Source organism: Mustela nivalis, assembly GCF_964662115.1.
Source record: "Mustela nivalis genome assembly, chromosome: 6".
Taxonomy (NCBI): domain Eukaryota; kingdom Metazoa; phylum Chordata; class Mammalia; order Carnivora; family Mustelidae; genus Mustela; species Mustela nivalis.
Window position 1 is genome coordinate 72313430 of NC_139025.1, and position 116236 is coordinate 72429665.

The 116236-nt window shown below is 52.4% G+C and overlaps 6 protein-coding genes across 11 annotated transcripts; 3 read left to right on the forward strand and 3 right to left on the reverse strand.

Moving 5' to 3' along the window:
- Positions 1-107: 107 nt before the first annotated feature.
- NGDN (neuroguidin) lies at positions 108-8062 on the reverse strand. 2 transcript variants are annotated; one of them, XM_082734927.1, is made up of 11 exons: positions 8011-8062; positions 7623-7682; positions 6936-7007; positions 3176-3313; positions 2838-2922; positions 2702-2754; positions 2336-2459; positions 2072-2240; positions 938-1094; positions 736-793; positions 108-286 (listed from the first exon to the last, which is right to left on the reverse strand). In XM_082734927.1, the coding sequence occupies exons 1-11, from the start codon at positions 8029-8031 to the stop codon at positions 267-269; spliced, it is 957 nt and encodes a 318-aa protein (XP_082591053.1). In that variant the 5' UTR covers positions 8032-8062; the 3' UTR covers positions 108-266. The 2 variants fall into 2 exon arrangements, with proteins under 2 accessions (XP_082591053.1, XP_082591054.1); XM_082734928.1 differs by having other exon boundaries at positions 6936-7031; positions 8011-8037.
- Positions 8063-25720: 17658 nt separating this feature from the next.
- On the forward strand, positions 25721-76923 carry LOC309867496 (myosin-7). 3 transcript variants are annotated; one of them, XM_082736409.1, is made up of 40 exons: positions 25723-25794; positions 27408-27462; positions 27931-28139; positions 28432-28575; positions 28864-29020; positions 29207-29234; positions 29829-29937; positions 30021-30113; positions 30217-30280; positions 30634-30732; positions 30967-31070; positions 31694-31832; positions 31920-32038; positions 32150-32299; positions 32582-32752; positions 33353-33662; positions 33940-34007; positions 34341-34428; positions 34999-35116; positions 35263-35386; positions 35649-35785; positions 36027-36282; positions 36875-37117; positions 37264-37440; positions 38195-38340; positions 39491-39581; positions 40313-40702; positions 40920-41046; positions 41255-41373; positions 42119-42315; positions 42885-43068; positions 43265-43430; positions 43569-43693; positions 44264-44572; positions 44818-45021; positions 45144-45269; positions 45476-45751; positions 46629-46724; positions 46860-46994; positions 47579-47711. In XM_082736409.1, the coding sequence occupies exons 3-40, from the start codon at positions 27939-27941 to the stop codon at positions 47594-47596; spliced, it is 5808 nt and encodes a 1935-aa protein (XP_082592535.1). In that variant the 5' UTR covers positions 25723-25794; positions 27408-27462; positions 27931-27938; the 3' UTR covers positions 47597-47711. The 3 variants fall into 3 exon arrangements, with proteins under 3 accessions (XP_082592533.1, XP_082592535.1, XP_082592534.1); XM_082736407.1 differs by having other exon boundaries at positions 25721-25794; positions 31920-32299; XM_082736408.1 differs by lacking the exons at positions 25723-25794; positions 27408-27462; positions 27931-28139; ... (35 more) ...; positions 46860-46994; positions 47579-47711 and adding exons at positions 52435-52540; positions 52862-53079; positions 54306-54449; ... (33 more) ...; positions 76354-76488; positions 76847-76923.
- Positions 76924-79053: 2130 nt separating this feature from the next.
- CMTM5 (CKLF like MARVEL transmembrane domain containing 5) lies at positions 79054-81725 on the reverse strand. Its single transcript, XM_082734249.1, has 5 exons — positions 81164-81725; positions 80268-80420; positions 79719-79811; positions 79436-79520; positions 79054-79336 (listed from the first exon to the last, which is right to left on the reverse strand). The coding sequence occupies exons 1-5, from the start codon at positions 81539-81541 to the stop codon at positions 79323-79325; spliced, it is 723 nt and encodes a 240-aa protein (XP_082590375.1). The 5' UTR covers positions 81542-81725; the 3' UTR covers positions 79054-79322.
- Positions 81726-82144: 419 nt separating this feature from the next.
- IL25 (interleukin 25) lies at positions 82145-85463 on the reverse strand. The gene is made up of 3 exons (XM_082734465.1): positions 85323-85463; positions 84909-85153; positions 82145-82922 (listed from the first exon to the last, which is right to left on the reverse strand). Exons 1-3 carry the CDS (start codon positions 85329-85331, stop codon positions 82667-82669), a joined length of 510 nt encoding a protein of 169 aa, XP_082590591.1. The 5' UTR covers positions 85332-85463; the 3' UTR covers positions 82145-82666.
- A 6499-nt stretch (positions 85464-91962) lies between these two features.
- EFS (embryonal Fyn-associated substrate) lies at positions 91963-101328 on the forward strand. The gene is given in 9 exon segments (XM_082734620.1): positions 91963-93414; positions 93416-93500; positions 93503-93550; positions 93553-93614; positions 97107-97385; positions 97655-97795; positions 97901-98623; positions 98926-99015; positions 100143-101328. Coding segments are annotated over 9 exon segments (1908 nt in total). The 5' UTR covers positions 91963-93369; the 3' UTR covers positions 100578-101328.
- Positions 101329-103466: 2138 nt separating this feature from the next.
- On the forward strand, positions 103467-110589 carry SLC22A17 (solute carrier family 22 member 17). 3 transcript variants are annotated; one of them, XM_082734638.1, is made up of 10 exons: positions 103467-104551; positions 104720-105229; positions 105323-105426; positions 107551-107705; positions 108304-108469; positions 108665-108810; positions 108975-109080; positions 109227-109444; positions 109726-109837; positions 109955-110589. In XM_082734638.1, the coding sequence occupies exons 2-10, from the start codon at positions 104822-104824 to the stop codon at positions 110241-110243; spliced, it is 1704 nt and encodes a 567-aa protein (XP_082590764.1). In that variant the 5' UTR covers positions 103467-104551; positions 104720-104821; the 3' UTR covers positions 110244-110589. The 3 variants fall into 3 exon arrangements, with proteins under 3 accessions (XP_082590764.1, XP_082590766.1, XP_082590765.1); XM_082734639.1 differs by having other exon boundaries at positions 104312-104551; positions 104723-105229; XM_082734640.1 differs by lacking the exons at positions 108975-109080; positions 109227-109444 and having other exon boundaries at positions 104295-104551.
- The last annotated feature ends 5647 nt before the right edge of the window (positions 110590-116236 follow it).

The following is a 116236-nucleotide window of genomic DNA, read 5'->3' on the forward strand; positions in this document are numbered from 1 at the left end:
CCCCCCCCCACAAAATTTCATCTTTCCTCTTTCCCTTTTACCACCCTCTCACCAAAAATACTCCATACCCAGTGAGTCCAGACATACAATACATGTGCAAAAGGGGCTTCAATTCATAAGTAAAATCAATTTTATTAATAAAGATCTTTCCATATGTCCAGAGCAAACAATGAATTTCAAGGAAAAAAAAAAAAAAACCTACATACAGTGAAATTAGAAGTATTCCAGGAAGACAACAAATACAAGATAAACATGTACACCCACAATCACCGCCGCCTCCGAAAACCTGAAAGGAAGGGAAACCAAGAATGAGGCAAAGGACAGTTGGAAAAGCCGAGGGGACAAGAAAAAAAGAACACTTAGAGAGAAGGGCTCAGGAAGGGCGGGTCCCCTGGGCAGTACTCTCTGCATCTTCCCAGGACAAAAGACTAGAAGTAGGAATGAAACTGAACCATGATAACGGTTCCTTCAAGTGGTACTACCACAGTTCTACTGAAGGAAGCCTGCATACAAACTGTGGGATCTTAGAGACAGAATCCAGAAATCTTGTTTGTGAATGATGCTGATTTTCAGCTTGACAAAGAATTAATGAAGCCCACCTCTGAAGAGTTGAATGCCCAGTCAGGAAGAGATACTAGGGGGATTGGTGAGACCTAGGAGGGCAAATCCGGAGAGCTGACATCCCAATCTGTACTGCCCACCCTGCGCTTCACCAAGTCCTAGCCATTAACTGACCTTTTTTCTTCCGACCTTTCTTTGGTATCTTCTTCCGCTTCTTAACAGGATTCTGATCCTGGAGACAGATGGAGAAGTGAAGGAATGGTGGTGTACGTTCAAGGGTTAGCATCCCTTCCTGCATTCCGCATGGTAATGAGCCCCACATCCACCTGGCTGAAATCCAGAAGGCTATCTCCCACCACTGTACCCACAACCTCACCTCATCAAGATGAGGGGCTCCTCCTGTCAAAGCACTGATGTCACTGAAGTGTGTGAGGGAATGGAGTTGTGAGCTCATGACATTTGCCCGTTTCCGCCGTCCTTTCTCACGTTTACTGACACTTAAACGCACCATCATGCTCTCCTCATAGTTAATCCTGCCGCAGAAACAGTTTACAACATGTTTAGTCCATACACACAGAAAGCTGCAGCCAAAAACCCGGGCCCAGGTATTTACTCACCCCCTGCTCATACAGTTCTCAAGAAATTTCACAGCAAGTCAATGGAGTATTTAAGAGCAAACCAGATGTCTAGTATCGTGCTTCTTCAATGAAATGTTCTTTATGCTAGAACTTCCCTCTTCCCTAGAAATGAACTCACAGTCCATCCACAAGAATACTTAAGCTATTATACTAGAAACCTCTTCTACTTGACCTTCACAAATAGGATTCCCTACATGGGCCCCTTCACTCAAATCTATCAACAGAGATTGCTGCCAAGGCAAAATTGGTGAGTCTGTATTCGTTATACAATTCCTTTTTTGCTTTTCTTCCCTGAACTTATCACTCCCAATGCCATTTTAGAAATCTGACTTCATTGCCTTCTGAACAAAAATGAGAACTGTGATAGCAAAATACAGAATTTCTAAGCCCCATAGAGTGGACAGAACTGCACATATTCCTCTTCCTATAGCATCTGTTCAGCCTAAACAGTTGGGAAAAAAAAACCATTCTTTCTCTATTCTGTACTTAACCCCCCTCATTCTTAGAAACCATCAGCCTGGGGTGTGCCTGTGTGGCTCAGTTGTTAAGCATCTGCCTTTGGCTCAGGTCATGATCCTGGGAACCTGGGATCAAGCCCCGCATCGGGCTCCCTGCTCAGCAGGAATCCTGCTTCTCCCTCTCCCACTGCCCCTGTTTGTGTTCCCTCTCTCACAGTCTCTCTGTGAAATAAATAAATAAAATCTTTTAAAAAGGAAAAGAAAAGAAATGAAACGAAACAAAACCATCAGTCTTTCACTCCACTTTCTCTACAATGTGAGTTCCCTTGGTACCAGACTTAATCGCATTCATCCAAAACATAAGGACAGCTTTCTATGATGTAGAAAACAATTTCCAACTGCAAGGACTCAGACCTGTGTTGATCCTCTTGACTTTGGCGAGTAACATGAGGATGCCGAGCATCACGGATTTCCTCTGGAGCATCTGAGTACTGCTCCTTCAGTTCACGAATGACAGAGCTGCTCAATGCCCGTTTTTTGGCCCGTTCTAGACGTTTCTTCTCCCTCTCAGCTTCTGTTTCATCTATGAAATAAAAATCAGCAAGGGTTATCCCAGAACAGAGAAAAGGGAAAGAGAAACGCAATTTATGCTGAGGAGGCAGCAGTCACAGTTAATACCATAATGTACTGGAACCAAGCGTGGTGGAACATATTTCTTAACCGTTCCTTTTGCAGATTTCTTCCCTGAAGCTGCAGATTGGCCTTCTTGGGCTTCATCTTCTTCCTCATCCTCAGAGCTCAACTACAAAAGAACAAAATGCCCATAAACTTAGGAAACGTTAGACAATAAGAAAAACCAAAGCTAGAGTAGCCTGGGGAGGTGGGAATATAAACAAAAGTAAGAAAGGAAAACATCATACTCTAAATTCTAAGGCACAAGATGGAAGTCAACAGTAGTAAGAGAATCCCAGGAGATCTGGGATCACCACGAGGCTCATTCAGGCTTAGAGTCCTCAGAAAAACTGGGATAATGCAACTCCCTACCTTGCTCATCATATTGCTGGGATGAGGCTTAAAACGGAGTGGGTCATTCTCACCTGAAATAAAAAACCCAAAATATTTTCTAAGATTTAGAAATTTATGACAGTCCCCACATAACCTCATAGCTTCTACCACTTACTGAGGCTGCCCGTCACCGCAGTCTTGACTAGTTTGTCAATCTGATACTTCAGTTTTTGGTCCAAGGGACGAAGCTTTTCCAAAACCTATAATGTGATTAAGTAGGATTACATTCCCTTCCCAAAATTAAACATACATCAGAGTCTCTCTATATATTAAGTTGCCAGATAAGGAACCAGAAATATTGACAAACTAGAACAAATGAATGAGAAAACAAGTTTTTTCATTTGGTTCCTCACTTAATCATGGAAACACCCACTTAAATGAGAGCTATTGTGTGACAGTCCTAGAGTTCAGGCTGTGGAAACCTAGAACACTAAGATGCCAAGTGCTTCATACCGTGCGAATCTCCACCAGTCTCAAAACTGCAGGATGTCCCTGAAGAGACCCTCCTGAGGCTTTGTTCAGGATGAGATGGGTCAAATCCATAAGGTACATGAGCAGTAGCTGGTCTTTTACTTCCAAGAGGCTGAGACCCTGAGGTGAAAAACAGAGTAAGAGATGCAAATTCATTTTTAGCTAGAAAATCAGAAGGAAGGCATAGGTTAAACAGAATAATTTTTTCCAAGTTCATGTTTTTCCCAATCAGTTCCTGTAAGGTATCTGGAGTAGTCTTAAGGAGGTGACTCTACCTTAAATGGCCCCAGCAACAACTATGCTAACATGACAGAGACAAACTTGAAAGAATTACTGGAAGACAGTAAGAACAGAAAAATCAATAAAGCAGCCCCCAAAATAACAATGACATGGTTTCTCAACCTCAGAGCCAGTGACATTTGGGAAGAGGCAATTTTTTGTTTGGGAAGGCTGTCTGGGCCCTGCAGGATGTTGAGTAGCATCCTTGGCCTCTACCCTTCAAGAGCCCTGTGAATTTTGATAATCAAACTGTCTCCATACAGTGCTGAATCTTAAGTTAATTTAATGAAAAGAATTATTCATTTTAACCCCATACAATGGAATTATGCAATACAGTTAAAAACAATAATCTACATATATAGACTTAACTGGACTTAATTCCATGTCAGCACACTTTCTGCACTATAATATGCTTCCAATTAAGGCAGGTTAAGTATGAGGCACACATTTTATTTTACCTTTTTTTTTTTTTAACTTTACTCATTTATTAGAGAGAGAAAGACACACACACAAAGAGAAAATACGTGCACAGGAGGAAGGGGAGAGGGAGACTGGAGTCAGATACAGGGCTCGATTCCAGGACCCTGGGATCATGACCTGAGCTGAAGTCAGATACTGAACTGACTGAGCCACCCAGGTGCCTCCACACATTTTATATAGAGAGAAATCTGTGGAAGATAACATGCTATTAACAACGGCTACCCCTGGGGATGGAGATGAGGAAAAGGAAGAAATGGAGTGTGCACACTGTGAAAGCATTTTCCCATCAAGCATTTACCACTTTTACAATAAAAGAAATTCCCAAACATATACCCCAGAAGTTATCTCAGATTATGATTACACTATCTGAAAATTTTCCTTTTGTGGTTTTATGCATCTTCTAAACTTTCTAAAATTAAAACACGTTATATTTACAGTCATAAAATCAAGCAAACATTATAGGTGTTTTTCTTTTACACATGAGAAAGTAACACATGAGCAGACTTAAGTTAAAAATAAAAAAAAATCTGTGATGACATAAAATGGAACTGTAAAAGTCCACAGCCCTGGGAAGACTATTTCAGAGAGACTACATATTCTACCTATGACTACAAAGTATTAGGAGTAGAGCTGGGATTCAAACTCAGCCTAACACCTAAGCTCTAGGTATCTTTAAACCAACATGCAAAGCTCTTGAGATCAGTACTAGTGTGATAACAGAAGGAGGAGCAAAGATTTTAAAGACAAACAAAATGAGTTTAAGTTCTGAATCAGGCATTTGGTAGTCAAATAGGTATGTCACTTAACCCTATGACCCCAGTCTCCTCATTTATAACACATACAGTATTTCCTTCCCCAAAAAATAATTATGAGGCTTAAATATAATAAAAAAGAGGAAAGCACTCTGTAACCTGTAAAGCGCCTCGTAAGGTTTTGGTCCTGAGAGATAAGTTACTAAGTATCTGTTCAATGAGTAAATATATAGTGATTTAATATAAGTTTTTTTTTTTTTTCTGGGTTTTTTTTTGTAATGTGTCATGTGATCTTCTGACTGAGCCAGCCAGGTGCCGCTCTAGTGAGTGATCTAATAAATACGCTGGCAGTGCAGAACTAGCCAAGAATTTGAGAAGCAGGTTCTTCTGATGAGCTTGGACATTCTAAAGTTCAAACTGAGTGACAAGCATATAGAAAAAACAACAAAAAGAAAACACAAAGATGAAAAAATAAAAATAGCTAAAAACAAAACTGCATGATGAGAAAGAAAAGGCAAAAACGAAATATATTAAAAATTCCATTAGCTGTAGGGGTGCATGGCTGGCTCAATCAATGGAGCATGCAACTCTTGGTCTCAGAGTTGTGAGTTCAAGCCCCATGTTGGGTGCAGAGATTACTTAAGAATAAAATCTTTAGGGGCACCTGGGTGGCTCAGTTGGTTAAGCGTCTGCCTTTGGCTCAGGTCATGATCCCAGAGTCCTGAGATCCAGGCCGAATGAAGCTCCCCACTTAGTGGGGAGTCTGCTTCTCCCTCTCCCCTCCACTTGTGTACTCGCTCTCAAATAAATAATCTTGGGGGGAAAAAAAAATAAAATCTTTAATTGATCTCAGCTCAGGTCTTGATCTCAGGGTCACGAGTCCAAGCCCCACTTTGGGTTCCAACTCCACTGGGTGTGGCACCTACTTAAGGGAAAAATAAATCCTTCAATGTCTCTTACTAATAAGCTACCATAAAGATTCCATACTTTTGTTTACCTATGGAATTTTTTGCTCAAATAATACCTTAGAACAAAAACTCAATATATAAAACAGGTAATACCACAGTTTTCCAGTTCAAGCAGGTATGAATGACCCAGAGCCCTCCTTCTATACTACTTCACATCCAATGATCCTTAAAAAGGTTCTACAAGACCTTAATTTGAAAACTACCATATTTCAATTTTTTAAAAAAGATTTTATTTATTTGAGAGAGAGTGCGCAGAAGGGGGAGAAGCAGACTCCCTGCTGAGCAGGGAGCCCAAAGCAATGCAGGACTTGATCCCAGATCCCCAGAATCATGACCTGAGCCAAAGGCAGACACTTAACCAACTGAGCCACATAAGCGCCCTACCCATATTTCAATTTGAATATACACACCATTTCTGTATTTTAACATCTCTGAAGTCAGGATGTATCTTTTAATCAATGATATCTTAAATTATAGATTAACAGACCGCATTTTAAGTATACAAAATAAGTGGTATGTTCCCAGTGAATGGCATCTTAGATTAGAGGAAATAACAGTAGTAAATCCTCAGATGGCCTACAAAGTTCTTCACAGAGCGACTACTTTTCTTTTCTTTTTTTATTATTTTTATTTACATAGAATGTATTATTTGCCCCAGAGAGTGACTACTTTTCTAGTGTTATTTCCTACTCCCCGTCCCATCCCCCAACACACTGTATAGCCAACCACATTAAAGGACCTCCTTCCCCAGGATATCACCATGCTTTCAGGTCTCTGTGCCTTTGTACATGCTGTTTCTTTCTGTTCCCTGGACTCTTATTTATTCTTCATAATCCATCTTTTCTGAGAAGCCTTCCCTCACTTCCTCTGCTCTCTGGCACTGTGAAGTGACTGCTCTTGCTCAAACCTATTGCTCTTATCTGTTTTCTCCACTAGACTTCAGCACGGAAACTGGATCTTACTCATCTTCGAAGCTCTAACACTTAGGACACATAAGACACTCAATAAACCTATGATAAAAGAACTGTGGAAAACAAGACAGAGGATATTAGGTCTTCAAATATGTCTTTTTTTTTTTTTTAAGATTTTATTTATTTAGAGAGACAGAGAGAGGGAATACAAGCAGGGGGAGTGGGAAGGGAGAAGCAGGCTTCCCTCTAAGCAGAGAGCCTGATGTGGGGCTCGATCCCAGGATGCTGGGATTATGACCTGAGTCGCTTAGCGACTGAGCCACCCAGTTTCCCCTCTTCAAATATGTCTTACCTTCTCTGTAGGATAGGCTCTAGCTTGAACTTTTTTTGTCAGAGCTTGTATTTGTGCAGTTACAGCCATCGCCTGAAATCAGTTCAAATAAAACAGCTGAGGAGAATACACCTAAGTCATCTCTGTGACCTATGAAGGGCATAAACTAAACCATGACGCCTAAAAATCATCAGCAACATTACCTGAAATGTAGCACTACCTTCTTTTCAGTTCTGGGAAAGTATAGCAGAGATGGTTTTTGATACTTCATCAAAAAGTGCAAAAAACTTTCCACCTTTTCTTAAAGCTACAGAAACCATCATACCAAACCATGGGGGAAGGGATGGGAACTGGGCCAGTGGTGGGGGGAAGGGTGCTGTACCTTTATCGGTACTGGATGAACTTTCAACCAGTACACCTAGGTACCCTAAGGGCAAATCATACCACTTTTCCCAGCACTAGTTTCCTTAGCTATATAATAGAAAAGGAAATCATTCAGACGACTTCTTTTTGGAGTTTTCTGTATTGCTTTGGATGCAGAAATTACTTTAAATTCTAGTCTGAAAAGGTTTTCATTAAGTCACTTGGCTCTCAAAGTATTTGCTATCATTCAATACATGCCTTCAAACGACCACAGTTTGGAGGTGAAGCACACAAAACCAAAGCCAATTCTTCACTAACCCGTCCCAAAGGGGTGGTATGACTCACCTGCTCCTGAAGGTTCTTCAAAAGTGTGACAGCACCTGGCAGGTCTGACTCCAGCACCTCCTGTGAGAGGGAGAGATAAAATAAAAGCCCTTCTTTCCTCAGGATTATGAGAAGATTTGGGGGGGTGGAAAACACTCTCCTTCAGACACCCCATTCTTCCGACTTTCCCACTCCAGTACACATGCAGCCTTGCTTCAAAGCCGGCCAATCCTCCACATTTCTAAGAGAAGCGGTAGCTTCACCTCCGTCACCCTACTCCTCCTCTCGCCCCGCTGTGCCAAGCAAGCTGCTTCCTTTCATCACTCCCTTCCTTCGCGCCAATAACTTGCCCAGGGCAGCTGAGGGTATAGGAAAATCCCACAATAGCAACGCGAGGAAGCAAACTCACTGGACTACCCGGCGCCGCCATCTTCACAAAGCCTGCCTCTTCCGGGGCGGTACCTTCTGAGCTAACATTGGGCGATAGACTTGATAGACAACAGCCGCTTGGCAATCGAAGCCAATAGGAATAGTGATATCTCACTTCCGCCCCGAACAGGATGTGCGGGATTGGAGCCACATCCAGCCAATAGAATGGAAGAACTGACTATCTTCGTCAGATTTAGGGAGCGATCTAATGACGTAAAAATGCTCGTGGAAATGGACGCGTGATTAGTCGATTGTATAGAATGTTTGGAGCTAAACCAATATAAAACTAGCCAAGTGACTGATAGACAATTAGAAAGGCCCAATGGCAAAAAGACGTTTGCAGAGCCGACTGAGAACGTATTGGCTTCCCGGATGCCGCCGTACCCAGTCTTTCATTACTCTGCTTGCGTGGCCACAACTGACCGCTAGGTGGCAGTCCTCGGCTTCTCTCTGAGGTGGCTGGGTTACGGGTCCGCGGTAGCGCGCCGCTGCTCCAATGCAGGTCGCGCGAGATTCCTCACAGACCGCACGATATCCTTCACAGACCGCAAGGGCCCTGGATCGACCTTGTGTCAGTGGAGTTGTGTGACCCTGGAGAGGTCACTCGGTCTCTGAGCCTTGGCCAGAGAAGCCCCGAGGTAGATTACAAACGGACGCCCAGGACATCCACTCTCACCTCTTCGTGGTGTGCGGAGGAGACCCTGTGCCTCTCCCATGTGCCACTCCCAACACTCCTCACCCCTACCCGTTTGGGGACGTGAAAGTGCGTTTTACAAAGGAGGAAGCCAGTTAAGATTTATGTGACATGCCCCTATCACACAGGTCCACAGCAGAACTTGGTCCAAATCCAGCTTGTTTCATTCTCTTCTCCATATTTCAAAATACGTCAATTCACTCCTGCTTCTCACAGGCTGTTAAAGTGAATTGAGTCTGGATTAATTTCTTCTATCCCCTGCCTTAGGATGTAAACCCTGCAGAGGCTGATAATGGTCTTGAATTTGTCCTGCCAAGGGCGAGCTGATCTCTGACTAGAAATGAGATCTCCTGACTTGGAACTGTCTTCTGGAATTAAGGAAGGAATAACCCCCATATCTCAGCCAGGGTGGGAAGATACTGGTTTCTAAATTTTTTGTGGGACTCGGGAAGAATAGCTATGGGTTGTATCCAGTCCCTATGCCTCTTAACATTGGTTTGCTGCTTCAGGCCCATGTGGAAGCGGAAAGGATGTGAGCCTTGATCCCAGAACATTGGGATCATGGCCTGACCTGAAGGCAGACACTTAACCATCTGAGCCACCCAGGCATCCTGAAAAGTTGCCATTTCAACATAAATCTTCATACTTGTCTTGTTAGGTCACAAATAAGATTTTCTTTTCCTTGAGATTTGAAATTAATCTGTTCATATGCATTATGATGTCAGTGAGGAAACAAATTATGCTGCTTTGTTTTGGTTTTGATAATTAAGTACTTGCCAGTCATTCTTTTTGTTATAAGAAAATCTTGGAGTTAACAGTACAGTAAATCTTTGTAAAACCCTTCCAGGATTCAACCAACAAATATTGGCCAGAACACGAGATCATTAAATTTATTGTTTTCTATTTCTTTCAGCAAGATCATACACTGTCAGTCATTAATAACATTTGATGCACTGTAATTCCTATCCATTCTCCATTCCTACAGATAAAAGACTTTTTTCTCTTTCTCTTTTTTTTTCCCCCTCTGACTTCTTTCAGGATTTTTCTGTCTTAGGTTTTTGCAGTTTGAATATGATATGCCTCAGTATAGAGTTTGTTTGTTTGTTTGTTTGTTGGTTTTGGGTTGTGTGTGTGTGAAAGTGAGAGATATTTATTATGCTAAGTGTTTTTCTGATCTTTCTAGGTTTCACGTTTGGTTTGGTTTGGTTTCTGTCATTAATATTGGGAAATGCTCAGCCATTATTATGTCAAGTATTTATTCTCCTTTATCTCTCTGTTCTACTTCTGACATTCCCATTATGCATGTGTTACAACTTCTGAAATTGTCCCATAGTTCTTGGATATTCTGTTCCATTTCAGCAGCTCTGGGGACAGAGAGATGAAAATCAGCCTCTGACCCCAAAAACCTTGCAATCTGTTGACACAAACTCAAGAACACTGGAACAGTATAAGAAATGAGCAACATGCTAAAAATAAAAAGCAATAGAGGGGAAGAAAGAGACTATTTATGAACTAATGTGTTCAAAGAATAGCTCTATGTATTAGTCGGGGATCTTCAGAAACTAAACCAATTGGAGATATTAGAAGGCATTGGCTCACACAGTTATGGAGGCTCAGAAGTCCTGCAGTTGGCTATTTGTAAGCTGGAAACTCAGGAATGCTTGTGGTACAGCAGCAGCCCTAGCACAAAGACCTGAAAACCAAGGAGCACCAATGGTGGAAGTTCTTGTCTGAGGACAGAAGACCACAATCCCTTCCTCCACTTTTTTGCCCTGTTCTGGGACTCAACAGATTGGATGAGGCCCGTCCATCCACACTGGGGAGGGCAACCTTCTTTACTCAGTCTACTGATTCGAATGTTGATCTTACCTGGAAACACCCACACAGACATACCCAGAAATAATATTTAACCAAATATCTGTGTACCTAGTGACTCAGGTTTACATGTAAAATTATCCGTCACACCATACATAAAAATATTCATAATTATTGACTCAGGAATCTATCTCTTGGCATCTGTTCTGACAAAATCATTAAAAAAGAGAAAGGTATAAATATTTATATATGTATATATGTTTACATGTGTGTATGTATACATATATATTTGTTTACAGATATTCTAAGTTTGAAAACCTACAGAGGGGGTTGGAGAGTGACTGTCAATAGGTATGAGGTTTCTTTTTGGGGTGATGAAATGTTCTGAACTTAAAGGTCATGGTTATACAACTTCAAAAACACTAAAAACTACTGAACTGTACACTGTAAAAGGGTGAATTTTGTAATATATGAATTATATCTCAATAAAGAGGTTATAAGAAATTTAAACAAAACATCCAACAAGTAAATTTCCATATTCTAACTCAAAATAGCAAAAACTAGCCCCATAGCTTCATGTATTGATATAGCTTCCTCTATATGTCAAGCACAATTCTGAACATTTACATGTGTTAATTCAGTGGCTTTCAAAGTGTTATCCTCAAACCAGTAACATTAGGTTTGCAAATTTGGGCACCGTAACTAATCTATGGAATTGGAATTTTTTTAAAGATTATTTATTTATTTATTTGACAGACAGATCACAAGTAGGCAGAGAGGCAGGTAGAGAGAGAGGGGGAAGCAGGCTCCCTGCTGAGCAGAGAGCCCCACTCGGGGCTCGATCCCAGGAGTCTGGGATCATGACCGGAGCCAAAGGCAGAGGCTTTAGCCCACTGAGCCACCCAGGTGCCCCAGAATTGGAATTTCTGAAGCCACCCCCTAAGAAACTGTGTTTAAATAAGCCTTCCACGTGATTCTGCAGCATAGCCATGTTTGAATTATCACTGAATATATTTAATCCTCAAAGCAAACCTGTAAGATTGGCGATAATATTATTGTCTCCATTTTACAGATATAGTGGAATATCTGTAGTCATAAAAATGATAAAATCTAAGATTGTAGAAATATGGAATGCTCACTGATAGAACATAAGTTTGTGTACATATTGTATGTACACATAGCAGCCATAAAGAGGACTCTCTCTCTCTCTCTCTCTCACACACACACACACACACACACACACACACATTCTCTACTTGGAAAGAAGTAGGGATATAAGAATAGTTGATGTGGGTGCCTGGTTGGCTAAGTGGGTGAAGCCTCTGCCTTCGGCTCAGGTCATGATCCCAGGGTTCTGGGATGGAGCCCTGCATTGGGCTCTCTGCTCAGCAGGGAGCCTGCTTCCCCCTCTCTCTGCCTGCCTCTCTGCCTACTTGTGATTTCTCTCTCTGTGTCAAATAAATAAAATCGAAAAAATCTAAAAAAAAAAAAAGAATAGTTGATGTGATTGGGTAGGACACTTTGGGTGTCATTGTTGTACTTGTAGAGTTTCAACAAAGTTTTGCTTGTTTTCATGTTTCAGAAACAGCCCCTGTTCAATTGGAAGGTATTTTACAGAAAAGACTTTTTTTTGTAAATGCAGAAGGCTCATTTAATTTGCTTCACAAAAGCATAACAGATGTTGTATCTCTTCTGCAACTATGTAGAGACAAACTGGGAAATAGAAGAACACTTAACTGCAAGAGCTGAAAAACAAAACAAAACAAAACCCTCTACTCAACAAAGTTGTAATGGCAACCAACAAACCATTAAAGACATAGAGTCGCAAACATGGCTAAGTATGGGCACAGAATGGGTCATGGGGGTGAGCAGCTGCATCTCACTGCACAGCATCATGGACAGGGTGGAATGGGGGGAGGGGGCCTGGAGGGACCGGCTGACATGTTAACTGTGATGCACAGAACTGAATCTTGCAGCAGGATAGAAGATACAAGTCTTCACCCCTCACGGGTCTTTCTCTGTCCTGGTAGTTCATGCTGCGGTCTGCACCATGTGATGACTGGTAGGAGTGGGCAGGACCTGAGCTGTGCCTGGAAGGGAAGACAGGAAGAGTCCCCACCTCCTGCCTTTCCAAGTAAGGAAGCCCAGCCTGGGGTGAGGTAGGTCGGTCCGACCTGGAGGTGGAAGGCTGTGAAGGGATGAGATGGCACAATCTGTGACCAGTTTATAAACTGTCTTTGTAAGAGGAGCCTAGGCTTTGTCTCAGAGACAACATGGACCCTGGAAGTTTCTACAAATGACAAATATGTAAGAAGTGCACACTTCTTTAGAAAACCAAGTCTGCCAGCCAGCCACTTGGTGAAATGAGCAGCTAGAAGACTGGTCAAGGTGCTGTTGCAATTATGCAGGGATGAAAAGCGGCCCAGCCAAACAGAGAGACTGCAAGGAGCTGAGAATTACTAGATGGGGCCCAGTGAGATACGGTAGATCCTGGAGGATGTTGTTATTGTGGATGCTGGGAGGAAGTCCAGACTGGCCCAGAAGCCTATAAAAGGAGTTCATCCTTGAAACAGAGTCAGGAAGATGTTCAAACAAGAGGGTAGTAGAAGAGGTTTGGAAAGCCACACAGCCTAGTGGAAAGAAAGATACCACTCATCAAGCGTTTGCTGTTTGTTGGAAGTTGTGCCTATAACTTTTTTTTTTTTTTTTAGATTTTATTTATTTGACAGAGAGAGACACAGCAAGAGAGGGAACACAAGCAAGGGGACTGGGAGAGGGAGAAGCAGGCTGCCAGCTGAGCAGGAGCCTGATACGGGGCTAAATCCCAGGACCCTGGGATCATGACCTGAGCGGAAGGCAGATGCTTAACCACTGAGCCACCCAGGCGCCCCATAACTTCTTTTTTCCCCCTAGCTTTCTGAGGTGTAGTTGATGAACAATAATTGTATGTATTAAAGATGTATTAAGATATATTATGTGTAATATTAAGGAAAAGAATGTGAGGTGAAAAGTGTAGTCAAAAGCACTCCCAACACACTTTCCCAAAGTGAAACTCAAAGTTTAACCATCAGAAATGAGATAGGTTTGTTAAGAATGGACAATGTAGCCATAGTTAGCTACGGATTCTTTTTTGGGTTGCTTTGAATAAATGTAAATGATGTCAAAACAAAACAAAAAAAGGTGTACTATGTCATATATTGATAGATATATACTTTGTGAAATGATTACCACAGTCAAGCTAATTAACAGATCTACCACCTCATATAGTTACCTTTTTCTTCTTGGTGGGGGGGGTGTTGGTAATGAGAACAATGACTATGTACTCTCTTAACAAATTTCAAGTACATGATACAGTATTGTTCTCTATAAGCATCTGATACCTATCAGATCACCAGAACTTTTACACCATGTATATCTGAAATTTTGTATCCTTTGAACAACATTTCCCCCACCCTACCCCCAGCTGTTGGTAACCATTATACTCTGTTTCTAAGAGTTCAACCTTTTAGATTCCACATACAAATGAAATCATGCAGTATTTGTCTTTTTGTGACTTAATTCTCTTATCATAATGTCCTCCAGTTCCACCCATGTTGTCACAATAACAAGATATCCTTCTTTATAAAGACCGAATAATATTCCTTGTGTGTGGAATCAGATTTTCTTTACCCATTCATCTGTTGACAGACACTTAGGTTGTTTCCATGGATTGACACTTGGAAATAATGCATGGGGGGTACAAATATCTCTTTGAGATGCTGATTTCCTCTTCTCTGGGTATATACTCAAAAGTGGGATTGCTGGGTCATGTGATAGTTTTAGTTTTAAATTTTAATTTTGGGGGGAAACTGTGCTCTTTTCCATAATGGCTGTAACCAATTTTTAAAATAACTCCATATACAGGATCCTTAAGCCAAACATATGGGGTAGATATTACCAGCCACATTTTACACTAAAGCTGAGGTTTAATGCTGAGGTTCAAAGCAAGATCTCCCTGGTTCCAAAGTCTGTGCTCCCTCCTCTAAAATAGGGCTTGTCAAACAATAATATGCATTAAATCATGGAGTGGGGAGGGGTGTCTTGTTAAAATGCAGGTTATGTTTCAATAGGCCTGGGCTGGGCCCAAGATTCTACAGTTCCAACAAGCTCCCATGTCCCTGGATCACACTTTGAGTCATAAGACTTTGCATGATACTTTTTTTTTTTCCCTCAGAGCAGTTAAGTAACTCACCCAAGTCACACAGCTGGTCTATAGGAGAGCCAGGGTCTTTGAACATAAGTCTATTTGATTACAAAACTATTCTCTCAGTTATTAAGATAGGTTGTCTCTCTTTATTAGCAGGAAAAAAGGCCCCCAGCTGAAGGTTAAGGGAAAAATCTAATCCCTGAGTAGATAGGAGCCAGAAAAACTAAGAGAGTTACCAAAACAGGATGTCTGGCAAAGGGAGCATGACCAGGGCTCAGTTACCAGACTGTGGCACAGGGTGGGGCCCAAGTCTTAGGAACAAAATAGAAGCTAAGTTTCTGGAACTACTGCACAGGGACAAGGATAACTGGATGCTGAGTCCAGCCAGAGCTCATTCAATGCCTCTTATGTGGAGGCTGATCAGGGATAGGACTGCCCCTGCTAGTGTGACAAGGAGTAGTAGAGGAGAAAATGGACCCAGAACTGAGAACCAAGTCACCCTCATACCTTCCTCCCCAGGATCCTTTGCACTCCCCAGGGAGGCTAGGACTTTTTAAGGCTCACCCATATCCTGAGGGGCTGCAGACCCCATTCCCTGAACTTTCATTTCCCACCCTCCATTCTCTCGATTTCAAGCCTTCCTCCCACCTCAGTTGTCCATGTGCACATTCCCTGTTTGCACAACAGGATGGTTCCATGTTTCAGGCCCTTCTCCTGTTGACCTTGTTCTGTTAGGGCCCATAAAAACTGTCTTTGCTTTCTCTTTCTTTTCTTTAGATGCTTCTAGGCTTATGCTTTTACACCAGGAAAGCAGCCATCTATGCTACCCCAGCGGTCGTCCCCAGGCCTGCATCAGAATTATCAACTATAGTGGGCTCTTGTTTTCTTGTTTTAAAAGATTTTATTCATTTATTTGTCAGAGAGAGAACACAAGCAGGGGGAGCGGCAGGCAGAGCAGGCAGAGGGAGAAGCAGGCTCCCCGCTGAGCAGGGAGCCCCATATGGGACTACATTCCAAGACCCTGGGATCATGACCTGAGCCAAAGGCAGCGGCATAACCGACTGAGCCACCCAGGCGTCCCTACACTGGGCTCTTGGACAAAACTTTTGATTGGCTTTTGGCTAAAGACCACCTCAGAACTTCCACAACAAAGGACAGGTACAAATGTGAGTTACAGAGCCCGAAACAGAAAAATGACCAGATAAAATTTTGAGCGTGAAAAATAAGACATTTCAGAATTGGCTTTGCCAGTGAAATGGTGAGACATTATCATGTCAATGTCATTGTGTGAAAATAAAGTCTTGTACACAGATACAGATAACAGCTTTTGCTATGTACTAGGATAATTTCCCATTACCTGAGAAGCCACCATGTTTCTACTATCCCTTTTGCCCCCAAGTACAGTCTTTCTGTCCAAGTGCTCCCCTCTCCTAAGAGGAGCATGTTCAAGGGGCAAAGAAGAGCTGGGACAGAAACCAGATGTTCGTCAGCATCCTCTTAAATATCATTTACCAGCCTCCTTGAGTTCTTTTAAAATTCACTTTGGTTCATTTTTGAGAGCTGATTACCGGTTAGCCTCTGGAGACTCTGGTAATCATGCAAATACAAATTACTTGAGGAGAAACCCCTGGAATCATTCATGGCTTGAGATGCTTCCAGAAACTACAACCATTTAATTTTTGTATATCCTAGTTAAAAAAATCTCAATGTATATTTTATCCATACACATAGAAGGGTCTGGATGGATACCCTCTAAACTACTAACCATAGTCACATTTGTGAAATGGTACTGTGAATGGTGAAGGGGGATTTGCTTCTTTTGCCATATAGAAGATTCGTTGTTTGAATGTTCGAAGTCATGAGCATGACTTTTATTTATTTATTTATTTTTATTTTAAAGATTTTATTTATTTATTTGACAGACAGAGATCACAAGTAGGCAGAGAGAGAGGAAGGGAAGCAGGCTCCTGGCTGAGCAGAGAGCCCGATCCCAGGACCCCAGGATCATGACCGGAGCTGAAGGTGGAGGCTTTAACCCGCTGAGCCACCCAGGCGCCCTATGAGTGTTACCTTTATCACTGGGAACAAAGGAGAGAAGGAGAAAGGAAGGGAGGAAAGAAGAAAGAGATTTGAAAGAGAGAAAACTATACAAAGAGAGGGAGAGAGAGAGAAAGAAAGAAAGGAAAGAGAGAAGGAGGGAAAAAGAGAAGGAAGGAAGAGGAGCTCCCTCCACCCTCGCCCTGAATCAGATCCAGGGAATCTCATCTATGTTCCTTACCCAGCAGGAGCAATCGGAGCCCTCAGAGGAACAGAGAACAGCAGCTGTCCACCTTCTTCGGTGTATTATTCATCATGCATTATTTTATTTCAATTTGTCAGAGTTTAAAGGGCTCAGGATAAAAATATACATAATAAATATGTATAAAAATATACATTTAAAATATGAAACAACGAACAACTTTAGGGAGACTAGGGGCAAGAGGCAGGGAAAGGGGAGGGAGAGAGAGACAGGTAAAATAAGCTCATTGAGCAAGAAAGAAACAGCAGGTTCAAGGAAATAGCAACACACACCAGTTTGCTTAAAAACCGAGGAGGTCACTACTCCTTGTTTAAGCTCTGAAACCTTGTTCCCTAGAGGCTGGGCCAGAAAGGTAAATGAAGGAGAAGACTCAGGCTCCCTGTTTCCTTCAGAATGCCTGCAGCACTGGCCAGGGACTGTGAATGTGGTTGCTCAAGTCCCAGCCCTTTGTTCAGGATCTACATGGAGCTTACCGTCCACAGGAGCCTCCCTGCCCTCTGCCCCACTGCTCTGCCTTCAGTGACAACACTTCTGCATTCCTCCTGCCTTTCTGTCCTCAATTTTATTTTGCATACGTTAACTATTGTCACTCTGGACCTGTGAGCATGTTGGCCACGTGCACTTATCAATCTGAAAGCTCTTTGAGGACAAAGAGGCCTCTGTCCTGGTTCTCTACCCCTTTCAGTTTGTAGGTACTGCCTGGTCCACAGAGTGTGCAGTGACCTTCCCGTGCCCTTGCTCTTCCACAGTGACATTACCAGAAGCCAGAAGGACCACGGTTAGCAGACTGACCACACAGGCACGGCTGTCTAATTCTAGCCAAGGGCATGGGGGAACGGACAGAGCCCAGCAACCTGGGGCCTCTTCTCTGAGAGGCACAGGGCTAATAATAGGAGGAGAGATTAGGGAGGGATTTGAACTGCATTGTTATCTCATAGGAATGGCCTCTGAGGGCTTTTTTTCCAGGCTCTTCCAGGAGTGTGACACCCCCTCCTCTGCCCTCTGTCTCTGAAGGAGTGCTTATTGTCAGCGCTTTTCTCTCTCCTCTTTCCATCTGCTCTTCTCTGTTAACCTCCACCCATTCCTTCCCCATCCTGTCTGTCCGGCCCTGGTCCTCTCCAGCCCATTCTCAGTCCTCATGCCTTTTCTGTCTCCTGCATCTACATTCCCTACTTCTCTGCCTTGATCTGCTTCCTGCCATCACTCCCACAAGTCCTTCACGTGTACCCTGCTTGCCCACTTCCGTGTCCCTCCTGGGCTCCCCGCTCCACCCTCTCTCCTTCTCCCAGGTTCCCCACAGTCTTCAGCTTCAGGCACCAGACTTGTTTTCTAAGCTGGTGGCCTCTGTCCCCCTTTCCTAACGCATGCTGAACCAGGTTCTCCTTCTGCCTCTGTCCCCTTGCTATGCCCTCCCTCAGAGCTAAGCTGGACAGGCAGAGGTGACAGAGATTGGGGTGGGCTGACAGCTTCCACTCCCCTAACAAGTAGAAATCACCACCACCAGGCACCAGGCATTGGGACACCTCTGAGAACAAGACTCAGGCCGTGCAGGCCACAGGAGACACCTCCTCGAGCCCAGCCACAGCTATTCTTAGGAACCCAGTACCACACAAGGGCTTTTTGCTTTGTTTCACACAGCCCCCGCGGAGCTGCTCTTGGCAGCCAAACTGTAATCTCAGAGACAAGGGGCCCAGGCACGGGGAGGCCAGGCTGGAAACTATGCCCCCTGCTCTGATTTCTCCGAGCCCTGAGACTCTGCCCTTGGGGCAAGGTCGCCTCCCCCCAGGACACACAGCCACACAGCTCTGCCTCTCTCTCTGCATTCTTGGCCTATTCACTCCCCAGCTGAACCTCAGCTCTGCCAGCCCCTTCCCCTCCCCCTCTGGGGTACCTCCTCGCCTGCCCCTCTCACTCAGGCTCCTAAAGGACCCTTCTCTGGGTTTTCCCCTCTCCCAACAAACCAACTACCTCACCATCTTGCTCCCCCTACCCCACTCTTCCTGCGCAGAATGGCTCAGGCTGTTTTGATCTAGTAAATCCAAAGCCCTTTGATGAAGGCCCTTCATTCCTTCCTGCCAGTGGGGCAGCTAAGACCCCAGCTCAGTTGCTTCCAGGGTAGAAGACCCTGACCAGCTCTCAGCCGCCAGTCTGGTCCCTGGTTCCGAGGTGACCTGACAATCAGGCTGCCTGCTGCCCCTGAAAAACTCTCTTGGGAGAAAACAACAGCCAGTTCCCCAGGCTCCTCCCGGGGAAGGGGAAGTCGCTTACCACTTGCCCTCAGGGCTGGAAGGTTACAAGTAATGTGTGCATCCCTTTGCTCACTTGCCCCAAGTGATGCCCCCAAGCTCTGCTCTGAGCTCCTGTGAAATGTGTCTGGAGATGATGAGGAGTCGGCTGAGCCTTTCCCTTGCCAGCCCGTCTTACAGCAGTGGGTACCCCAACTCTCCTGGTGTTCCCAAACCACCACTCGGGCTTCCAGAGAGAGAGGCAGGAATAGAAAAACAGAACCAGAAAATGCAGAAGGGAATGCAGGACAAAATAAGGGCACCTCTTATCACCCCCTCTTCATGAGGTCAGGATTGCCTGATCTTAAAAACACAGCAGACCATGTCACTTGACCCTCTTCCTCCCTAGCTGCTGCCTAATCTCTTTTACTTCACTGCCAAGCTCCTCAAATACATGGTGGCCACCCACTGCCTCCACTGCCTGGCCACTCACCTTGTCCTAACACCTCCCTGCAGCCTGGCTCTGCCCTGTGACTCTACAGAAGGTCCTCGCTCCAACGTCACCCAAGTTCCTCCTCTCTGTCTCCCTGCCACTCAGCCTTTCTTTGGCATCTGACGCTGTGGTCACCTGCTCCTCTTGAAACACTTCTTCTGATTTCTAGGAAACTGCCCTTTCCCCATGCTCCTTGACTCTCAGAGCACCTTCTCCCTTCTCTGTGAGCCTCTCTTCCTTCTCCCATCTTTGCACCATGAGTATCTCCTGGGCTTTTTCCTCTTGTCTCCAACCTCCAACCCCCCCAACCCCAGGCAGTAGGTCTCAGGCACCAGCCCCAACCCCCCAGTCCCACCATTCCAACTTCCTCCAGGGATGCAAACTGTCTTCCTCACTTGTACTTCCATGCCCCACACCAAACACTTTGTCCTTCCTCCTGCCTGCAGAAGAGCTTGTCCCCATTGCTTCTACTCCCATCCTTGCCAACATGGTGCGGTCATGAGTCTTCCTTCCTCGTGTTCTGTGTCCAGTCTCTCAGTGAGGCATTTCTTTTTTCCTTAGAAACCCTTCCAGCCTTGCCCCTTCCACTTCACATCGGCTGGCCCTGCCCTCCTCCCGACCTGGATTGCTACTCTGCCTTCTCTGAGTCTCCCTGTCTCTAGCCTCTCTTCTCCCTCGAAGCACCCAATAATCCCCCCGTTTGGCCCCTTCAATTCTACCATCATGATGACAAAGTGACTGTCCGAGGTTTAGAGCTTTAGTCATTTTCATTGCCTCCAGGATATTGTCCATTTTGCTGGTCTGGGAAACATAGCAGCATGGGTAGAAAGTACCCTGGAGCCAGACAGACCTGGGTTTGAATCCTAGTGCCACACTTGCTGCTTGAGTTTCAGCAAACATCTTGACCTCTCTGAACCCTGTTGTTCAACCATAAAATGCAATTTAATTGGCAAGTGAGTGTAAGACTTTGTAAGGGCTGGCACAGGGAGGCCTTCCACACACAAACAGCCATCTCCCCTCTTCTACAGTGTGGGCCCACCTAAAGCTCCAGAGTCCCCAGAGTCTGACCAGGCCTATGTCATCTGAGTCTTCACAACTTTGCCACGCCATTTGCCTGCCATGCTTTTGATCATGCTCTGATTCTTTTTTTTTTTTTTTAAGATTTTATTTATTTATTTGACAGAGGGAGATCACAAGTAGGCAGAGAAGCAGGCAGAGAAAGAGAGGAGGAAGAAGGCTCCCTGCTGAGCAGAGAGCCCCATGTGGGGCTCGATCCCAGGACTCTGGGATCATGACCTGAGCCAAGGCAGAGGCTTTAACCCACTGAGCACCCAGGCACCCCTCATGCTCTGATTCTTAACCACATCCCCATTCCCAGGGCTTCTCAAAGCCCTACCCTCCCTTCAAGCCACTGTTTCAGGTCCCCACTCAGAAAGCTTTGAGGGTTCCAGCTCATGCTGAATAAAAGCTTCTTTGCCCTTAGGTTGTTCTGTATCTGGGCTACACCGTGTAGCCCTGGACCATTCTCCCTGGTTTCCAGTATGTTACCTGTGGCTTCCCGAGCTGATGGCAATGCCTGTGATTCAGACACCACATATCCTTCTGGAGTCTCCACCGAACTGGGCCTGCAGCAAAGCATCTGATTAATGGGATTAATACCGAATGGGACCCAGCTAGGGGGAAGCAAGGGTGAGATAGGCTGAAGTTGGGAAGGAGGCAGTCCTGGCAAGTTCACAAGCACCAGGGCTCTGTCTTCAGACTGGCTCTAGGAGATAGCTCAGGCTTTGCGTCATAGGCGTGTGCAGAGACGTATATATACACACATATATGTGTATACATGCATAGGTGTGTGTGCACTCATGTGCATTTATAGTTGGAGGTAGTGGTGGAGAGATAGGTGATGTGCCAGGGAGGCCTGTTCAAGGAAGTGGGGCTTCTGAGAGAAAGAATGAAGCAGAGAATCCCTTCTCCCCGTGGGAAGGCGGGCAGGTGATTACTCAGCCTGTGGGCTCCTCATTGATCAGTTACCATCTGCTCCTTGTAAACCACATATCTTGGGCTGTCCATATCTTGGGCTGATACAGGCCTGTCCATATCTTGGGCTGATACAGGCCTGGTGGCTACAGGATACTGCCCCGGGGAAGCCTGCAGCCAGAGCAGAGGTCCTAAGTGCTTGTTCTGGGTCCCCAGCTGGGGCCCCGCAGAGAGAGGGCAGTGCAAGACTCCAGCTCTAGACACCAAAGTGTCCAGCAGGCTACTCCAGGATGTTGCTTCTCAGTTTGTCCAGATATGTCACATCACAATACCTGGCCATTCTCCTTCCAGAAGTTTCTAGCCCCTTGGTACCCTAAGTCCGGCTCCAGCTCAATGGTGATTAGGACTACTGAAGGAACCCAGGTCAGCTCCATCTCTGGGGAGGGTCTCCATTTAATCCACCTCCCCTCCACAGTCCAGCTCCCGGATCCTAGAGCCAGCCCAGCTCCACTCGGTAGTTCCTCCCAGAATCCTTAACACCCTTAGCCAGGACACACACAAAACAATCTAGCTGACAGTTGGCTCGAATAACCAATCAGCCTCCACCTGGGGACCTCTGCTCCCATCAGGTATCCTTGACAGATACCACTGTTGAACCTGAGTGACTCCTGGTGGGCCTCGAGTACGGCGGCCTGCCGTGAGGACAAGTCCATGGGCAACAGTCGGGCATGGCTGTGTCTCCTGGCTTTAAGGCTAGACTGGAGGCCTGAATTGAGCCTAGGACAGCCTGAACACTTGGCCTGCCTTTTGGTGAGAGGTACCCCTGCAAACACTCCGTGGAGGCCAGACCCACCTTCCTGAAGACCCTAACCTAAACTGGGCCAGACCCAGCCACAGCCCCAACCCTCCCCCCTCTTTCCTTCCCAGCTGCTCACTGTCTATCAGAAAACAGAGACTCTGAAGTGGAGAGTGGGGGCAGGGTGCAGAGGGGTACAGAAGATTTTGGAGCTAGCAGGAAAACAAAAGAATGACAAGAAGCAACAGCTGTCTGTAAAGGGAAACCTGAGACAGGCACAAAGCCCAGGTCCTAATCCCAGGCTCGTGTGGAGCCAGGGTAGGGGTCCCCCCAAGGTCAAGGATTCCAGGGGTGGGCAGAGAGGAGTGTTCAGCCCAGCGGACTTCTCCCATGTGCTTAGAAAAGCTGATGCTTCATTCCTCTCCCGGGGCCAAGCCCCCTGCCTCTTCCTACCCCACATTTGCTCCCGTTTCTGGGTTTTGGGGCCCCTTTCTGAGTTCCCTCTTTCCATACAGAGGTCCACTCTAACTTGACCTAGCACACCCCCTCCTTCCCCATTCCTGGTAGTAATTTTAGCAACTTTTTCTCTGAACTCCTGATGGCATGTCACGGCAAATGGCCCCTGTTTGGGCCTGACACTTGATCAGGGTGGTGACAGAGCCCAGACAAAGCAGGCACCATGCCGGGGAGGGGAGGGCAGAGCAGGGGAGAGAGATCACCTTCCTTTCTCTCCAGGCCTTATTTGGTCTACCTTGGTGAAGTTGCCCTCCCCCCAGCCCCTCTTTATTTATAGCATTTTGCTCTGCTCTCCTTTGTCTTGTCCGCTCTCACTCTGCAGTACACACCTCAGGATCCCCACCCACCCCTACATGGTGGGGCCCTGGCCCCTCAGTCTCGCCTGCCAGGAATGTGCCTGTAAGCAAAGACCCAGAGTGGAGGCCCCGATTCCACTTCTACAAGCAGTTGAATAGAGCTGTCGGGAGGAAGGGTCTTTATTTTGGTCCATCTTCGATCCTTATTGACTAGAACAATCCCACATTAGTAGGTGCTCAATAAATACTTGGGGAACGAAGGGATCAGCGAAGCTGCTTGGTCTTCAGACAGTCTCTAGTGGAAGGAAGAGATTCCTGAAAGAGCCAAGGGCCAGTGCCAGAGAGCTGGGGAGTGAGTGAGGGTCTTTAAGGCTGTCAGACCTTCCAGTCTGTTTCCAGATCCTGGGGCTATGAGACAAAGAGCTTAGCAGCAGGGTGGTAAGATCCAGCCTGCTGTGGAGCCATGGGCCACGGTAAGGCTGTAACTCCAATAGGTCAGGGCCCCCCAAATCCAGAGGAAGGAAACACAGTTCAGTGGATCTCCTAAATGTAAGAAAGGCTTTCCAACTCCATGGCCAAGGAGACTGGCCCTGGGTGAAGACGCAGACTAGGAAAGGGCTTGGCATCCTTTGTGCCTATTAGTCACTGGCATCTGCACCTGAGCCCTGGGAAACCAGGCAGGGGTGGCTGCTTTGGGCTCAGGAAGCTGCAAGGGGAGGATAAAAAGAGGGTTTTACCCTTTGTCACCAAACCCTGAAGTCTCTACTAGTGGGCTTAGTTCCTCAGTCCCTGGGAGGGTCTGCTCCGGGCCCACAGAGCTTGTCCTGCTGCCCCTGTGGCTGGGGATCAACCCTCCACTTGCCTGCACCCTTCCCCCCAACCCACAGCTGCTCAAGGCCTTCATACTGTGCCTGGGTTACCAAGCAGCATCCCATCTCGCCTGGGGCCCCCACTGGATTCATCCTTCCCTGCTGTGCCTACCCTCCTCTTCAAAATGTACCTGTTCTGCCTGCCCCAACCCCCAGGCCTGCGCTCTCACTCTCATTCCAAGCTGACAGCTAATCAGATGGATTAATCCGCATGCGCTGCAGAGCTGCTGGGAAGGAGGGGATTTCAAAGCAAAGCACTCTGTGGTTGCTTAGACACGGAGCCAGTGAAGCTTGCACACGCAGTAGCTAGAAGAGGGTGGCGTTAAGTTACATTCTGTGCTCATGGGCTGAGCTTTAGCCACCTTTCCTCACCTCCTTGGTGGCTGTTTCTAAGGCCAGCAGGAAAGGGGGACATTTTTCCATTTCTCCTGCCCCAGTTGCCAGGACTCCAGTTTCCCCCCGCTGGGGAGAGACTGTTCCACAGAACACGAGAGGACAGGTGGGCCAGGCAGCAGCTATCTTCTTCGGGGGTCTCCTAGCTCAAAGCAGCTCTATTATCTAGGTATCCAGGTCTCCAAGAAGGTAGTGTCTGGCTCTGGACCAGAGCATTCAGTACCTGAAGGCTGAGCTAGGAAAATGAGTCCTGCAGGGGTCTCCTCTAGGACCATCAGGCAGCACCTGGGTCGGCCTTCTGAGCACAGCGGGTCCTTGCCTCCTTGGACTTCCAGCCCTCCGTCTGCACGCTGGCCTCCATGCCTCATCTGCTCAGCTCCCCCAACTGCCTTAAACCTTGCCGCCCTGCCTAGCTGCATGACCTCAGAAAAGATACTTCCCGTCTTCATAAAATGAAGGACTAACGAATGGCCTGCCTGGCTCTGAGGTTCGGTGACCTCAACACACCGCCCAGCTGGTCCAAGGAAATCAATGCCCAAGCCAGAGTCCCCATCTCTAAGCTCCCCGGTCATTCTTGCCACTTGGCTGGGAAACCTCCTTCCAGCTGCCCCAGTCTAACGCCCTCCCCCGGGGACCATGCCCCCAACTCTGCCCCACCCCTGTGCTGCTGCTGACCCTCACCACCTCCCATCCCACTGTTGGATGTAGGACCCAGGCCAGGAAGCACAGGGGACACTGCACGTGGGGCTGGGCCAGCTCAGGGGGCAGGGGTCAGAGGGGCAGCTGTGTCAGAGACCAGGAGAGTCCTGGGGGCAGGGCCAGGACCCTGCCTGCCTGAGGTCATGGTGGTCTGAGCAGTCCCCTTTACTGCCAGCTATGGAATGTGAAGCCTGGCCTGGGAGATATTTTGGCTACACTTTGAGCCATCCCCGCCCCCTGGAACTCAGACCCTGCACACTCCATGCCATAACAATGACGACCACTTCCAATTGTTTCCTAGCTGGGGGGGTGGGGTGGGGTGGGGAGCACTTTGGGGAAAGGAGGGGGAGCCTGGGGGAAATGCTTCTAGTGACAACAGCCCTTTCTAAATCCGGCTAGGGACTGGGTACAGGTGGGGGTGGGGGGCCTGCTGCCGGATATATATGGCTCCTGACCAGGTCAAGCTCCACAGCTCTCCCCTGTGCTCTGTCTTTCCTTGCTGCTCTCAGGTAGGAGTGCCGAGCAAGAGGTCTTCCTCTGGGATAAGAGGGCCCCAGCTTTAGGAAGGGGCTCCTCTAGGAACAGCAAGTGCATGCAGGGCTTCCTGCAGAGTACCAGGTCTGATCATTGAGCACACAAGTGCAGGTCTAAACATGAGTGTGGGTGCCCTGGGAGTGCGGGAGGGGGGTGTTGTGTGTGAAAGTCTATATCTGAGCATATGGGACCAGAATGTGTTATGCATCAGAGGTGTGTATGTGTGTATGTGTGTGTGTGTGTATGTGTGTGTGTGTGTTGTGTACAAGCATGCATAGTCTCAATGCAGGGTGAGGGAAGGTGTGTACTACGCTGCCTAATTAAGATACAGTAGTACGTAGGGGGAGACGTATTTATGATCATGCCTGAGGATAACTGGTCCATTTGAGGGGAGGGAGAAGAGGATGGTGAAGAACGATGACTTAGCAAGTATATATGCTTAGAAGCTAGTTGTGTGGGGGGGTCTGTCGTGGGTAACTACCCGCATCTATGCACATGGAGATGTTTGTGCGCGCATCCAAGAGTGGAGGTTCCTGCAGCCTGTGTACACCCTGCAAAAGGGGCTCACAGGCACATGGTGGGGCCGTTCCCGGTGTTTTGTGTGTCTTTTTTTTTTTTTTAAAGATTTATTTATTTAGTTGAGAGAGAGAGAGTAAGTATGAATGGCCGGGAGGGGCAGAGAGAGAGGGAGAGGGAATCTCCAGCAGACTCGGCAGCAAGCATGGAGCCCGATGCAGGGCTGGATCTCATGACCCTGAGATCATGACGTGAGCCGAAACAAGGGTGGGACACTTAACCCACTGCAGCACCCAGGCGGCCCTGCTTCAGGTCTTTGTGTAATTGGGACTATACAGCGATCTGTGCTGATTTATACCGTACACATACTTGATGTGTGTGTCTGTTGCCAAGGCATAACGACATACAGGGAGGTATGGGAAGGAAGCGTGTCCATGTGAGGCATGTTCTCTACCCCAGAACAGCGCACACGCGTGTTCATCAGAGGGCATGTGGAGGGCATTTGGCATTTGGTGGGTGTGTCAATGAGAGGACGCCCACAAGGGTCTCCTCTCTGAGAGTGTCCACCAAGACTGTCTGACAAACAAGGGCAGGATGGAAGAGAACTGGCTTTGGAGAGACATGAGACGTGGGTTCAACGCCTGGCTCTGCCACTTCTCATTATGTGTTTTCGGACAAGCGAGCCCCTTAACCCTGATTTCCTCATCCGTAGGATGGGGCAAAGGTTGAGTGAGAGATGCATAAATGTGCTTTGCAGACTGTAAGGCGCTGAACAAATGTGACCAGTAGCTGTTTCTCTTGTGGCTCCAAGTAGGCAAGTTTCACTAGTTGAGTGTAGGCAAGGATGGGACTGTCTCCCAGGTGGGAGAAGGAGGAATAGACATCAGGAAACTGTTAAAATTATTGCTCAGGAGAAAGGGCCACAGTGTTTGGAAAGCCAGACAGTGGACAGGACCAGAGAAGCTGGCACCACTTCCCATTTGTTTTCAGGCCTGGGGGCGTGGTGGGTGCCAAAGGGCAGAGCCAGGGAGCAGCGGGGAGGTGGCCCTGACACAGCCTTCCGTCTTTCCAGGTCCCCTGCAGGCTTGAGCCCCTTTCATTTAGTATACACCTTTGAGAAGCCAAAGGTAAGGAAAGCTGAAGATGGAGTGTGGGGGAATCTGGGGAGATTGGCCATGACAGCCTCAAAGCCAGGTTATGGGACTCTAGTTTCTGTCTTGCCTTGGGAAGTGTATCTTGGCAACAAAGAGCCCTTTGCCTGTGACCAGGGAAGAGTCAGGGAGGGACAAGGATTAGAGATGGACGTAGTTAGCTTTCTGCTCCCAGAGAAGCCCAGAATGCTCCTTTCTCCTCTAGGAGAGCCCCAGGCTGAACAAACATTAGCCTCCCCTTCTGCCCTGACAGGTTTGCTAGGCTATTCTCAGGTTGGTGGATCGGCTCAAAGAATAAGGGATGCAAGGTGACCTGCTCCTGACTCACAAGGAGAGTGCTAGGCTCTGGGGCTCCCACTGAAGGAGAGAGAGCCTGGGGAAGGGAGTGGAGGCTGGGTGGAAGGGAGGGCATCTGGCATCTTCTCTGACTCCCACCCCCTGCAGGCGCAGCAATGGTGGACGCGGAGATGGCCGCGTTTGGGGCCGCTGCCCCCTTCCTGCGCAAGTCAGAGAAGGAGCGGCTGGAAGCCCAGACCCGACCTTTTGACCTCAAGAAAGATGTCTTTGTGCCCGATGACAAAGAGGAGTTCGTCAAAGCCAAAATTGTGTCTCGAGAGGGTGGCAAAGTCACCGCTGAGACCGAAAATGGCAAGGTAGGTAGCAGGGCTGGCATGAGAGGCCCTCCTGGGACCCCCTCCCGCAGCTGGGGTACACAGAGAAGTTCCCACCAGGACCCATCCCACACAGACCTGAGGACAGCCTGCTTTCCCCCTCTTGGGGCAGGGATCCACGGCTTCCAAACAGCCCTTCTCATTCCCAATATCCTGTCTATCTTCTCTGTGATGCCCATCCTTCTCTCTTGAACACGGCTGTCCTAGAACTCGCCCTACTCCTTTCCGGGCAGAGGGAGGGCTGACCGTGGGTCCTGCATGGGGGCTGTTGCAGACGGTGACCGTGAAGGAGGACCAGGTGATGCAGCAGAACCCTCCCAAGTTCGACAAGATCGAGGACATGGCCATGCTGACCTTCCTGCATGAGCCCGCTGTGCTCTACAACCTCAAGGAGCGCTACGCCTCTTGGATGATCTACGTGAGTGCGCCATCCAGGACGCCCTTTGAGTCGAGTAGCTTCCCAGTCCCCAGAGGCCCACCTGCTGGAGCCACAGGTTTCCGTTCCTTGTGTCCAGGCATTACTGCACGCTGTCCGTGGCCCTGCATCCCTGGTTCAGTTCTAACACCCCCAAGGCCGGGAGTCCTCAGATTGAGTGCTTTTGTAGATCTTCCCTTTTCTTCCCCTCCTGGCACTGTTCTCTAACTCGAGAACCCACTGTTCCTCCCTCTTTATCATGAGCAACTCAACCCTCCTTCTCTACCCCAGACCTACTCGGGCCTCTTCTGCGTCACCGTCAATCCCTACAAGTGGCTGCCGGTGTACAACGCCGAGGTGGTGGCCGCCTACCGGGGCAAGAAGAGGAGCGAGGCGCCGCCCCACATCTTCTCCATCTCTGACAACGCCTATCAGTACATGCTGACAGGTGACAGGACTTGGTGGCAGGGTTTTCTTGGGATCTGTGTGGGGGTGGAGGGACTCACAGTAGGTCTGGGCAACTGGTAGGTGCCTGGAGGGAGGCCGGGATGTGGGGCGGGAGAAGCGTGGGTGGATGCCAGGCAGGAGCATCCTGTGTGTTTCCTGATTTTTCCTTCCTACTTGTTCCCAACAGACAGAGAAAACCAGTCCATCCTGATCACGTGAGTGTAGCTCCTAACCCGTTCTCTTTCAGAACCCTCTTGACCCCAGCCCCTATCAAGGACCCCAGCCCCCATGCATGGACCCACAATTCTCATTTCCCTCCACCTTTGTGCCAGCTTCTCTTTCTTCTGTGGCCTTTACCCTTGCCTTGCCTTCCCCACTTCTTTCTGCTTCCCACCCCTCTTGGAGTTTCCCTCTCCCGTTCCCTTTGCTCACTCTCCTCCAGCTCATCACTCACTTATCCATAAGCCCAGTATCACTGTGTCTTCATCCCCTCCCCGTTTTCTTTCATCTTTCCCTTCAGTAACGTTCCCCATTCTGCCAGCCTCACCTTTTCTTTGCCGAAAGGGCCAAGGCCCATCTCTTCACATTGACCTTGCCTAGCTAAGACCAAGATTCTTCTGCCCAAACCCGGCAACTTCTTGTGGCACCCTTCCTGGTGCTCCCCCTGATCCCACGTGTGGTCAGGGTGCTTCTTGCTTTGGGGCTCCCACTGTCAAGTAGGACCAGACCCTCTCTCCTGACTTGAGGTTTCTTTGTCTCAATGAACTGCATCTGTTCACTGCCTAATGAGGCTCTGACTATCCCAATAGCGGGGAATCCGGGGCCGGGAAGACAGTCAACACCAAGAGGGTCATCCAATACTTCGCTGTTATTGCTGCCATTGGGGATCGGAGCAAGAAGGATCAGACACCAGGCAAGGTAGGCCTGTTGTCCTCCATGGGCCTGCACTGCAAAAGGGGAGGGGGAGGCCTCTCACCCACCATCCTTCCTGATCTTTGCAGGGCACCCTGGAGGACCAGATCATCCAGGCCAACCCCGCCCTGGAGGCCTTTGGCAATGCCAAGACCGTCCGGAATGACAACTCCTCCCGCTTCGTGAGTGATCCCTGACCTTGAATTTGGGATTTGGGTTGGTGGAGGGTTGGTGTCACATACGAGCCTTGCCTCAACTCATCATCGGTCTCCTCAATCTCCCCAGGGGAAATTCATTCGAATCCATTTTGGGGCAACTGGAAAGTTGGCATCTGCAGACATAGAGACCTGTGAGTGCCATGAATCTGCTAGGATTCGGCTTGAGCTCACCCTTGTTCTATGTGATCACAATCCCACCCTATCCCTCTCTTCTCTCTGTCTCTCTATCTATGTCTCTCTTTAGGCCTCTGCCTTTTAGTCTCTCTCCCTCTCTTTCTGTCTCTGGGTCTGTATACTTATCTCCCTCTTAGACTTCCTCTATTCTTTCTCCACCTCTGTCTCTTCATGCGTACACGAGAGTCTCTCTCTTTGTCTTTCTCTTTTCCTCTGCCTTTTACTTGCTACATTTATCATTCATTTTCCTCTATTTCCTTGTACCTAAATCCCCAAATTTCTTTCCCTCTTCTCCCCCTACTGTTCACAGACCTTCTGGAAAAATCCAGAGTTATTTTCCAGCTGAAAGCAGAGAGAGATTATCACATTTTCTACCAAATCCTGTCTAACAAAAAACCTGAGCTGCTGGGTGAGTCAGAGCTACCAACCGAGACCAACTATCTCCATGGTAACCTGGTCCCCTCTGCTTGCGGCTGCTTGCAGACATGCCCTGGGTTTATGGCACTGCTGGATTCAGTTCTGTGGGATGTGAGACCACAGTCAGCCTTGTCATATGCTTTCCTGCAAGCCCTGTACTGTGGTAGGCAACCCCAGTGAGAGCCAGGCTTTTATGCCCCTTCCTCAACCCATCTTCTCCTCCCAGACATGCTGCTGATCACCAACAACCCCTACGATTATGCATTCATCTCCCAAGGAGAGACCACGGTGGCCTCCATCGATGACTCTGAGGAGCTCATGGCCACTGATGTAAGTGGGTAAGAACCTGGTAGAGAAGTGAGGGCACTGGCAGAGGGGTAAATGAGGCCAGTTCCCTGGCTAAGGAGGAGAGCTGAGATGCTATCTGTTATTCAACGTGGTATGACCCTCCCCAAGGGCCAGAACATGCCTTATGACCAGGATGTGTTGGGGAATGGGTATGTTGAGATGGGGTGACCAGTATTTGGCGTTTGAGCAAACAGAAAGGGCTGAAACAGAGAAGCAGACAAGCCAAGAAGCAAAGCATCACCAAGGGAAGGGGGGTGGTTCATGCAGTTGCCATGGGATGGGGGCAGCCTATTAGGTGAAGACTAGATATAGACAGGTAGAGAAGGTTTAAGCAGGGAATCAAGTGTAGGGTCGAGAAGAGAGACAAAAGTAAAAAACATGAGTGGGTGGCCAGAGCACCTCCAAAGGACAGATGTGGCCACTGATGCCAGATCTGGGGCAGTGTGCAACTTTCCTGCACTTGGTTTTGGAGTTCCACACTGGGTATGGGAGTCTCAGAAGCTACAGGGATTCAGGAGAGAAGTTCTCTCTTCAGCTGAAGAGGGATCTCATTTACCTGCCATACTTCCTTTTCTGGGGTCCACCAATATGGGGTTTGCCTACAGAATGCCTTTGATGTGCTGGGCTTCACTCCAGAGGAGAAGAACTCCATGTACAAGCTAACGGGTGCCATCATGCACTTTGGAAACATGAAGTTCAAACAGAAACAGCGAGAGGAGCAAGCTGAGCCAGATGGCACTGAAGGTGGGAGTCTGGTATGCTGGGGGCAGGTGGGGCATCTGGAGAGGAGTCCTCCCTGTGCCAACTTGGCTGCCTGCCCTCTCCTTCCAGAGGCTGACAAGTCTGCCTACCTCATGGGGCTCAACTCAGCCGACCTGCTCAAGGGGCTGTGCCACCCTCGGGTGAAAGTGGGCAACGAGTACGTCACCAAGGGCCAGAATGTCCAGCAGGTGGGTCATCTTCAGAAGATAAGTGGGGAGGGGGCTGGCAGGCTTCTGGGAGGGCTTTGGATTTCAGTCTCTGCATTAATCTGCTCGTTTGGTTTCTCGCTCAACTTCCAGGTATCATATGCCATCGGGGCCCTGGCCAAGGCCGTGTACGAGAAGATGTTCAACTGGATGGTGACGAGAATCAACGCCACCCTGGAGACCAAGCAGCCACGCCAGTATTTCATAGGGGTCCTGGACATCGCCGGCTTCGAGATCTTCGACGTGAGTGGGGGAGCCTAGGCACACATGCGCAGGGGCTGGGGGAGGGGGGAGGGTGACTCACTCGTTCCCACCTGTGACCATCACGGCCAATCTCGGAAAAGGCTGATGCCTCGTCCTGTCTTCCAGGGGAGCACCTTTCCCCACTGGCCCGACAGGGCAGGGGCCTGGCCACACCCCTGGCTGGGCTTGGGCAGGCCAGGTCAAACCACTTCAGGGTGGGGGGACCACACGTGCTGCTCAGATCCCTGCGGGCCTGACCCGCTCCGCCCCTGTTCCCTGCAGTTCAACAGCTTTGAGCAACTGTGCATCAACTTCACCAACGAGAAGCTGCAGCAGTTTTTCAACCACCACATGTTCGTGCTGGAGCAAGAGGAGTACAAGAAGGAGGGCATCGAGTGGGAGTTCATTGACTTTGGCATGGACCTGCAGGCCTGCATCGACCTCATTGAGAAGGTGCTGCCTAGCCTGCTGCCTGTGTCCCCGTCCCCTGGCCTTCCAGACAGAGTGGCTGAATTCCCCACTCACACCATACCTGAGTGCCCCTGTCTAAAAGGCAGCCCCCACCCTGCTGGGGAACATGCTCTGGATCCCGAGCCCTGTTGTGTCCTGACCACCCAGGACAGGGGGGCACAGGGAGAGCTGAGGTCGCAGGGGCTTGAGAATGGACACAGGGAGGATGGGCAGCTCCAGGAATCCTCCCATACCAGTGTGTTTAACAGCCTGGGTTTGACCTGGCTTGAGTGTGGGGCAGGGAATCAGAGTACACCTGTTTTCAGCTCCCCCAAGGCAGGGATCTGGACGATGGAGTGCTGTGTAAAGCATCCATATCATTCATTTCCCCAGACTTTCACAAAGGTCCCTCTGAAAGCAAACAAAGTCTTCCACCTTGTGAAGGCATGAACAGGTGTAGGTCGGTAAATAACTGCACTCAAATCTGAGCCTGTTACCTTAATTCCCAAAGGGGCATCACCATAAGCAAATATTGAGCTTAGAGCAGGATGCTTTTGCATTCGCATGAAGCATGCTCAGTAACGCTTTCCCCTCTACCCTCAGCCTATGGGCATCATGTCCATCCTGGAGGAGGAGTGCATGTTTCCCAAGGCCACTGACATGACCTTCAAGGCCAAGCTCTATGACAACCACTTGGGCAAGTCCAACAACTTCCAGAAGCCACGCAATGTCAAGGGGAAGCAGGAAGCCCACTTCTCCCTGGTCCACTATGCCGGCACCGTGGACTACAACATCCTGGGCTGGCTGCAGAAGAACAAAGACCCGCTCAATGAGACGGTGGTGGGCTTGTACCAGAAGTCCTCCCTCAAGTTGCTCAGCAACCTGTTTGCCAATTATGCGGGGGCTGACGCACGTAAGTAGAGACTAGAACCCTGGGGACTAAGGAGCAGGGTTTCTACCATGGTCCTGAGGCAAGCTCATTGCAACACTTGACCCCTTCCGTGTCAGGTTGTGCCCTAAGGTTTACAGGCTCAGTGAGATAGAATGGGGTGGAGAAGCTGGGCCCCACATAGTAAAGACCCTCACCTGGAGGTCAGATACAAGTGAGGATGTAGGGAGAGTCCGTGATGGAGGCCTCTTCTCCATCCACACGTCCATTCAGGTCATTTTCCCTGACTCTCCTCCCACAGCTGTCGATAAGGGCAAAGGCAAAGCCAAGAAAGGCTCATCCTTTCAGACCGTGTCAGCTGTGCACAGGGTAAGCGTGTGCCCCCAGCCCCAGCCCAGCATGGCTCCCCAGCACCCACCAGCCCTGCTCCTTCCCGCCGTTCCCATGCCTGACTTCTCTGTCTCCTCCTTCCCTGTGGCCCCTTTCCCTCCTTGTCTATCCTCCTCTCCATTCTTTCCCTCTTTGCTGGTGGCCTCTTCTCTCTGTGTTTCCCATCTCACTCTCCCCTTCCCTCTGTCCTTCTGACCTCTCTCTCCTCCGTGTCCTCCCCACCATTCCTTCATCCTCTCTCTCTTTCCCTTCCTTCCGTACTTCTCTCTCCTTCACCTGCATTACTTTTCCCTCCTGTGCTTTGGGCCACAGGAAAATCTGAACAAGCTGATGACCAACTTGCGTTCCACACACCCCCACTTTGTGCGTTGCATCATCCCCAATGAGACAAAGTCTCCAGGTGAGGTCCGAAACTCAGCCCAGCCCCTTGCTGGCTGCATGCCCCATGCCCTGGGGACAGGGACTCCTCAGCCATCTCCTAATCCCCCACCTCAGTGGTTTCCAAATGACACTCTCCTCCGGTCCCCCCTGAGATGGCAGACTAGTCTCTCCCCATTTCCCCGTATTTGCAGCGTGGCTCAAGGGGGTCACTTTCATGGGCATTGACTCATAGCACGCAACCCCCAGTGAGACATATAGAGATTGTTTATCCTTTTTGACTGATTAGGAATTCCAGTTCCTCAGGGGCCTGGCTCTGCTCTGGTCAGCTTAGTGACCTTGGTGAGGTGCCTTAATTCTTCTGGGCTTAGTTTCTTCTCTAGAAAATGGCAACTACCTATGATAATAAATACAACGTAAAAGAAGGAATGGGAAAACCTTTGGTTATTCTTAAGAGTCCAGCTAAGGGGGGGGGAGGATTTTCCCAAAGGTTGCTGGCTAGTGAGAGGCAGACCCAGAATCAGAGCCCAGAATTTTTGGCTTAGCCCGGCACTCTCCCCACACCTTCCTCTCCCACCTCGTACTGCTGCAGGGGTGATAGACAACCCCCTGGTCATGCACCAGCTGCGCTGCAACGGTGTGCTGGAGGGCATCCGCATCTGCAGGAAGGGCTTCCCCAACCGTATCCTCTACGGGGACTTCCGGCAGAGGTGGGTATGGGGGCTCCCCAGAGCTCAGGGAGCAGGGGGAGCCTGGGAAGACTTGGTGGGGAAGCAAGTCCACAGGTGGCCCTGAGTGCTGTGGGCAGAGCAGATTGGTCCAGAACGTGAGTGACTCGGGGCACCACCCTCTCCAGGTACCGCATCCTGAACCCAGCAGCCATCCCCGAGGGCCAGTTCATTGACAGCAGGAAAGGGGCAGAGAAGCTGCTGGGCTCCCTGGACATTGACCACAACCAGTACAAGTTCGGCCACACCAAGGTGAGTGAAGGGAGGAGGCGAGCTGACTACAGAGAGACCTCTCCTGTCCTTTGGGTCCCCACCTCACAGCTCCTTCCCTTTTACCAGTCATCTTAGGACCATCTCTGAAATGCCTTCTCCCCCTCCCCTGGACCATCCAGTGCCCCTGTCCCAGCTCCAGCTGTCACTGGCCTCCTCCCTTGAGTTCTTTCCTAGGGTATTACACTGCTTAAAAGCAACCTCTCCTCTTTCCCCTCCCGGCCCACCCACTGCTGGCCCACAGGTGTTCTTCAAGGCGGGGCTGCTGGGGCTGCTGGAGGAGATGCGGGATGAGAGGCTGAGCCGCATCATCACCCGCATCCAGGCCCAGTCTCGGGGTGTGCTCTCCAGAATGGAGTATAAGAAATTGCTGGAACGCAGGTGAGGGCTTCAAAAGGAGGCTCCTGGCCATCTAAGGTTCAGGCTGATTCAGGGGCAGTGTCAGAGGAAAGCTCACCAAGATGTGAAGCAAGCAGACTAGCAGAAGGGGCTCCTATGGACCCTGGATGGGCCTCACGGCCAGGGCATCAGAGAGGAAGGGAGAGCTATTACTTACAAGTCAGGGCTTCAGGACAGGAAGGAGCTGGGACTCTCTCACCACCCTCTTGCTGGGCCCCTGCAGAGACTCCCTGCTGATCATCCAGTGGAACATCCGGGCCTTCATGGGGGTCAAGAACTGGCCCTGGATGAAGCTGTACTTCAAGATCAAGCCGCTGCTCAAGAGCGCAGAGACGGAGAAGGAGATGGCCAACATGAAGGAGGAGTTCGCGCGCATCAAAGAGGCGCTGGAGAAGTCAGAGGCTCGCCGCAAGGAGGTGGAGGAGAAGATGGTGTCCCTGCTGCAGGAGAAGAATGACCTCCAGCTCCAAGTGCAGGCGGTGAGGCTCCTGGACCTCTGTTAGCTCACCGGTCCTGCTCAGCCAACATTCCCCACGCCTCCTGCACCTCCCCACCCAGGGCTCACCTTGTCCTCTCACAGACACAGGTTTCTGGAATCAACACTCCAAAGTCCTCCAAGGGGGTCCCTCTAGAGAACAAAAGGGAAGGGGGAAAGAACCAACTTTTAAAAACACTGGCTTTCCACTTGGTTTCAACCTGGATCCACAGCCCAATAATCTTTTGAACTTACGCAAACCATGCATTGTCTTTGAGTCTCAATGTCCTCATCTCTGGACTAGGGATGAAGCTGCCCATCTTACCAGACAGTAAATATGTAAAGTGCTGGCATCAGTAAATGCAGTTCCTTTCCTGCAGTGAAGTAGACCAGAGGCAGAGAGCCTCTCTGCTTCCATCACCCAATGTTCCCATCACATTGTCCTGAAATCCTTCCCTTCATCATCCTTCTGAGGTTTTTCTCAGCTGGATATATCCTGGAGCTCCCCTCCTACAGGCTGAGCCTCTTCCTCCCCAAACCTGGCAATGTGAGGACCCCACCCACTGAAAAGCCTCCCCTCTGTGCCTTGTCCTCAGGAACAAGACAACCTGGCTGACGCAGAGGAGCGCTGTGACCAGCTGATCAAGAACAAGATCCAGCTGGAGGCCAAGGTGAAGGAGATGACTGAGAGGCTGGAGGATGAGGAGGAGATGAATGCGGAGCTCACTGCCAAGAAGCGCAAGCTGGAAGACGAGTGCTCTGAGCTCAAAAGGGACATTGATGACTTGGAGCTGACGCTGGCCAAGGTGGAGAAGGAGAAGCATGCAACAGAGAACAAGGTGAGGGCAGCTTCTTCTGGCTCTAGCCCAGGTCTTAGGATTTCTAGACCATAGTGTGGTTCTGGTCCTTGGCATTGGACATCCCCATAGAGGTCTCCAGGCTAATGACCTCTGACCCTGAAGGGGAAGGGATTCTTGATCCACAGGTGAAGAACCTGACAGAGGAAATGGCTGGGCTAGATGAGATCATTGCCAAGCTGACCAAGGAGAAGAAGGCTCTGCAAGAGGCCCATCAGCAGGCCCTAGACGATCTTCAGGCTGAAGAGGACAAGGTCAACACCTTGACCAAGGCCAAGGTCAAGCTGGAGCAGCAAGTGGATGATGTAAGTAGATTGTCACAGGACCTAGATATACCGTGTGTGTGTATGGGTGTGCGTGTTTGGAAGGATGGGATTGGGGAGGGTTCCCTCCCCTGATACATTTCTAGTAGGGGACTGGAGAATAGAAAAGGTTAAGGGTGATCACTATGAGTTATGTATCTCATCCCACTGATATGATCAACAATAGAGATGGACTTCCTTATTTCAATTTAGGTTCAAGCCTTTATAGACCACAGGGTCTAGAGAGTTATCAAGTAAGAATGTGACATATTTCTTTGGGAATTTTGTGAGGCTCTGAGGATCTTGTGACCTCTAATATTTTAAGCAGGATCTGGCCTTCAGTGGTCATTGTTCCATAGATAGTTTTCTGGGTATATCTCCATTGGATCATTTATCACCCATGTTATCATTATCGAAGTATCTGTCTCAACCATAACATTGTAAGTGCCTTTAGGTGAGAACTTGGATTGATTCAGTTTTGCATCTGAAGTGCCTAACACACTCCTGCAGGATACTGCTGGATGAATGAATGGAGCTTTGGGTTTTGTCATACAGTCATTCATGAAATCATTTATCAAATAGTTACTGAGCATCCTTCCAAGCTGGGCGCTCTCATAGTCCCTTGGCCCACTCTGGGAAAGCTTTTCCAAGTCCCGGACATGTCTTAGGATTCCCCAAATCTGGAGTGACTAAGCTTCCAAATCCCCAAATCAGGATGATTGGTCTTACGGGGCACACTGCTCCTTCTCCCCACCAGCTGGAGGGATCCCTGGAGCAGGAGAAGAAAGTGCGCATGGACCTGGAGCGAGCAAAGCGGAAGCTGGAGGGCGACCTGAAGCTGACCCAGGAGAGCATCATGGACCTGGAGAATGACAAACAGCAGCTGGATGAGCGGCTGAAAAAGTAGCGTGTTCCCCTCCCTGGCACCTTTCCTCCTCCCTAGCTCAGCAGCCTGTTACACCTATGACAGTACAAGCTGTCCCAATTTGTTCACCCTCAGAGGCTGCAAGCCTCACACAGCCTCCGAAAGTGGGGGCAAAACCATGGGCAGAGGCCTTCAGAAAGAGGGCTCTCCTCCCCCAGACACATGCAGCAGTGCCCTGCCGTCCTCCCTGGCAAAACAGTCTAACCTGGATTCCTCGAGCCTTTTCTTCCTGTTGGGCAGCGGAGAAGGATGGAAACTCATAACTTTCCTCCTTCTACACACCAGTTGGTTAACCACTTGGAGACCAGTTGCTTAACACCGAGGAGGGCTCCACACAAAAGCCTCTCAGGATGGGCCTTTCAGGTCCTTCTCAGAGAGCCCTGAGGACCCCAGAGAAATGGGGCAGCCCCCACTCTTGAGCAGTGCAGGGATCTGATTAACTCATGGATCCAGTTCTTACTGCAAGTCCTACCAAGATGTACAGGTCCACTTCCCACACTTGAGAAACAGCCTGCAGGGTAGTTTTGGATAATTAAGGATCTTATGGGGCTCTAGGGTCAGGACTATGAAAGCCTCTGAGAGTCATCATGATTGCATCTTCCTGGGGCCTGTGTCCACCCAGGAGCCCTCACACTTCCTCAGGCACAGCAGGTGCTGAATGAATGAAGGAGTACATGATCCCAAGGATCTTCAAACCACCTCCTAAAAATGGCATTTTGAGGCCCACTTTACCAAAGAGGAAATGAAGGCTCAGAAAGGCTAACCCAACAACCCAAAGTAATGGTGATAGAATTAAAGGCCATTGGAGCTAAAAGGGGCCTTTGAAACCATCTGGTCCAATGACGTCATTCTACAGGACCATAGAGACGAAGTCCCACAGAACCCAGGTGTTGTCACCCCACCTGTGGTCCTCTGCCCATTACATTTCTTGCTAGACTTGAGGCCTTCAACATGTGGTACATTTTCAGGGACCCTACATCAGCCTCAGACACTACTTTTCTGATGAAATCCTGCTCTTCTTCTTCTTTTTTTTTTTTTTTTTTTTTGGTATTACCGTTTCCAAGTACTGGTGAGTCCTCCTGCTGCCCAACGGACCTTCCTCATCTTACCCTCCCTCCTTCCCCCCAGGAAGGACTTCGAGCTGAACGCCCTCAATGCGAGGATTGAAGACGAGCAGGCCTTGGGCAGCCAGTTGCAGAAGAAGCTCAAAGAGCTTCAGGTAAGCTTTGGGATGCTTAGGCTGGAGCCCCTGGGCAGGTCATCAGCTTCCTCCACCCCCTTCTCCAGAATGTCCTCCCCCCAGCATTACAGGAACTTGCTATAGGTCCATGAAGGGAGAGCTTGAACTATCACAGTACACCCAGGGAGCACCCCGAGGAGGGCTGGGTGATCCAAGGATGACATAGGAAAAGACCTGAAAAATATCACAGGTATAGGGCACAGAAACCCTGGCTTCCTGTCTCAGCTCTGGTTGAGCTAGCAACTGTGGGGAACTCATTCTAGATATCTGGATCTCTGTGTCCTCCCTTGTTACCAATGGCTTTTAAGATCCTTTTAGCCCTGACAGTCTGTGGCTTTGATTCTTACCCCTAGAGCAGACACCATGTTAGGGCTTCAGACAAACATGGCTCTCTCATGCTAAACTTTTAATATTTTTGCCACTAAACTGCTTAAAATATCCTTAGAACACAGGTCTCTTTGTCCCTCTTCAATAGTCAACTTCAGCCACTTTCTTTCCAATAGAAAATGTATAAAGTTCTGGCCTAAAAGAAGGCTAGTTCAGCTATCCAAAACATCTCCTCCAAATCCTTTTATTTCTACTTCTCTGCTGGTAGAACTGAAAAGACTTGCTGTTCCAGACAGGCCAGGAATGCTCTAGAGCTGTGGGGTGGGCGCTCCCCAAGGGAGGGCTCCAGGCAGTGGGTCTGAGCCCTCTGTGTCCCGGGCCAGGCTCGCATCGAGGAGCTGGAGGAGGAGCTGGAGGCCGAGCGCACGGCCAGGGCCAAGGTGGAGAAGCTGCGCTCAGACCTGTCCCGGGAGCTGGAGGAGATCAGCGAGCGGCTGGAGGAGGCCGGCGGGGCCACATCCGTGCAGATCGAGATGAACAAGAAGCGTGAGGCCGAGTTCCAGAAGATGAGGCGGGACCTGGAGGAGGCCACGCTGCAGCACGAGGCCACGGCGGCGGCCCTGCGCAAGAAGCACGCGGACAGCGTGGCCGAGCTGAGCGAGCAGATCGACAACCTGCAGCGTGTGAAGCAGAAGCTGGAGAAGGAGAAGAGCGAGTTCAAGCTGGAGCTGGACGACGTCACCTCCAACATGGAGCAGATCATCAAGGCCAAGGTGGGCGGCCTGCTCACCATCCTCACCCGCAGTTATCTCCATCTACCTTCACTTTGTGTCTGTGTCTCCTCTCTTCTCTGATAGTTGCATATCCCACTTCCCTTCATCCACTCTGTTCTCCAAATCTCTCCCGTCCATGCCTCTCCTCTGTACTTCTTTAACTGTATCCCTTTCCACCGTTCAAGGCCCCCTTGTGTGAATCCCCTTTCCCCCTCAGGCTAATCTGGAGAAGATGTGCCGGACCCTGGAAGACCAGATGAACGAGCACCGAAGCAAGGCCGAGGAGACCCAGCGTTCAGTCAATGACCTCACCAGCCAACGGGCCAAGCTACAGACCGAGAACGGTGAGCCCCGCCCCATCTCCCCCGACTGCCCGAGCCACCAGCCTTGGGTAGACACTTACACACGTGCGCACATGCGCATGCACCCACACCAAGACCCACACATGCACACCTCTCTCCAGAGAATGGGACCTAAGGGGAAAGGGAATGGTTGGGGATCGGGAGGGGTGACTTACCTTCCAGAGTTGAGTGTGCCTTCGTGCCTCTCCAGGTGAGCTGTCCCGGCAGCTGGACGAGAAGGAGGCACTGATCTCCCAACTGACCCGAGGCAAGCTCACCTACACCCAGCAACTGGAGGACCTTAAGAGGCAGCTGGAGGAGGAAGTTAAGGTGAGGCCCAGACTCAAGCCACTTGGCCCAGGCCAGGAGGGAGCAGGTCCCAAGAATGAGGCTTGCTGTCTTTCCATTGTTCTCCCATTTTCCAAATGGATTAATAGCCCAGGGCCTAGCTCATGTCTCCTAAATCAGTTGCCCAGGCTGAGGCCCTCTGCCTTTCTGCTGCCATTTCTTGGGGGAGGGGGCGCCTGGTCAAGGGCAAGTGAGGGGGAGGAGAGAAACACACTAGGGAGGAATGGCAGCCTTGGCAGGGCGTAGGTGTGGGATGCAGGAACTGCCCCACTGGGTCCTGGGATTAGCAAGATGGTCTGAAAGCTGGAGAAAGAAGCGAAACTGGAGCCTCTTTGGACACTTTCCTTGTGAGCAAAAAGGTGGAAAGAATATGACCTTTTCAAAAGGCCAGGGCTCCAATCCTAACATGCCCTTGAGAACTTGGTAGTCTTGAGGAAGCCCCCTAGCGTCTCTGAGCCCCTGCCTCCTCCTCTGGCAATGGGGATGAGGTTGATACTGACGTTTGTAGCGAGAAGCAAGGAGTGCTGGGCGTTACTCATGTAAACAGTGCAGCACCCAATGGATATTCTCTGTTACCAGTCCTCTGTAGACTGTTCCAGATCCCCTGGGGAATTAGAGCTGGAGAAGGTCCCAGGGAGGAGGGAGAAATTCAGTGAGGACATGGGTGAGGACTGGGGTGTACTGTGGAGAAAGCTGAGACCTCCTCCCTGTGCCCACCCCTCCGCAGGCGAAGAACGCACTGGCCCACGCGCTCCAGTCCGCGCGGCATGACTGTGACCTGCTGCGCGAGCAGTACGAGGAGGAGACAGAGGCCAAGGCTGAGCTGCAGCGCGTCCTGTCCAAGGCCAACTCAGAGGTGGCGCAGTGGAGGACCAAGTACGAGACAGATGCCATCCAGAGGACCGAGGAGCTTGAGGAGGCCAAGTGAGTCCCCAGGCAGCCCACCCCTCGCTGAGACCCCTCTGAAGGCAGGACGCACCCCAGCCCGATGCTGGGGGGATTCCTCACCGGGGATGGACGCTTGGCCAGGTCCCGCCAACACAGGAGTAATCCAGTCCAGGGCCCCACCTCCTTCTCCTCTCAGGGAAGCTTTTTGCTCGCGTTATGTTTCTCATCCGAATATAAGACGAACAAAAGGTTTGTCTGAGGGCAGAGTGCTCCCACCAGGGGCAGGGTGCTGTGACAGAGGAAGTGGGATGGGCCGTGGAAGCCCATGCCTCCTCCATGTCTGCAGCCTAGAGGCTGGCCCAGGGTCAGAGGAGACCACCTGGAGGGCCCTCCTCGGTGCTGTGGGTCTTCACAGCGTACCACCGAGACACTCTGCTGGCCAAATTCTCAGCCCCCTGGGGCCTCTCCTCAGCTTCTCCAACAACACTTCTGAGTTTTCAAGGATTGTTTTCTAGAACACTCACATTGTTTTCCCTTGTCCAAATCTACACCCTCTATCTTACCCAACCCTGTCCCATTTCCCAAATCGCCACTGCCCCGGGCAGGAAGAAGTTGGCCCAGAGGCTGCAGGACGCTGAGGAGGCCGTGGAGGCTGTCAACGCCAAGTGCTCTTCACTGGAGAAGACCAAGCACCGGCTGCAGAATGAGATCGAGGACCTGATGGTGGACGTGGAGCGCTCCAACGCAGCCGCCGCGGCCCTGGACAAGAAGCAGAGGAACTTCGACAAGGTGGGCCCGGGCTGGGGGGCTCGACCAGGGGCAGAACAGGGAGGCCAGCATCACCAGGAAGCCAGGAACCTCCTCCTGGGGGGCCAATGGGGTGCTGGGGAGGAGGCTGAGCCCCACAGAGGGGCCTGGGCAGGCCCTGGAGGACCAGGGTGGGGGCGGGGTGCTGGGGGCTGTGCAGTGAGCCGGGTCCCCACAGATCCTGGCCGAGTGGAAGCAGAAGTATGAGGAGTCCCAGTCCGAGCTGGAGTCCTCGCAGAAGGAGGCACGCTCCCTCAGCACAGAGCTCTTCAAGCTCAAGAACGCCTACGAGGAGTCCCTGGAGCATCTGGAGACCTTCAAGCGGGAGAACAAGAACCTCCAGGGTGCGCTGGGGCCGGAGAGGCCGGGGAGGGGCTGGGGAGAGCCTCCTTGTGTGGCGCCACTCAGGGGCTCCAAGAGGGGCGTCCCCCATCAGGGGACCATGGCAGCCCCCAACTGAGCGGCCCGGGCCCCTCCCCTAGAGGAGATCTCCGACCTGACGGAGCAGCTGGGTTCCAGTGGAAAAACCATCCACGAGCTGGAGAAAGTCCGCAAACAGCTGGAGGCTGAGAAGCTAGAGCTGCAGTCCGCCCTGGAGGAGGCTGAGGTGGGTATGCGGGGCGTGTGCGGGGCGTGTATGGGGTCGGGAGGCGGGGAGGAGAGCTGGGGCCTGGACTGTGGGCCCTGTTCTCATCTCCCTTTTGTCCATTTTGTTCACCAGTCCATCCTTAGAGCCTGACACATAGCAGCCACTCAATAAATAGTGTGGGATGAATGCATGCGTAGGTCACTCTAGTTCCTTCACACAGACATTTTACCTGGGAATTGTAGACAAGATTTCCCGGATCTACTCCCCTCTCCTTTCCGCCTCTGCCTCCCACTTCGGGATTTTTTACATTCTGTGCCTGATTGCCTGCGTTTCCTTGGCAACACCTTTCTCTTCATTTTCCTCTTTGTCTTCCTAGCTTGCTCTCCTCAGTGAAGGTCTGAACCACCTTTCCTAAGCCTATTTTTTGTTTCTTTTAAATTCTCTGTTCTTCTTCCTCCTTCTGCTTCTTTGACTGAACCACTTAATAGCACTCTTGAACTCACTTAGTATCTGTGATTCGTGGGCAGACCCCTGGCCCTGGCCCCATGCCCTGTCAGCCTCCAACCCTCTGGCCCCACCCCCTGCCAGGCCTCCCTGGAGCATGAGGAGGGCAAGATCCTGCGGGCACAGCTGGAGTTCAACCAGATCAAGGCAGAGATCGAGAGGAAGCTGGCGGAGAAGGACGAGGAGATGGAGCAGGCCAAGCGCAACCACCTGCGTGTCGTGGAGTCGCTGCAGACGTCCCTGGACGCTGAGACGCGCAGCCGCAATGAGGCCCTGCGGGTCAAAAAGAAGATGGAGGGCGACCTCAACGAGATGGAGATCCAGCTCAGCCATGCCAACCGCCTGGCTGCGGAGGCCCAGAAGCAAGTCAAGGGTCTCCAGAGCTTGCTGAAGGTACGGGGAGGCTCCAGACGTGGCAAGTCCCCTTACCTGGAGACGGACTAGCCTCCACGAGGTCAAGCCGGGAGCTGGTGTCCCACCAGAGCCATGCTCCCTCCAGCTCCTGCAGAGACATCCTACAGTACACCCACCCCCGACCCAGCCCATGGGGCTCTCCATCAGCACCCAGCCTAGCCTAATGGCCTTCTGATGAGGACAGAGGCCAACTGCTCTCTTGGGCCCACCCTCCTGGTCTGCAGGACACCCAGATCCAGCTGGATGATGCAGTCCGCGCCAATGATGACCTGAAGGAGAACATCGCCATCGTGGAGCGGCGTAACAACCTGCTGCAGGCCGAGCTGGAGGAGCTGCGGGCCGTGGTGGAGCAGACCGAGCGCTCTCGGAAGCTGGCAGAGCAGGAGCTCATCGAGACCAGCGAGCGGGTGCAGCTGCTGCACTCCCAGGTGAGCCACCCTGAGGCACAGTCCTGGAGGAAAGGGCGGCCAGCAGGACTCGGCCTGGTGAGGTTTGGGAGCCCCCTGTGGATGCTCAGGGCTTCTTGTGCTCTGCCCACCTTGATTTTCAGAACACCAGCCTCATCAACCAGAAGAAGAAGATGGATGCAGACCTGTCTCAGCTTCAGACTGAAGTAGAAGAGGCGGTGCAGGAGTGCAGGAACGCCGAGGAGAAAGCCAAGAAGGCCATCACCGATGTGAGTGACTGCTCCCCCCCGCCCCCCACTAAAGACAGGAACGAGGGCCCTGGGTCCCAGCCAGGCCACAGTGCCATGAAAGCTGACTCCTGCAGCTGCACGGGTGGGCGGGCCTCAGGAAACAAACGCCAGTCTGGGCAGATGGCAATCCTGGAGGGACCAGGGGCCCTGGGCCCTGTTCTTCTAGACCTCCCCCCTGCCCCCAGGCTGCCATGATGGCCGAGGAGCTGAAGAAGGAGCAGGACACCAGCGCCCACCTGGAGCGCATGAAGAAGAACATGGAGCAGACCATCAAGGACCTGCAGCACCGGCTGGATGAGGCTGAGCAGATCGCTCTCAAGGGCGGCAAGAAGCAGCTGCAGAAGCTGGAGGCCCGGGTGCGGGAGCTGGAGAACGAGCTGGAGGCTGAGCAGAAGCGCAATGCGGAGTCGATCAAGGGCATGAGGAAGAGTGAGCGTCGCATCAAGGAGCTCACCTACCAGGTGCGGGCATGGGGGCTGCTCTTGGCTGGATCCCCTGCACCAGGGCCGGAAGCTAAGATGATACCACCAAGAGGAATGAAGTGTTGTTCTCTCTTAGCCTGCTCTAGAGCAAGGAGTGGGAATGCAGCCCCCTGCTGCCCCGTTTCCACTCTGCCTAGCCCTGTCCTACACTGACTGTCCCCTGGCTAGAGGTCAACCTCTGAGCCTCTTGGCCTGGGAACTCTGCCTTCAACCTCACCCTCCGCCTGTCCACTGGGGTCAACACCTACCCAGAGCTCTAGACAAAGCTCACCCAGCACAGATTCCCCGAAAGCAAGTATGTTACCAAGCTCTGATTGGGGGCCATGACCACCAAAATACACCAAAAACTACCCCAAAGTCATTCAACACATCTCAGAACTTTCTGGTTTGTTTTCTACAATCAGACTCCTAATTAGATTTTACTCCTGTTCCAACCCAGAAAGTCCAGAAAGGACACACATGTCCTTAGATCGAGTCCCTTCCCTGCAGCCCGGGAAATTTCAGCATGCAGTCCCAGCATTACTTCCATCATGCACTGGCTTCCCGAACAGGAGGGTTTATCCTCCACAGGACCCCTAAGGGCCTGCTCCCTGGAACAGCGAACATGCATGGTTTTGTGCAGGATTTCAGGATTCCATCAGCTCCCCCAGACTCTTTCCTGAAATAAATCATCAAAAATAGAATCGTTTTTTAATGATAAATAAATAAATAAAGGGAAGAGCGCCAGTGTTTGCTGAGGATCAAAAAGTAGAACTGGGTGCCGATATTTCACTCTGAGTAAAGACAACAAGCAGGGGGAGGGGGCAAGCTCCCCCTCATGACCGTGCTGTCCTCACCCCTAACCACCCCACCCCAGACAGAGGAGGACAGAAAGAACCTGCTGCGGCTGCAGGACCTGGTGGACAAGCTGCAGCTGAAGGTCAAGGCCTACAAGCGCCAGGCCGAGGAGGCGGTGAGCGACCCTGCTAGGGACTGAGCCTGGAGGAGGGACACTGTGGAGCCTCCCCCACCCCCACCCTGGGCTGGGAGGCTGTGAGGACCTCTGGCTTCCTCTCACCTCCTCCTCCCCGTGCCCGGACCCCCGCAGGAGGAACAGGCCAACACCAATCTGTCCAAGTTCCGCAAGGTGCAGCATGAGCTGGATGAGGCCGAGGAGCGGGCGGACATCGCCGAGTCCCAGGTCAACAAGCTGCGGGCCAAGAGCCGTGACATTGGCGTCAAGGTGGGTGGGCCTTGCCTGGGCCTCACTAGTCACTGTGTCAGCACACCTGCCACCATCAATGCCCCTCAGACAGAGCCCACTCATGCCAGGGAGGCCTCCTCTTCATTCACCGACCCCCCCCCTCAATTAAACCCTGAAGCCCCAGAGGGCCTGGTAAAGCAGCCCTCGGGGACGTCTAAGATTCTTCCAGCTCTAACTTTTAATGGTTTTGTAAATCCCAGGCCCAGGGTGATCAGCAACTCTAGAAGGCCCCAATTTGTCCCACTATGTCCCAATTCCCCCCAACTGTGGGTCTTCTCTCATCATCCACTACTTTTGGCCCAGAGCCCAGTAACTCAGCCCTAAAGTGGACAGCCCAGAGGACCCCCTTGTCCTCACCCAGGCAGCGCCCTCTGGCTGACCTCACAGTCCTCACCCCTCCACACCAACCCCTAGGACACATCTCTCACCATCTTGGGGGCTTCCCTCAGGCCCTAAGAGGTTCTCCACCCCCATCAGGTGCCCTGTGTCCCTTTTTACTGCCCCTGTGTCTGCCCAACACGCACCTCCCCAGAGCTAACCGGGGTTTTGTGTCCTTTCAAAAGGGCTTGAATGAGGAGTAACTTTGCCACATCTTGATCTGCGCTGTCCTGAGGGTGCCGATGAAGCTTCCAGTTCCAGAGCCTCTACAGCAGCCCCTTTGGAGGAAGCAGAATAAAGTTATTTCCCTTAAGCCAAGATCTGGCCTCCAGACTCTTCTTCACTGCCGGCCAGCCACAGGGACCTGAATGTGGGGGTGGGGCTGGGGCTCCAAGGGCAGAAGGGCTGCTTTGCAGGCAGTCCAAGGAGGCCTTCCTGGGTAGCCCTGGAGGCCCTGAGTATCCTCAGTGACAAACTGGCCAGGTGCTCCCATTTGTCTCCTTCACAGCAGGTGACACCTGTACTCCCAGCCCTCTCCCTGGTCCAGAGACGCTTGGGGTTCAAGGAGATTTAAAAATCCCTTAAGGCTTGCTGAGAGCACAGGCATCCCTTCTGCTATGAGCCTACACTGACTGACACTACCCTACCCCCTAACCAGGGCTGGGCTGCCAGGACAGAGCGAGGTATAGGGATGCCCTCTGAGGTGTGGGCAAACGACCCCCAATCCCCGGCCCAGGGCAGGTCCCTGAGAGGGCACAGGGATTTGTGGTTACAGCCCATTTTACCCTTGCAGACACAGCCACCCCTGTCTCCAACCACCCTGAGGTCAGGGCCCCCACCCCACCACAGTCGGAACTGTTCCCTCAGCCCAGCCTCCGCAGACCCCCCTCAGATCCCCCTCTGTCCACAGCACTCCTTTCTTGTCCTTCACTTCTTCCTGCTGGAACTTCCTTTCCCAAGACCCTCCTCATCTGGGCTTGCTGGAAGATGGGGCATCTTTGGCCCATTTATGGCTGGCCATCTGGAGAGGAGGCAGGCAGATGAGGGAGTGTGGAGAGGAGAGTCCCCCATAAGCAAGACTTTGGAGAATAGTGGGGGCAGTGGCAGAGGGCTGGGAAGTGGAGAAAGGAGCAAGCCTCCTCCCAACTAAACAAGCCCAGTCTCCCAGAGTCACCGCCACACCTGGGCTGCTGAGGGAAGCCGGGCACTGTGGGCCACAGCAGGCAGGAGCTCACAAGGCATGGGGCTGTCAGCCACCCACTGGGAACCGGGGAAGGCCTGCCTCAGCCCTGGACCGAATCTCCTGCACCCAACCACATAGCCGCCCCAGCCAGGCTCCTCCTCAGCCTCCACTCTGAGCAGCCAGGAAGAGGGCCTACCCCAGGAAGAATCAGAGAATAGGAGGAGAAGGGAAGCAGAGAAAGAGGGGATAACTGAGGAGGGTGGCAGTGGAGGGAGGTGGAGCTCAAGAAACTGGGGACCCCCGGAGCCTGGGAAACCAATAAAGAGAAAAGATACAAGCAGTGAGGAGGCCTTGGAAAGATCCATGGGCTCCCAGACTTGTCCTTGTGGGCCCCTCTACCCATCCACCCCAGGACCACTTCTCTTCCTAGGAAGGACTTGGGGAGCAATGAGGAAGTCAACAGAGGATAGGGAGACCCAGGGGAACCCTGAGAACGCAAGCTTTGACAGAGGAGAGAGGCAGGAAACATGGTGGAGCCTGGCCGCCGGTGGGAGGGGGCTGACCTGTGGAGAAGCAGAAAGGCAGGGTGAACTTTGGAGAGAGATGCTGCAGGAGCTGGGGTGGGGGATGTCACCTGGCAAGTGAAGAAATCCTGGGTCACCTTCAGATGTGAGGGAAATCGGCAAGGCCAGGAGTAGTGTTAGAGAGGGGCGGACAGAGACCCCGGAGCAGGACACAGAGGCAGAGATGAGACCGGCAGAGGGTGAGCAAACGTCGGGCTGAGAGCAAACAGAGACTCGTGGAAACGTCCACATATTGGACCCCAGGACAGGTAGAAATCAGGTGCCAGGGAGACTCAGAGGCCAAGCCCAGCTTTGAGGCAAGGAACTGGGCAGAAGGAAAGGGAGGTCAGCCAGAGACAGACAGAGATCCAGAGAGCCTGGCACAGCATGGCAACCTGGTGTCCCCTCACCTGTGGCAGGAGTGTCCATCCTGTGCCCTTGCAGTCCGGATCTTCCAGCGCAATGAGAGACCGCTGAGGGAGGATGGAACGCAGGGATGGATGTGAGAGCCCACGGTGAGGAGGGGACCTATGGGAAGGAAGAGGAGGGGAAATGGACCAGACAGGGGGGCAGAACCCTGGAATCAACTTAACCTCATCCCTCTTCCTTGTTCCATTGGAGGCAGTGGGAACGGCCTGCCTGCTGCTCAGCTGCCGCTCCACCTCTGCTGAGACCAGCCTGCTCAAAATACAGGGTTCCCTGAGGACAGAGCCTGGTCTTTGTCGGCGGGACCTGACCCAATCTGACCTGGTGTTCTTAGCCCCTTATCATCTCCCCAGGGCAATGAGAACTGGGCACTGACGCACGGGACTAACCCCCCAGCTTACACGCCGGGACCTCAAGTGACCTGGAGCTGGGGACAAGTGGTCTGCATCCCTTGGGGGACTAATATTTTGGTGTATGTACCTGCATGAGATGTGGATGTGGGGCTGACACAGGTCCCTGCCCCCTCAAGGACACTGGGTATAGGATACACATCCGCTGAAACAGATGCATGTTACCGAGTCCAGTAATGGGGCAGTGGTGGTGCGGCGGGGAGGAATTCTAGGGAGTCGGGAACGTTGGGGGAGAAGCCACATATTTAATGGAAACCTCTCCTACCCGGAGAAACTGACCCTGGTCTGTCCTACCCACCTCCACACTCTAGAGCTATATTGAGAGGTGACAGTGGATGGGGTGGGAGGGGGGAGCTGAGAGAGTGTTCCTGCGTGTGAGGGTGTGGGGGAAAGCCAGAGCAGGGGAGTCTGGCTTTGTTTCCTGAACACAATGTCCACTTAGTCATACCAGGCACGGCCTGCTGAAGGCCAAACACCTTACTGCCTCTGAGAGGTGGCATCACTGGAGGCCAGGGAGGGGGCCTTGAGGGCCTGGGGCACTCAGGGACACAGGCAAGAAAGGGCATGTGAGTAGGAGCCCCAGGAGGTTTGGGAGAGGACACGGGGCGTTCTACCTGAGGAGGGGGAGATGCACTGCAGAACACCCCGCCCCCACCCCATGGAATGCAGAGCTTGGGGCCCAGCTGGTGTAAATCCCTGGGCCTGCCAGGCGCCCCAGCCAGCCAGAGCAGCACCTGCACCCTCTGGCAGCCCAGAGAGGGAGAGGCGGAAGGGAGCAGCCCCCCACCCCCACCCCCTCCTCCCTCAGGCCAGGATTAATGCCTCCTGCCTTGCCCTACCCCCTCCCAATCCCATGTCCCACACCAGGAGCAGTGGACGGTTAAACTTCCACGTGGGAATGTGGGTGTGTAAATGTGCGTGTTGGTGTGCCTAACCGCAAGTGGGAAAATCTGTGATCATGAATGTGTAAGTGTGAAAAGTCTGCATGTGTGTGGCTAGGAATGCTTCCGGACGTGTGATTGTCAAGTCGATAGGGACGGGTAGTGGACCGTGGGTCTGAGTGTGAATTTGTGGTTGGTGTGGGAGAATTCCTTCTCCTTTGAGAGGACAGAGAGTGGCCACTGCAGCAGGAGCATCACTGGAGGGGCTGGGGCTCCAGATATGTACCTGAAGCAGCACAGCCTCAAGTCCGCAGGAGAATACCTGCCTGGAGATCTAGGGACCAGAAGGAAACCAGGTACACTGCGTTTGTGCAGGGAGAGGGCAGCACACACATCTGTTTTCTAACAAAGGGAAACTGAGTCATGGAGCTGGGCAGTAAATTCCCCTTATTGGGCATCCCAGCTCCAGCTCCCAGCCCCTAACACCATGGGACCTCAGGTCAGAGAGGGTGGGCAGATGTTCCCAGCCTGGGGGTATGTTAGGTCAGGCCAGGGTAGAAATGGGTAGAAGAGTGGGAAACCCGTAGCTGGGGTCAGGGGACAGCATCTGGCCTGCAGGAGAAGGTGACTTTAGCCCAGTGTGCTCAGCTCACCCTCCAGGTTAAAAATAACCAAGGTAAGGGCCTGGCAGGCAGGGGCATTTGTGGGAGAAGGTCCTGTCTTTCTACTATCTGCCCATCAGTTCTTTGGAGGAAAGGAATGTGCCCAAGGACTAAAAAAAGGCCCTGGAGCCAGAGGGGCTAGGGTGACAGACCTTTCATGGGCAAATCTAGAGGCACTGCTGTCCTCCTGTCACCTCCAGAGCCAAGGGATCAAGGGAGGAGGAGCCGGGAGGGAAGAGAGGTGGGAGGGAGGGTCCCTCCGGAAGGACTCCAAATTTAGGCAGGGGTTGGGAGCAGTAGGATATAAAGGAGAAGGCTCCCCCAGGACAGACAGACACTCCTCTGAACCAGGTAAGAGAGAGTTTGGTGGACTCTGCGTCCAGTCCCCGGAGCCCCCACCTCAGGGAGTGGAGTGCAGGTTGGTCTGAGACCCAAGGGTTCTGCTAGAACTGCCTTGCCCAACCCTGGGAAGTTCCTACCGACAGAGGGGTGGTTCCCAAGGAAAACCCAGAAAACTCTTTTCTCCTCTGATCTACCTTTCTTTCCCTGCCTCTGCTGTCCCCCACTTCCTGTATCCTCCATGCTCTGCCCTCCATCTTCCTCCCTCCTTGGATAGCTTTCTGCTCTTTGTCTGGTTTTATGTTATCTCCTGGTCTTTATCAATACTTGTCACTCCTGTCCTTCTTTGTCTGTCTCCCTGGCCCATCCTTCCTGTCGGCGTGCATGTGTGTTCTAATCTTCTCACCTCTATCTCCCACTCTGATTCCCTGTCCACCCCTGGTGCTCTCACCAACTCTGCATCCTTTCTTTACCGGCTCTCTGCCTCTTCTCTCTCCCAAATTCCCCATTTCGGTCGGTCCTGCACGTCCGGCTCTTTGGATCGATCCTCCGGGCTCACTTCTCCCCGATGACCCTTCTCCACTGTTCTCTCTCCTCGTCTGGTCTTCCCTCTGCCTGCCTGGGTCTCTGTGGTTCCACCCATGGTCCAGAGTCTTCAGGATTCTCCGTGAAGAGATAACCAGGTGAGAACCCCTCCAATCCTCTCGTGGGAGCCAGATTGCTGGACCGGGGCCCCCGTCTCTCCTCTAGGCAGCTCGGAACCTCCCCTACCTCAGAACACCAGCCAATTCCAGCCGGTGCAGAGCCTTAGAGAGTCTCCTTCTGCGTCAGGTCAGAGGGCAAAGGAAGGAGAACCTGAAGCACAGGGAGGATGGGACCCAGGCCAGGGTCTCCTCAGTGGTAGGGCGGAATAGAGGGACAGGTGGTGAGGAGGGGTGGCCGGGAGTGGGGGTGCAGAGCACGGGAGGAGGTGCCACTGTCTCAGTTGGCCCTTCTGTCTCAAGCGCAGGGAAGCACCAAAATGACCGATGCCCAGATGGCCGATTTTGGGGCGGCAGCCCAGTACCTCCGCAAGTCAGAGAAGGAACGTCTGGAGGCCCAGACTAGACCCTTTGACATCCGCACTGAGTGCTTCGTACCCGATGACAAGGAGGAGTTTGTGAAGGCCAAGATCTTGTCCCGGGAGGGAGGCAAGGTCACTGCTGAGACAGAGAATGGCAAGGTGTGTGGGGCATAGTGCCAGAGAAAGGGAGAGAAGGTTTGGTGGGGGGTTGCAAGGGTGAGGCCACTTGCTGTGGGAGCTGAGGGCTTGGGAGAAGAGCTAAAGCCAGTAGGAGTGCCAGACATGACCCCTCGAGGGACTTAGACTTGGGTGTGAACTCGGACGTTTCTCAGATGGACCCAAGCAGTGGAACAGGGGGGCGTGCTCTTCGCCAGGGAAGATGCTGGGACCGGGAGGTGGGCGGAACCTCCACTGGCGTCTGCCTCAGTGGGGTCCTGGAGATAAAAAAGACAGAGGCACAGTATCAAGTAAAGTTCATTCTTGTATGCATATCCCCACCTCTTTGTGCCTCAGTTTCCTCCACAGACCAGCTCCCCCAAATTCACCTCACCCAAACCAAGAGCAAACTCTTAGAACCAGATGAACACAAAAAGCAGGAGTTCTTGAGCTGAACACTCAGTCTTGGGGTTAGTGACCAGTGCTCAGAAGTCCATAGTACCTGCTTCCTCTCACAAGCCGTAAGGGTCGTCACTGGTCACTAGCAGCGGCTCACACCATTTGTCCTCAGACCTGCCGACTGAATGTTGAGTCCCAACGAGGTGTGCAATAACAGGTCACAACCTGCTGGGGTCTTTGACTCTGGTCCCAGTTCTGCCGCTGGTTGTCTACCAAGCTGGTAAACCATTTAATTGTTCTAGCCGCAGCTTCCTCCACTGTCCAGAAACAATACCAGAATACCTACCTGCAGGGTCTAAAGATCTTAGGGCATGGCGAAGTGACTGGTGTCACATAAACCACCTTAATGGTGACCAATGGGGACTATAGGTTGGTGGTAGAGATGTTTCCCAGCGGGGCAAGGTTTGCCCTGAGCCACTGAAGCCCACAAGCAGTGCTCCCAGGAGTCAGGGTAAGGTATGTGCCCAGATTGGACAGCTGCCAGCCCCACCAAGTTTGCCGCTAGGTGCATGAAGCAGGGACAGAAAGGGGCTGCTCATGGTCACAAGCCCTGGGGCACCGGCAAGACACGGAAACCCTAGGATGGGAGACACAGTGAGCTCTAAGTCGTCTGGGGAAAGCATGGGGCAGGGCTTGGGTGCTGGTCAGAGGAGAGCTGGGGGATTGAGGTTGCAGATTGTGTTTTGGGAGGAGGTAAGTGCGTGAGGCTGGCGAGCAAGGACTGTCAAGGTGGGGGGGTGCGGTCATCCCTGTCTGTGTACCCTCCCCAGACTGTAACCTTGAAGGAGGACCAGGTGTTGCAGCAGAACCCGCCCAAGTTTGACAAGATCGAGGACATGGCCATGCTGACCTTCCTGCACGAGCCTGCTGTGCTCTTCAACCTCAAGGAGCGCTATGCAGCCTGGATGATCTATGTGAGTGCGCATGGCAGGAAGCCAGCCCTGGGTGGACGACAAAGTAGGCCAGCGCCACTCTCTCAAGGCAACGGGTCAGGATTCTCCAAGGGACCCCAGCTCCCCTCTGCCCCCTCCCTAACCCTGGTCAGCTGCAGGAAGAGAGGAGCCAGTTCGGGTGACCAGGGACTCCCCTGCCTGTCCCCACCTGACCCAGGCATCCCCTTCCAGCCCCTCACGCCTGTTCCCTCTCCTGCTCCAGACCTACTCGGGCCTCTTCTGCGTCACCGTCAATCCCTACAAGTGGCTGCCGGTGTACAACGCCGAGGTGGTGGCCGCCTACCGGGGCAAGAAGAGGAGCGAGGCGCCGCCCCACATCTTCTCCATCTCTGACAACGCCTATCAGTACATGCTGACAGGTGGGCCTGACAGCCCTGACCCGTGCTCCCTCAGGCCTGTACCCATGGACCTGACCATGTTGCCTCTCCTCTTTTCTCTTCCAGATCGGGAGAACCAGTCCATCCTCATCACGTGAGCAAATGCCATCCACCCACATAGGGACTTGGGGGGGACCCAGGCTGATTCCTGGGGGTTCAGAGGGGAGGAAAGGTTTAAAGATTTGGTTGCAAGGAGTACAGGGAGCTGGGCTCTCAGAGGGGTGTCGGAGTGATCTACAATGATATGCAAATTCTGCAGGGCCCTGGGCCCTGGTAGAGGAATATAGAAGGCTGGGATCCTGAGGGAGGATGGTGCAGGGGGCTGAACTCCAAATGGAGCACAGGGGAAATCTTGGATTCTGATGGGTCCCTCTTGCCTCAAGTGGAGAATCCGGTGCAGGGAAGACTGTGAACACAAAACGTGTCATCCAGTACTTTGCCAGCATCGCGGCCATAGGTGACCGTGGCAAGAAGGACAATGCCAGTGCAAACAAGGTATGGGGTGGGCCACAGGCTCAGCAGAGGGACCTGGGGGCAGAGTGACCCAGCTGACCCCTAGCCTTGCCCTGGGGAACAGTGGGTACAGCACCACCGAGCCCAATGCTCAAGACCTGCCTGGAAGGAGACACACACTCTGATGTCTGAATATGGCCCTTTGGAGCCAGAGACCCACCTGCCATCCATCCAGCCCCACCCCCATCCCCCAGGACCGGTATAGCCCCCTGCCCTCCCCACTGCTGGAGGTGGACAGAAGATAAACCCTCGGGGTTCTGCTGCCTTCACAGGGCACCCTGGAGGACCAGATCATCCAGGCCAACCCCGCCCTGGAGGCCTTCGGCAACGCCAAGACCGTCCGGAATGACAACTCCTCCCGCTTTGTGAGTGCCTTTGACAGCTGCCAACTGGCCTCTTTTGGCCTGAACAAGAAAAGCGGGGTGGGGGTGTCGTTTTCTCAACAGTCACCACACCCAGGTGATCATCCTGCATTTGGGTTTTGGGATATCAACAAGGGTGCGCGTGTGCACACACACACTCTTAAATCCTCTTGACCCAGCCCGGCTCCCTGAGATCGGAGAACTCAAGAAAAGAGACCCAGAGTCACCAGAGCGATTCCATAACCAAGTAATGGAGCTGATTTGGAGCACATTCTAGATTTTCCAAATGACTTTTTCCAGCACTCTTCCACATGGGAAGTGGGCAGGGATCATAGGTGCTGGAGCCAATTCCCCAGCTTCCCACCTGCCCAGCAAGTCCCTGCACCTAAGTCCCAGGTCCTCTGTCTGTAACACAGAGGTAGAAATATTTACCTCGCAGGTCACTGAAAGGATTGATGACATCATACCAGAGGAACAAACAGGAGGCATTGTATCTGTGTTCATTCCTGTGTTGTTGTTTCTTCTCAGACATATCTAGTAATATGGAGATGGGTATACTTTTCCCTGTTTTACTGATACTAATCTGGGACACCAAAGAGGTCATTAACATTCCCAGAACTACCCAGGGCTTTCTGGGTTGTTTTGAGGTCCAAGATTTCCATTCTGTCCCTTCTGGCCAGTTCCCTGACTCTTTGTCCCATCCACCTGCAGGGGAAATTCATCAGGATCCACTTTGGAGCCACTGGAAAGTTGGCTTCTGCAGACATAGAGACCTGTGAGTATGGCAGGGAGCCGTGCATGCCCTTCTGTGTCCTCTGCCTTTGCCTTCTCTCCCAGCTGGGCCACCCTAACTCAACATTCCCTCTCCACCTTCTTTCCTCTTCCCCTGGCTCTCTTCATTTTGTTCTAAGAGCCTTTCTCCCCTAATCTACACCCATTTGCTGTATCAACTCTCTCCCCATCCTTATCTGCTGCCTTCCTCCCTTCTCCTCACTTCAGATCTCCTGGAGAAGTCCCGGGTGATCTTCCAGCTGAAGGCTGAGAGGAACTACCACATCTTCTACCAGATCCTGTCCAACAAGAAGCCAGAGCTTCTGGGTGAGCCTGTCTATACCTCAATGCCCCCATTGCCTTCCCCAGGTAGGGTGGGTGTCCTCCTCCTCCTCACCTGTCCCCATTCCTCTCCCTCCTCCTTTAGTCTGCTCAGGTCTTCTCTTCCTTCCCCATCTCAGATCTGCCTGGGTCTCCTCTTGCCTCTCTCCCCACTCTTTCTTTGTCATGTATCTTCTCCTCTTCTTGGTTGATTTTCCCCTTCTCCTCTTCATGCCTCCCCTGCTGCCAGGTGTCATTCTCCCACTGTCTTCCCTCCCCACTCCCCTGCCTACTTTTTCATGTCTTTTGGATTCTCTGCATGGTCCTTGCTGACTGTCCTCCTCTCTCCCTGCTCCTGGTCCTCTCCTCATTGTCCCTGCCCCAACCCCACCGTGCCCTCCTCCCAACCCCTCTCTGCCCATCCCTTGCCCTCTCCCGTCCCCTTGTCCCCTGCCCTGCTCCTTGCCTGGACAGACATGCTGCTGGTCACCAACAACCCCTACGACTACGCCTTCGTGTCTCAGGGAGAGGTGTCTGTGGCCTCCATCGATGACTCCGAGGAGCTCTTGGCCACAGATGTGAGTGAGGAGGCAACATGAGAGCTCCCGAGGGTTCCTGCACCACCAAACCCAACCTCCCTCTTTGCCTCTCCTGCTCTGTCCTAGAGCGCCTTCGACGTGTTGGGCTTTACTTCCGAGGAGAAAGCTGGAGTCTACAAGCTAACGGGCGCCATCATGCACTACGGGAATATGAAGTTCAAGCAGAAGCAGCGGGAAGAGCAAGCTGAGCCAGATGGCACCGAAGGTGGGGGCAGGTGCTGGGTGTTCACCTGTCAGGAGGAGATCGTCCTCTGGGAGCAGGGTCTCCCATGCTGGGTCCCAAAGTGGTGCTATTCAACAATTCTTGAAGAGCTAGGCTGACAACCTAGTTTATTAAGGTAATTAGGACCATGATGGAGAAAGTGGGAGGAAGCCAGAAGTATGAGAAGCAAATGGTCAGAGAGCAGTACCTCGTCCCAGGGGCAGGGCCCCACCACCATCCAGCCCGACCTCCAGGCTTTCTCCTCATTAGAGCCTAGTCAGAGGTCAACCACTGTCCCCAGACAGGCTGGTTCCTGGGGACCTGAGGCCTGTGGGGTAGATGGATGGGGTGAGAGCCAGGGAGGGACAAGGATATGTGAGAGACGGGCAGGCAGGGAGGCCCCCTACAATCCTGCCAACTCTTCAACCCCAGCTGCACTGACCAGAAGTGAGTTGGGATGTCTCCTCCTAGGCTCAAGACTCAGCCAAGCTCAGAAATGCACAGATTCTGAGCTCTGCACATTAGTGTGTATGTGGAGGTTGCCCAGCCCTTGGATGGGTCCCTTTCAGGCCCCATGCCATGTACTGTTTGGGAGGTAAGGGCCAGGAGTCAGGATATAGCTTGCCATTAACATGTTGCATACCTCACTGGGCCTCAGTTTCCTCCTCAGTGAAATGGAACAACAGTCCTTCCTAGCTCACTCTGGGGCCATTGTAGGAATTCTTTTTTTTTTTTTTTTTAAGATTTTTTTTTATTTTTTTTTATTTGACAGAGAGAAATCACAAGTAGATGGAGAGGCAGGCAGAGAGAGAGGGAAGCAGGCCCCCCGCTGAGCAAAGAGCCCGATGCGGGACTCGATCCCAGGACCCTGAGATCACGACCTGAGCCGAAGGCAGCGGCTTAACCCACTGAGCCACCCAGGTGCCCCCCATTGTAGGAATTCTTTGAGAAGGAGATGTCAAGGTGTGAATAGGGCCAGACAAATGCCCAAGAACCTTCCTCTTAGCCTACCTTCAAGGACTCCTTCTCTGTATCTCTCCAGATCAAAATGCCAAGCCTGGCTTTCATGAGAACAAGTCATCAGCTATCACAAAACTCTTGAAATTAAATCAAATACATTTCTTCTAAATAGAGATCATATGTTGGATGGCACAGGTGGAGAGCTGGGGTGGGGAGAGCCTTGCTGTTAGGAACCTTAATACCAAGTTGGTCACTGCATGGATCCAGAATGGAACGGGCCTGGTCCTGGATCAGATCTGGGGATGGGAGCAAAGGAGGCAGGGAGCAGGGCCCATCTCCGTCAGCCAGAGTCTGTGTCCTGGAGACGTGAGAAGGTGCTCACAGCAGTGCTGTTCCATGACCCAGACCGGGGGCACCAAGCAGACGTTACAGACAGAGGCAGCAGGAACTGCTGGGTGGTGGGAGGTTCTGGACAGATGAGGAGGAGGCTTGGGCGCCAGCCGGACTCTGCATGTTGGTGACTACGTGCCCCCTGGCAAGCTTGGTACCCTTCTAGGCCTGGATATGCAACTCTTTAGTGAGGGCAGCTGAACCAATGCTTCAGAAGGTCTCTGGCCCTGCCCAGAGCAGGGAAAGAAAGAGGGTCTGCTGAAAGTGCTTGCTGACTTCTTTCCTTCTCCTCCAGATGCCGACAAGTCCGCCTACCTCATGGGGCTGAACTCAGCCGATCTGCTCAAGGGGCTGTGCCACCCTCGGGTGAAAGTGGGCAACGAGTACGTCACCAAGGGGCAGAGCGTCCAGCAGGTGTACTACTCCATTGGGGCCCTGGCCAAGGCCGTGTACGAGAAGATGTTCAACTGGATGGTGACGAGAATCAACGCCACCCTGGAGACCAAGCAGCCACGCCAGTACTTCATAGGGGTCCTGGACATCGCCGGCTTCGAGATCTTCGATGTGAGTGGGGGAGCCTAGGCACACATGTGCAGTGGGGGGAGGGGAGGGTGACTCACTTGTTCTCACCTGTGACCATCACGGCCAATCTCGGGAAAGGCTGCGGGGCTCAGCGGTAACAGATGCCTCGTCCTGTCTTCCAGGGGAGTACCCCTCCCCCGCCTGACAGGGCAGGGGCCTGGCCACACCCCTGTCTGGGCTTGGGCACCGACCAGGGCAGACCACACAGACTGCTCAGACTCCTGTGGGCCTGACCCACTCAGCCCCCACCCCCCACCCACAGTTCAACAGCTTTGAGCAGCTGTGTATCAACTTCACCAACGAGAAGCTGCAGCAATTCTTCAACCACCACATGTTCGTGCTGGAGCAGGAGGAGTACAAGAAGGAGGGCATCGAGTGGGAGTTCATTGACTTTGGCATGGACCTGCAGGCCTGTATCGACCTCATTGAGAAGGTGCTGCCTCCCCCGCTGTCTGTGTTCCCGTCCCCTGTCATTCCAGACAGAGTGGCAGTGCTATCCCTTCTACAGCCAAGAAACTGAAGTCCCCAGAATCCCCAGCCTCTCTCAAGCCCAGTTCCTACCCACCATGAAGTCATGGGCATACATGGGATGAGCTCCTTTCTCCTCTCCCCAGGACCTGAGACCTTTTCCCATATGGTGGTCACCTCCCAAAGTCTTAAGAAGGGGACGTAGTGAGGAGAGGGAGAACGGGCCCCTCTGACAGCCCATGAGAAGCATCATCTATGGAAAGATCCCAGGCTGACCGTAGGATCTTTGGATCTGACACTTGGCTTCCCAGCCTCTTCCTGATAGCTGAGGGTCTTCAGCCCCTCTTGCCCATAGATTCAGAGGAGACAAGAACGGAGCTAGTGTGAGGTTCCCAGTGCTGGATTGTTCTTAGTGTGCCTTTGCTGATACAGACCAGAGCCTGGAACATCTTCCCTCACTTAGCCAGCCAGTGCCCTTCAGAAAACCAAAGCTGTCCAGAAGCTCTGGGTGGTTATCCAAGGTGCTGCTCCTCCAGAGATCTCAGAATCGCCTGAAAATATATGGAAGTGTGTGTGTGTGTTTACATGCATTTTTCCAGGGAAACATCTTTAGTTTAATCAGATGCTCATTAGGATTCCTGCCCCAAGGAAAGTCAAGAACCATCATACTCTCTCAAGAGCAGGATGTTTTTGTAGAACATGGATCCCTCTAACCATCCTTTGAAGAACAGTTACCCTTCACCTAGGCAGAGTCTGGCACCTCGGAAATACACCTGTCCCTGGGGCAAGGAGCCTTCCAAGAAGAAGGGGCTTGTTGCAAGGCCTTTGGGACATGGAAGGATGGCTGGGAGCATAGGGCTCTTCACTAGGTCCACTGAGGCAGAAAGAGGTTATAGGCCAGATTTGAATAGAATTGGATTTAGGTTAATTCCTGGAATATGAGCATCCTCTATTGGGACTAGAGGTGCTAGCACAGATACTCTGTGGCCTGTCAGATCTACCGGGCTGTGGCTTTTCCATTGGCAAGGTGTGGGACTCTGAAAACCTGGGAGTGCACATAGTGATGCTCTCTCTACTCCCCCCTGCTCTCAGCCCATGGGCATCATGTCCATCCTGGAGGAGGAGTGCATGTTCCCCAAGGCCACTGACATGACCTTCAAGGCCAAGCTCTATGACAACCACTTGGGCAAGTCCAACAACTTCCAGAAGCCACGCAATGTCAAGGGGAAGCAGGAAGCCCACTTCTCCCTGGTCCACTATGCCGGCACCGTGGACTACAACATCCTGGGCTGGCTGGAGAAGAACAAAGACCCGCTCAACGAGACGGTGGTGGGCTTGTACCAGAAGTCCTCCCTCAAGCTCATGGCCACCCTCTTCTCCTCCTATGCTTCTGCTGATGTCGGTAAGAGGGCAGCCCCTGCCCTGGGCTAGAGCAATTCTGGAGTTGCCAGGGACCAGGGGCCCTCGGCTTCAAAGCACAGGATTCTAGCGGAGAGAAGGGATCCCGTGAGTCACGGGATGGGGGTCAGGAGATCTCACAGCAGTCATTCTGCAGCTGGTTTATGAAAGAGTCATTTTCCATTCTGTATTATGGGTCTTGGTCGAGTCTCCTCAAGGCTGAACACCTGGAAGTTAGTGAAGGTGGGCATGCATGGCTGTGCCAGGTTCAGCGTAGAGCTGTGCCTGTGGGAGTTCTCGGTAAACCTTGAGAGGATCACTGAGCACCTGGGAGCACAGATGAGCGTCCGTTTCAGAGAAGGATGAGCAAGGGTGTGGCTTGGGAAGAGGAGGAAGAACTACAAGAAGGAAGGCTGACCTCAGAAAGATGCAAGCATGAAGGGTAGGGTTCGAAGAAGAAAGTGGGAGAGGAGCACTCGTACTATCTCAGCACCCACGGTGTGGCAAGCAAGCGTATCTAATCTCTGTCCCAGAGAGGCAGTCTCTGTTCTTGTGGAAAAACTGAGACCTGGAGAATCACTTTGTGAAGTCACATGGCTAGTGAGAAGCAGTGCCCTGACCCTGGCCGAGCATTCCTTTGCTTTTAAACTCTGACTCCTCGTCCCTTCTCTCGTTATTAGGGGACAGCGGTAAAGGCAAAGGAGGCAAGAAAAAGGGCTCATCCTTTCAGACAGTGTCGGCCCTCCACCGGGTAAGAAGGGCTCAGAGATGCCAGGGGGCCCGTGGTGTACAGGTCCAGTCCTTTGGCTGTGTTACCCTAATTTGATTGTCTGAGTCTGTGGAGGAAGGAAGCTAGAACTACATGGTCATTTTGGGCATGTAAATTCTATAGAATCCTGAACTCACATCATAAATGACATGTCAACTCTTGGTCCCCTGGAGAATTCTGGAGATAGGCTCAGGGTCCCAGGGCCCAAAAAGATGGTCCCTGTGGCTCCTGACTCCCCACTCTCATCCACCCCCAGGAGAATCTGAATAAGCTCATGACCAACCTGAAGACCACCCACCCTCACTTTGTGCGCTGCATCATCCCCAATGAACGGAAGGCTCCAGGTGAGCCATGTGCAAGGGTCTAGTTTGGGGAAGGCACTTGGCATCACTTATCCTGAGGCCAATACCTTCTCCTTCTCTCCTGCTGCAGGGGTGATGGACAACCCCCTGGTCATGCACCAGCTGCGCTGCAACGGTGTGCTGGAGGGCATCCGCATCTGCAGGAAGGGCTTCCCCAACCGTATCCTCTACGGGGACTTCCGGCAGAGGTGGGTACGGGGGCTCCCCAGAGCTCAGGGAGCAGGGGGAGCCTGGGAAGACTTGGTGGGGAAGCAAGTCCACAGGTGGCCCTGAGTGCTGTGGGCAGAGCAGATTGGTCCAGAACATGAGTGACTCGGGGCACCACCCTCTCCAGGTACCGCATCCTGAACCCGACAGCCATCCCTGAGGGCCAGTTCATTGACAGCAGGAAAGGGGCAGAGAAGCTGCTGGGCTCCCTGGACATTGACCACAACCAGTACAAGTTCGGCCACACCAAGGTGAGGGAAGGGAGGAGGCGAGCTGACTACAGAGAGACCTCTCCTGTCCTTTGGGTCCCCACCTCACAGCTCCTTCCCTTTTACCAGTCATCTTAGGACCATCTCTGAACTGCCTTCTCCCCCTTCCCTGGACCATCCAGTGCCCCTGTCCCAGCTCCAGCTGTCACTGGCCTTACACTGCTTAAAAGCAACCTCTCCTCTTTCCCCTCCCGGCCCACCCACTGCTGGCCCACAGGTGTTCTTCAAGGCGGGGCTGCTGGGGCTGCTGGAGGAGATGCGGGATGAGAGGCTGAGCCGCATCATCACCCGCATCCAGGCACAAGCCCGGGGCCTGCTCATGCGCATTGAGTTCAAGAAGATCGTGGAGCGCAGGTGAGGCAATGGAAAGGGTGAGGCTTTCGCAGGGGTGTAAAAGGTAGACAAGCAGTGCTAACTGGTGTGATTCAGAAGACCTGAGTTCAAACCCTGACTTCGTCAATTGTTAGCTGGCTTGAGCAAATGACTACCATAAAGTAGTGAGATACCAAATTCCCCATAAAGAGTGAGATACCATTTTAAAACACGAGCTTGACAAAAATCAGTAAATCTGACCCACCACTTAAGGGTAAATTAGCACAACCACCCTGAAAAACAATCTATCATTATCTTTTAAAGATGGACAATTGCAGGGGCACCTGACTGGCTTAGTCCATAGAGCATGCAACTCTTGATCTCAAGATCATGAGTTTGAGCCCCATTTTGGGTATAGCAATCACCCCCCCCCCAAAAAAAACTTTAACAATTGCATAGCTTCCAGTTCCACTCCTAAGTGCATTCCCACAGAATGGGAATGAATGGGATGAAAAAAGATCCCATGGGATGAAAAAGAATCCCATAGGATGTTTCAATCCCATGGGATGAAGCATGGGATGAAAAAGAATCTTCACAGGAGCATTGACCAAAACAGCAAAGATCTGGAAACGATCCCAGTTTCCATCTCAGGGGAATGGGCAAATAGTATGGTTGTTCAGTGGAATATTATAAAGCAATGAAGGAGGGACTTACAGCCACATGGTACAATGTGTCTGAACCTCAAAAGCATATTGAGTGAACAAAAGCAAGTCACAGAAGGATACATACAGTGTAATGCAATTTTTATAAAACTCAGAGATAATAAAAAAAAAATAGTGACATGTTGTTTAAAGACACATACATATACGGTTAAAATATGTTTTGAAAAAGTAAGGAAATGACAAACACAAGATTCAGGATAGTGGCTGCTTCTGGTGGGGGGACCAGGAAAAGGGACGAGGAAAATCCCACAGGGAGAGCCAACATGGGCAATGCTCTAGTTATTGTTTGAAGGATTGGCAGGTTCATATGTAGTCATTTTGTTTCATGCTTCATGACTTACATATATACTATAGATATTCTTACATGCAAAATATGTTTAAAATATTTGAGGTTCTTATGGGATTAGAAACGCTGAACTTAGTAGACACTCTGTGAGCGGTGCTTTCATTACTACTAACACCCTAGTAGGGAAGATATAAACTGCCCATTTGTTAAATTACTCGATTAAATATTTATTGAGCAACTCCATGTTCAGTGTGGTAATGTTGGAGTGGGGGTGTATATCAAGGCAACAAGACAGGGCTCCAGCCCTCAGGTGCCTATGAGCTTTAGATGGGCTGGGAGCTGAGTGCAGCTGCTTTGTGTTTATGAAGTGCCCTTTCAGAGTGTCCCTTCCTACCTCCATGTTTCCTTACCAGGGATGCCCTGCTGGTCATCCAGTGGAACATCCGGGCCTTCATGGGGGTCAAGAACTGGCCCTGGATGAAGCTGTACTTCAAGATCAAGCCGCTGCTCAAGAGTGCAGAGACAGAGAAGGAGATGGCCAACATGAAGGAGGAGTTTGGGCGCATCAAGGAGGCGCTGGAGAAGTCAGAGGCTCGCCGCAAGGAGGTGGAGGAGAAGATGGTGTCCCTGCTGCAGGAGAAGAATGACCTCCAGCTCCAAGTGCAGGCGGTGAGGCCATCGCCTCATGACAATCTCTTCATTCCTCCCCTTTCTTCCCCTGGATTATAGCCCATCTCATCCCCAGGAACTAAGACGTTGGATCTCTCCTCTCTTTAATCACTAAGTCTCCTCTCTGTCCTCTTCTCCCAGGAACAAGATAACCTCAACGATGCAGAGGAGCGCTGTGACCAGCTGATCAAGAACAAGATCCAGCTGGAGGCCAAGGTGAAGGAGATGACTGAGAGGCTGGAGGATGAGGAGGAGATGAATGCGGAGCTCACTGCCAAGAAGCGCAAGCTGGAAGATGAGTGCTCTGAGCTCAAGAAGGACATTGATGACCTGGAGCTGACGCTGGCCAAGGTGGAGAAGGAGAAGCATGCAACAGAGAACAAGGTGAGGGCAGCTCCTCTGGCTCTAGCCCAGGTCTTAGGATTCCTAGACCATGGTGTGGTCCTGGTCCTTGGCATTGGACATCCCCATAGATGTCTCCAGGCCAATGACCTCTTACCCTGAAGGGGATGGGATTCTTGATCCACAGGTGAAGAACCTGACAGAGGAAATGGCTGGGCTAGATGAGATCATTGCCAAGCTGACCAAGGAGAAGAAGGCTCTGCAAGAGGCCCACCAGCAGGCCCTAGATGACCTTCAGGCTGAGGAGGACAAGGTCAACACACTGACTAAGTCTAAGGTCAAGCTGGAGCAGCAGGTGGATGATGTGAGTAATAAGAACCATGCTTGTCTCTCCCAGGTCAGGATTTTGCTGGCAATATCAATAGCCAAGGGACTCTATGATACCTAAACCAACTTCTATGACCCCTGGGGGCTCTTTGTTCTTTGCAGTTCCTCACTAGACTGGGGCTCAGAATTTTTTGTGCTTGCAGGTATTTCTCTGCTGGCTTGTCCTCCAATCTCCTGGACTTTGAATTTAGAAGGGAACAGAGGAGCATACACTGTGGATCTCAGGTTTTCTAGACCTCATTTATTATCTTTTTCCCACCAGCTGGAGGGATCCCTGGAGCAGGAGAAGAAGGTCCGCATGGACCTGGAGCGAGCAAAACGAAAGCTGGAGGGTGACCTGAAGCTGACCCAGGAGAGCATCATGGACCTAGAGAATGACAAGCTGCAGCTGGAAGAAAAGATCAAGAAGTAGGAGCCTGAGCTGGGCAGGAAGGTCTAGTGGGGATGTCTGGCCTGGGAGTTAGAGCACAGGGTGCTGCAGCCCCACTGGCCATGACTGTCCTGGGCACAGTGTGAATGAGGGGATCAAATGACTCTCCTGCATTCACCCCTTGGGCCAGCAGGGAGGGGGCTGGTCTTGGCATGCCCTGGCAAGAGAAGAGAATGAGTACAGAGGAAGGAAGAGCACCTGTCACCCACCCCCCACTTCTTCTCCAGGAAAGAATTTGACATTAATCAGCAGAACAGTAAGATTGAAGACGAGCAGGCACTGGCCCTTCAGCTGCAGAAGAAACTGAAGGAGAATCAGGTGAAGTTCTTCCTGGTGCAGCTAATGGCGAGCTCAGTGGTGAGGTAGCTGAAGATACAGGAACTGCTTAGGGTTCTAGACAGTATCTAGAGCTCCAGACAGCCTTGGAGACCCCACCAACCCTCATCTGGCACTGGGGATCACCGGCCTTCTGCCATTAAAGCAATGATGTCTTATTTTAGCAGGGCTCTTTGAGGGAGGCAAACAAGCCTACTAAAAAGGATGTCTTGCTGAGCTATGCATTGCCTCGTGGGTTTTAGCTAGATTATGAGGACATTCCCCAGGCTCTTCTTCTGTCTGGGTTGAGGCAAACTCTTTGGCTCCTAGACCCAGAACAACAGTGCTGTTATCCTCACCAGGTCTTGACAATGGGCTGTGGCTCCTCCTTCTTCCTGCCCAGGCTCTTGCACACAGTCCCACCTCCTTCATCTCGGGAGCAGAGACTCCCAAGAAGAGGCTCTCTCCTGCTCCCAGAACCCACCCACGAGCATCCTGTTAACACTGTCCACAACCACCGATGCAAGGATCCCACTGATCAGTGCTCCCCCTTTGCTCCAGGCTGGTCAGGGAACAGATTAAAATGACAAATGGGACATTCTCCCAGTTTAGTCAAGGCCAGGGCTAAGGCCAAAGAATGAGGTAGGGGTATGATGATGATAAGAGAAACCCACTAGCACTCACCCAGCCTGGAATGGAACAGTTAAGGAGGAACCGAGCCCAGGCATAAATATGGCAAACCCTGGAGAGTCAAGAATATGATTGACAGGACTGTGTGGTTAACTTGGAAGATTACAAAAATTTTTATTGGATTAAGGCATATTGTTGCAAATATTTGTAGAATACAAGTGCAGGCTTTCCTGCCTTATGTCTAGTAGAGCAGAGCCTAATGAATCTGTGGAATCTTTGAGATTCAGGATCTCATAGGATCTCGGAATCCCCATCCAAACATAGATTCTTAGGATTCAGAGCTGCAGATTCTCAGACTGAGCCTAGATGCCTTGAGGGTTCAGCTTTGACCAAATTGTTACTGATGGTCTATGTGTTACAGAAATGTCTAGCAGCACCCCCTGTCTCTCTACCCACTAAATGGCAAGTCATGGCAAGCAAACATGTTTACAGACATCACCAACTACACTCTGCAGTACAAAGCTTTCCCTAGTTAAGAACCATTGCCCTAGAGGAACCTGAATGCTCTAGAGCTATGGGATGGGTGCTCCCCAAGGGAGGGCTCCAGGCAGTGGGTCTGAGCCCTCTGTGTCCCGGGCCAGGCTCGCATCGAGGAGCTGGAGGAGGAGCTGGAGGCTGAGCGCACGGCCAGGGCCAAGGTGGAGAAGCTGCGCTCAGACCTGTCCCGGGAGCTGGAGGAGATCAGCGAGCGGCTGGAGGAGGCCGGCGGGGCCACATCCGTGCAGATCGAGATGAACAAGAAGCGTGAGGCCGAGTTCCAGAAGATGAGGCGGGACCTGGAGGAGGCCACGCTGCAGCACGAGGCCACGGCGGCGGCCCTGCGCAAGAAGCATGCGGACAGCGTGGCCGAGCTGAGCGAGCAGATTGACAACCTGCAGCGCGTGAAGCAGAAGCTGGAGAAGGAGAAGAGCGAGTTCAAGCTGGAGCTGGACGACGTCACCTCCAACATGGAGCAGATCATCAAGGCCAAGGTGGGTGGCCTGCTCACCGTCCTCACCCCCTTCCCCCCACAGCGGCCTTTCCTCCACTCTCTCTGCCCTGTCTTCTCATTGTCACTCCTTCGTCACCCCTTGCTCTCTGTCTCACTCTCTCCCTTGCCCTCCCTGCCTCCCCCCACAGCTCCTCACCCTCCCTCCTTTAATTCATGTACCCCTTTCAGACTGCGCTCTCCAGCAGCTCTCTGTGCCCTGTGCTTCCCCACCTTGGTCCTCCCCTCCTTTCTCTGGTCCACTCAGCTCCTTCTCCATGACAAGTTGTCCCTTACTGCCTGAAGGCAAACCTGGAGAAGATGTCCCGGACCCTGGAGGACCAGGCCAATGAGTACCGAGCAAAGCTGGAAGAGACCCAACGCTCCCTCAATGACCTCACCACCCAGCGAGCCAAACTGCAGACAGAGAATGGTGGGTTCCCCTAACCGGCCCTGTGCCTGCTTCAGGGTCAGGCACCAGTTGCCCCCTCCACAGGCCACAGAGGCTCTCTTGTTCCCACCACCAGGTGAGCTGTCCCGGCAGCTGGATGAGAAGGAGGCACTGATCTCCCAGATGACTCGAGGCAAGCTCTCCTATACCCAGCAACTAGAGGACCTCAAGAGGCAGCTGGAGGAGGAGGGCAAGGTGAGGCCCAGCTATGGGACAATGGGACAGGCTTGATGGCAGCCCTGGGTAGTTAAATTACATCAACACCATGAATGGTTGATACCTGATACCCCCACCCCACAGGCTAGGTTCCTCTACACTCCAGCTAAGCCACACCTGAACATCATTGATTGCCATTTCCTTATGTGCAAGGGGTGGGGTGGGCAAGCTGGAAAGCTGCTCTGAGATGCTGAGATTTCCACACCAGCCTTCACCCTGAATGAGTGAGGCTGGGCTTGTTCGAAGTTCATGGATATGAAAAGGATCTAGACAATGATCGGGGTGGGGGGCACATTCCCTCCCACCTTCCTGGAAGACAAGCCCTCTTCCTGGTGCTTCCCCTCCGCAGGCGAAGAACGCACTGGCCCACGCGCTCCAGTCCGCCCGGCATGACTGTGACCTGCTGCGCGAGCAGTATGAGGAGGAGACAGAGGCCAAGGCCGAGCTGCAGCGTGTCCTGTCCAAGGCCAACTCAGAGGTGGCGCAGTGGAGGACCAAGTATGAGACAGACGCCATCCAGAGGACCGAGGAGCTCGAGGAGGCCAAGTGAGTCCTGGGCCTCACCACCCTGATTCTAAAAGAGGAGGGAGCAAGAGGACAGCAGGGTGGGCAGGGGCAGATAAGCAGAATGGACACGGGAAGGGGATCTGAGGAGGGTGGGAGAAGTGGCGGGAAGCAGGGTGGGAATAGAGGTGCTTAAAAGGGAGCCTGGATCCTGGCCTCTGAGTGAACCTGGCTGGCCCGGACTCACTTCCTGTGACGCATGAGCTTTTGGCTCGGGTTATACCTGATGCTCACGTATAAGACGAGCAAAAAGCTTGTTGGTCAGAGGAGCTTCCATCGATCAGCCTGGCGTGGGGAGGGGAGGAGGCTGCCACGCAGACGCCGCTACACAGAGGGAGGACAATTTCCTCCTCCGACCTGCAGGCTGGGGTCCCTCAAGGCTGGTGACCCGGGGCCTGAAGGGCTGCTCAGGGTCCCAAGGAGCTGTGGTGAAGGGAGGATGGGGTCACCCTGGTCCAGGGAGGAGGGGGTTCCCAGGGCCCGCTGTTCCCAGGTAGAGTCTCACACACACACGCTCACTGCCCGGGGCAGGAAGAAGCTGGCTCAGAGGCTGCAGGATGCTGAGGAGGCTGTGGAGGCCGTCAATGCCAAGTGCTCTTCGCTGGAGAAGACCAAGCACCGGCTGCAGAATGAGATTGAGGACCTGATGGTGGACGTGGAGCGCTCCAACGCAGCCGCCGCGGCCCTGGACAAGAAGCAGAGGAACTTTGACAAGGTAGGCCCAGGCTGGGGGACTCGACCAGGGGCAGAGCAGGGAGGCCAGCATCACCAGGAAGCCAGGGACCTTCTCCTGGGGGACGGGGTGGGGGGTGCTGGGGAGGAGGCTGAGCCCCGCAGAGGGGCCTGGGCAGGCCCTGGAGGACCAGGGGCGGGGGGGGGGGGGTTGGTGCTGGGGCTGAGGGTTGTACAGTGAACTGGGTCCCCACAGATCCTGGCCGAGTGGAAGCAGAAGTATGAGGAGTCCCAGTCCGAGCTGGAGTCTTCGCAGAAGGAGGCACGCTCCCTCAGCACAGAGCTCTTCAAGCTCAAGAACGCCTACGAGGAGTCCCTGGAGCATCTGGAGACCTTCAAGCGGGAGAACAAGAACCTCCAGGGTGCGCTGGGGCTGGAGAGGCCGGGGAGGGGCTGGCTGATACCCACACGCCTCCTTGTGTGGCGCCACTCAGGGGCTCCAAGAGGGGCGTCCCCCATCAGGGGACCATGGCAGCCCCCAACTGAGAGGCCCGGGCCCCTCCCCCAGAGGAGATCTCCGACCTGACGGAGCAGCTGGGAGAAGGAGGGAAGAATGCTCACGAGCTGGAGAAAGTCCGCAAACAGCTGGAGGCTGAGAAGCTAGAGCTGCAGTCAGCCCTGGAGGAGGCTGAGGTGAGCCTGGCCCTGCCTCACCCCTACTTCATACCCACTCCTACCCACCCCTTCTTGTCTCTGACTCCCCATTCTTCTTCACCAGCAGGTGATACTCATCCCCAGACAAAATTTATTAGCTCCCTTCTCTCAGTCTGCCCACTAGCCCAATCCCATGACTGCCTCCAAAGCCAAGGTCTCCACCAAGGAAAACATCACTGTGTGATCATGGGCCGAAAGGTTATAAACCTACCGTGTTTATAAAGTTGAAATACAATCATCATCATAACCCCTCAAACAGTAGGTGGGAGTGTGGGCTTCAGAATCAGGCAGATTTGAGTTTGGAACTTGGCTTCAGGACCTCTGCTGTGTTACTGGGCAAGTTTCTTAACCCCTCTGTACCTTAGTTTTCTTATTTTTGATGGAACTAATATGCATACCCAATAAGATTTTATGCATAATTGTTATGAAGATTAAATGAGGTCACAAACTTAAAAATTTAATACATGCCTCCAACATGCGTGTGTCCTTCCTGCCCAATTTGCTATTGCTACTGTTCGTTTTTAGAGAACCCAGAGAGGGCCCTGAATTTGGGGGCATCTAGCTTTTTTTCACTGAAAGGTAAGTGACCCGGGAAACAAAAATGAAGCTTGGAGTGTGTGGTTATGAAAACCTCCCCCTTTCCTATGAGACTTAGAAGTTCAGGATGGTGTGGTGTTAGTCCTAGAGGGTCTTGGCACTGGTGACGTCCAAGGCCTTTCCTTGACTGAGGAAGCCCGGGACATCCTGGGATGCAGGTCCCACCTCCTGTGTCTTTCCCCAGGCTTTCCTCTCCAAGCCACAGTCCTGGCTGATACCCAGCACCTCCTTTACCTCCCTCCCATCCTCGCTCTGTACCCTGACTGTCCGCTTCCAACCCTCTGGCCCCACCCCCTGCCAGGCCTCCCTGGAGCATGAGGAGGGCAAGATCCTGCGGGCACAGCTGGAGTTCAACCAGATCAAGGCAGAGATCGAGAGGAAGCTGGCGGAGAAGGACGAGGAGATGGAGCAGGCCAAGCGCAACCACCTGCGCATGGTGGACTCGCTGCAGACGTCCCTGGATGCTGAGACACGTAGCCGCAATGAGGCCCTGCGGGTCAAAAAGAAGATGGAGGGCGACCTCAACGAGATGGAGATCCAGCTCAGCCAGGCCAACAGAACAGCCTCCGAGTCCCAGAAGCACCTGAAGATTGCCCAAGCCCATCTGAAGGTAACAGAGTGGGGGACTCCCTGAAGGGAGCTGCCTGCAGGTCTGGTGAGGGCCCTGGGTTAGCACACAGGAGAAAGGGGGAGCCACCTACCTCCTGGGCTTGGAGGCTTGACGAAAGAGAACCAGACCCTAAGCATGTCCTGGACCAGCCCAGCCTCCTGACCTAGACAACAGAGGTGGGGCTGTGGCCCTGGCCCTACACTTGACAGAGAAGGTTTGTGAACCTGGCATAGGGTGTGTCAGACCATGACTAGGAAGCCCTGATTGGATGGGTGCAGGTCTCCAACATGCGTCCGCCCACCCCACCCCAGGACACCCAGATCCAGCTGGATGACGCGCTCCACGCCAACGATGACCTGAAGGAGAACATCGCCATCGTGGAGCGGCGTAACAACCTGCTGCAGGCCGAGCTGGAGGAGCTGCGGGCCGTGGTGGAGCAGACCGAGCGCTCTCGGAAGCTGGCAGAGCAGGAGCTCATCGAGACCAGCGAGCGGGTGCAGCTGCTGCACTCCCAGGTGAGGCGGTCAGGACTCCACGAAGATGCCCCCAAGGGGCAGAGCCCAGCCCGTTTACAGAAGTTCTGAATTGGATGCCCTGAGCGAGCGTGTCCAACTGGGATGGCAAATCACTCAGTTTCCTGGGCCATCTCTCCTCTGCTGATGGGGGCTCTTGGAAACACTACCTTGAGAAGGGGGCATATACTTCAAAGCTAATGATGTCATGATTGGTTGGTGATGTTCACCCAAGTCACAAGTCTGGGAGTTGTGCCATGCTTGCTGTAATCTGGCATCCCTGATCTAGAGGACAGCCTCCTTTGCTCTGTAAAGAGGAGATCTGGAGAATTTAAAGAAGCACAAATGCCATCCATACGCAAATCAAATTCTCAAGGGAGCACCATCATTCCGCAATCCCACACACTCTGTCTCCAACTGTGCTCTGCCATGAGCTTTTGTGTCCATCTTCTGGCAGGGTCCTGTGGGACTTTTCTCTGTAATCTAGTACATGTGGGAATGACGTCATGCACTGACCCCCTCCCCTCTTCCTTACTCCACTATATTCTTTCTGTAACTACAATCATTTCTAGGATATTGTCCTGGTTAAAAAAAAAAGTTTTCCCACTTTCCTTGGAATGTTTTCATGCTCCTGAAGAGACACGTCACTAAAGATGTCAGAAGTAGAATCATATAGGCCCTTTCTGGTTTGAAGTCTTTCTTCAAAGCTGAGTAATTTTAGATATAACATATAGAACATATCTGCTTTCTTAGGAAAAGGAAAACAGATACAAAACCTGGGATATACAATAACAAAGATACAACAAATGCCCAAGGAATAAACAAAAGAAAGACTTAAAAAAAAAAAGTAACTAGTTTTTTGGGGCACCTAGGTGGCACAATCCATTAAGCCTCCAACTCTTGGTTTTGGCTCAGGTCGGGATCTTGGGGTCCTGGGATCGAGCCTCACATCAGGCTCCGTGTTCAGCATAGAGTCTGCTTGGGATTCTCTCTCTTTCTCCCTCTTCCCCTCCCACTCATGCCCGTAGTCTCTCTCTTTCAAATAAACAAATACATCTTTAAAAGTAAATAATTAGGGACGCCTGGGTGGCTCAGTTGGTTAAGCAGCTGCCTTCGGCTCAGGTCATGATCCCAGCGTCCTGGGATCGAGTCCCACATCGGGCTCCTTGCTCCGCAGGGAGCCTGCTTCTCTCTCTGACTCTGCCTTCCACTCTGTCTGCCTGTGCTCGCTCTCAATCTCTCTCTCTCTTACAAATAAATAAATAAAATCTTGAAAAAAAAAAAAAAAGTAAATAATTAAAAAATAAAAAATGACTAGTTTAAATTTTCTGCAGCTAAAGGTGTAGAATCTAGTAACAAAGTATATATTGATATTTTCCTCTACCTATATCTAGAACACCAGTCTCATCAATCAAAAGAAAAAGATGGAGTCAGACCTGACCCAGCTCCAATCAGAAGTAGAAGAGGCGGTGCAGGAGTGTAGGAACGCCGAGGAGAAGGCCAAGAAGGCCATCACCGATGTGAGTGACTGCTCCCCCCCGCCCCCCACTAAAGACAGGAACGAGGGCCCTGGGTCCCAGCCAGGCCACCATGCCATGACAAGCCGACTCCTGCAGCTGCTCGGGTGGGCGGGCCTCGGGAAACAAACCCCAGGCTGGGCAGATGGCAATCCTGGAGGGACCAGGGGCCCTGGGCCCTGTTCTTCTAGACCTCCCCCCTGCCCCCAGGCTGCCATGATGGCCGAGGAGCTGAAGAAGGAGCAGGACACCAGCGCCCACCTGGAGCGCATGAAGAAGAACATGGAGCAGACCATCAAGGACCTGCAGCACCGGCTGGATGAGGCTGAGCAGATCGCCCTCAAGGGCGGCAAGAAGCAGCTGCAGAAGCTGGAGGCCCGGGTGCGGGAGCTGGAGAACGAGCTGGAGGCTGAGCAGAAGCGCAATGCGGAGTCGATCAAGGGCATGAGGAAGAGTGAGCGTCGCATCAAGGAGCTCACCTACCAGGTGCGGGCATGGGGGCTGCTCTGGGGGCCAGGAAAGAGTGGATGTGAAAGCGCTTCCCCTGCCTCACTTCCCAACCCACACGGGCCCCAGGTACAGCCACTGTCCAGGTGCACCACTCAACTCCCTGGCACCTACTTCTTGAGATGCTGTCTTTAGATTAATTTTCTTGCACATTCCCTGGAGTCTGTTTGGCTTGAGTCCATGATTTTTTCTGGTGAGTGGAGAACCTAGCTTTACTTCCTGAAAGCTCTTTTAACCAGCATTTCCCTGGGTTACCAGCAGGTGTACTGTGTACATAAGTGGGAGTGGCACCCTAGTCCATGCAATGATGAGGAGCTAGACATGGTCAGGTGACATTAGAGCCAGTGATCCTGGTGCCCAAATCTGCCTAGTACAGTATATATATGATAGATGAGAATGGTCTATGACAGTACCCCCTTCATCCTGTGCCCCTCATTTTCCTCTCAGCTCACTCTCAGACCACTGGCCGAGAGAATCTACGGGGCTCCAGGCTGGGACTGGAGGAGCCCCAATGCCCCCATATTTTTGGATGAAGGAATTCCATTTGGTTAGGAGCCCCTTGCCCCACTTCTAGCTTTAGGGCCTCAGCCCACTTTGCTTTCTAGATCCAGACTGAGGACCTTGCCTTGGCCCTTTGACCTACAAGTCAAGGCAGAGATGAAATCCCCCAGGCCCCCTCTTTCACCTGGCCCATCGGAGGGTTGGAGGGGCAGCTAAGGCCTGGGGAGAACAGTGACATATTGAGGGAGGGAACAATGATTGTCCTTGCTCCTCCCCCAAATTGGCTTCTCCCATCCATCCACCCCCAGACAGAGGAGGACAAGAAGAACCTGCTGCGGCTGCAGGACCTGGTGGACAAGCTGCAGCTGAAGGTCAAGGCCTACAAGCGCCAGGCCGAGGAGGCGGTGAGTTCATGGTTTTCTTCACTCTCCCTACACACACCTCCCTGTGTGAGAATTGACGGGCCTCGGTCCCAGCATGGGGACTGGACGTTTCACGCGTCCTGTGTGCTCAGAGCTGGAGCAGGCACTCTGAGCAAGCAAAGGCAATGCTTACAGCCTGCTTATAATCCATACTCCGGTAGACCCGACAGAAGACAGTATAGCTGCTAAGCAGGCCACGGGGCCACATGGTGCTGGAGGCTGGAAGGTGGCTGTGGAACTGGGCCCAGGAGAGGCCCTGGCCATAGGGCAGTGGGGGAAGAGTCTAGGTGGGCTGTAAAGTGTGAAAGTGAAGTGTCGATGAACACACGTATGCAGGAAACCGGACAGCTGGGAGCAGCAGAGTCAGAGCTGGGAAGGTGCAGTGAAGCTCGGTTCAGAATGGGACTGACCAGGGCACCTGGATGGCTCAGTGGGTTAAGCCTCTGCCTTCGGCCCAGGTCATGATCCCAGGGTCCTGGGATGGAGCCCTGCGTCGGGCTGTCTGCTCAGCAGGGAGCCTGCTTCTTTTCTTCCCTCTCTACCTGCCTCTCTGCTTACTTGTGATCTCTGTCTGTCAAATAAATAAATAAAATCTTTAAAAAAAAAAAAAAAAAAACACTTGGCTTTAAAAAAAAAAAAAAAAGAATGGGACTGACCAGGCAGCATGTCATTCATCTTGGGCAGTGGGTGGCCATGCAGGATTCTGAATGCTGGGCAAGTTGAGGAAGGTGCCAAGCCAGGAACAGGAGACCTTTAGCAAGGCAGTTGCAGGGACATAGTTGAGGGGTGAGAGCACTGAGCTCCTGGCTCAGGGACAGGGAATCCGTCAGACTGGAAGGCTGGGGATTTCCAGCTCCCCCAAGCTACCCTGCTGCATCTCACCTCTTCCTCCCCATCCCCGGACCCCCGCAGGAGGAGCAGGCCAACACCAACTTGTCCAAGTTCCGCAAGGTACAGCACGAGCTGGATGAGGCCGAGGAGCGGGCAGACATCGCTGAGTCCCAGGTCAACAAGCTGCGGGCCAAGAGCCGCGACATCGGCGCCAAGGTGGGTCCCTTGGCTGGGCCTCACTAGTGGCCATGTCAGCACACCTGCCACCATCAGTGCCCCTCAGGTTGGGCACTCCTTAGCCTATATTATGGCAGACTTGGCGGGGAGTCCCACAACATCCATACCTGAGAAACCCCTTCCTGGTCAAAGCAGCCCATATACTGAAACCTTGGAAGAAAGCCTGGCCCCTCACACTAAAGTACAAAGACCCCTAAATGAGAACCAAGGTCCCTGAGGCCAGAACGTCGCCCTCTCAAGGCAGCCCCCTGAGGCCCTGGAAAGCCCCAGAGATTCCTCTCCACACACTCCTTCCCTCTTGCCAGCTGCCCCCTTATACCTTTTATTCCTTTCTCAGCAAAAACTGCTCGAAGAGGAGTGACACTGCATCAGGAACCTCCCTCTTGACAGCCTGGAATAAACATGAATGCCAGACTCTGCCTGCGCCCCTTTCTTCCCGCTGCCGCTGCTGCCAAGAGCTCTTAGAGCTCCCAAGTGGAGGGAGGCCCTGCCTCTGTGTCAGACCTGGGGGAGCCAAGGTTTTCCACATCTTTCCACATCTACAGAGGAGGCAGCCAAGGCCCAGAGAAGTGAGGTCAGAAGGAGAGAAAACAAAGGTACTGGCATGGTGAACCAATTCTGTGTGCAGAGAGATAGGATTTTTGTGTGGAAGACAAAGATCCCCTCCACATACCCCAGCTGTGGGCTGCAGAGGTTAAAGGTGTCCTGGGACACCCGTTCCCTCCCAGATGAACTTCCCACCGATACCATGAGAGGCTCCAGGCTCCCTGGGGGTGGAGGTTCATAAAGGGGTTGGCACAGGTACCATTCTGGTCGATCCACAGGGAGCCCCAGGCCCCTTCGGCTGGGGCCCACGTGTGAGCTCGGCCTCTGTGGTCATGCCTCACCGAGAGGGGAATCCTGGGACGCTGGGGCCCGCTGACACTGAGCCTGTGTCAACAGGCACTGTGGACCAGAGCCGAGCTTTGCTTCATTTTGGCCCCTCACACAGGCACAGGTGGGCACAGCTGTATGAGCAGGTACACGCTGTAGATCACACCCCCGCTCTCCCGGGAGCACCCACCAGGGACAGTCTCGTCCAGGTCATACTCCTGCCCAGGAAACAGGGCTTGTCCCGGCCCCATTCTGTTCCAGACAAATCCCTGCCCCCTCCTGGGCTTTACAGCCCAGTTTTCCTAACCACTTTCTCATCCCTGCATCTGGTAACCCCATCTCGTAAAGGGTGCTAGGGAAGCCCCTGCTATGCCTCCCTGAAAGGTTTAGGGTGGCCAATCAGTGCCTAGAGCCCTAAGCATGTGAGCAGAAACCCAGAAAAACACAAAATCCCGTTGGTTCTAGCCCTGGGGAGGCTGTCTGTGCTGGTGAGGAGCCCGGACACGAGGACAGGAAAGTTGGAGAAGTCAGACTGAGGCAGGCCCACGACTACCACCTAAGGAAGCAGAGCAGCTCTACTGAAGTTCCAGGGTTCAGGCAGGTCTTGGGGGCTAGGGCCTGCCTCTGGAAGGAGCACCCCAGAAAAAAGGAAGATATTTCAGAGCAGGAGAAAGCCAGCATTAGCGGGATAGTAAGCCAGCTTGTATGAGCTGCTAAGTTAGGCCATGTGGGTGAGCAGGGACATCCCTAGTACCCTGGCTGTCATGGGCCAGGCAGGGCTGATTCCTGTACTGTAGCAGTGTCTGTTCTCCAAAAAGCCCAGCCCAACCCTCCCCTAGCATGCGCTGTGGGCAGTCATGACCATCCTTCACTAGCCTGTCACCTTCCCTGGGTATGAATGCCCAAGGACAGGCCCTCCTGTCACCTGTGAATCCCCCAGGGCCCAGTACAGGGTCTATAGGGAGGAGATGCTCAGAAAATGTTTGCTTGCTGGCAAGCTGGTCGAGTAGACCCGCTGGTGGAGGGAGCTGGAGATGAGGCTGGGCCATTTATTTTCTGAGCTACCGGGAGCTCAGTACCGTATCCTGATCACCTGTATAGGTGTTAGGCAAGCTAGGTTCTTGTCCCAGCTCTGTCACAAGTGCAGAAGTCATTTCCTGTAACTGGGCTTGTTTCCTCTTATGTGAAATGAGGGCATTGAACCTGCTGATATCTAAGAGCTCTTCCAGAGCAAGTATCTAGAGGGTTTTTGCCTTCATCTGGTGCCACAAGCTGCCCTCTTTCCTGTGGTCTGCGGGCCAAGTCCTCCCCACACCACAAGGGGGAGCTCTAAACACGCCCCAGGCAAGCACCTGGTTCCAACCCCCTAAGAAACCTGTGTGCACAGGTGCGGCTGGTGGGCACTCACGTGGGGAAGGCTTGAGCCTTCTCAGACACAGGACTCTGGGAGCCCAACCAGCAGGCCCACCACAAAGCAGCGTGGCACACACAGATCGAAGAGAGGAAGTGTGGTGTGGAAGGAAGTCTTCAGCACCTTCAGTCCAGTCCCACTTCCTCATGGCTCAGACCTGGTTGCAGAGAAGGGACCATGACCTGCTCCAGGCAGCTTTTTTGTGACTACTCCCTGGCTTTCCTGACCTGCCTAATTCCTGGGGAAGAAAAAGACACCAGTAGGATTCAAATCTTTTAATTTGGGAATGATCAGCTTCTTCCTGCTCTCCCTCCCCAAAACACCCCCTTCCCGGTAGAGCTTCATCGGGGGTCAGATCTCAGAGCACTGAGCCCCACAGATAAGTTCCTGGTGACTTCTCAGGCCAGACCCCCTCCCTGAAGGCCTGGCTGGGGGATATTAGGCTGCAGGCTAGGGAATCCAAAGGAAATGTGTCTGGGCTGCTCTGTTCCTTTTGTCTGGCTGGGCCCAGGAGCCAGTTAGCTCAGGGTCACTGCTGGTCCTCTGTGAATATGGAGCCAGGAAGGGAAGGCATATCAGGATCAGGTAGCTGGGGTACGGGGTGAAGGGGGCACGTCCATTCCCCATGGCACAGACACTCACCCTGGGTGGTCCTGGGAGCCATCTCAGTCCGGTAGATCTTGAAAGCATCGTAGGCAAAGACGGAAACCAGGATGATGCCAAACACCTGTGGGAGTAGGTGTGTAGGAGCTGGGATGACACAGAGAAAGCCACCGGCCATCACATACAAGGGAGAGGGAGGTGGGAGGGATGGGGCACTGTGTGAACCAGAGCCCTGGGTTGGGCTTGTGGGGAGGCACCAGTGGTGTGCAAACACCAGCCAGGGGTCCCAAGGGCCTGGGGAGCTCTGTAGGACTGGACTCACAAAAGCAGCAATGGCAGCTCCATCCCGGGAGGTCACAGCTGCAAAGGAGACCACCAGGAAGATGATGATGGCACTGACACAGCGGAGGAAGTCCTGGGGGATGGGGGGGAGGGGGACCAGGGTCAAAAGGAAGTCAGAAGGCAAGAGAACATCATCCTGAGGTTTTCCAGGCCAGTCAGTGACTTCACCCTCAGGCACTGTGAATCCCTACATGGAGAGACCCCTGGGCACGATATGAAGCACTTGGAAGAGATACAGAGAGCACGAGTGAGCCAGGGAAGGGATACAGGTGAATGCAGAGTGGCCAGAACTAGGAGCCAGGACCCTGGGCCAGGGGGAGGTGGGCAGAGCTGGAGCAGGCCAACCAGGGGGCCAGGGCAGGGCCTGGGCTGGGGTGGGAGCTTCAGTGAGTGGGAGAGCAGCTCTAAGTGATTGTGTAGGAGCTGGGCCCCGTACTGACCCAGGGAAAGGAGAGAGGCTGGGAGGGAAAAGGGAAATTTCACCTTCAAGAAGTAAGGGACCAGAATGTGGTGGGGCAGAGTCCCTCACCAGACAGGGCCAGTTCAGCCGATCGAAGCGTAGGTAGTACTGGGTGGCGTAGAGGAAGAGGAAGGCGAGCGTGATGAAGAACTCCAGCAGCGCGGCGGCCATGTAGGCGGAGATGGAGGCCGTGAAGCAGATGAAGATGATGAAGGTCAAGGCCTGCAGGACCCGGGGGTGTGAAGCTTGCCAGGAAGGGGACACAGGCCTAGCCAGATTTTTTTGCCTTCCCCTCCTCAGAAACTTCCTCAGGCCACCCCCAACACCTATCCTTGCCAGTCTCCCCACCCCTGGTAGCGGGAGCCACACTCCAGGGCACTGGCCCCTCGAGGGCAATCTCCAGCTTCCCAGCTCCCCGTGTCCAGGACCCCAGCTGTATGACCAAGCTGCACCCCTCCAGGGGGTACCATTCTATGGAACCCATAGAAGAGGTGTCCTGCAGAAAGCCCAGGGTACAGGGTACACACCAGCCCGTCTGGCTCCACACCAAGAGACAAGATTTAGAAGACAGTAGTTCCACAGTGGACTAAGGGTCCCTTCAGCTCTGGCAATGTCACTGACACATACACACGGACTTAGGATGGCACTCAGGTCTTGCTAAGTGACAGGGGAAGATCTTGCCCCGAGAGCAGGTGTTCACGGGGAGTAGACGCAGATAAAGTCGTGTTCTAACTTCAGCTCTTCCTGCAGTTGCTGAAGCTGCTGTAAGGGCCTTCAGAGGGAGAGGCAGCCCGAGGGCGGGTGGAGAAGGAGGGCAGGGTGGCTGGGACAGGAGCGGTGTCCAGAGAGCCCCGGAAAGGAGACCACCCAAGGGGTGAGCCCAGTGAGAGCACTGAGCAGGGAGAGAGGGGAGTGAGATCATACTGGGAGAGATGGAGGCGCCAGGTCGGGGAAGTGGCTGTTACCAGCTCGGTTTCCAGCAGGATGCCTTTGAGGGAGGAGAGGAAAGTCTTGTCCACAGCGAAGCCCTGGAGCCCCGCAGCTGCCCCCTCCGCAGGGAGCCCATCCCGGCGATCCCGAGCACTGAGCATCTCCGTGGGGCCCACAAGGCACAGCCCCCACTGCCACCGGCCTAAGAAGGGAACTGGGAAAACAGAAACCTGGAGAGATGGGGAAGCAAACAGAAGCAGGGAGGCACTTGGAGAAACCTGCAAGAGAAGCGGGGAGGTCGGCCGAGGGGCCGCCAAGGAGCCTCGTCCAGCCAGACGGGCCTTCTCCCAGCTGCCCAGAGTGCCCCTGCTGGTGCCTGCATCGCCCCCGCCCCTCAACCCCGGGAAGCACATGGGGAGGGGAGGGGAGGGGCGGGGAGGAGTGGTCAGCCCTCTGGTTGCTGGAGCCCAACCCGGCCTGGAGAAGGAGAGCAGGGAGGAGGGGGGAAAGGAGGAGGTCCACACAGAAAATGGGAGGAGCTGGGAGGTAAGCTGAGAATCTGAGCTAGACCAGGAGCCCCCCAAAGGACCCAAGCCTGAAGAAGTTTACATCCCCCTCCACTAATTCCCCTCTTCCTGGCTGTCCTTTCCCCCTTTTCCTTTTAGAAAGGGTGGGAGCTGGAGCCCGGCCCAGGCAGCACCCCCCTGGCCCAGGCTGTAGCAGCCAAGAGTGAGGACAAAGGCAGATTGTTGGGGGGACAAGGTGGCGCTGTGTGCCTGCCGTAGTGCCTCAATGGGCCTCTGTCTCTCCAGCATGCCAGGAGGGCAGCCTGACCCCCACCCCAGTGTTTGGGGTAGGCCAGGGAGCCAGAGAAGGGGAGGGACGGGAGGCCACAGCGGAAACTCTGGAAGGCAGAAGGACAGGGTAGTAGGTAAGATCTGACCATGGGGAAGAGAAGGAGCCAGGCTGGGGAGCCTGGTGTTCAGGCACTGGGGACGCCAAGATAAATTAGACCATTTTGAATACAGATTATTTATTTAGGTAAGTCTCTCCATGCTCAATAACAGCCTCTTCCTCAGAGCCTAGTAACTGCACCAAGGTATGTACAAAGTAGATGTCACTGAGTGATGGACAGGTGGATGGATGGATGGACAGATGGACAGATGGACAGATGGACGAACACATGAAATGACGGGCTCTCCATTGGCATAGGGGAAAGGAGCAAGAAAGTGCTTGTGCTGTGCCAGGGCAGCTGGGGATGGGAGAAGAGGAAGAGACAGGTGGTCTCTGGAGCCTTAAAGACTTTTCCCAAGAGGAAGTGCCAGGAGGTCCTCTTCCCGTGGCCATAAGCTTCTCTGCTGCTTCGCCCCACTTTTCCCATCCACTCTAAAAAGTGAAACATGCGGTTCCCCCGAAAGTCCCCGATCCTGTCCCACAGTCTTGCTGCTCCAGGTAGTTCTTTGGAAGCGCTGAGCACTCAGGCATCCTGGCTCGCCGTGGCGGATGGTCCGACCGGATACCGGGCAGGGGCAGCACGACTAGGACGTCACTCGAGGCCGCACACACACACAAGCCAAGGAGACCTGATAGAGCCGCTGCTCCAGGCAGTAGCCATCCCGGGTGCCTTGCTCGCCGGGACACGGCCTCCGGTAGAAGACGGTCTGGTTGTGGTAGAGCAACTCTGAGTTGCCCAGGGGGTCCATGTGGGAGCCCGTCTGGAGGCTGACACAGTGTGGACACAGGCAGCGGGCGTGGTACAGGTCCTGGGGGAGCCGGTTCAAGTCCCGGTCCAACCTGTGGAGGAGGCACTGGTCAGACTCTGGAGGGAGGCTGGCCTGGCAGGCAGGCAGAGGATGGGACTGGGGAGCGGCTGGGGTGGGACCCTCCTGACTGAGCTTTTACCCTCCCCCCCACTCAGCTCTTGTACCCACTTGCCGAGTGACTTTCAACAAGTCACCCCCTCCTCTCTGGGATTTATTTTCCCCCACCGGTAGTGAAGGGCAGGGAAGGAGGGATGGTTTTCTGGTCCCGGAGCCATGTGGAGGCCCCCCAGACAAGCGCTGCTACCATCTCATGTACATCCGGCATGAGGTTACTTTTTGTTATTGTTACTACATTTTTAGGACTTTTAAAATTATTATTATAAAGTAAAAATCGCTCTTATATCCAAGTATGAAACACTGTAAAGTGAAGACAGTCAGTCTCCCTACCAGTCCCTTTCCCCAGAAGGAGCCGCTGTTGACCAGTGCCTGCATATCCTTCCAGACACTTGCCTGCATCTACTATAAGCACAGGTAAGTATGAATGGTAAGATTTATTTATTTATTCTGAAAGGGTTTTGTGGCCAAAACAAGACTCGAAATGTAGACGCTCCAAAGGTCTGGACCTCCCAAAGGCTAGCAGGAAACAGCCTCTGGGTTGCAAGACCGTTCTCCATGCAGACAAGCCCTCACGAGCTGGGGCTCGGCTAAAGCCGCCTTTCCCAGGGTGGGTTCCCTAATAAGTACTCTACAAGAAAAGGGGCCTGGGGCCAAATGAGTTTGGGAAATGCTGAATTTACAGTTTCTCTTCTGCAGACTTCTTGCAACTTTGAACGTGCTGAGCACATTATGAATCTCTGAGGGGTGAGGGCTGGATCAGGTGTCCCACACTTAATTGTCATAAACTTTTTCCTGAGGAGCAGCCTGTGGGACAAGTATGGCAAAGAATACTTTGCGTAAAGATCAGCCAAGTAGTCACCAGGGGTTCATGGCCTCCAAATGAGGGGTCTGGATCCCAGCTAGGTCAGCCCTCTGGCACCCAGCCTCCCAGAGTGGCTCCCCGCCTTGTTGGATTTAGCCTGGGACCCAGCCAGACTTCTGAGACCACTTCAAAGCATGATGACCTGGAGTCTCTACCAGAGATCTGGTCTCACCCAAAACTGACCATCTCCCTACCCACCGAACTTGTCCACCATCCCCAAAACCAAGGCCAAGCCAGAATTAGACTTACGAAGAATGAGAACACAGGTACCCCAAGAATACACAAGACAAGGGTCCCTAAGGCCCTAATTTTTAATATTTTGTGTCATTGTCCCAATTTTACTGCTTCCTAATACGTGTTACATCATGGCACCAAGAGAGAATTTTAGGATTTTTGTGGCACACTGAATAGAAGAGTAAGACTGCCCATAACCAAAGAAAACCAGCCCAGGGCTCTGGCTACCCTCAGAGTGGAAGATTTCACTAACTTGGTACACTTACAGCCCCCCCTAGGGACTGGGTCACTGGTAGTGGGTATTGGGGTGCTTCGTGCCTGTTTCATACCCTCATTCCCTGATATTTCAGTTAGAAAAACATGTCCCATTGTAGGGACAGAAGAGGAAGGAGAAGGAGATGGGGGAGGAGGAGGGAGAAGAAGAAGAGAGGAAAAGGAGAAAACCAACCTTTCCTGTACTAAGTACAGATTTTACACACATTATTTCATCTGATCTGCACGTTGGCCTGGGGGGTCTTACATCATTTACAGACAATGGCCTGGGGTGGGGGGTGGTGTCTTACATCATTTTACAGATGAAAAAAAAAACAGCTTTGAAACCTTGAGGAAGTAGCTCAAAGTCACCCACTAAGAGTGGGAGCTAGCACCCAGACTAGGCCTTGCCTGAGGCCTCTACCTTTATGGCCTCTCTGAGATAAAAGGGGGTGTGGGCCGGCTGGACTTGGATGGAACCCCTCTCCCAAGTCCCTCTCATACGCCCTGATGGCCCATGTGCTGGCATTCGCGAGGGGGCAGCAGACTCACTCATATCTCCAGGGAGAGATAGACCTGCTGTTGAGAGGTCCATCTTCACTGGCCCTGCAGGATTCTGGGTGGTGGGTGAAGCCCGTGGCCTCTCGGGGGAACTTGAGCACAGTGTTCCCCTTCAGCCACTCGTGAGCGGGGTCCTGCCTTTTGCCGGTGCAGCAGCTGGGCCAGTGGGCGCAGTCCTTCCGGATGCGAAAATTGAGGCTGTGGGTTCCCATGGCCATGACCAAGAACACGATCACCTACAGGAAAAGGCCAATGAGAGAACTGCTCTCAAACAATCAGGGTGCTCCCTCCCCAGCTGTTCCCTAAGAGCTCCACCTGGCCCCCAGCCCCAGCCCCAGCCCTGGAACCTGGCCTCTCTCCACCCTCAGCGACATCTCAGCACCTGTGCGGCCCCTTCACACTCACCTGGTTCATGTCTGATGCTGCTCACCCAGCTACAGTGCCGCGCTGGCTGACGGGTGGGGCCTTGTGGAAGTAGGCTGACTGGAGCGGCTGCGGCGTCCTGGTTTTATTTTCAGCAAACCTGTTTTGTTTATTCAAATTTATTTCCACGACCTTTTGGAGGGAGTGACCTGACATTAAAAAACAAAACAAAACCAAAAAAAACCTGAAAGTGTTTCCAAAAGCTGTTCAAATGTTATATTCATGGAAGTTGTAATTCACATCACACCTTGGGAGCCTATTGGGGAAAATCTGTTCTTTGCAGCTTTCTGGGTGTGGGGTCAAAGTAATAGTACTCTGCCATTCTGGGCACTGGAGAACTGGTGTTATGGGAATTCCCCTGGTTGGCTTGGTACCCCAAATTAGGGAACATCATCTGGTCTGTCTTCAAGAGGCCTCATTCCCATGCCCTCATCCAGGGTCTTGTCTCTACCATTCCCTTTCTTCTCAGACAGCCATCTGGTCACCCAGCTTAGTGAACATTTCCCTCTATCTCCTTTGACCCTCAACCCTTCTGTTCTCTGACCCCTTTCTCGCTTTCGATGACCCCAACATCTAGGACCCCCATCACCTAAGACATCTTTCTCATTGTCCATTACCCACTACCCCTCACCCACTCCAGTGGCTGCTCCATGCCCCATCCCACCCTGTCCTGATCTCCTCTGGGCCAGGGATGCAGGCCTAACCCCACAGGACTGCCTGGAATGCCTTGACCCCATCAGTTTGTCAGTTGGACGTGTAGGGTCTGATGGAAGAAGATGTGGGTGGTTGCTTCCATTGCATAAATGATGTGAAGCCAGGAAGGGGAAGGGCTTGGTTGTTAACAGCCTCACCTATGGCCCAGCAGGAGATCCCAGTTCCAGAACGGACCTGCCCCTACCCCCACTCCCAAGGCACTGGGGACAAGGGCCATAGCAGGTAGCTGCCCGTCTAGGGTCATGGGGCAAGTCCACCCAAGCTCAGCCCCGCCCCCAGCTCCATGGGCCACTGTCGGCCAGGAGGGGGCATCCGTGCTCAGAAGTGCTTTAACTAGGCCTGACCCTGAAGACATGAGTCAGCCTGGGGTCACCCCTCCTGGGAGACACAGTGCTGAGAGCAGGCCACCTACTTCCCTCCAAGCCTTTCCTCTCCATCCTTGCCCATCCATCCCCCTCATCCCCCACACCCACGACCCACACCCCCAACACACTCATACACAGACATGGTCTCTAGAATGATGTTTTCTGATTTGCATGTGCTTTCCCTTAGAAAATACTCTTCTAGTAACCAAGGACTCAGAAAATAAACAAAGGGACCCAGGAATAAGTTAAACTGCAGAATGAGGAGGAATCCTTCAAATGCTGTAGGGCAAAGCAGTCCCAGAGCGGAGGAGTGATGAGATCAGGTTGGGGGGACGGCCTGGAGAATTGGAGAAGCTGTTCTGGTGGGTTTGAGGAAACCTGGAACTGGGGGTGAGGCGGGGGTTTAGGGGAAACAGGTGGTGGCTGGAGGAGCAGGAGCTCTTAGGAAAAGCACTGAGGTGAGGAACACATCACCCACTCCTGTCCCCCTGCTGTCTGCCCTAGGCTCCCCCCCACCCTCTAGCTTCTGTGTGCCATGGGACCTTGGCTCCTCTGTGTCACGTGCCAGGATAGGGCCAGGCCCTGTACCTGAAGCAGCTCATTTTATCCTTACAACGAAACGATGAGATGGAAACTAGTATCCCCATATTACAGATGACACAACTAAGACCCCAAGAAATTTAGTAACCTACCCAAGGTTGTATAGTTAGGGACAGAGCTGGCTTTTTACCCCAGCCCTGACTGGTTCCAAATCTAACCTCCTGGCACGCAGGAGCCACACTGGGCTAACCCCCTAGTCAGCTGCAAATGGAAGAGAGGCCCTCCCCCTCCTCACTCTCCATCTGTGCTTTCCTGCTTATCCAGGTTTGGGCCAGGACAGGTCTCACCTGAACCTGCCAGAGGCCAGGGACATTCCTGTCTACTTGGGCACTCAGCCCTGCTGGAGGGGACCCACTGCCTGGCACATGGCTTTTGGGGGTTCTGGAGAAACCCTTAACCCCAGAAAAGGCTGTGAGGGGCCACTGCTCTTCCACAAGAGCTGGATCCCTGTGGGAGCCCCCCAAACCAATGAGACCCTCAGAGATTCATATTGACCCAGATCTTCCCATCTTGGCCCTGTCCAGGAGGGGGTGCTCGAAAGAGCTGGCAGTGATCCCAGCTGCTTGTTGATGCTGCCAGAGACCCACACTGCCCTTCAGGAGAGGCCTTTGGGGTGTCCTCTTCCCTCTGTACCAGGACATCCTGAAGAAAGCCCTATGAGGCAGAGGGAAGGCCCCTGCGAGCACTAGGTTGCCCCCAGGGCTGGCCTTTCCCCCACTGTGGTGATCGGCTCTGACCTGAGAACCTGGGCTCTGAGTCACATGCACCCCACCCCTCCGGTTTGCTCAGCCTCTGTCCTTATCTCCTCGCCGCTCTGTGGGATTCCTTTGGGTGATTCCCTGCCATGAGAAACATTTTCCAGAGGGTTTTCCTCCTGGGGGAACTAGTTTTGGAATCCCTGAGTCATTTCAGTTTCCAGGGAATCCTTGGGGGTGTGGGGAGATCGGGGTGACAATGGGAAGAATGCAGAAGGCGGAAGCATAGGAAAGTTCACCTCACACCTGTCCTCACTTGCCTGGGCATGGCCCCACAGCCAGAGGGGCCTGACAGAGCCCCTGGAAGGAGGGATCAGCACCCAGCAGGGCAGGGCAGGGGAGATGGGATGGAAAGTATCCCCACCATGAGGCCCTGGGGGCTTTCAAGAAGCTAGAATGTGGTTGTCCTGCCCTTCCACAGAAAGACAGCCCTGCTGCCTTGAAGTCCTACCCCTGTCTTTGGTCATTTCTTGACCTTCGGCCCTCTCTGGGCCTTTCTCCTCATTTGTAGACTTTCTTGTGGTTATTTTAGTTTTGTTTTGTTTTTCCGTTTTGAGAGGGTAACCTGGTTGACCACAAAAGCACCAACAAGCTCAGCCACTCTGGACCTCAGCTACCACTGAAACCACAGGACTCAGCAGGGTCTTCACAAGCCTGTTGGCACATGCCTGATGGGAAGGCCCCACACCAGCAGTTAAAATGCTGAAATACTTCTCCTGACCGGTAAATCCATACATACTGTCCTCGGCCCTGGGGGCCACCTCCTGGATCACAAGCTGCCTGTGAGCCAGCAATGGGGCCCTCCAGCGCCCTGATTAGGTAGCGATAATGGTACTGGTGGTTTGTTATCTGTGGTGTCACCTGTAGTTACGAAGATGCTTAGGCTTGGGAGCCTGCCTTCAAAGAGAACCTTGTGTGGGGCGCCTGGGTGGCTCAGTCAGTTAAGTGTCCGACTCTTGGTTTCAGCTCAGGTCATGATCTCCCCAGGGGTCTTGAGATCAAGCCCCATGTCGGGTTCCACACTCAGCGGGGAGTCTGCTTGAGATTCTTTTCCTCTCCCTGCCCACCCCCTCAAATAAGTAAGCGAGTCTTTAAGAAATAAAGGGAATTGGGGCACCTGGGTGGCTCAGTCGGTTAAAGCCTCTACCTTTAGCTCAGGTCATGGTCCCAGGGTCCTGGGATCGAGCCCCCATCGGGCTTTCTGCTCCGCAAGGAGTCTGCTTCCTCCCCTCTCTCTCTGCCTGACTCTCTGTCTACTTGTGATCTCTCTCTGTCAAATAAATAAATAAAATCTTAAAAAAAAAGAGAGAGAAAGAAAGAAAGAAAGAAAGAAAGAAAGAAAGAAAGGGAATTAAAAAAAAAAAAAAGGAATAAGAGAGAAACTTGTCTGGCCTGGGAGACACATGGAAAATCTGGGAGCACTGGGCAAATAGCCCCACAACTCTCTCCCCTCAGCCCAGTGCTGGTGGCACCCATGGAAGCCCTGGGCTTACTCAGATTTGTCCTAGGGTCACAGCTGCCCTGTTCCTTCATCCACTCAGCTGGTAGTTACTGAGCGCCAGTAGAGGCCAGGCACTATTCTGAATGCCAGGAGGACAGAGGAGGACAAGCCAGATAAGATCTCTGCCTTGTGAAGCTTACGTTTTAGGAGACAGATAATAAACAAGGAAACCAGATCATGTCTGATAATCATTAGTGCTATGAAGAAAACGCAACAGCGTTCTGAGATAGGAGGCTGAGGGGAATGGAAGGAGGGTGCCTCTCGGACTTGGAAAGCCAGGGAAGGGCTTTCTGAGGGTTAGGAATTTGACATGACGATGGAAAACAAGTGGGGGAAGAGTGGTCTAGACAGAGGCAGCAGGACAGACAGAGTCCTAGACGTGGGAAAGAGCTGGAGAGGACAATGTGGGTGGAAAACAAAGGACAAGGGAGAGCGGGATGAGATAAAGTAACAAGGTGGGCAGTGGCCAGATCGCAGAGGGTCTTACTGGTTGTGACAGAGCGTTTGGATTTTATTTCAAGGTCCTGACTGGATTCAAGCATGGTCTCTGTGATGTGAGTTTCTCAAGGACACACACTGTGTCTTTGACCTGCTGCTGCCTCCATGGGGCTGGCCTCAAATAGCAATAATAATAGTTGCTTTTATCCAACATTTAACAGCAGAGCAAGGCACTGTTCTCAGGAATCTCTTAATCTTCACAAAAAGCCTGAAGCTATTGATTTAATTGTTATCCCCACTTTGCGGACAGGGAACCAGAGGCTCCAAGAGGTCTTGCCAAGTTCACTAAGTATTGAAACAGGATTAGAACTCAGGTAATCTAGTTGCTGTGGGGTCCCAAGAGAGGAGAACTGGAAGAAGCCCTGAGTACCTGCATTTTGAGCAGCACGAGGAGCAAGAATAGTCATGATAAGGGATGGGAGAAACCAGCAGTTGGCCCTGCTGGGAAGCAGGGAGAACTTGGGGCCCAGAAAGGCAGATGGAAGGGTTCCTTCCCTGTTACCCTTGGGATATGGCCCAGGCAAGCCCTCAAGTGGAGGGCTCAGCTACCTGAGGCAGCCGCCCACCGCCCACCCCGGGTCTAACTGCCCAGCCTGGGTTCCGCCCAACCTCACATGGAGCCCAGAGCTCTCCCTGAACAAGGTAGAATAGCCTTAAACCCCTGCAAAGAAGAGGCAGAGATGAGATAAGGACGGGTAAAAGGCTCCTCCTGGCCTCCACAAAGAAACACTTTCCGTTTTCATGAAAGGACAGTGGGAGGCGGGGGGGTGGAGCCAGGGAGCCAAGGTGAGGAAAAGCCATGGAGGGAGATCTCTGTGCTATAGGCATTTTACATATTTTTGCTCTTCACCAAAGACACTGCTGCAGATCAGGACCTGAGACTCAGAGACTTTACATAACTGGACCAAGGTCGCACAGTTAATAAACTGGGGATTCATTCCTGAGTGTGACTGGCTCCCTTCCATGCCTGGGCCTCCGAGAAGCACAGTGTTGTTTTCCTGCAGGTTTGTACTCAGCTCCCCCTCACCTACATTTATTGCCCTGGGCACTGAGCTCAGGCAGTGAGCCTCAAAGCCCACCTCCCAGACCACCATTCTGCCTGCCCCTCTTTCCTGCCTAGTCCTGCCTCTTCGGCCACTGTCTCTTTCTCCTTGTGCCTCTCTGAACATTCATCTTTGGGAATTGGATTTCCTGCCCGCCTCCATCTTGGCCCCAGTTTACTCTTGGCAGTCCCCGGGCGGAGCAAAGCAAGTCACTCCCCAGCATCTGAATGTCTGTGTTCCAGGCAGCCAGGCACCCCCAGGACTCGGGTCTGGAGGAGATTGGACTGGGCTGGAGCTGGGATGTGGAGCTCTCCTTCCCTACAAGTCCATCTGGAAATTTCTAAGTTTCTCTACCATCCTAAGGAGTCTAAGTCTATTTATAATTCCCAGGCCCATTCTCAGGTCTGTGAGCCAAGTCCAGCACCAATACTGTAGTGCCCATCCCCACGCTCACCCCAGAATCTTTTCCTAACCCACCCGACTTCTCCCCTATGCATAGGATTTCTTCACAGGTCCTAGGTGACAGGGAAAGAGAGACAGGGCTGGTGGCCCCCTCCCCTGCTAGGAAATGCCTGGATGTGTGGGCCTGTGTAATGTGAGGAGAGAAAGAGGGGAGCACCTGTTCAAGGCCTCAGGTTCACAAAGGGCCTTAAATTAGACTTCTGATGTTATCTCCAAATTAGGTTATACATAGTCATTGTCTGTTTTATGTGTTTGAAGTGTTAATTTGTTAAAAGTAAACACTGAAAATCTAACACAGTTTTTCAATCCTGTATGGCAGCTCACTTTTTCAACACCAGGAACCTCAAAAATGGGAGAAGGCAGGCTCCATTCCAGCCTAAGAGGCCTTGAGGTGTGCCCCCAAAAGGGAGATGCAAGAGATGGGGGTAGCTGGAGGGAAACAGCACACCAAAGAGATGTGGGAACCCCCATACTCTGTCCTTTCAGCTGATCCTAGCTCCTTTGAAAGAGGTCTGCCCTTTTGTGCCCACAGTCCCCACTCCTGCTCCGGAGGCTGCAGAGTGAAAGGGGGTGGGGGCAGGCCCAGACTGGCAGAAAAGTGTAAGAGGCGGCACCACCCGCCCGCCTGCAGCTCTGGGACCAGGCTCATGTTCTCTGCCAGGGCCAGAATCCATGTCCAGCTGCAGACCTCCCCCGCGCCGCCCAATCCCCTCCAGGAACGGCTGGCCAACCCTGTCACCGCTGCTGAGGCAACGCCAAGGGAGAAGAGACGCTCGGCTGAGGACCCCAGAAAGGAGGAAGGAGCGCGCTCCCTCCCACGGGAAAGACAGATGTGGGGCTCATGAAAGGGACGCAGAGAGAGGCGCGGGGCTCGTGGGGCAGAGCGGGGTCGCGGCTGGGTGAGGGAGGCTCCCAGGAAGGAGCTCACCAGACCACCGGAGGTCGGCCGCGACGTCGGGAGCAGGAGGCGCCGGGGAGCGGGCCCGGGAGGGGGCGCGCGGTTTGGCCCGAGGGTCCCGAGCTGAAACTCAACACCCGCCTTCGGAGGGATCGTCCTCCTTTCTCCTCCGCCCCTTCCCCTTCCCTTCCCCTCCCTTTTCCCCCTCCCTCCTTTCTTTTAATCCCCAGGACTGAGCCCCGCGCCGCGGCGTAGAGGGCCCGAAGGGTGGAGGAAGGAGCTACCCAGAGAGGGAGCTGGGAGCCCGGGAAGGGGAGGGAAGGGGAGCCGCGCGCGCGGGGACTGAGCCCGAAGGCCACGCGCGACCCCCGGAGCCTTCGCAGCCCCTTCAGTGCCCCCCCTTCCGGGCCCCCCTCCAGGCGAGTCTGGACCCTTGGCCCCTGCTCCTCCTTCGCCTTCTCTTTGCTGCTTCCTTTGCTTTGTGGCCTTTCTCTCCGTCCCCAGAGCCACCTGGGAGCTGCCTCGAGCTCCAGAGCGCGCCGAGGGGCCCTGCGGCGGGTGCGCGTGAGCGGGCCGAGGGGTGGCGGCGCGCGGGTGGGCCCCGCGGCGGCGTGGGGAAGGCCGTCCCCCACCTTCGGGCCGAGCCCGCGTGCGGGGAGCGAGGTTCCGTCGCGGCGCCCCCTGAGTCCCGGGCGTGTGTGTGAGTGTGAACTCGCCTCGCCGCCGGGCGTGCGAGCGTCTGGGCCGACCGCAGCTCCACCGGCGACGCAGCCCCACAGCCACGCTCTCAGGCCTCCCGCGCCAACCTGGCCTCCCTCTGCCAACTTGGGCGAGTCTGAAAAGGGGCGAACGTCTCCGTGCTCGCTCGCCCCACCCCCTCGCAGCCGCGCCGCCCCGACCACAGCCCTGGGGGCACCGCTCTCCGCCGCGGCCCCCAGCTGGGGACGGTTGGCCCCTGAACTCGCCCGTCCAGACCAACCGCCCCGGCGGCTTCTCCCAGCCCTCGGGGCCGTCCCGAGCGGCCCGGCGAGGCGTCGAGCACTGCCCCAGCTCCCGCCTCCTCGCCTGCCCGGCCCTGGGAGGGAGCTTTTGGCCCATGCGAACCCCGGGTCCCTCAGCGGCCTAGGGCGGGCGGCTCCGGCGGCCTGGCCAACCCCGTGGCCCCCGGGACGGCACGGAGCGCGCGCCCTTGGATGAGGTCCCGCAGCGACGCCCCGGCCCGCCCCGCTCCTCCTCCTGCCCGGCCAAGCTGCCTCCCATTTGGGGAGTTTTGTGGGCTTTCTTTCTCCTCCTCCAACCTCCGCGGAGGCCACGACTCAGGCGCCGCAGCCGGGGGCCGCCTCCATGATGCGGGGCGGCCGCTGGTGAAATCAGCGAAACCGAGCTTGGCCTGAAGCAGGCCGCGCGGGAGGCCAAGGCCATGGCCATAGCCACGTCGGTGAGTCCACCAGGGAGAGGAGGCTGCGGGCCATAGGCCTCCACGGCCTGCCCTGCACTCCTGTCACTTTTATTTCTGCCTTCTCTTTGTCTTTCTCCCTGGGCCCTTTCTCCTCCGAGAGGCTGTGTCCTCACCCCCCGCCCTTGCTTTTGTTTCCCTTTCTCCCTCTCACTCCCCTTCCCTAACTCCTTCTGGGTCTAGGTTCCCCTTTCTCTCCTCCCCCTCCCCATTCTCCTCTTTTTCTTTCTAGAGGCTGCCCCTGGATGGAGGGGAGGGGGCAAGCCTAGCCCGAGTCCTATCTGCTGTTTTAGGGGCGGGAACAGATGGCCACCGGTGGTTGGCAGGGGCTTGTGATTGGGAGGCAAGTAAAAAGGTTGGGAGGGGGTGAAGGAATGGAGGTGGCTACAGGAAAATAGGAGAGGCCAAAGAGGCCCTTCTGTAGAGGAAGAATGGAGGAAAGGGGAGAAATAAAGCAAAAGAGGGAGATCAGGCACGGAGAGAGAGAAAATAGAGGGAGGAGGAGAGGTGATGTCAGCCAGCCTCTGGCCACTTTCCGGGGACTGGGGACAAAGGGAGGAGACAGCTGGCATGATGGGAGGGTGGGAGGAGGCCTCCCAGAAAGCTTGTGGCCCACTGCCACCCCCCAGTTAAGGCAGCCACTCCCTCACAAGTCAGCTGGGCCCCTGAGGAGGGGGTAGAGCAGGGTGGCCACACCCGTCATCAATCAGTCTATCAACAGCTCTGGCCTGAGTTCCTGAAATGGTGAGGCCCAGAGGTTTGGCCTGTTGGGACAGAATTCAAACCTTAACACTAGGAGGAGCTCTCCACAGCCCACCTCTGCTTTCTGCCCTGCACACCTTACAGTTTGAGTCCAAGCAACTCTGTCCCCTTTCCACCCTTCCCTAGATGCTGTGATTTCCGGGGAAAGCGAGGCTGCCTCTTGCTTTCTGGTGCCTTCCGAATGGGTACTCTGGGCAGGAGGACTGTGAGGCTGGAAAGACGAGAAGCATGGCTCCTCTTTCTGTGGGAAGTATCCTCCCATACTCCCAGGGCGAGTTCAGTTTTCACTCCTTCTCAGACCAAACTCATTTTAGCTCCTCAGTCTGTATGATGGTGAGAAGACCTGAACTCAGAGCCTGGAGAGGGGGAGGTCCTGAAAACAGGGAGGGGTACTCTGACATAAAGATGATGGCTCAAGGCTAGCTTAGGTCAGCTGGTCAGCTTTGTAGTCCCAGGAGGCAAATTTTTCTTTGTACCTAGAGGTGGGGGGTGGCATTCACATTCATCAAACTCACAGGATCCTAATAGTAGCTAATATTTGTTGAGCATATATAGGCCCCGTGTGGGTCCTAAGCTTTGTCCTGGTGGTTTGATGCATTATCTCCTCCAGTCCTCACCATAACCCTGCGCTGTTATTATCCAGAAATGGATATTTGGATATGGCCACAGAATTCTACAAAGGAGGAAACCAAAGGCTTGGGAAGGTCAAACAACCTGCCCAAAGTCATGCAGTTAGAAAGGGACAGAGCCAGGACTGAAGCCCTGGTCTGTCTGCCTCAGAACTGTGCTCTTCACGCCCCGCCCCCCCCTCCGCCTAACCCAAAACACTAATTTCTAATTAACAATTAGAAAGAAAAGTGCTGAGGTAACCAGAAATTTGTGCCATCTGGTTAGCATGTTTTCTTTCTGTGGGAGAATATCCTTTAGAAGCCAAAATATAGTCAGAAAATGGCTTGATGAGTGTGGAACCAGGCAAGAGGAAAAGTCCATTTGTTGTTAAAATCACCCAGCCGAGAGGGCTGGACCCCCCCTCCACGCAAGGGAAATGCCCATGAAAGGAACATGCACTCTTGCTGCCTGAGCCAGGCCTCCTTCTCTCCAGGGTCTGGGACCAAATGCACCCCTGCCAGAGACCTTTAGCTTGAGATGTTCTACTGAATTAGCGCATATGGATTACCTGCTCCGTGATGCCTAACTGCTGCTGTCCACCACCATCACCTGGGAGCCTGCCAGCAGGCACGGTCACCTGGCAAGCACAACCCAACCAGAACATGTTCCAGTACAGTGAGTGGTGGAAGCCTGATTCTATCAAAGGCAACATGGGACCGGAGCCCCATGAGAGCTGAATAGCAAAGGGAAATTGGGTAGAACGAAGACTTCATATGTGCTTGAGTCATGTTGGAGTCATGGATTCTACCTAACCAAGAGGTTAAGTCACTAATAGAAAAAGAAGAAAGTAGAACCTCATGTTTGTGATGGTGGAGAAGCAGTAAGCGGGTGACTAAGAGCACTGGCTCTGGAGTCAAACAGCCTGGGGTTCAAGTCACTTCTGCCAGCAGCACCAGCTCTCTGTTGGGGGCAGAGTCCTACCCTCTATGTCCCAGCCACCTTTCCAAATGGGATAATGATGGCTCCATCCTCATAAGGGTGTTTTAGGATTAAATGAGATAAGATGATTAGTGTAAAGACTTGCAAAGTGTCTGGATACATAATTTTCACTTGATTATCTGTGACTTTTCCACTTGAGCAAGTGGATCTCAAAGCAACAAAACTTAGCTGTCCCTACCAGACAGTACTGGAAACAGGCTGACAAATGTTTGCTCTTGGTTGATCTGCCAGTCCCACCCTCCCTGCCCGGCCACCCCAAACACACACACAGTAGAGTGTATACTCTTTTCTCCTCTCCATGGTAACCTCAGCTTCCTCTGATAGAACCTTCTTTGCAGAGACTGAGAACAAAACAGTTGCTTCAGTTTCTGTTTTCTTCCTTTTTATGCCTAGGCACTGTCTGGGCTGGGTTTTTCCCAGTCTCTCGCAGATTGCTGGGTCTCTGCTGCCATTCAGTCTAAACTTCTGCTTGTGGGGGATGCTGACTGGGAAACAGGGAAGGTGAAGGAGAGTCTCGGGCAAACCTTAGCGGGTCTTTCTCATGTACACGAAGCTTTGGAGGGAATTCATGCAACACATGTTCCTTCAGACCTGATTCCAGGTGAAGCCCATTGGCAGGGGCCAGAAATAGAGCAGTCCCTGTTCTGTTCTCCCAGAGCTTACAGGGTAAGGGAAGAGATAGACAATAAGAAATGAAGTAGGCAAATAATGTAAAGTCTGATGAAGGAAACAATGGTGAAGACCGACACAGAGTTGGATAGGAAGAAGAATGAAGGAAAGCCCTCTTTGAGAAGGAGACACTTCAGCAGAACTGAAGGATGAAAAAGGGCCAGTCAGGCGATGAGTCAGGGCAAGAGTAAAGGAAACCACAAGTGCCAAGGCCCTGAAGTGGGAAAGAGTCTCTCTAGTTCAGGGAATAGATAGGAAGAGGAAGAGAACAGGGGATGAAGCTGGAGACAAGGCAGGACCCAGTCAGTAAGGGCTGAGTCAGTTCAGATCTGTAGCCTGAGGGATGTGGGGAGCTCTGTGATATTTCTGAGCAAGGGACCTGCTGACCTGCTATGTGTGTGAGACCCCTCTCCCCACTCCCGCCTCCCCCACCAGGCCCAGCTGGCCCGGGCACTATACGACAACACCGCTGAGTCCCCCCAGGAGCTATCCTTCCGCCGAGGGGATGTCCTCCGGGTCCTGCAAAGGGAGGGCGCTGGTGGCCTGGATGGCTGGTGCCTCTGCTCGCTGCATGGCCAGCAGGGCATTGTGCCCGCCAACAGAGTGAAGCTCCTTCCTGCCGGCCCAGCACCCCAGCCCAGCCTCACCCAGGAGCCCCCCGCCCAGCCTGGCTCACCATCTCCAGCCCCAGAGCACAGCAATGAGGACCAGGAGGTGAGAGCTGGAGCCCTCCCCACCCCAAGCCAGAAGAGACCCGTTCCCCTCTGCTGGTGCCTGCAGCAGGGTGGGGGCAAGGCGAGCCCTGAGACTGCAGCTCTTCATGGACCCAGAGCTGGGTGAAACCTGTCTGCCAACCCTCCCTGGGCTCTGTCTCCCCATGGGCACGGGATGGGGGCCAGAAAGGGTAGAAGTTCCTCTATGGCATACATTCTCTGCTTCTCTGGTCCCCACTCCTGACCCTTCCATCTGTTTTGATCCCCCAGGTATATGTGGTACCACCCCCAGCTCGGCCCTGTCCTACCATAGGACCTCAGGCCGGACCCTGCCTGCCCTCCCCCGATCCCATCTACAAGGTCCCCAGAGGGAGTGGGACCCAGACAGCCGCCCCTGGAGACGCCCTGGAGGTGAGAGCTAGACACCCATGTATATGCTGGGCAGGGAGCAGAGGACTCTGGGAGGGTGTCCCCTGCTGAATCTGACAATAACTGGTGGCTGGGCTCCCTCTCCAGGTCTATGACGTGCCCCCCACGGCCCTCCGAGTTCCCTCCAATGGTCCCTACGACTCCCCTGCCTCCTTCAGCCGCCCTCTGGCCCAGGGTGCCCTGCAGCCCCCTGGAGAGGATGAAGCTCCCTACGATGTGCCTTTGGCCCCAAAGCTGCCATCAGAGCTGGAAGCAGATCTGGAGTGGGAAGGGGGCCGGGAACCCGAGCCCCCCCTCTACGCTGCCCCCTCCAACCTGAAACGGGCCTCAGCTTTGCTCAATCTGTACGAAGCGCCGGAGGAACTGCTAGCAGATGGGGAAGGTGGAGGCACTGATGAGGGCATCTACGATGTGCCCCTGCTGGGACCAGAGGCGCCTCCTTCTCCAGAGCCCCCAGGAGCCTCGGCCTCCAATGACCTGGACGCTTTGGCCCTGCTTCTAGCCAGAAGCCCCCCACTCCCACACAGGCCCCGCTTGCCCTCAGCTGAGAGCCTGTCTCGCCGCCCTTTGCCTGCCCTGCCTGTCCCTGAGGCCCCCAGCCCTTCCCCCGCTCCCTCTCCTGCTCCAGGCCGGAAAGGCAGCATCCAGGACCGACCTCTACCCCCACCCCCACCCCGCCTGCCGGGCTATGGGGGCCCCAAGGTTGAGGAGGATCCAGAGGGCAGGGAGGTAGAGGACGATCCAGCAGGACCCCACAATGAGTATGAGGGCATCCCAATGGCTGAAGAGTACGACTATGTCCACCTGAAGGTAAGTTCCCCTCCCACCAGGAATGCCCCCAAGGTAACCAGAGGGACCCTCCCTTTCTTCCCTCCTCCCTTCCTCCACTGGCCCTGCACCCTAGGGCCTGGGACCCCAATACTTGGCCCTACCACTTGTACTGGTGCTGTACTCCATCTAAACCCAGCCTGGGGTCCCCAAGCTATCTGACCTGCCACCAGAACTCTCCCAACCTCTGATGGCAGGAGAGACCTGGGGAAGAAAGAGGGACAGGGAAGGGGCACCTGCCCTGCTCCCCCACCCCTGCACTGAGACCCTGGTCCCTCCCACAGGGCATGGATAAAGCTCAGGGATGTAGGCCCCTGGATAAAGCCTGCCCAGGGGATCCTGAACTGCTGGAGAGGGGGCTTCCGGAGCAGCAGGTAATCCTGTGGGAACAGGAAGGAGGAACAGGAACTTGGGGGAAGCAGCAAGGGAGGGAGGTTAGGATGGGGAGCCGGAGCTGGGATAGAGAGGAGCAAGAATTCAGCAGGAAGGAGCTGGAACCTGGAAAAGGATATCAGGAATTCAGAAAGAGGGGAAAGAATGTGTTGGAGAAGAATCAGAAAACCAAACAGCCAGGGAAGCAGAATTTGGGGCTGGGCCGGGTGACTTCTGAGGCTCCTTCCAACTGTGAATTCCTGGGTTCCTAAGAGACCTGGCTTCTAATCCCAGCTCCACCAGTAAGAAGCCAGGGGCCCTGAAGTCACCAGTTAATCTCTCTGGGCCTCAGGAAAGTGAGGTGGTCTCCTTGACTGTCCAGAATGGTCCTAAGCATTGTAGCTACCGTTTCTCAGGTAGATCCCAAGTGTGGGCCCCATGCTAATAAGCACATTGCATGGGTCAGCACTAATCACAGCCCCAGTTAGTACTTGAGTGGTGCTCACCGTGTGCAACGTTCTAAGTTCTCGCTACGTGCTGCGGCAGTAACTATGCTTCAGCCTTGGGAAGCAGACACTGGAATGGCACCATCCAATATGGTATGGTGGCCCCTGACCACGTGCAGCTACCGCGTCCTTGAAATGCGGCTAGGCTGAATTGAAAGGCACTGTACGTATAAACCAAACGCACACCAGATTTTGCAGGCTTAGAGTGAAAAGAAACATCGGTTATTTTTATATTGATTACATGTTGAGATTACAACAATTTTTATATCTGGAGTTAGGGGGAAAATCTGATTTCTTTTTACTTTTGTTAACATGGCTACTAGAAATACCTTTATTACACATGTGGTTCGCATTATGTTGATGCTGGACAATGTGGTCCCAGAGGCCCCGTTTTAGAGCTAAGGAAACAAGTTCAGAGACTAGTTTGAATCCAGACTGCTCTGTCATCTGCTCCCAGCACTTTCCTAGCCCTGGCTATGAGAATTTAAAGGTTGTGGTAGGCAGAGCAAAGAGCTCGGGCAGAAAGGAAAGAATGAGGAGCTGAGCAAGGGAAAGAGGGAGGAAGGGGCTGCAAAAGGAGCACTGCAGCAGGCGTGCCCATCAACCACTGCTCTTGCCATCAGGAGGCCCCATGCCCGGAGGAGCCACTGGATCTGCCCACTGGAGACCTGCAGCTCCTGCACTTCTATGCAGGCCAGTGCCAGAGCCACTACTCAGCCCTGCAGGCTGCCGTGGCGGCCCTCACATCCAGCACCCAGGCCAACCAGCCCCCACGCCTCTTCGTGCCCCACGGCAAACGGGTGGTGGTGGCTGCTCACCGTCTGGTGTTTGTTGGGGACACTCTGGGCCGGCTGGCAGCCTCCGCTCCTCTGCGAGCCCAGGTTGGGGCTGCAGGGACAGCACTGGGCCAGGCACTGCGGGCCACCGTCCTGGCTGTCAAGGGGGCTGCCCTGGGCTACCCGTCCCACCCTGCGGCCCAAGAGATGGCGCAGTGTGTGGCGGCACTGGCAGGGCAGGCCTTGCAGTTCACCACTCTGCTCTCCAGCCTGGCCCCCTGAGCCCCCCTCGGCCCTGTTCTGCCTCTCTTCTGCCTGCCAGAGCCCCCTGCTGGGAGTTGGGCTGCCTCCGGAGGGCTCTGTTTTAAGGACCAGGAGAGGTGTGGGCATCTTTCCCTTTCTGGTCATCTCAGTCTCTCACAGAGATGTCCCTCCCCTCCCACAGCTTTTTGTACGAGCCATTTTGTATAAATTATTTATATTTAATAGTATTCCCTGTTTTGTCAGGGGCAGGGAGGAACTGGACTCTTCTGTCTTAGCCCGTGGTGGGGAGATTCTTGATCACCGCACCTCTGGAAACATGGCCCGCAGAGAATCAGCTGGCTGAAACCTGGGGCCACCCGGAGCCCCTTTCTTGTCGTGGTTCTTGACTCTAGAACATAAGCACCTCACTGCTGGCTGAGAGTGAGGGCAGGACATGGATCACCCAGAATGTGGAGGTCTGGGAGAGGCCTGAGGGCTCCTCCCCACAGGAAGCTGGAAAGAGCTGGGCCTGAGTGAGCCCTGCTATCTAGTTCTCTGACTCTGCTTCTTGGGTGCTTGGGGGAGGGGCCAAGCCTGGTGCCCCTTGTCTAAACTGATGGGCACACACACCTTAGGTTTGGGGGGAGATTTTGCTGTTATTTTCAATAATAACTCATTCGGTGGGTTTCAGCTCCCATGATGTGCCAAGCACAGTTCTGAAGGCGCATTGTGGAATGGGATGAATAAAACTGAGTCAGTTAAAATAAATTAAAAAAAAAAAAAAAAAAAACCTGCCACAGATTTGACAGTTGCTGGTAATGGAAATAAACAGGGTGATGTGAGGGACTAATTGGATGAGGGAGAGACCATTGAAGGAGACTTTGGACAGGACGTTGGGGAGGTAATATCTGAGCTGAGGCCCCAGGGATGAGAGCACCAAGAAGAGTCTGATCCTAGCATTCCCAGAAGGCAGACACTGATAACTGACTGGGGTCCTTTCCTGCAAGACTTCATTGCCACATGATGTCAATAGAGAGGTGCTGAGAGGTCGGGTTCACAAGAGCCCTGAAAGATGCCGAGCTGAAGAGATCACCCCCAGTGAAGGCCTGTCCTCGCATGGTGCCACAGCACGGCTCTGGCCAACTGGACAGTGCTGGTGGCTGGCCTGGGTGCCCACTCCCTTAGGTTAAGGCAAGAAGGTTTGGCTCCTTCAGCCCCCCTTCCTAGGCCTCCTGCTGACCGTCCTCTAGACACTTTTTATTAGAGGAGCCAAGGGTCCTCTTGTGAATGCAATGTGCTGTTAGTCCATAGTCCTAAAGCATTGGTGACAATGACAAGCTATGGCTTAGATGGGAGATCACTGCAGCCACTTACCACAGGGAAAAAGTCCAAGCCACAGATCCATGGCTTCCATTGTATTTTCCCCAGATGACATCTTGGCACCGTGACTGGATTAGAGGCACCCCAAACTTCAGTCACAGTCTGAGTCTTTTGCCTCCCCCAATGCCTTGTCTTCTCCATTTTTGGCTCCTTCTTTCTCATTTCACTCTCAAAAGAAAACTCCCAGATTCTAGGGTCACCCAAATTCACCCTTGTGTGCTGAAGATATAACGGCTATTCTCCATCATCTCCCAGAAAGAATGTTGAGAGAACAAGCCAGAAAGACTCCGAGATTTCAGTGCAAGTCCCAGGTCTGCCATGCACCTGCGTGTGTGCAGGTAGCTCCTCTCAGTCCTTCTGAGTCCTGGTGTTACCTTTAGTAGGAGAATGATCATAATGATCTCACAGGGTTGTGAGGCTGTAACAAGATAATGCATGTGAATGACCCAGTGCCACATAAAGGTGAGGGGTTATATATAATTCCAGGACAGACACAGCACAATTGAATCTCCAAGGAATGTTGGCTGTGAACACACCAAAGTAAACCCTAAAGAGATGCTGAAATGAGTTAGGGTAGAAGAGCAGTGGGAAGCTGCTTAATGGATTAGAAGAGTTCCCATATCTGGAAAATTTCTGAACAGAGGGGACAAATTGGAAGTGTGTGGTTCAGTGGAGAGAAGAGGCAATGGATTTCCTGGCTGAAACTATCTGCACACTCCTTTCTAGCCCTTACCCTTAGACTAGAGAATATAGTATCTATTAGGTATTAAATCTCTTAGAGAAGTAAGTCTCTGATGTGGTTATACATATACCTGGGGATCTGGTTAAGAGGGAGATTATGATTCAAGGGCTTGAATCATATGATTCAAGGACTTAAATCACACTTTGAGTAGCAAGTCCAGGGGTTAGCCAAGGCTTCGCTGAGGCAGATAATGCTTGAGCTGATAACTGAGGGATGAGAACTTGACTAGGGGAGGAGAAGACCTCAGGCATAAAGACCAACTAGTGCAAGGGCCCTGTGGCATTGGGGAAACTGAAAGAAGGCCAGTATGATGAGTGCAGTCTGGGGAGAGAAGCGAGGTGAAGCACCAGGGAGCATGGGATCAAGCCTGCAGGAGCATGTATGAGGCTTCTGGAATTTACCTTGTTGGTGAGGAGGAGCCATTGAAGGCTATTAAGCAGGAAAGGGGGCACAAACAGATCTGCATTTTTTTTTTTTTTTTAAATCACTCCACCTGCACTAGCAATAAGGTTAGGGGAAAGGAAGCAGAAACAATGTGGGTGCAGAATACGTTAGAAGGCCAAGCAGTCTGGGCAAAAGATAGCTTGACTAACGGTGGTAGAGATGTAGAGAAGCCGAGTGAAAACTACATAGGAAGTAAAAGGACAGGATTTTGTGAAGGATTTGGCACGGAGGTAAAGAGGAGGCATTGTGAGGACTGTTGCCTGAGCACCTGGCCATGGTTGAGTGACAAGGATATCATTCACTGGGGGAAAGAAGCAGTAGAGGACAACCACATTACAGGGGGAAGAACATGGGTTTGGTCTTGAATGTATTGAGGTTGAGGTCCCTGGGAGTCACCCAAGGTTAAGAGGATGAATAAGAGGTGGCTTCATAGGTCTGGGGATCAGAAGAGAGATGGGAGCTGGAGATATAGATCTGGATATCAGGTTTGTGTTGTTTATATCGGGGGTGAATGAGGCCATGGACATGGGTGAGATTTCAGGGTGGGAATGGTGAAATGAGAGGACCACCCAGGACCAAGTTTCAGGCTCACAGACACAATGATGGTGAAGAGGAGGAGGAATCTGCATGGGGAAGAGGAGAAAGAGAAAGAAAATGAGAAATGTGTGAGACTTAGCCACTAAGAAAGTGTTTAGAGGAGTGCTTACAGTGCTAAATGATGTTAAAAAAGAAATGACAAGAGAGGGTGGTCTTGTGGACGACCGCAGCTGGGGCTCCTTACAGGGTCCAACCCAGTCTTCCATGTGCATCCCCTGAACTGTAGTTGCCAGTAAACATGCTGTCTCCCAAGTAAGCTACTCCAAGGTGGTCTTGTCCATTTCATCATCCCCCAAAGCCTAGCACAAGGCCAGGCACATAATAGACGCTCAATAAATTTTACGAATGAGTGGATGGATGGCAAGATGGCTGGATGAATGAATGATGAGGAAGAACTGGAAGCAAAGAAGGACTCTGGCAACTGCCTGGGTACCGACTATCCTTCAGCTTTCTTCCCTTTCTACTGCAATGGCCTGCAGACCCAGGGAACAGAGACAGGGCCCCTGGGCCCTGGCCCCCCTTCCTCCCTCTGACGAAGAGTCTGGACCGAAGGTTCTGCTGACGTGGGAAGGGGAGGAGAGTCTGGAGGAAGGGGAGGGGAAAGCAGCGCAGAGATCGCAGAGACGAAGGAGGCGCCCGCGGCTGCAGAGCTGCAGAGCGGGGTCTCACTGTGTCCAGGCATCGGGCTCCCCACTGGGCCAAAGGACAGCGCATCCTTTTGGTGCGGGCCGGCAGGGCCCCTGCGGTCGGCAAACTGGCTCCCCGGGTGGCCACCGGGACCCCCGAGCCCAATGGCGGGGGCGGCAGCAAAATCGACAGCACAGTAGAGATCACCCCCAGCCCCAACGGAGTAAGTGCCCATGCCCTCCCCCCACCCCCCACCCCCCCAGCGCCTGGCATCTTTCTCCTCTTCCTCCTGCGCACCGCCCCCCACCACCGCCTTCCTCTCACCCGCCCTCTTCCCTTGCTCTGCGGCTTTCTCTGCTTCTCCGCTTCACCCTTCTCCCCCCACCCACAGCAGGTCGGGACCCTCGGAGATGCGGTGCCCACGGAGCAGCTGCAGGGTGAGCGGGAGCGCGAGCGCGAGCGGGAGGGGGAGGGCGACGCGGGCGGCGATGGAATGGGCAGCAGCCTGTCGCTGGCCGTGCCCCCCGGCCCCCTCAGCTTTGAAGCGCTGCTCGCCCAGGTGGGGGCGCTGGGCGGCGGCCAGCAGCTGCAGCTTGGCCTCTGCTGCCTGCCCGTGCTCTTCGTGGCGCTGGGCATGGCCTCGGACCCCATCTTTACCCTGGCACCCCCACTGCATTGCCACTATGGGGGCTTTGCCCCCAACGCGTCTGGCTGGGAGCAGCCCCCCAACGCTAGCGGCGTCAGCGTCGCCAGCGCAGCCCTAGCAGCCAGCGCCGCTAGCCACGTCGCCACCAGTACGGACCCCTCGTGCAGCGGCTTTGCCCCGCCGGACTTCAACCATTGTCTCAAGGACTGGGACTATAATGGGTTGCCGGTGCTCACCACCAACGCCATCGGCCAGGTGAGGCGGCTTCCTGGGCTTTGGGTCTGGGGGCGGGCCCAGAGCGAGGAGCACGGGGCCTCACGCCGGGCTATATCCCTCTCACATTCCCAGTGGGATCTAGTGTGTGACCTGGGCTGGCAGGTGATCCTGGAGCAGATCCTCTTCATCTTGGGCTTTGCCTCTGGCTACCTGTTCCTGGGCTACCCGGCGGACAGGTGAGGGCTGCCGTGGGGACAGGGCAAGTACAGAGGAAGGGATGCTAGGGTGGCTAGCCCAGACAGGTGGTTTTTGCGCGAGGCGGAAGAAGATTCACTGAACTCTGCAGTCTTCTGGACTTCTTCTGTTCAATGACATGCAGCCCCAGCTGTATCTCAACTTCACTCCCCATCAAGAAATACTTCTTCCATATCTCTTCTGCACAAGGGAATAATATACCACCCATTCCCCATCCCCATATCCATGGATCAATGGCTCATCTCCAAAGACAATAGCCCCATCACCACTGACTAAAAACCATGCCTCCACAGATAAAAGTCCTTGCTCTTCCTCTATTGTCCCTGTCACCTCCCTATCTTCTTAGATTAATAGACTCATCTCCAATAATAGCCCAATCTACATGGTGGGCTTCATCTCAATGGCCTTATTCCTACAGATCATTATGTTAATTCCTAAATATCAACAGCCACATTCCCACTGACCTGTATTGTTCAACTCTACAAACAAATGACTCCACCCTTATGGGTCAGTAGTCAAACCCCCAAAGATCAATACCACAATAGCAGCAGCACCCCGCACCCCGCCCCAAGATTAACAGTCTCATCCTCATGAGTCTTCAGTGCTCTTAGATCCTCTCAGATCAAAAGCCCAGTTCACTTCAATCAATGGCCTCGTCTCAAAGATCCACAGCTTACCCCCACTGACCAATAGCTCTTCCCAGAAATCAAAACTCCTAATTCTTCTGATTCTTGACGTTATCCTCTGACCAGGTGCTCCATCTCCACTGACCATTCTCATAGATTGTTAGACTCATCTCCACCCATCTACAGTCTTACCCAAATGGATTCATAGCTCAACTCCAATGGATCGAAGGCAACCCAACATTCAATAATCCCTAAATTCAATACCTATCTTCACTGCCAAAAAGCCACACACCCGTTGGGCAAATGTTCCTAAACCCACAGGCCAACAACCCATTCTCACACATTAGTGGTCTCATTCCCACAGACCAGTAGCATCATTCCTATGGAATAATACCCTCATCCCCCTCCAAAGACCAATAATTCAGTCACCTAAATTCAGTAGTCTTAACCTCATTAAATAATAAGTTCATCTCCATGGGAAAATGGTCCCATTGTACTGGATCAGTAGCTTCCCTCTCAGGGATCAGTCACGCTTCCCCATGATCAGTGACCCCTATCTTCAACCCCACAGATCAGTGGTCTTATCCCCAAAGATCAATATCCCAACCTCCAAGGATCAGTAGCCTTGTCCTCACTGATTCATAGTCAGTGATCATCGTTATTAACCAATAGCCTCAGCTTCCCTAGTCTTTGACCCCCTGATTACTGATTATCCCCATGAATCATACCCCCATAGATTCATTCCCCACTGACAACAGCCCCATCCACCCAAGGACTAATGTCCCCATCTCATGAATCAATGGCATCATCCCCAAAGCCCATTTGTCCAGTCTTCAAAGATAAATGATCATCCCCATTGATCAACAGTTTTACCCCATGGGTTAATAAATAGTTATATTCCCATGGATCAGTGGATCTTCTGGCAAGTGACCCCCCTCAGTGACCATCTTTATGGATTAATTGACCCATGAACCAACCCATGACGGAAAAATGGCCTCATCCCTCAAAATCAATTATTCAGTTGCCTAAGATTAATAGCTACATCTTCACTAATACTATCCCCATGTATAAGTTGCCAATGACCTCACCTTGACAGGTCTAGAGTTCCAAACCCACATATCCTTGCCCAGTCTAAGACAAGCTCTGTCATTGGCAGATAGCTCTATCCCCAAGGATCAATTGTTCCATGTTCCCTAATCTCCTTTGATGGTCAGTCTCACTTCCATGCTCTCATCTCTGACCAACAGCCCCATCCATAAGACTTAGTCGCTTGCAAATCCATAGCTACAACCCAGTGCCTAGTAGCTAGACATCACTTACCCATGGTCTCCATTCCTTCCCAAGTTCTCTAGCCACAGTCTAACTTTTTACCCTGGGCCTCATCCTCCTATCTCCAGGCTTTGAAGTGGCAGTTGGGCCCCACCTGGCATCTCCTCTTCCAGGGAGTCTGGGTGACCAGAAGTCCTCCCCACTTTTCAGGTTCGGACGTCGAGGGATTGTGCTGCTGACCTTGGGGCTGGTGGGCCCCTGTGGAGTGGGAGGGGCTGCTGCAGGCTCCTCCACAGGTGTCATGGCCCTCCGATTCCTCCTGGGCTTTCTGCTTGCCGGAGTTGACCTTGGTGTCTACCTGATGCGTGAGTGGCAGCTTCCCAGATGTCCTTCCCTTGAGGCTCATGCCTGACTGTCTACATCCCCAGGCTGTTTCCTCTGCCCCCTAGGGTCCCCTCAGTCTCTTCTCAGCCCCAAACTTCAGCTGTCCAGGATCTCAGCTGTCTTTCTGCCCTAGCCTTTGAAGGAGCCAGGGACTTTGCTTCTCTCCAGACCCCTCTCCCTTAGCCATCCCCCAATCTTTAAGGCTTACATTGCCCTTGACTTACTGCTGTCAGAGAATGGAGCCTTATTTAAAGATGAAATCCTGACTAGCTGCATGCCTTTGAACAAGGGTTGATATGAAGGTCAAATAAGAGGTCTTATGTGAAAGGGCCTGTAGTCTAGGAATGCTGAACACTCACCAGGGACTCTGACCCTTGAGCCCTCCCAGGTTTGAGCAGGAGGGGAGAGAGGACTTAACAGTCTCTCCACTCTTTGCCACTCAGAGGTTAGTCTGTGGGAGGTGATGGCTGAGCCTCATCTTGGGGTCTGACCTTGCTCTCTGTCCTCCCTCCCTCTCTCCTCCTCTCTCCCATTCCTCCTTCCTCCCTGGCATCTCCTCCCTCCCTGCTGTATCTCTAGGCCTGGAGCTGTGCGACCCAACCCAGAGGCTTCGGGTGGCCCTGGCAGGGGAGTTGGTGGGGGTGGGGGGGCACTTCCTGTTCCTGGGCCTGGCCCTTGTCTCTAAGGACTGGCGATTTCTGCAACGAATGATCACCGCTCCTTGCATCCTCTTCCTGTTTTATGGGTTAGTATCATCCTCCACCTATTGTCTGGCCATTCCCACTTCTAACTCCAGCCTGGCTCTAGCCCGGAAACCCTTCCCTTTCTCCACTACCCCTTGTCCAGACATGCCCCAGCCCTGGCCCCTCAGAGATGGGAGTTTCCCACCCCTGGATCAGGAGATGGGAAACCTCAGAGTGCACCCCCACCCCATCCCTAGCTGGCCTGGTCTGTTTCTGGAGTCTGCAAGGTGGCTAATAGTGAAGCGACAGATTGAGGAGGCCCAATCCGTGCTGAGGATCCTGGCTGAGCGGAACCGGCCCCATGGGCAGATGCTGGGAGAAGAGGCCCAGGAGGCCCTGCAGGGTAAGAAATGTGTCCCTACAGGTGACACCTGGTCCTGCGTGCATGATAGTGCCTTCTCCATCATTATAGCTGTGCCACCTCCCAGGGTCCCCACCACCCTTGTGGGAGGACTCTGGATTCTCAGCTGTTCCTTCTAACAGACAGCTCCTCTCTCTTTCTCAAAGACCTGGAGAACACTTGCCCTCTCCCTGCAACATCTTCCTTTTCCTTCGCTTCCCTCCTCAACTACCGCAACATCTGGAAAAATCTGCTTATCCTGGGCTTCACCAAGTGAGCCTGGGTGTCTGAGCCAAGGGTCAGGCCAGTACCTGGAATGGGGGCTGGCTGGGTGGGGAAGGCCTGCAGAGGGCAGCAGGGGCAGTAGAAGACTGGATGGGGATTCAGACACTGCTCTTTGCTTTACCCCCTTTTCACAGCTTTATTGCCCACGCCATTCGCCACTGCTACCAGCCTGTGGGAGGAGGAGGGAGCCCATCTGACTTCTACCTGTGCTCCCTGCTAGCCAGTGGCACAGCAGCCCTGGCCTGCGTCTTCCTGGGCGTCACCGTGGATCGATTCGGCCGCCGGGGCATCCTGCTACTCTCGATGACCCTCACTGGCATTGCGTCCCTGGTCCTGCTGGGCCTGTGGGATTGTGAGCATCCTCCCTTTCCCACAGTGTGGGCTGAGCAAAGGAACCCCAGGAGAGGTGGCTCAGACAGGCTCAGCCACTGCTTCTGGCACATGCCCCCCAAGAACCTTCCATGGTCTTCCCCGTGGCCACACAACCCTGTCTATCCTCCCAATCAATTAGTGGGTACCCAGAGCCCACCCGGCTAGAGCCATGGGAACAGAGAGCCAAGGGGACGATGTCAGGGCCTAAAGCCGAGCATGATCTCCTCACCTCCATTCATAGTCTCCCTCTTGGTCCTCCAGATCTAAACGAGGCTGCCATCACCACCTTCTCTGTCCTTGGTCTCTTCTCTTCCCAAGCTGCTGCCATCCTCAGCACTCTCCTCGCTGCTGAAGTCATCCCTACCACTGTCCGGTGAGAGTTATGCTACTTTGGTGGAGGAAAGGCCCAGGGGAGGGAGGGAAGACTGCTGAAGAAGAGTTGGGCTGAGGCCCACAGCTATAGGCTGAGTGCCTCCTCTGTCTCTCCCAGGGGCCGAGGCCTGGGCCTGATCTTGGCACTTGGGGCTCTGGGAGGGCTGAGTGGCCCAGCTCAGCGCCTCCACATGGGCCATGGAGCCTTCCTGCAGCACGTGGTGCTGGCAGCCTGTGCCCTCCTCTGCATCCTCAGCATCATGCTTCTGCCGGAGACCAAGCGCAAGCTCCTGCCCGAGGTGCTCCGGGATGGGGAGCTGTGCCGCCGGCCTTCCCTGCTGCGGCAGCCACCCCCTAACCGCTGTGACCATGTCCCACTGCTTGCCACCCCCAACCCTGCCCTCTGAGTGGCCTCTGAGCACCCTGGCAGGAGGCTGGCTCATACCGAAAGGTGGCATAAGGCCCTGGCAAGCAGATTGAGAGGACCGAGTGAGGAAGGCAGGGCTGCCCAGAAGGCTCAGAGGCACCTCATGCCAGTCATCAAGGAGGGCTCAGAGGGTTGTCCCCACCCCCAGCTCCTCCCTGCTGCTTTGTGTTCACTTCCTTGGCAAGAGTCAGGGGACAGGGAGTGAGCTCCACAGTGTAACCGCTAGGTCTGGGCTCCATCCTGTGCCCAAAGACATCCTCCCAGACCTCATTCTTTCTTGCTCTATCATTCTGTTTCAATAAAGACATTTTGAAGAAATGAGCATACCATAGCCTGGACTTCCCTCCCTTCTGTTGTCCTGTCTCTTGGGGGAAAGTTTCTTTGAATGGAACCAAAATCAGTAACAATCTCCCCCCCCCACACCTCCCGTTACCTTGCCCCTCTGTTAACTTACACACAGCCACAACCCTATATGGATGGCTTGCTAAGCTGCTAAGACTGGGCTAGGCACTTTACGAATTTCACTTAACCATTTAGTCCTTCCAACACCACAAAGTAGGTGTTTGGATCAACTGAAAGTTTTCTTGTTGTTGCAAGCAATAAATACTGACCATACTGAACTTAAACAAAGAGGGGAATTTATCAGAGGGTTATGGTGGGGAGCTCACAGGAGAAGCAGAACTACTCATGAAAGGCCAGGAACCATGCTCACTTGAGCAGCACATATACTAAAATTGGAATGATACCAAAAAGATTAGCATGGCCCCTGTACAAGGATGACATGCAAACTCATGAAGTATTCCATATTTTAGGAAAAAAGAAAAGTTCAGGAACAGGAGAAGGCCCCTGGTCTAGGCAGTAGGAACCAGGGCCTTACCTTGATGAATGACCTCCAGTGGGATTCCATCTTTGGTTCATCCCACTGAAGATTCATTTCTAGAGAGCAAATGACTGGTTAGCTTGAGTAACTTGCCTGCATCCCCACCCCTATTACTGACAACTGGGAAGATGGAAAGCCACAACTGGGTGCTGTTAGCAGAAGTAGGACTATATGTTGCACAGGTAAAAACAATGGATGCCCACTACAGTATTCTTCTTTTACAGATAAGAAAACTGATGCTCAGAGAGACTCAGTAACTTGGTCAAGTTTACAAAGCTATTGAGTTACAGAGCTGGGACATAATTAGATCATGGAGCTGTTGCTCTTCATTGATATACACTGTGGCCATGTTCCCAACTCCTTGTAATCTTTAGGCACTACCCTTGGAAGTGAGGAGTGAGTCTTCAGGGCACCCTAGGAGTTGGCCATAGGAAATTAATTCTATATCAGAGCCAAGGCCTGCCTTTCAGACTAGCCCTGGCCTGGCTTTACCACTTTGGGCAAATCTCTTAACCTCCAGCTTCCTTCAAGGGCTGCTATGAGATTAAATAAGATCATGTATTACAAATGCCTCTTAAATTATCCCCCTAAGTGGTAAGATCCTCAGGAAGCAGAAAGTCTTCAGACAAGGGCTTGGGAGAAAAGTACAATGCTTTCAACCCAAAAGCTATAAGGGAGAGCAAAGGCCTGAAGCTAGGAAAGGGTGAGGTGGTCCTGGAGAAGGAGTCTTAGGGAAACTAGAGTCTTAAGGCCAGCCTCTTCCAGAGAAGAGAGGTCCATTCTCCACAGGTTCCTGTAGCAACAGTATCCTCTCTCCTTCCCCTCTGCTGATCCAAGTCTGAGGCCCAAAGCTCTCTGTACTAAGCCACACTGCTGGACTCTTGATACTAACCATGGTACTGGAGAACTCATGAGAACCTTTCTCATTTAATCTTCAAAACCCTCTGAAGTGGATATTGTTATTTTTGTCCTACTTAACTACTGAGGACATGGAAATGAGGTCTGCCATTAAATGGCCAATCCAGGACTCAAACTCAGGCCTTCGGCTGTGCTTTCAACTCTATCAATTCCATCAGTTATGTACTCTATATCGCACATTCTGTACAACAATGTCTGTGAACAGTGTAACTGAGTCCAATGTTCACTGTTTAGCTTGGGATAAACAATGATAAAACGAGAGATTATACTCACTACTGTCTCCAGAGATTTGGTAAAAACCAACATGATGGTAGATAAGCTCTTGTACTTTTTGGAAGAGCCCCTGTAAAGCCAAGGAATCATTTACATGCTAATGACACCGTCCAATACATACTGTGAGGAACGGTATCAAAGGGGCACTCCAGTAAACCCATTCTTTGCACCCCCCTGGAAGAAGATCTAGGGGAAAAAAGTAAAAACTCTCAGAAAGTTGGAGCAGCTCCTGTAGGAGAGTAGGTGAAACAGAACAAGATTCTCTGATTTCAACAAAGAGGTGAAGGCAAAGAAAATGAAAGCATTCAAGATGCATGAGTGAAGCACAGGGCAAGATACAGTCCCTTATCCTTAAGCAATTCATAGTCTAGGTCAAAAGGGTCAGTGTGTATAGCTAAAACAACTGGCATCTTGTTCTAAAATTCACCAACCACATAATCTCACTGGACCCTCATCAGTAACCCCATGAGAAACAGTATTCATGTTTTAGGTTTTTACAAATGAGGAGACTGAGGTTTGGAAAGGTAATTGAATTTATTCAAGGTTATGTGACTGTTAATTAGAGTAGCCAGATCCAGAGAAGTGAGAGCCTGCCATCTTCTTACTGCACACCAGATAGAAAATAGTTCTAAACACCACGAAAGTTATTACTTATCCTGTAATCTGTTTAGAAGACACCCCAGGAACTAGAGATAGCTTTTCAGGCAAATAAGGAAATGACTTCTTTCGTGAACATGAAACAGATTTTAGAAAGGTTTAGTTGGATTCACAACTATGAGCCATAATGGATTATTGAGGGGGAAATTAAAAGAATGTGCAAGGCACATTACTAACCTTAAGTTACATGAAAATTACATGAAGGCCACTCTGATTCCTCTCATTCAGTCAACCTTGCCTGGCCACCACGGAAGTACTTTCTGCTGACGATCCACTACTGTCTCCTGCTGCCTCAGCTCTGGGGGAAGGGCATGGTGCCTTGCCTGTAAGAGTTCCGAACACTGTGAGACTAATACTTAAACAATCCTGTATAGAAAATGCAGAGAAATGTAAAAAGTGGTGCAGCAGCTCTGCAGAAGGAAGGATCTACTCTTCTGAAGACAGCAAGGAAAGCTTCTCAGATATTTGGACTGGAACAGTGCAAAGCCCAGAGGTATGACAGAACATGACTGGTGTGCACAGAGAACCAGTGTTTAAACATCCATTGAGGGCACCTAGGTGGCTCAGTGGGTTAAAGCCTCTGCCTTCAGCTCAGGTCATGATCCCAGGTAATGATCCTAGGGTCCTGGGATCGAGCCCCACATCAGGCTCTCTGCTCCACAGGGAGTTTGCTTCCCTCTCTCTCTGCCTGCCTCTCTGCCTACTTGGGATTTCTCTGTCAAATAAACAAATAAAATCTTTATATAAATAAGTAAATATCCATGGAATAAAGGGAAACTGAAAAACCCACAGCTAATCCTATTTATCATGACCAACTGAGAGCTTCCCCCAAAGATTAGAAATAAGACAAAATTCTCTCACCATTTCTCTCCATTTCAACACTGTACTGGAGAGTCTAGTCAGGAAAATGAGGCAAGAAAATGGGGGAAAAAATATGGGGCGCCTGTGTGGCTCAGTTGACTCAGTGTCTGCCTTCGGCTAAGGTCATGATCTCAGGTCCTGAGATGGAGTCACATATCAGGCTACCTGCTCAGCGGTGAGACTGCTTCTCCCTCTCCTTCTGTTGCTCCCCCTTCTTGTGCTCTCTCACTCATGCTCTCTCTCAAATAAATACATAAAATATTAAAAACAAAACAAAAAAAACCTTTTAGGAGAAAACAGAGGCATAAGTCTTCACGACTTTCATGCTTCAAAGGATACTATCAAGTAAGTGAAAAATCAACCTACAAAATGGGAGAAAATATTTACAAATTCATATATAGAAGGGTCTAATATTCAGCATAAAGAACTCTTACAATTCATCAATAAAAAGACAAATAAACCAATTAAAAAGTGGGCAAAGAATCCAGATAGACATTAGGGAAATGCAAATAAAAAAACATAAGACACCATATCCACTAGGATAGCTGTAATCAAAAAGATGGACAGTAATGAGTTCGATGAGGATGTGGAGAAACTGGAACCCTCATACACTACTGGTAGAAATGTCAAATGATGCAGTTGCTTTCGAAAATAGCCCAGCAGTTCCTCAAAAGGTTAAATGTGGCTTATTACCTGATAACCTAGCAATTCCACTCCTAGGTATACACCTAAGAAAAATGAAAAGGTATGTTCACAGAAAATTGTGAATTGTCGCAGCACTGTCCCTAACAGTAAAAAAAGGAAAAATACAAATATCCATCAATTCATGGAGAACAAAAAGTGGTCAATCAAAACAAGGAGCTATTACCCAGCTACGAAAAGGAATGAAATACTGATACATGCTACAACATGGAATCTTGAAAACATGATGCTAAGGAAACCAGACACAAAAGGACACATATCGTATGACCCTATTTATACGAAATATCCAGAACAGGCAAAGTCAGAGAAACAGAAATTAAGAGTTGCTAGGGGGAGAAAAAATTAGGAGTGCTTGCTAATGGGTATAGGGTTCTTTTGGGGGTTATGAAAATGCTCTAAAATTAGGTAATGGTGATATATGGACATATATATGCATATATATGTTAATCACTACCATGTAAGTATATATGTTACGCTGAATACTACTGAATTGTACACTTAAAAGGTAAATTTTTATGGTATGTGAATTATATCTAACAACAAAATCCATACAGATTTCAGTGGTGGGCAAGTCAGAGTTATGGTATACTGACACTTTCCATCAGCAAATAAAGTTAAAGTTCTTACTAAATGATTCTTCTTTAACAAATGTTAGCACCCAAAACAGTGCCTAGCACTTGGTAAATAGTAAATATCTGTTGAATCAATGATTATAAGCACAAATAAAGGGAAAGCATGAGAAATTAGCATTAGCAAAGTTGAAAGATGTTTTAAAATTAGATCACGATTGAAGAAAGGCTACTCATTTGAACCATACAGAAGAGCAAGCAATTTTTTGGGAAAAAAATGATTTAAAATATCGTTCATTTATTATGACTCATAGTCCCTCTAAAGATCTTCGACTTAACTCCAGAAATCGTGTAGACAGGCTCCTCCGTCTCTTAAACACTTCCCTCCCCCATAATCCCAGTGAGACTAAGTTCATTCCAATCCCTTGGTTAAGAGGTGGCTCATCAGAGTGACCAAAGAATAAGCAATCCTTCCCAAGGAAAGCAACTTTCCTTCCATGCCACTTCCTCTAAAATCATTAAGATAGAGGGAAAATCAGACCAGGTAAGGAAAGAAATCTGATTCTTGAGGATAGCAACCAGCAGGTCCAGGATACAGGGAACTCCCAAGGGGAATTAACACCTGAGCACCTACTAAATTATACAAAGGCACAATCCATGCCCTCAAGGAGCCTGCAATCCAGTGGTGAAACAGATATAGTTGTTTTAATTATAAAGCCATGAAGTGCTAACAGAGATAGGAACAATTTGCCCTGAGAGAGTAATTCATTCATGACTAGGGAATGAAGGTTTACGTCTTTGGGGCTTGGCTTTACACCTTATGATTTTAACAGGGTAAATGGAATCCGCACACCATGATCAATACATTAAGTAAAATTCAACTGGAACGCACAGGGCATCAGCTGTAGAGCAAGATGTGGCAGGGAAACAATCAGGATCAAATTGGGCAAGGGCTTAGTTCCACACCTAAGTACATTTGTAATTGCTGGTGGTAAAACAGGGCTTTTCTGGCAAAGCCAGAACCAGGAACCCACTTAAAAAGATATGGAGTTGCTGAAGCAGTTAAAACAGAATGGGAAGAATGGGGAGGATGCTGAGGAATAACTGGACATA

What these genes read in the sequence shown, in the direction of transcription:
- IL25 (XM_082734465.1), bottom strand. An exon ending in ATCTCTCCCTGGAGATATGA is followed by an intron (nt 82,923 to 84,908) that starts GTGAGTCTGCTG and finishes CCTCCTCCACAG; the next exon opens with GTTGGACCGGGACTTGAACC.
- SLC22A17 (XM_082734638.1), top strand. Translation starts at nt 104,822, where the DNA reads ATGGGCAGCAGCCTGTCGCTGGCCGTGCCCCCCGGCCCCCTCAGCTTT. An exon ending in CCTTGGTGTCTACCTGATGC is followed by an intron (nt 107,706 to 108,303) that starts GTGAGTGGCAGC and finishes CTGTATCTCTAG; the next exon opens with GCCTGGAGCTGTGCGACCCA. An exon ending in GTCATCCCTACCACTGTCCG is followed by an intron (nt 109,838 to 109,954) that starts GTGAGAGTTATG and finishes TGTCTCTCCCAG; the next exon opens with GGGCCGAGGCCTGGGCCTGA.
- NGDN (XM_082734927.1), bottom strand. Translation starts at nt 8,031, where the DNA reads ATGGCGGCGCCGGGTAGTCCA. An exon ending in TGAAGAACCTTCAGGAGCAG is followed by an intron (nt 7,008 to 7,622) that starts GTGAGTCATACC and finishes AACTGATTTCAG; the next exon opens with GCGATGGCTGTAACTGCACA. An exon ending in TGCGGTGACGGGCAGCCTCA is followed by an intron (nt 2,755 to 2,837) that starts GTAAGTGGTAGA and finishes TTTTTATTTCAG; the next exon opens with GTGAGAATGACCCACTCCGT.
- LOC309867496 (XM_082736407.1), top strand. Translation starts at nt 27,939, where the DNA reads ATGGTGGACGCGGAGATGGCCGCGTTTGGGGCCGCTGCCCCCTTCCTG. An exon ending in GGAGAACAAGAACCTCCAGG is followed by an intron (nt 43,431 to 43,568) that starts GTGCGCTGGGGC and finishes CCCCTCCCCTAG; the next exon opens with AGGAGATCTCCGACCTGACG. An exon ending in CCGCCCTGGAGGAGGCTGAG is followed by an intron (nt 43,694 to 44,263) that starts GTGGGTATGCGG and finishes ACCCCCTGCCAG; the next exon opens with GCCTCCCTGGAGCATGAGGA.
- CMTM5 (XM_082734249.1), bottom strand. Translation starts at nt 81,541, where the DNA reads ATGTGCTTCCCGGGGTTGAGGGGCGGGGGCGATGCAGGCACCAGCAGG. An exon ending in TCCTGCTGGAAACCGAGCTG is followed by an intron (nt 80,421 to 81,163) that starts GTAACAGCCACT and finishes CGGGTCCTGCAG; the next exon opens with GCCTTGACCTTCATCATCTT. An exon ending in GGCTGAACTGGCCCTGTCTG is followed by an intron (nt 79,812 to 80,267) that starts GTGAGGGACTCT and finishes CCCATCCCCCAG; the next exon opens with GACTTCCTCCGCTGTGTCAG.